General features: G+C 38.6%; 2 protein-coding genes across 22 annotated transcripts; both read right to left on the reverse strand.

Annotated features, from left to right (window-relative positions):
* Positions 1–2,482: 2,482 nt before the first annotated feature.
* LOC132111464 (coiled-coil domain-containing protein 6-like) lies at positions 2,483–12,977 on the reverse strand. The gene is made up of 9 exons (XM_059518769.1): positions 12,540–12,977; positions 11,112–11,261; positions 10,474–10,602; positions 9,659–9,762; positions 9,371–9,531; positions 8,361–8,517; positions 8,089–8,189; positions 6,725–6,846; positions 2,483–3,941 (listed from the first exon to the last, which is right to left on the reverse strand). The coding sequence occupies exons 1-9, from the start codon at positions 12,837–12,839 to the stop codon at positions 3,762–3,764; spliced, it is 1,404 nt and encodes a 467-aa protein (XP_059374752.1). The 5' UTR covers positions 12,840–12,977; the 3' UTR covers positions 2,483–3,761.
* Positions 12,978–18,076: 5,099 nt separating this feature from the next.
* Positions 18,077–121,192, reverse strand: LOC132111465 (ankyrin-3-like). Of its 21 annotated transcripts, XM_059518772.1 has the most exons (49): positions 97,760–98,391; positions 81,126–81,227; positions 79,830–79,928; positions 79,290–79,388; positions 77,806–77,904; positions 76,801–76,986; positions 76,443–76,466; positions 74,407–74,505; positions 73,669–73,767; positions 72,473–72,571; positions 71,298–71,495; positions 70,758–70,856; positions 70,505–70,603; positions 69,961–70,059; positions 69,606–69,803; positions 69,026–69,124; positions 61,689–61,886; positions 61,498–61,596; positions 61,259–61,357; positions 61,073–61,171; positions 60,679–60,774; positions 60,034–60,106; positions 55,553–55,676; positions 52,837–52,848; positions 48,782–48,869; positions 46,366–46,410; positions 45,486–45,595; positions 44,517–44,549; positions 42,514–42,738; positions 42,098–42,252; positions 41,765–41,976; positions 40,926–41,133; positions 40,516–40,612; positions 39,456–39,684; positions 39,055–39,180; positions 38,428–38,538; positions 38,119–38,145; positions 37,457–37,535; positions 27,253–34,446; positions 26,509–26,583; positions 26,041–26,172; positions 25,764–25,907; positions 22,172–22,256; positions 21,256–21,436; positions 20,878–20,958; positions 20,322–20,405; positions 19,885–20,040; positions 18,774–18,838; positions 18,077–18,138 (listed from the first exon to the last, which is right to left on the reverse strand). In XM_059518772.1, exons 1-48 carry the CDS (start codon positions 97,874–97,876, stop codon positions 18,776–18,778), a joined length of 12,555 nt encoding a protein of 4,184 aa, XP_059374755.1. In that variant the 5' UTR covers positions 97,877–98,391; the 3' UTR covers positions 18,077–18,138; positions 18,774–18,775. The 21 variants fall into 21 exon arrangements, with proteins under 21 accessions (XP_059374755.1, XP_059374761.1, XP_059374756.1 ...); XM_059518778.1 differs by lacking the exons at positions 52,837–52,848; positions 97,760–98,391 and adding an exon at positions 120,926–121,192 and having other exon boundaries at positions 48,782–48,884; XM_059518773.1 differs by lacking the exon at positions 52,837–52,848.
* Between the last annotated feature and the right edge of the window lie 4,061 nt (positions 121,193–125,253).

A 125,253-nucleotide genomic window follows, 5' to 3' on the forward strand; every position in this document is an offset into this window, starting at 1 on the left:
CTGGTCCCCGAGCCACTTAGTTATCACTTTTGCCTTATGGCACGGTGCTCCATCGTGCTGGAAAATGCACTGTTCTTCACCAAACTGTTGTTGGATTGTTGGAAGAAGTTGCTGTTGGAGGGTGTTTTGGTGCCATTCTTTATTCATGGCTGTGTTTTTGGGCAGAATTGTGAGTGAGCCCACTCCCTTGGATGAGAAGCAACCCCACACATGAATGGTGTCAGGATGCTTTACTGTTGGCATGACACAGGACTGATGGTAGCACTCACCTTTTCTTCTCCGGACAAGCCTTTTTCCAGATGCCCCAAACAATCGGAAAGGGGCTTCATCGGAGAATATGACTTTGCCCCAGTCCTCAGCAGTCCATTCACTATACTTTCTGCAGAAGAACAATCTGTCCCTGATGTTTTTTTTGGAGAGAAGTGGCTTCTTTGCTGCCCTTCTTGACACCAGGCCATCTTCCAAAAGTCTTCGCCTCACTGTGCGTGCAGATGCGCTCACACCTGCCTGCTGCCATTCCTGAGCAAGCTCTGCACTGGTGGCACTCCGATCCCGCAGCTGAATCCTCTTTAGGAGATGATCCTGACACTTGCTGGACTTTCTTGGACGCCCTGAAGCCTTCTTTACAAGAATTGAACCTCTTTCCTTGAAGTTCTTGATGATCCTATAAATTGTTGATTTAGGTGCAATCTTAGTAGCCACAATATCCTTGCCTGTGAAGCCATTTTTATGCAACGCAATGATGGCTGCACGCGTTTCTTTGCAGGTCACCATGGTTAACAATGGAAGAACAATGATTTCAAGCATCACCCTCCTTTTAACATGTCAAGTCTGCCATTCTAACCCAATCAGCCTGATATAATGATCTCCAGCCTTGTGCTCGTCAACATTCTCACCTGAGTTAACAAGACGATTACTGAAATGATCTCAGCAGGTCCTTTAATGACAGCAATGAAATGCAGTGGAAAGTTTTTTTTGGGATTAAGTTAATTTTCATGGCAAAGAAGGACTATGCAATTCATCTGATCACTCTTCATAACATTCTGGAGTATATGCAAATTGCTATTATAAAAACTTAAGCAGCAACTTTTCCAATTTCCAATATTTATGTAATTCTCAAAACTTTTGGCCACGACTGTATTATTAAGAATAAATAATTATTAGTACTATGGATTATTATTTCTTAATTATACTATAAGACAAATTAAAACAAATACATATAAAAAAATATAATACAAATTATATTATAGTACTAATATATTACTAATACTAATTTGTAATTATATTATTATTATATTGGTTTTACTGTAGAATTAAGTAATTTCTGCTTTCTAGGTCTTTGCCCGAGAGAAAGCAGCACAGGACAGCTTATGCTGAAATACTTGTACAGTGATTACCACACAGCTACGCGACTCGATGGATGTGTGTGTGTGTGTGTGTGTGTGTGTGTGTGTGTGTGAGAGAAAGAGCGCTTGCTAAGACTAAGAGAGATAAGAGAGATGTTTGGTAAACTGTGCTGGGGGATCGATGTGCAGTACTAAACCGGACACCAGTGGGCTGATGTCATGAAGGGTCACATAATGTACCACTGTCTGTACTTGGAACAACGGCTTCAACCAAGATGTGATTAAAACTAGAGAATGTGATTTACAGGTTACCGTTCACATACCTCTGTAGTTCTGTGAACCGATAAAAGAGGTTAAACGTTACATAATCCAACTCACAGATAACTCGCATTGAATCAACATGCATGTGCTACGTGAAACAAATCAAGACATCGTGGTAATGATTGAAGCCTGCAGGACATCATATTTTTAAGACCACCTAAATTGAAATTTAATACCCACAGAAATGTCTTTTATTTTTTATCTCATTTAAAAGCCCAGGGAGCACATGAACAGTCACGTAAGGTACTTTCAAAATTCGATTTGCTACAGAACTAGCCTAACGTATCTCACCTTGATTTACTTCTGGCCCTAAATTTGACACAGCGCCCCAAAAGTACCAAAATGTATGTTTTGTATCATACATGAAATCAAGCAGTGAAATGCATTAATATTACTAAGAACTGTACAGGCCCTATAATATGATACATTCCAGAATAGGAAAAACATTTTCTTTGCATTAAAGTTTCTTGAATCTTGATAATACTATGCTCTCAGTTGTTAGGGTTAAAAGTTTCCCTTTGTAGAAACTGTACTTAACAGCCCGTGTCAGTTTTTAAACTTCATGGTTTTTGAGGATGAGGGCATGCTATATGAACTGCTATTTATTTTGCTATACTAACTGAACTAGTATATGAAACTTTGATTTTATCGTTGACTTTTTACATTGTTTCCTCTCAAATTTTCACCTTTTAATCATTACAAATCAATAAGCAATACATCAATGAATGTCTTTCTTTACAGAAACAGACCTGTTTACAAGACCTGGCTACAATAAGATGAGTAAAAAAAAAAAAAAAAAGAAAAAAAAAAAAAAAGATATTAAATATTCTTAATATAAAAAATTTTGGACTCACAGAAACCCTGTAGTTCATCTCAAAAAGCTGTCAAAATAGCAGGAAACATGAACTATCACTTGTGACTTCTGAATCCTCCCCCCAGGATCTGACTGAAAAATAAAAGAAAGAACCTTCGAACTCACAATATCTTAAAAAAAAAAAAACAGACAGCTTTATGACCTAAAGTTCAATAACTTGCACACATTTTAGGTAAAATGAAACACACAATTTTTTTTTTTTTTGTACAAGCATTTAATCATATTGAGTTAATTGTTCAACAGTACCTTGTTTTGTTGCATCAACATGTCGGTTCATGTTTAGGTGCTATATGACACTGGCATTAAGCAAAATTCCCCATCTGAATAAGTGTTCAGGGCACTGAATTGACAGTGAGGGCTCCGAGAGAGGTTGAGCTGCTGATCAGAAACCAGTATTGACTTTGTTTTTGTAGTGGGTCATGTATGGATTCTAGCAGGGAGAGACTGGTCTCTGACCAGCAGTCGTGGGAAACCTCTACAGCTGTGCAGACACACACAAACACTAGAATCCCACTATAATACACACACAGAGAGGCAACAAGTGCTGTTTCAGTACATTTCAGTCTGTCTGTCTTTACTATCTACACGCTGCCAACAAGCCACACACACACACACACACACACATCTGTTTTACAAACAAAAACAACCTAAAACAAACAGACAGACAATAAAACAAAAGAAAAACGTTTTACTGCCGCACCCACGGCAAATGTGCTGGGAGCTCTCTCAACTTCTGTGAAAATGCACGTATATGAGGACAGATTTATCCAATTGAGCGTTAAGTTGTTTATTAAATGGAAAATTTAGATTACATTTAAAGGTAAATCTGTTAAAACGAATTAGATTAAATGAGGGCTGGGAAAAGACCCCCCCCCCCCCCCAAAAAAAAATGCAGGCATACACATAAGTTAACCCTCTTGAATGATCTTCCCGAACCAGCTTGATCGCTTTACAGAGAAAAAAAAAAAAGATGGTAAGAATAACAAAATTTAACGGCATGGGGCTGGTTATGGACCTGTCAGTTGGGCCAAGCATCTACACTTTCTCCCTTTTCACATTACCATTCCTTTCACTTCCCAGTTCAACTGTACTCTAATTTCATATTCACTCCAATCCCTTCCAACCTTTGCCCTGTGGAGGATCACTGGGTTGTTGTCATTGTGGTAGTAGTGTGGCCTAGCTTGGAGCAGCCTAGTTTAAGGTACCGCACTGTGCATGCATTAAGGCTGAGAGGGGAGGTTCTGTGATGTCACAGAGTGGGAGGAGCCTGACTGAATCATCGGCTGTGCAGGTGGTGGTGGTGGATGATGGTGCTGTGCTCCAGAGTGTGTGTTTGGGGATGGAGGTGGCGTCGGACGCTTGAACTTATCTGGGCTGGTGCTTCTCCTTGGGGATGGCCTCTGTATGAGGGGAGGAAATACAAGACAAGCTCATGATGTGATAAACAATAAATGGTTAAACAAAAAAATACTATTATTAATGTTGAAACCAGTTGTGCTGCTTAAGACAAAGGGTTTTTAAAGCACCAAATCAGCAAATAAGCAAAACAAGTACATATATGCTTAATTCGGAACTACATTCTAGTCTATAATGCTTATTATTACTCTTACATTTACTGTGTAAGAATAGCATGCTAGCATGTGGTTTTGACCTCAGAAATAATTTATGAGGACTGTAGAGGGCACGTCAAAAAGAAAACAAAGTCAAAACCCGGAAATTAGGCAATTTTTAAATACAGACCATGACATGACTGGGGAACAGAGTAAGAATGGTCATCATTCAATTCAACATTTTCTGACAACTCCGGTCATGCTTTTGCTGAACAAAACAACACTAAAATGTACAGATTAAATGGTAATTGGTATCATCTCGCCTAGTTTATTTTACGTGTGTATTTACATGTGCAGATAGAGTGTGAAAGTGCATATGTGACCCCTCTGAGAATGCTGGAAGGGTCTGGCTCTGCTGTCACTCCTGGTTCATCAAAACAAGCTGACTTTTTCAAGGCACCGCAGGACATGAAAGTGAGCCAACCGCTTTTCGCTAGAATAAACAGATCACTGTTGCTATAGCCAACAGTTCCCCAACAGAAAAATATAATCAACAATGTTCAAATGGATATTAGGAAAGCAAAAAGAGTCAAAAATAATGAGTGTCATGAATTAGCGAATTAGTGTCAAGAATTAGCAAAACATACACTGAAATACTCAGATTTTGGATTTCTTTGTCTGAACAAAATACCTCAGCAGTATGCATAGAATATTTCAATTGCTTACAAACTCAAGAGTCTTGTGAAATGTGATGAGCAATCGGCTGCAGCAAAAGTCTTGTTGATGTTTTTGGTTATTTAGATTATATGGTAAACTTGCAATGAACCTTTAAGGGATGGCAAGGGTGAGGTTATGTAACGTGCTTACCTAGTCAGTCCATTTATCAAAGTCTCAGCTGGTAAATAGAGTGGTCATATTGGTTCAACAGACATAAACATGAGGCTGGACTAACTTCTGCTGCAACAAGGCTAGTCTTACATTGTTGGCCTCCACTCAACTGGACAATATCCAGAGGGTATTGCGGAACATACATATACTGAAGTTGAGAACGGCTGAAATGGTTACTTCATTGCTGTACATTTATAACTTATTTATCTGCTAGCTAACATTAATTAACAAACTAAATCCACGTTGCAGTTGACATTTATCTCAAATGTTACTAAATGACTTAAAAAGGTATTATATACAACCATTCAAAACTCTGAGGTCCGTAAGATTTTAAGAAATAAATTAATACTACGATTCAGCAAAAAATGCTTTATGTCAATCAAAATTGAAGTAAAGATGTTTAATGCTACAAGAAAAAAAGTATATATATATATATATATAAACACAATGTTCTTTTGAACTTTCTTCTCAAAGAATACATTTTTTTTAAATAAAAATATTAAGCAGCATAGCGGTTTTCAGCAGTGATCGTGAGAAATGTTTAAATTCAGGAAGTTGACCTTTCATGTGGAAATCAATAGCTACAGTATGACCTCAATTACTCTAGAGCTACCATGAATGACAGAAAGTGTGATGAAAGAATGACCAGGTCTTGTCTGTGCTGGCATGAACCTGTTCCTGACACACAAATAGAAAACATCCTTAAAGTAATTTTTAAACCACTTGGTTTGGCATTCATAACCATTGCTAGCATCTGACTTTCTTACCTAACACCGAGTGTGATTTACACTAAATAATCAATCTTTAATCCACTAAAAACAGTGCCAAGATTAAAGAATAAACCATGTGAACTCATCAGTATACTCTTTTCTTTTTTTTGGAAACATTCCTTAAGAAAAGAATCCTATCAGGGTTTTTTCATTATAATATAACTTAATATCTCGGTTACATAGTACAACAAGGCACCTTTGTATTTGTGATCGATAAGATTGACAAGGTTTGGGAGGAGTATCTCTCAAATTAACAGATCAGAATACACTGCAAGGTACACAGAAAGTCAGAATTCAGTTTTTGTGCGTTATCTTATTTGGATGGCTAAGGATTCATGGTCCAGGGGTCTCATTTATAAAACTCTCAGTAAATTTCATCCTAAAATTTTACGTAGGCACAAAAGCTAGATTTTGCATACGCCCAAAAGTTTCAAATTTATAAAACCATGCGCACACCAGAACCTGCGCAAAAATCTCTTAATAAATCCAAGTAAGGGGAAGATTGTGCGTACATGCATTTCCACGTCATCTCCTCCTCATTAATTTTCTCACTCCATTAAAAAGATTTCGTATGCATGGTTTATAATGTCCGTACAGTGCGTACATATTTACGCCAAGTTTATTTTTTATAAATCCCGATATGTGCGTAAAAAAAGCGTACGCAAATTCTATGCCTATTTTGTGTGTACGCAACGTTTATAAATGAGACCCCAGGCCTATATTAACTTAGTCAGACAATGAGGATGATGAAGAGTTTTCTGAGATCAAGTATCACAGGTGACTCACAGAGGAGTCATCATATGTGTTGTTTTCAATTCAGCTGAATTGCATTAAAATGGATCTTAAATAAAAACAGGCTGTCTATGAGACACTCTGCTTCCCGCATGTAAACACCTTGCTCAACATCAACATGAGCTTGAGCAGAGAGCGAGTTTGTTTATATATGCTGGATGTGTGTATAGTGTGTGTAGGCACCTGTACACCGTGTGACGGCCCTGGGTGGATGTGTAGCCCGGGAGACGTGTAGTGGGGAAGTGGAGCTCGGCTCAGTGTCGCCGGAGGGGTGAAACCAACCGTGTGACTGGCGTACGACAAACCTGGAAGGGTGAAAGAGCATCTGCTAATCAGTTTTAGTGAGGTCCTTCATGCCGTTTATTTTGCAACATGCCAAGATTTCCAAACAAACAATGAAACTTGTCCCACCATAATGACAGTATGCAGAACAATCTGGGATCATTTTCAAAAAATGTATAAATAACCGAACTCAGAAGAGAAACCTAATTAAAGAACTGTAAGAACTAGACTGGCTCAGACAAATTATAAATCAGCCTTCCTTAGCAATGTAATAGAAAAATTGAATTTCACACCATCAAATAAGCAGTGTCATACTTTTCATGATGCACATATTTTTACATGATGCGATCCATTAATGCTGTAATTATAAACGAGTAATAAACTAAATGTTGATGATATAAGAACTTTTTATGATTTAAGTTAAAAGAATTTAATTGCATAACTTGATATACTTAATTTTTATACGATCATTTTTTTTAATTAAAATATTTTATTTCCTAGTTTATCTATTGTGTTTATCAATTCCTACAATACCTGAAGCAAAATTCAAACCCATAAAACATCTACAGCACCAGCAATTTGAAAGATTCTTGTTTGTAGACCTCAAAGGTAAGCCCTCATTTATTGGTTTAATCACAAAATGAGAAAGCAAGACTACGACCTACCGTATTTTTCGGACTATAAGTCGCACCGGACTATAAGTCGCATTTATTTAGAACCAAGGAGAAAACATTACCATCTACAGCCGGTAATGTTTTCTGTTAGTTCATTTCTCTCGGTTCATGTCAAATTAATTTTGATAAATAAGTCGCACCTGACTATAAGTCGCAGGACCAGCCAAACTATGAAAAAAAAGTGCGACTTATAGTCCGGAAAATACGGTAATATAAATTCACATCACTGTACAGTACAACTTGCATGATAATTAACACATGATAATAAAATCACATGTCTAATCACCCTATAAACTGATCCAAAGGCTGCCTGCCGAAAGCATGTGTTGAGTTTTAAAATGGATATGGGATTTAAAGACAAAGCACATAAAATCTTTTAATCATGTACTTATGTTCAAGAGTTATTTTATAGCTATTTTTTTATGTTTTATATGCTCACATTTGATTAAAATACAGTAAAACATACAATAATTCAGTAAAGCATTTGTGTAAAGTGCTAAAAATGTGAAATATTATTACCATTTAAAATTGTTAAAGACAAAAGATTGATAAATCTTCAAATCTAACTACACACACAAATCTAACACATACCAGGGGAGATGGGGCGGCTGGAGGAGGGAGAGGGGGTGTATGGGATTGGGCTGGACACCGTACGAGCTCTCAGTCCCTGAGCAGACATCTCATTAAAATATCTAGAGAAAGAGAGAGAGAGATGTGAGTAACAAACCGCAAAACAAAATGAATCTGGCAATGTATGCTTTTTATTACAAAGTCACGATAAGACCAATGTGTCTGGTTATTTTCTGGTTTATCAGATATGTACACAAGGTTATGAGTCCACTGTTCTTGTGTAATTAATGCACCTCTCATCGTCCATCTCAAGGCTGCTCTCGCTCTCTGACAGCTGTCTACACAGTGCCTCCCTTCTCTCCATTTCTCTCTGGAGTTTCCTCTGAAGACGAATATTCTCTTCCCTCATCTGCCTTTCCTCCTCAATATATTGAGCCCGCTTCTCTGTGTCTGAATGGAAAGAGAGAGGATAGAAAACAAACACAGAAAAATGTTACAAAGTCATAAATTGTTATTTAAACCTATGAATAAATAATGTTTTAGGATTTTGAAAAAATAAACTGAAGCACAAGATGCTCTTTGGATGATTTTAATTCTGGATGAAGTGATCTATTTGAAACTTTAAAAAAAGACACATGCTGATTCATGCTTATTATTAATTAAACTTTCTCAAATTGTAATGCTGATATTTAAAGTGAATAAAAAACGACTTAACTATACAGTTTTAATAAATTAAAATTAAATTATTTTGATATACTTAAGTTATATAAATCTCTTATTAGTTTAAGTTTTAAAAGCTTTTTACATCTATCTTATTGCTGACTCAATGCAGTGCTGTGTTAATCCCTGCTTAAAGCTTTAATGATACCATGAGCTAAAAAAAGATGTGGTCATCTTACTGTAATGTAAATGGAGATGTCTCCCTCTAGTGGCCAGCACAATTTAAAGTTATCAAGCTAAGAATGATATAAATGTGTTTAACCTACTGTACTGTGCTATAAACTATGGCTGCTTCACAATACATATACCTACAAAATAAAATCATTTACTTCACTATTCAGGTAGCCAAGTTAACTTTTGGTTAACTATAGTATTTACAATGTACTACTAATTGGGAAGTACTAATCGTAATCTGGAACAGTATATAGTATGGATTCCATGAGCTACTCTTAAGATTAATATTAAGGCTGTATTCCAATTCGCAGAAGAGTTTATTTGCCTCTGGCTGTAGTATGATGGCAGAGAGGCTGTGTTGGTGCAGGAGTGCAGGAGTGCATGCATGCATGATGAGACAAGGACTCACGCTGGAGCTCTGTAGTGCGAAGGCTGCGTTTGAGCCTCTCCACTTCACTCTTCAGGAAGCGGATATGCCGCATCATGTTCTCCGGAGAGTCAATCTCCATCGAAACTTCACGTGGAGAGGGCGGGGCTGACACTGGCTGGTCAAGCTTCTCCTGCAGAATCCTGCCAATCAGAATGAAGAGAAGAAAAAGCATGTGATCAAGTATTTGCAGCCACAATAATTTAATAATATTAAATACAATAATATGAAAATGCATTAAGAAGAAAGACCACCTCAAAGGGACATTACCTTTTCTCTGCCTCGAGTTTGTCCATGCGCTTCCAAAGCCGGTTGACTAGTGCCTCCTGCTCCTGTTCCAGAGTGTTTTCCAGATCAATCTTCTCACGCCGGAGCTGCATATATTATGTGCAATTAACAACAATGCCATGGTTTTAAAATAGTGCATGTTCTTAAGGAAAAATGTTGGGCCACAATAATAAATGAGGGACTTTTGGAAAGTACAAATTGTATGTTTTAATCTGAGAAATTTGCTGAATCTGTGCGCCAAAGCCAGATACTAGCAGATGCCCGAACTAACAAAACATGAGATGCTTGGAGACAGCTACTGATTTGAACATTTGTGCAATAAATGGTGGCCATTGAAGAATGAGTTGTTTAGAAAGGTGAGGCTGGACTGATTGCTGCTGCAACAAGGCTAGTCTTACATTGTTGGCCTCCACTAAACTGGACAATATCGAGAGGGTGTTGCGGAACACACATAAAATGAAATTGAGACTGGTTAAAATGGTTACTTCATTGCTGTACATTTATAGTTAACTTATTTATCTGCTAGCTAACATTAAACTGATAAAGTGACACATTAGATCCACGCTGAAGTCGACATTTATTTACTAAACAGCTTGAAAAGGCATTACACACAACCATTCAAAAGTCTGGGATCAGTAAGATTATTTAGAAAGAAATTAATACTTTGATTTAGCAAAGAATGCATTAAATCAGTCAAAAATGACAGCAAAGATAGTAAGAGATAGTAGACAGTATATACAAATGATAGTAAAGAAAGTAATGATCCTGTTCTACAGCAGGATGTTTGAAGAACGTACTTGCTCTAGAGTGAGCTGTTTGGTGATGGTGTCGTTCTCCAGTTTTTTGATCTTCTTCATCAGTTTATTGACCTGGAATTCCTGCTCTTGCTCCAAATGCTGCTCCAGCTCTGCCTTTTCATGCTGAAGCTAAAAAAGAAAGCAAGCACTTAAGAGAATAAAAGTTAAACAGATGCAACACAACCAAATCTAAACACGATGGGTACTCCAAATGAGCTGTGATTCAATGTGACATTTTGGTGCCACAATTCTTTTCCTGGTGTCCTTACAAACGATAACATTAATCCCACTCTCTCTTGTTACTCCTCAACACAATACAGCACACCTACTAAACACATGCACCATAAACAATGTCATCTGGTCTCAGCAGAGAAGCCAGATTCAGTTACCATCTACAAAACAAAACAAAACTCTCATATGATTTAATCAGCTACCATAGTTTGCTTATCTTTAGCGGCAACCAAAATCAGCATTATATAAGAAAGCTGCTGAACACTAAATTAGTAACGACATAGATACTGTACGTCAACTTGACAGTTACCGGTACCTTTAGGGATGATACTAAGGGCAACTGATCCCGTTTCCTAACCCTGACCTTAAACGCCAATGATGGGCTCTTTACTTCTAGAGTTTCTCACCTGCATGAGCTTCCTGGACAAGTCATTGGTGAGGAACTCCTCTTCTTTCTCATAGTTGACGGCGAGGGTCTCCTTCTCCTTTTGCAGAGCCTGAATCTTCTTAAATAAAGTGTTGGAGATGAACTCCTCTTCTTGTTCTGCCCGCGCTTGCTGCAGAAAAATAAATACAAAGCATGCTTGAATTTGAACACTCAATTATTCTTACAGATATATTAAAATAATAATAATAATTGGTATAATGTTTCAATATATTTCAGTAAACAAGCAATCACACAAAATTATTGCTTGATCTTAAAACATGATCCCAAATGTATTGTTTTACAGCAAATTCCTATTACAAACGAATTAGAGGCATTAAGGACCTAGTTATTGACACACAAAGCCAATTATGCAATATAAAAGCATTCAAAATCCACCAAAACTCCTCAAAAGACGCATGTCAACATCCTGCATTAGATGCATTTTACGCAGTAAACAACTGCACACCAACAAGCAACACACTGCCACTATAATTCCACCATTAAAGATTGTTGTAATGCAAACGCACTTGATATCAGTGTCAGTTGTTTCTCCAGTGACACTTGAGTGTTGGCTCTTTGTCTAAATGCAGATGGCCCAAGTGAAGGGCTGATTCACATACAGCATGTTGACGCATTAGAGCCAAATATTCAGAGTGCCAACTTCCCACCCTGACACAGACCTCGAATATAAACTACTAATGACAACCTCATTCACTTAATGCAAAGTATTGGACCATGATAATAAAGTAATGTGGTAAATCACACACACTACGGGTGTTAAGATAATAAGGAAAGGACGTGACGTGTGGCCAGGTATGGTGTCCCATACATGGAATTTGTGCCTTACACTTATTTATATTATGTGCAAACACACAGCAGTGAGTAGTGAACAAACATACACACACACACACACACACACACGGAGCAGTAGGCAGCCAATGCTGCGGCACCCGGGGAGCAGTTGGGGGTTCGGTGCCTTGCTCAAGGGTCTCACCTCAGTCGTGGTATTGAAGGCGGAGAGAGCGCCCGTTATTTACTCCCCCCACCTACAATCCGCGACTCTCTATCCATTAGGCCACGACTGCCCCGAACATAAACATGTATAAAGACACATTCATTGTGGGTTTTAATCGTCCATATACAAATTCCAACTATTTTAAAGCAGATGGCCTGTGACAGACATTAGCACTAATGTTATTAAAGAGTTGGCTTTTGTTGTTGGCTCTTTTCACAGTTAGCTAGAATGCTAGCAAAGCTAAACAGCCTCAAACGCTTCGTTTTCCCCCCAAACAAGTTAATTTTGCACCCCAGTGTGGATTGTAATGTTTCTCGGACGTATTCGCATGCACTGGCAGTGTTGTCAGGTGTGCCGCGGGGATTACAGCAATAAAAACACGGGCTGACTCACGATGGTGACGCTAGCTTTGCGCAGGTCGCGGTTCTCCTCCTGCAGCGCTTTGCACTTCAGCTTAAACGTCTCGAGCTCGATCTTCAGCACTTTGTTCTCCTGCTGCAGCGAGGCGAGTCGGTTTGTCAGCTCCTCCAGCCGCGACTGGGAGATCACGACGCCCTGTGCTTTGGTGGCGGCGTTCGTTGTGGTCGTGGTGGTGTTGGAGGCGGCCGCCGAGGTGCAGGAGGACTGCGGGGTGGCGGAGCTGCTGCTGCTGCCCGCGCCGTCCGTGTCGCTCTCGCTCGCGCTGTCCGCCATGGTGTCGCGCGCTTCTTTCCTTGTGCTCGCGACGGTCCTCGAGTGGAGTGGGAGTGGATTTCAGGGTCCAGGGAGAAAAGAGGGTTAGCGCAAGTGTGGCTAGACTGGAGAGGGAACGGTCCAAGAAATGACTGGGCGTGCTGAAAGTGCAGGCGAATGGGGAGGGTGGCGCCGTCATGTGGTGGAGAGGACATTGTGTTTTTTTTTTATTCATCCAAGTGACTCGAATCTTTGGAGCAGTCGGCAAAAGGATTCTTTCGATTACCCTTTTTTGGGGGTTGGGGTTACATACAGTTGCTGGTCATATAATTAGAATATCATCAAAAAGTTGATTTATTTCACTAATTCCATTCAAAAAGTGAAACTTGTATATTATATTAATTCATTACACACAGACTGATATATTTCAAATGTTTATTTCTTTTAATTTTGATGATTATAACTGACAACTAAGGAAAATCCCAAATTCAGTATCTCAGAAAATTAGAGTATAACTTAAGACCAATACAAAGAAAGGATTTTTAGAAATCTTGGCCAAAGTATGAGCATGTACAGCACTCAATACTTAGTTGGGGCTCCCTTTGCCTGAATTACTTCAGCAATGCGGCGTGGTATGGAGTTGATCAGTCTGTGGCACTGCTCAAGTGTTATGAGAGCCCAGGTTGCTATGATAGTGGCCTTCAGCTCTTCTGCATTGTTGGGTCTGGCATATCGCATCTTCCTCTTCACAGTACCCCATTGATTTTCTATGGGGTTAAGGTCAGGCGAGTTTGCTGGCCAATTAAGAACAGGGATACCATTGTCCTTGAACCAGGTACTGAAAGCTTTGGCACTGTGTGCAGGTGCCAAGTTTCCTGTTGGAAAATGAAATCTGCATCTCCATAAAGTTCGTCAGCAGCAGGAAGCATGAAGTGCTCTAAAACGTCCTGGTGTATGGATGCGTTGACCTTGGACCTCAGAAAACACAGTCGACCAACACCAGCAGATGACATGGCAGCGCAAACCATCCCTGACTGTGGAAACTTTACACTGGACCTCAAGCAACGTGGATTGTGTGCCACTCCTCTCTTCCTCTAGACTCTGGGAACCAGACGCTGTCTGTTGTTCAAGAGTGGCTTGACACAAAGAATGCAACAGCTGAAACCCATGTCTTGCATACGTCTGTGCATAGTGGTTCTTGAAGCACTGTCTCTAGCTGCAGTCCACTCTTTGTGAATCTCCCCCACATTTTTGAATGGGTTTTGTTCACAATCCTCTCCAGGGTGCGGTTATCCCTATTGCTTGTACACTTTTTTCTACCACATCTTTTCCTTCTTTTCGCCTCTCTGTTAATGTGCTTGGACACAGAGCTCTGTGAACAGCCAGCGTCTTTTACAATGACCTTTTGTGTCTTGCCCTCCTTGTGCAAGGTGTCAATGGTCGTCTTTTGGACAACTGTCAAGTCAGCAGTCTTCCCCATGATTGTGTAGCCTACAGAACTAGACTGAGAGACCATTTAAAGGCCTTTGCAGGTGTTCTGAGTTAATTAGCTGATTAGAGTGTGCCACCAGGTGTCTTCAGTATTGAACCTTTTCACAATATTCTAATTTTCTGAGATACTGAATTTGGGATTTTCCTTAGTTGTCAGTTATAAACATCAAAATTAAAAGAAATAAACATTTGAAATATCAGTCTGTGTGTAATGAATGAATATACCAGTTTCACTTTTTGAATGGAATTAGTGAAATAAATCAACTTTTTGATGATATTCTAATTATAAGACCAGCACCTGTACATACATATATGGTCTTCCTGTGTTATAAGTAAATCTTTGAATAAATTCACTTAACGGATTCGTGCTCGACCAAAACATTTCTGTGCATGCGTCACACTCACTCAGAGACTCTATATTGATTATTTAATTATCTTCTCCATGAGTAGCCTAACAGCACATTTCTCTCCGTTTTATCGTTTTTTTCAACTCATGTTCATGACTTTCAAAATGAAGAAATCCTACCAAAATAACTGAAGAGTTCAATAACATCCTTAAATAATTTCATGGTCCTCAATAATTTTACACCGACATGTGTGATTTGTAAAAACAAAAAAAAAAAACAAAAAAAAAAAACCTACTTCTTGTTTTATTTGATGTATTTTTATATACATATATAGCCCACATCTTTTATTGATAATCTGTGAAAGTGTCTCAGTTGTATATGGTAAAGTTTGTGTAATACAGTGATCCTGAAAAATATTCTGACATTTAAGATGACACAAATGTATGAATGTCATTGCTCTATATAGCAAAATATTAAAGTAAATTAATGTCAAAATAAAAAATACAACACACTTGTAAAGCAAAAATTTCACATAAATACATTTGTTAGATATTAGATTATAAAATAGCTTTACTGTTCAAAATTAATATTATTCTGACACTTTTCGGCTGTCAAACATAGCTGACATGTCTCAGTTAATGGGATTAATTTCTGTGGTCTAGTTTCATTTGTTTGCAAATTCTACTAATTTTGATATTTTATTAGCTGCAATGAAGTGAACTTCATACATTATTAAGTGTCACCGTGTTTTGGAGTGGCACCTTTTCTACTACCACATTGGAGAGAAGAGACAATAAACTAATAAACTTATATAACTTTGACTTAACAATATGCCAGTCTTCAATAAACTCATACAAGGTCATCTTTATGGACAGAGATGCTAATATTTCAAGAGTAAAAAGGTGTGACCATTATCACTTGTAATGTGTTTTGTACAGAGATGAATCATGTTTAGTTTAACTTGATATACTGTAGCCAAAATGTCATAGTTGATAAATCATGGCTGGTTTGCTCAGCAAGTTTTCATGGCTCTTATTTCAGTAATGTTATAAGCTATGTTTAATTGACAAGTTAGCATCTATCTGAGGCACTACAAGAGAAATGCAAAAACAAATTTCCAAGAACAGTGAGAAACCATACTTCATTCTACAAAGGAAGCATGTATGTAGTCCGTTAAGAGAAATCTTTTTCTCAATGTCAAAACTATAGATATAGGAATCCAGCTATGAATGGAGCTGTTATAGTGTTACATGAAGAGTGTAAAACCCCTCTGCAGCCATATTTAAATTTGATAATAAATAATGTAATCATGCCTCATTACTCTAAATACATATTACATACATTAATTATACATTGAACTATGATGTTATGCACAAACTGGGGAAAAAAGAAACTGTAGATAAAAAAAGAATTGTAATAGGTTTGTAAAATCGATGCGTTTATTTTATTTTTAAATCAGATTTTTCTAAGACATTTGTAACATTATGGTGGCATCATAGCTGCTAGTTTCTAAAAGAGAAGATCTCAAATAACCAAAGTGCTATTATAGTTACATTTAAATGGCTTCACTCATTGTAAGAATTGTACATCAAAAATGTTGCTCAGGTGAAAACATATTATATTAAACAAAACCAACTGATTGGACCGTCAGGTCCCTCCCACAGTTTGATTGACATGTAACAGGGAAGCAGAACCACACCCCATCACAACCTAGTTGCCTAGGTCTTTCAGATCCCATTGCCATAGCACATTTCAGCACACTAAATTATTTTTCACACCATACACACCACAAGCTAAAAAGACTCTATTGGAGGAAAATAAAACAAATGAACAAATAAAAAGTAGTCGCTAAAGAAAAAAAATCTATATTATCAAAATCGATGCAGATCCCTGCAACACATTAACCCGCTGGTCTTAAAATATATCACACAATTTCAATATTGGAAAAGATTTCTTGTAATACTTAAAATTATAATGACCATCCAGTGTGTGTCATTTGTAATACAGAAGCTATTAAATCTACAAGTAATAAAGGTCTAAAGACATCCCTTACAAGTAAGTGTGATTCCAGATGACAAGGTTATTTACTTAATTTGAAACAAAATGCCAAAATTTTTAAACCTCAGCAATAAAAAAAGAAAAAAAAATGAAGACATTCCTCTAATGATTACAAATAGACTTAAGACAAAGAGAGAACTCTACATTTTACAGCCAATACACATGATACAGTGATAGTTGAACAGAAATGCTGATAACTAGCAATACATTCTGAACAAATCTTACTTGCAGCGCTCAGGCTAACATCAGCAGACGCTGTTTTCCATATAAAGAATAACAGACACTACATTGACTCCTAAGGAAGCAGTCTGGTTAGAGCTTTCACACTTAACCGTTTCTACACGAAGTACACTTGTAAGGTGACATTTTGGAATATAAAATTTGAGACATGTTATAGTTGTGTGTGCACACAAGAAAAAGTCTTTTCTTATTTGTCTTTTTAAATACAGTGTTTTGCAAACTTAGAAAAAAAGCTTCTTAAAATAAGGTGAACTGCATGCATCAAAATATTAGTCCTCTGTATGACTTCTTCACAGAATTCGATAAATTCCCATTTTGGGAATCGTTGAAATTCGCAGAGGATTTTAAAGAAATGTCCCCTGAAAACTGAACCAACTGTTTTCATATACAAACACACCTGCTATAATAATTAATTATACAAGAGCATGTGAAGTTTCACTGTCTTTAAAATGTCGAAAGCACTTGTAAAGTGTATGTTTGCGGCGTTCTCGCCAAATCTAACTACTAAATGTTATTTAGTTTTTTTACATATTGTGATTTATGTACAAACTCCACCACAAACTTTATTTTTGTTTTATATATAAAAAAAAGTATAATAAATAAAACACAGGGATCCTCCTCCTGACGTCATGGGTCCACGGTAACATGTAAGGCGAATGTAAGGTGCGATTCAACAGCATTTATTGTTTTTTTCCCCCTAAAACACGAAAAAGAGCTTTTGTGCCATCTTTGGTCAAAGGGAAATTTGTTTGAGTATACGGTTAGGATTTTAAGAGGTCTTTTGAATGTACCCCTCTCGTTTATTCATCTGATATTCATGGCACACAGAACAGTTTCTGATTTCCTGATGGTCCAGGTCAGCGCAGGAATTAACCATCAAAAAGAATGAAGTGTAATCTCTTAGGTCTCCCAGAAAGAGTAAGCAGAATTACATAGGACCCAACACAGAGAGGAAGTAGAATTCACCGGGACCCATCTCAGGATGTAGAATTCATCTAGACCCCCTTGTAACAGGAAGTGTGTCAGCAGTGTGATGCATGCTCATGCGCAAGCGAACAGGTCAAAGTATTGTCTCTTTGAAGACCATGCGTTTCAGAGTGGAAGCTGTAGATGGTTTTTTTAGGCCAAATTTCTCTTTTCAGCACTTGTGACCCCACTTCTCAGAAAACAGATCAAAAATATACCTGCAAAAACAGACAATATAAGAAAGTAACTGTTAAAAAATTATTAAAATGTATTGTGAAATTGTCTAATTTATATTTTAAAAGTTACATTGGGAACAATGATTTGCCATACATTACCATTCAAAAGTTTGGGTGCTTTATGTTCAGCAAGGCTGCATTATTTGATTAAAACTTGAAAAACATTAAAAACAGTAATATTGTGAAATATTGTTACAATGTAAAATACCTGTTTTGTTTTAATACGTTTTATAATGTCCTTTACTCCTATGAAGCATAGCTTACATTTTCTGAATTCATTACTCCAGTCTTCAGTGTCACATTATCCTTCAAAAATTATTCTTATATGCTGATTTAGTGCTAACGCATTTCTAATTACTATAAATACTGAAAACAGCTGCTCAATATTTTTGTGGAAACCATAAAATTTTCTTTGATGAGACAGAATATTTATTTGTAAATTTATTTGCATTTATATATTTTATTTTATAATAACATTATAAAATGTCTTTACTCTCTCAATTTAACACAACCTTGCTGATAAAAAGTATTAACTGACCCAAACTTTTGAATAATAGTAATAATGCCTAAAATAATTAATAATATAAATATTAACAATAATAAACAGAGATAGCCACATTTATGAAGGATGTTTTCTCTCTGAACGCTTTTCTTCCTTCTTCCTCAGCTTGGAAACTTCTCCCTGTTACACATAAAGAGAGATATAAATATTAATAATTTTAAATTACTTCAGTTGAGTTTAAGTTATTTGTTGCTGTAGGGGAGGCATAGTGTATAAAGCTGGAAAAAAAGACTAAAAAGGATTAAAGGGGAGGAAAAAAAAGACAAGTTGAAGGTTAGAGGAAAAGATATCGGTGAAATACATGTTTTAATACACATTTTTATTTCATGAATTATTTAAGAGCTTTAATAAACCCACACACAGATTGACAGAAAAAAACCAACAACAACATCATCACTGGTTAGTCTTGGTCTCCAGTCTGTGTGGATATAATGAGGATTTCTGGGATCCAAAATTGTACTGCTGTCTACAACATTATTGTTTTATGATTACATATACTACCGTTCAAAAGTTTGGGTCATTAATTTTTTTTTTTTTTTAATTAATACTTTTATTCAGCAAGGAAGCATTAAATTGGTCAAAAGTGTGAAATAAACCTCCGGTTACACAGACAAGGGTTAAGACCTGTCTCAGGCTAAAATGCCTGTACGGAATGTTTTAACTGAAAGAAACCTGCACTGACATATTGTAAGATAATGGCATATTGCCATTGTTTTGTCTTAAGATGCACATCAAAAGTGTTTTTTTAAGGCACATTTATAAAAGCTAATTAAGTGTCCTAATTAAACTATGACATAAACCTGGCTTAATCTAAGCCCTGTCTGTGACTTAAAAAAGAATTAAAAAATGTGAATTAAAATAGAAAACAGTTCTTTAAAATTATAATATTTCATAATATTAATGTTTTTACTCAATTTTTGATTAAATAAATCCAGGCTTGGTAAGCATAAAATCATTCTTTCAAAAACATTTTCAAAGAAATCTTATCGAGCCCAAACATTTGAACAGTATTTCAAATACTTAACTTCAATATTTTTAAACCATCATGGGAGAGGGACATTCTCATCCTAATGAGATTTTATTGGCCAAAAATTGGATCCGTTTTCCCATACATAATCAAATAAACATATATGGAAAGAGAAACACTCCACACAGACTGTGCAAACCTCAGCATGTGTAGCGAGATGGGTTTGGATATCAGGGACCAGGGGGACGTGGCTCTTCCCCAGGGTGGTAGGGTCTCCCTGTGACCCCATGCCACTCCCCAAGCCCTGGTTTTCAGGAGTGGGAGTGTTCACTTGGAAAATCACCTTTCGAATGACCTGTAGATGGGTATTGAGGTCAGAGGTCACCATGAATGCACGTCATGGGAAATCAAAACATTGGCAGGAAAGACAGGTGAGAATCAGTTAAGGTTATGGAGGTGTGAGCTGCAAGAAAAATGTGTTGCATTCAATCTTTGTATCACTGTCTCTAAATCAGCTCTGAACAGGCAAAGCGAAAAAAAACTACAAGCAACCTAAAGAAGTAAAATATATCGGAAAATCAAAAATGGATAAAAGAATAGGAGAAAAAGAAAACATTAAGGGAACAATGAAGTTACTTTTCTGTTGATGATGTTTCCATCTTCATCAATAAATTGTTCCTCTGAAACTGACTCTCCAGGAATGTTCCGCACCTCCTCTCCCTAAAGCAATATAGCCCTTCATTCAATATGCAGACACACATATCCAGGACACCAACAAAAGCTGCACACCACATCTACAAGCACATTTCCACACACCCAGAGCAGTCATGTGAACCTGTAAGCAAATCTGGAACTTTAAATATTAGCCAACATGCCTTCATACCCAGCATCACCATCTTTAGAATCACACAACACTTTAGGAGAAACACTCCACTATGTGCTTGCGTATCTATCACACAAGCAAATAAGATGATTAAATGCAGAATAAGATGTAAACCCAAACCAAGCACCTGTAAGTATATGAAAAATGAAACACTGCACAGCAAGAACCAAGTGAAGTAAAAACATGTAAAAAGATCAAACTGTGTTTCTGATTGTATCAATCAGATTCAGTCCAACAGCTACACCAAAATCAGACACATACCAAAATCGGAACTTAACCTGACTGCCCTGCAGTTTAGCAGGCAGATACCTTGAGAATGAGACGTCTACGAAACACTTTGGTGGTGACAGTACGCTCTTCGCCTAGGCCGGTCTCTGTTGATAACCACTGCTAATGGATGCATATAAAATACATCTTAATATATGTGTGTGTGTGTGTATGTGATTTCAGTTCTCTCATTTAATTAGTGTAAATGATCATCAGTGTTTTCTTTCATCTGGAATAAATAAACTGTATTAGGATGTGAATGATTCTGATGATCATCTCACTGTAAAAAGTTAAGAGTGTCAATTCATAAAATGGATTTGAGCTGAGGCAAAGACAGCAGAAGAGAGTTTTAAACTAGAAGTAGCAGAATTATCTAATCAGTTATTACTGTATATGCTGGTATTCGAGCGATTATCTCACCTGGACTTTATGTTCAGCGATCAGAGCTCCTTCTTGCTTGCCCGCCCCTGCCTTCACACCATTGGCTGATTCCTGAGACGCTAAGCTGCGGGGCATGGTGTCGGAGTGCCCACCATTTTGTCGAGGTTTTCCTGAATCCCCTCTGGACGATGATGTCACAGAGTCACTGGAGTTCTCCTGACTGCAAGGGGGTTGAAATTTAACAATTTAGCTAGTAAGAAACAATTGTCTTGATATGATACTGGGTAAGAATGGATTAAAACAAAACCATGCATTCTAGCAAACCATAATGTTGTTCTTTTATATACACTATCATTCAAAAGGTTGGGGTCGTTAGATTTTTTTTATGTTGTTGAAAGAAGTCTCTCATACTCACCAACATTTACTTGGTCAAAAGTACAGTAAAACATATTTTGAATAATAATATATCATATTTTGAATAATATTTAGAGACGTGAAATCTAATTATTGTTAAATTATCTTTTCTTTTCTTTTTCAGCAGTTATTACTCCAGTCTTCAATGTCACAGGATCCTTTGGAAAACAAATATGAAAACTAATATGCAAATTTGGTACTCAAGAAAGATTTCTTATTATTACTGAAAACCGTTGTCCTGTTTTATAATTTCATAGAAACCATGTTTTGTTTACTTTCAGGATTCTTTGATAAATAGAAAGCTAAAAAGTCATTTTAATGCATCCTCACTTAATAAAAGTACACATTTTAACAGAATGGTAATTTATTATTATTATTATTGTGATGCAAAAGAAGCATGAAACATTATACATGGTATTTTTGGAAAGGGGGACAAGCTTTGAAATTTACAGTATGTCTTCTAGTACTTAAAACACATTTTAAATTTGAGTGGTTAAATGTGGGTTAATGTAAGCATAATAATTGTAACTATGTACAGCACCTGTTGTCCTGACGGTCCATATAGTCTGACGTGTGACTCCGCCATGAAGCGGGCGGCTCCGTGTTTGATGTCTCAGTGAGCCAGCCTGTGGAGATTGAGCACAACTCAAACTCAATATGTTCAACACCTCTTACTACCTCTCTCACTTTCTCCTTAGTCATCTTCTCATTCACTTCCCTATCCCTCTTTCTGACATGGCCTCCAGACACCTCCAGTTGCTCCTGTCTTTTCATGGCTTCCTTCTCCTCCTCCTCCTCCTCCTCCTCCTCTCCTCCTAAGCCAGATTCCCTCAGGACTTCAGCCCAGGGTCGCAAACGGGACACATCATGACCTTTGACCTCTTTCAGAATCACTCTTTCCTGTGCCTTCATGTTAATGTTTGGTTCTTCTAATGTTGATGAGGGACTCTTACGCTCTTCTTTTCCCTTGTGTGTTAGGTCAGTCTGTTCCACCGTAGGGGACGACTTCTGTTGGGAGTGAAAAGACTCATTTTCTTCTCTCTGTTCCTTTTGTTGAGACCCCTGGCTCCCCTGTAAAAGGTGGTCCTGTTCGATCCTGGTCGTGGGTGGGTTTATTTTTGGGACAGACTGGAGTGGTACAAAGCAAACTGAGGGGTTTAGAGGAGGTGCATCATGGTCTAGGGGAGAAAGCTCAGGGGTAAGGTGTGAGTCAGGGTCACATGTGATAGCTGAGAGTTGTGTTATGAGTTCAGGGTTGTTGGGAAGTAGCTTAGATTGTGCAGGAGGATCAGGAGAGAGTATGTGTGTGTGTATTTCAGCAGTTGTTTCAGAGAGTGTGTGATGCGGGTTTTCAGATTTGGACAGGGGCAGGTCACATGGTCTGGCTGGGGTAATTCTGTCAGACTCATCCTCATTATACCTCTCTAGTCCCCAGGAGGGGCAATAAGGTGGAGGGTCAAGGGGCAGATCTAAGATGGGTTCGAGGTCATCATATATAGAGGGGCATATAGGGGGTATGGTGGGAGTGGGGTTGGAAGTTGACTGCAGTTGAGCCAGGATGTTGTGGAAACCTGGGTGAGATGATACACACACAGATGGATGGACATGACAGGACACAATTACAATCACACACAAACAAGCACACACATATACATGCTTAAAGAAACAGTTTACCCAAAAAGAAACAACACAAGGGTGAATAAACAATGCCAATTTCATTTTTGGGTGAACTATGTTTTTAAACATAGACAGAGAATCACCTAAGCCCACCCTAAAGAGCAAAAGCACAGTATTTGACAGTATTTCCCAGAGCTTCAGCAGACATACAGACCAACAAACGCACAGTTAATACACAATGACAATGGAACAGATTCGGATCTCTAAAAACAGAGAGATTATGATTGCATGTACACTACAGTTCAAAAGTCAGAGTCAGTAAAATGTTTTGAAGAAATTAATGCTTTTGTTAAGCAAGGATGCATTAAATTGATTAAAAGTGACAGTAAGGATATTTATACTAAAACAAAGGATTTCTATTTTGACCTTTCTATTCATCAAAGAACCATGTTTCTTAATCACCAGCATACTAGAATGATTTCTGAATGATCTTGTGAAACTGATATTACAGCTTTACTGTATTTATGATCAAATAAAGCCTTAGTGAGCATAAGAGACTTCTTTCAAAACTATTAAAAACCCCAAACGGTAGTATATGTCTATGTGCGATCTCCCCATAGTAAGAGCTGTGTGTTTGTCTAATTTTTTAAAAAGTACAGCATTAGAGTTAACGTTTGAGCTTATTATAATAAAGTGGTGTCACAATAGACTAGTGTTCCCTCAATAAACTCCTCCTAATTACTGCTTATTGATAGTACGTAAGGTAGTTGCTGTAGTAGATATGTTTAGGTATGGGGAATTGTTAAGGGATCTAGAATATGGTCATGCAGAATAAGCCATTGATATGTGCTTTATACATACTAATAAACAGCCAAAATGCTAGTAATATGCATGCTAATAAGCAACTAGTTAATAGTGAATAGTGTTCACTAAAGTGTTACCAAAGGTGGATGTTACTTTAGTTGTTTAGACACCATTAAAAATGTTGCATAAGTGGAAATAAGTAATAATAATAATATAATACATTTTACAGTCATCATCAAAATGGGGAGATAGTCTCAGTATGGGGAGACTCAAAATCTGAATAAAAATGAGGATAATGATGTCTGTTTAGATGAAGAGCTCAATAGAAGAAGAGTTGAGATGGGATGGAGTGGTGATGGGCGGTCCTGGGGGCACGCAGGGGCAATGGCAGCATGCACAAGGGGGTAACAGCATGGGTGGCGGGGAAAAGGAAACAAGACTCAGGCAACCTGATGCACAGGGAGAGAAAGAAGAAAGAGAAGAAGGGTAGGGTGAGGGACAGAGACAAATTCTACATGCAGAAATGGGAGATGACAGGCTGAATGCAGGAGAAGGAGAGAGAGAGGAGACAGAGAAGGAAGACTTAAGAGGAGCAGATAGCAATCGTGGACTGGATGATGAGTCTTGGGCCACATCAGGATGGAGTTTTATGAGGTGCAGTGGTGGAGCATTTGGAGTTTGGGGAGGCAGAGTTAAACACAACAACAACAAAAAAAAAAGCAAAAAATAGAACTTGTAAGTTAGAAAGACATGACAATGACAGTGTTAATGAGAAGAATGACTGGGGTCTGGGAGGGGGAAATGAGGAATTGTACTGGAGGAGAGGAGAGGACAAGTCATTTTGTATCTGACAGAGGGAGGCACAGGAGACTGTCAGGAGGAGGAGACTACGGAGAGAAGGATGATTTCCTTCTTTCTCTTCTTCTTCCCCCTCTCTCTCTTTATCCCTTGCTCCAGTGCAGGGGAGGAGAGGAGAGAAGGACAGACGGAGGAGGAAGCAGATCGACAGCTTTAGAGGCAGAGGACAGCAGAGTCTTTTAACTGAGGCCATGCGCTGTGGTCCATTATGTACAAAAACAGCTGGTCTGTAACACTCCTACAGCTGATAATAACATGCATTTTACTTAGTAATAACTCTTTCCTGACCTCTCAATAACAGAATTAATTTTATGGTTGAGAACAGAGTTTGTTTCACGTTCAATTGGCAATATACTGTAGGGCCTTCTTTAAAACCAAAATAAGTGTACATGTGTAACAGGAAAATACTGTTTTTAGCCCTTCCTACACTTTTTGAGGCAAAGCATCATGCTGTGATTGCTTCACGTCACATGACCATATACATGCATGTTCAAACAAGGTCCATGCATATGGTGTTGGGAGGAAGGGAATGCGGTAACAGAAATGAAGAGTCTCTGAATATAGAAAGTCTTCAAAATAAGAGAGTGATTAAACACACTGTGTGTGATTGGGGACTTAAAAGGATACTTGAGACCTAATCTTTTGTAAAAGACAAAGTCTCATTGTGGCTTCAAGTTCAAAATATTGTTCAATGTTACTCAATTGTTCAAATCATGTTCAAACTATTGGTGGCCCATCTGTGATTAACACTTTTGCAAACTGCAGGGAGGTTGAAGAGGAAAAAACAAAGGTGACAAAAAAGGAATGAGTTGGGGAGGAGGGGGTGAGGTCATCTAGATGGGGCTAAACTTTACCATCCGCCTTTTCCTGGCACACAGCGCTATCATCTGCAAAACTTCTGGTGCCTGAAATGTTACCATAGTCAAAAATGGGCCCTTCCAGCAGAGTCACAATATCCATCCGGTTCACTTTAGTCAGGACAGCCGTCAGTGCATCCGCTAAGAAAATGTAAATAACAGTAACTTACATTTATTTTCTTTAGGTAGATATTGTAGCTTCTCTGTATGTGTAAGACAGCAATAGGAGGAAATTAATAAAAAAAAATAGAGATGGTTAGAAAATTATTCTCACTGGTGGCGTTTTTCCCATCCCGACTGACCCACTTCTTAAGGAGCATAAAGCTCTGGGCTGTGAGAGAGTTTGGGTTCTCTGTGCGGATGTGGTTTATCTCATCCACAGAAAAATTCATCTCTCGAGCCAGCTCTATAAAACAGTAAAATGTATTACATTATAACTAGCATCGTCTCTGCACAGACAGCAAGTAAACATAAGACAGATGTAATAAGATAGATGCAAAGACAATTACAATTAAAATTATAATTAATATTAAAAATAAAATCAATCCAGTTCTGCACTGCAATACCAAGCAAAGGCACAAGATGGCAGGATTGTTTCCCACTGATTATTAGCGATCAAATTATAATTTGACTCCCTATTTAAAGAAGTTAGGTTTCAGAAGGTTGGTAGTAAATAATTGGTGCCTGGCAAGTGAAATGTGACCTCTAATATGTCAGGCACATGGAGCAAAGTGAGTCTTACCTGTCCAGCTCAGTCCCAGATGATCAGCAACAATGGCCATGCGAAGGTCTGTTCTCTCACAGGGACTCTGTGGACCTGTCATAACAAACAGAACAAAAACATTACAAACATGTTACTTATTCATTTCAAAAGAAATACCCAGATGAATTCCTTCTTTTCTGGCCAAAACAGGGAAAAATGAACAAGATCTTTGTCCAACAGAAGCTATTAACAGGAGAGGAAAATAAAATGTTTTTTAGAATAGTACTGTGTCTGGCTAGAAAAGGAAGAAGGGACAGACAGTGAACTAGAAAGTTTCAGCTACACAGTTGGTGCTCCGATCGTGTATGTGTAACACATTTACCACAGAATCTATGCAGGCAATAACTATGAGTTTATACAACGGTTTAAAAAATGAAAACAGAACATTAACAAAAAAGAGACTTTGTTGAAATGAGGCATGCAGACAACATTTTTCTTACAATGTACATTTTTTCTAACAAAGTTCACAAACACTGAAACGGGTATAAATTCCTCAATAATGCTCCTTTAACCAACCCAGTGCCCCACCCCTCATTATTATGATAAATTATCTGTGGAAGGTAGGGGAGAGAGAAGGGGAGATCTGACAGGGACAGATACAGTATACAATGATGAGAGAATGACAAGAATGACAGCTATTGTTCACACCACAGGCAATCCAATCAGACACAACGGCTCATGCAACTAAAGATCAAGTAAAGTTTTCAATAAAGTTTTACAAACTAGGCTTGATCTCCGCGACGGGGAGCGACCTGCGAGCCCCTTCGTTCTTACTGCCCTCCTTCCCTCCTCCAGTCCGCTTACTCCTCCTCCTCTCACTGCCCGTCGCCCTTGTGACCTTTGTCCTTGAGGGTGTGACCCCTCGGGAGGAGCCAGCGGAGAGGGAGGGCTGGGACTGAGAGGGGTCCGATAGTGAGTTGCTTCGTGATGTGCTGCTGTCCTCCTCCGATTGTGACTGCTCTCCCTGTGTCTGTTTCTCCTCGTCTGAAAGTCGTTTGGCCACCTTTATTGCTTCTCCGCTAACATTTTTTAAGAACTCAATGGACTGCCTACACACCTCGCTAAAGTTGCCTCTACCTGCCTCGCTAACTGAACTATTGGAAGCACCAGATGACCTCTCTTTGAAAGGCAGCCTAATGGGAACTACTGGTCTGACTGATCTCTCTGACTCTGTGAGATGAGTTGACTTTGGAACTGGCTGAGCTGTGACAGCTGAGGTAACAGCACCATTTCTTTTGATGTCCTTGACAGGTATTCTAGACTTGGGCTCAGGCGTTATGAATGGAGGATCCACTTTCCTTGCCTCTGGCTTTACAACCTGTTGAGGCTTCTGCTTCCCTGAACTGAGTGTGTTAAAACTGAACCCTACTGCCTTGACTGGGAGCCTAGACTTGTGCTGCCTGTTTTCTGACAGTATTTTAGTCTGAGGACTCTCAGTAATGGGTTTCTCCTCTCTCTCTAAAGACTCCCTACAAATCTGAGCTTCTGTTCTACTAGCTTTCTGTAAGGTGGGTTCAGAAGATGACTGCAAATTGAACACTACACTACCACACTGGATGTAGTTGGCCTGCACATTAGAGGACTCTAAATTATTGTTGTTATTGTAGTTTTCTGATTGGTAATCTTGTATGCCAGTCTGAGAAGAATTAATGTGACTGCTATCAAAGTGACTTTCAGCTAATTGTCTTGACTCCAAGCTAATGTATTTCGGCATCTGACTGTCTGAGGACTCAGTTTTAACATCAGTCAGTTCAGCTGAGCCAGGGTCTTTCTTTATAGTAATGGAAGCTGCGATGCCCATCTTAATGGGGGTGCGTAATTTGGGGTCGACCTTGGAGGCTGTGACAGTGCATGAGGTGGTGTCAGCAAATGGAGGAGCGTCCAGGCAGTCAGCACTGCCTTGCACTGTGCTGCCTCTGGATGGCGTTAAATCTGGGGTTGCCTCTACCTTCCCCTCTACAGCTCTTTCCCCTGCCTTTGAGTGAGAGGCGACTACCCCCGCATTCCTGCCCCCTTTCCCCTGGTCCCCTGACTGCCCATCTGATGTATGCTCACCAATCTGGAAAAACTGAAGTCTCTCTTCAACAAAGTCCCTCTTGCTCATGTCAATAGCACCACTGCGGGTCATCTCAAACATCTTGCCCTCATGGAAGGGGAAAGGGTTGGGCTCACTAGTTGGGGTGCTCTCATCTGTTGGGGTTCTTGCTGGAGTGGTATCAGGTGTGGTTGCTTGTGATTTGTCTTCAACTGACAAAGCACAAGGCTTTGGATCTTCATCTTTGTTTTTAGCATCAAAAGCTCCCTCCTCTCCAACTTTACCAGACCATGGATCAAAATCCAAGCCTTTAGTAGCCACAGTTTTAAAGGTAGTGTTTATGCCCTCCTCTAGTTGGGACTTAAAATAATTGTCTGTAAAACCTTGTCTATCTGGATGTCTTCCCTCCAAAGAATAGATTTTATCCTCTTTTCCATTGTCTGATTTTTTCCCAGATGGCCTCTTTGTTTTTACCTTTTCCCCTATTTCTTCATTTGCCGTGCTCTCCTCTTCAATCACTTCAAGTTTGCTCTGGTTGAAAGACCGATCTCCTGCTTTTCCCTCATTTGACAGGCTGGATGTTTTAGGATCACTCAGTCCATCGTCCTCATCTTGTAGGTCATACCCATCAAGAGAATCTATCTCAGTGGCATCAGTATCATGGGAAAATTCAGCAGTTGTTGCTATTGAGCAATCAGTGATAGATTGATCATTTCCATTCTGTTCACATTCTACCTCTTCTCCTTTGACAATGCCATTGATACCCAATTCCTTTTGTTCTGAGCTGTTTCTCTCTGGTTTCCTGGGCTTAACATGTTTCTCACACTCCTCAGCCATTTTGATTGTGTACTTCTTAAGGGGGGCAGGCTGAAAAATTGATTCATCATCACTAGAGTCACTATTGTCAGCTCCAGGTGGAAGAGGGGAAGGAGGCTGGACTCTGATTACTGGCTCTGCAAGGAGATGTCTGTCATGTTCCTCTTGAAGGTTCACCTCCATCATCTCTGTTTCTGCTTCTGAGGAAGGACATAACCCCTTCTTTTCAGGGTCAGCATGCTCAGCTTCTAAAGGTGGTGGTGGTGGGAACTCGAAGTAAGCTATGCGTTTGTCTTTTGATCTTTTTCCATTTGAGTCTTGCTTTCTTTTTGAAGGCTCTGATGATTGAGTGGCAGATTTGGCTTTTTCTGCTGATACTTCCTTGAAAATGAATGTCTTAGGCTGCCACTCTTCCTCTGACTCCTCTGGGATTGGGCTAGGCATGCCTTCCATGGAACCAATGACAGGCTCTGGAGCTCTGGAGTTCAGGTCGTAGCTGACCTCCTCAGAGGTAGGCGTCTCAGGAGTTACTGGACTCTTCCCTGAACTGTCCATAAATGTAACCTGCTCTAACGTGTCATCTTCAGGGCTTCCCTGTGGAGATGATGGCTGTTTCTGTTTGACAGAATAAAATGCTCCACGTGTTTCATGTACTGTCCTGCTCTCATGGCTTACAACGTTTTTGTAAGTGCTTAACTGGCCAGTAGCAGATTCTTTCTCAAACTGTTTACCTACTTGAATGCTGACATACACAGGAACAGGTTTAATGTCCACAGTGACACCTGGGGTCACTTTTTCAATATACTCAACTTGGTTATCATCCACACCATTACAGACTATATTACAAATCTGCCTGCTAGAATCTGAGTTCACTACAGATGACACATCACTAGGTGATTTGCTAGCCCCAGAATTAGTGTGCTGTGTATTTCTGGCTATGTGAGATCCTGTTTTTTCAGATTTAAGGGAGGAATCTAACTTTAAAGTACTATTTTGATGATGGTCTATAAAACTAGATGAAACCCTAACAGGAATTTGTGATTCCGAGTTTTTTTTTAGAGCACCATTGCACTTTTCAGCATTACTAGGGTCTTCTCGAATTACAAGCTCTGTGTAAATGATCTTTTTAGTTGTTTCTTCTTTCGTGTTGTTTCCATCTCTCAATGAGTGCAGCTCATTCTGCGAGTCATCCTCATGCACTAGAGTATGAGTGAGCTTTGTCTTTTGGCCTTTCAGTTGCCCATTGCCATGGTTTTCCCAAGTTTTGTATATTTTCCTATCTTCGTTGGCAATTTGCTCCTTACTGTAAACATTTTGATGATGTTTTGGTGAAGAGGTATCTGACCTATTTCTGTCACTCTGCTGATTTTGGGCAAATGCTTGAGCCTTTCGTACATTGTAACTGTGCCCACCCTCACTATCTTTTTTGGGGCTCCTCTCACTTTCTGAAGACTCTATTGACCTTGGGATATTCCCCCCTGCAAAAACTTGATAAACAGGCAGCTTACTTTCCTGCAGCTTCCTCACTGGGGATCCTGAAGTTTGTCCCCATTGCAGACCTTTCTCTTGTTTCTGGGCCTCTGATTCAAATTTCATTCTTACAGAGCTAACCTTAGATGTTGAGGGTTGGAAATATTTAGACGGATCACTTGCACTGCTTGCGGATGAGCTGTCTCCCTTTTTTGGGTCATCATTGTATCGAAGCAAGACTCGTCTTTCAGGACTGCTTGGTAGACTGGCACATTTTCTGTCATGGGAATCATACTTATCCCTAAACCTCTCTCTACTCCAGTCCTCTCCGGTACCTCCATTCCTGTACACTGACCTCTCTGGGCTACTACACGTTGAGCTGGGCCCAGAACGAGTCTCCCTCGCATCTTGTCTTCGATGCTTCTTTTCAGGGGACTGAAGCTCGTCATTCAGTTTTTCAGTTTTATCGCGAAAAAATTGTGAGACTTCACTAAGCTTTTCCTCTGCCTCTTTGACAGTTCTGTCTACACTGTCCTCATATTTGTGATTCCCTCTGCTTTTACTCTGCCCATCCTCAGAAACTCTCATCCAAACAGACTTTTTAGGACTATCAGGATCAGAGGCATACTGCAGCAAAGTAAGTTTGTCATAATTTTCATCTTCTGATGATCTACCTGACCTCTCAGGCTTTAGCATGAATTCTCTAATTGAGCCACCTTGTGTTCCATCACCATAATATCGAGACCTGTCAATCACAGATTCATCTGAGTCTGAATGGGAAGAGTCAAATTTTTCTGACAGGTGGATCTTCTCTGCAAATTTGTATGATTCTCCCCTCGTTTCAGATGATTCATCATCATGGTAGTCCCCTGACTGCTGACTAAGCAATTTCAAGGTCTTATCATCCTCCACAGAGACAGGTTTGAGTATTCTGGAGTCCAGATAACAAGGAAGAGTTTCTTCAGGTTCAATGTCATGTTGCTCACTGCTTATCCTATTTTGCAGTTCTTTTATGCCACTTTTACACTGATATATGTACATTTCCTTCTCAGGTTGATTTTTTGTTTCTCTGATAATTACTTCAGTTGGTTCAGTTTGGTTGCCTTTCTCGATGTGAACCTCAATGATACGTTCGACTTTGGGAATTGGTTCAAGAGGCCTGACAGATGGATCTGCCCCTTCACTGCTGCTTTTGTGCTCAAACAGGCCTGATAACTCCCTAGATGGATCCTTCCCAGATTGAAAGGCCTTCATTATGTCTCGTACAGACATGGTCTCCTCCATCCTCTCAGATGCAGCCTCTTTAATGGGAGGTTTGTGGTACACCATTCTTGTAGTTGTTGTAATGTGAGTTTCCTCTTTGACCCGCATACCTTTGTTCATCACATCATCCTCTGCGTTCACTCTGGCTTGATAAGCTTTAACTCTTTCTTTGATGGACCCACCAGGTGATCGAGGCTCAGTGTCTGAACATCGCAGTGGAGGCTTTGTCATTCTATTATCTTCCAAAGCTGGCTCCTTAGGATTCTCTGGAGGCTCATAGCTCCTTATGACATGTACAACCTCAGTGCGTGTTTCAGTGATGACAGGAGGAATCTCCTGAAAGAGGCCTTTGGGCCCCATTCCTTCTGCACTTTGGGGGGCAGAAGGAGTTCTTTCACTGCGAGTTTCAAATCCACTGTCTGAAAGTGGACTCTTGTCTTGGTCATGGGAGACATCATCAGAAGAGTCTATCGTAATTTCGGGGCCAAACAATGCATCGGCTAGCTTTGAAAGTTCTTTTTCTGAAGGTGAAGGGCGCATGTTGGTTGGAGGCATTTTGAGCTTGTGTTCCTGTAATGCCATTGCAGGTTTCAGGACCCGTTTTTGTTTCTCCTCTCCTTCTTTCCTTGCCTCATCAGTTCTTTGTTTAGCCTCTGTTATTTTAGAAATAGAACTTGTGCCAATGTCATTGGTTAGGTAATCAACAACTTTAGAAAGTTTAAAATCTCTGTCAGATACTGTTTTTGTTTTGACTTGAGGGGATAATGTTTCATATCGAGGGGGGCATCTCCATTCATTTTGTGGATTATCTATGTCATCCTCTAGGATATCTTCTGTTTTGCTGTTTTTATTATTTGCCTTACTCTCTCTCAAAACATCCTTGCTAAGAATTTCACTGACTTTGACCAGGTCCTGATTGGCATTCTCTACTATCTTGAAAGGCTTCTCATTTTCAACTTTATGTTCCTTAGAGTCAGAATGATAACCTTTGGAGTTTGAATTTGTTTCAGTTTGCAAAATTGCAGACATTCTGATTAGGTCCTCCTTCATTTCAGCCACATCTTTTAGAATCTCCTGGCTATTGGACAGAGGGGATGAAGAGGTAGCAGATTTTATTGTTCCTGGGGACTTGTGCATGGGAGTCTTGACAGGAGATAGAGTTCTGGCAAAAGAGGACTGAGTCTTGGCATTAACTTCTTGGGGCATGGCCCTTCTCGGGGACAGGAGAGCAGCCGTTGACATGGAGACTTCAGGGAGCTTTTTAAATTGGTGTTCTGGTAAGACATTTATAACTGAATATACAGGGACTGTAATAGTGCTGGAAGTTACAGATGTGGTAGAATTTGGAGGGGATCTGAGGGAGGCATAAAGGGAGCTGGATACAGAGGAACGGATAGACTGGTAAGAGGATGAGGGAGTGGAGGACACTGACTTCATTGTGCCATAGCCAGCAGAGCAGGAATTAAAAGTTTTTTCCACTTCATCAAAGGCAGCGTTCACACTTGTTGTTGCTGCATTTGTTGTGGCCTGGATCCTTTCCTGCAGGGTGCTGGTAAGATGGGTTGCTGGGGACGAGGAGCGATATTTGGTTGGGGAAACTGTCCCATTGATCAGCGCAGCTGCTGTAGTGGCCGAGCTGGATTTCAGTGGTGAGGAGAGGGTTGACAGATATCCTCTGGCAGAGGCATCAGAGCTGGTTCTGATAGAGGAAAAGCCTGGGACAGTTTTAATGGGGGAGCAGGTTGCTGGAGGGTTTGAGGTTACGACAGACTTATATGGCAAACTTGAGCTGTACATGTTTAGAGAAGACTTAGGTGAGGCTGGTGGAGTCATAGCAATGGAGGATCTTTCCAGCAAGGTTCCGCCAGATGATACAGGAGATATCCTGGCTGAGAGCCCTGTGAGGCCTTTAAGTGAAATTGGATCAGGGGCACTCTTGCCTGGAGAGGACAGAAGGGTGGGGGAGGCTTGGACTGGATACTGGGCACCTTGAACTACAGTTTTTATTGGTGAGGAGACTGTTCTGTAGGATCTAATCGGTGATGCAACGTCACTGGCAGATTTGATGGAAGATGCTGGTGAACCTCCAATAATGGATTTGATAGGAGAGGCAGAGTTCACAGACCACACCGACCTCAGTGGAGAGGCTGAAGGGGTGTTTGATGAGGAGCTTGAGAGGGAGCCAAATCCAGACTTGGTCTGGCTAGGGACGTTGACAGGAGAGCTTGTCGCCCAGGCCTGGTAGGAGCGCGTCGTAAAGACAGGCTTGTAAGCATAGCCAGAAGGCTGCGTCGTGGCTTTTGGAGCGGTGTTGTGGCCTCTTTCAGCTGTTTCTAGCATAATTAAATTAATATTCAAAGTAAACAGAAATAGTTAAATAAGAGAGAAAAGAGAAACAAGAAAGATTTAGTCAGGGGATAAATCCAAAAATAAGCAGCAGTGGAAATACTGAAACTGTGGAGGCTTTTGACAATGAAAAGTGAAGAAAAAAAATACTCATGCCTGTGGAACATGGGTGGAAATGAAAAATTATGGAAAAATATCTGCCACCTAAATAAACCAAGAAGCTCGAAATGTTCAGAAAATATGATCAGATATGAAATGATAAAAAATTATTTCTGCTTTGGGATGTCATAAGTACTGGTGTTTAGGTATGAAAACCTACAGCACTGGTAGTACTGAGTACGGAGTTCATTTATATTGCATCAATAATAATTCAGTCAAAACAGATCTTTGCATTAGGCCTTGCAATGTAAATGCAGCACAACAGACCTTCCAATATTTATTATATCAATATTAAACAAACAAAAATTGTACAGAAAAACCATTCACCAATTACATCTGGGCAACTTTTACACATTTAATAAACAATCTACAATTAAACTTAAACACAAAGTTAAGCCTTCAAGAAAAAAAAAAGATATTGTTCAGTTAATTTATGAATTACAATCATTATTTACGGAATATATATGTAATGTTTTATTGATAAACGTGCATGCTATATGCCATGTTAATATTTACCTTAATAATTAACTTTTTAATTAATGGAGCATGTTCAATTGCCTATTAGTTTTAGCTGTGGATCTGAAATAACAAAATTTCGATAATACTGGTATTGACTACTGAAATTTTGGTATTGTGACAAACCTACTTTCCTTTACCCTCAAATGGCAGAAAGCAGATAAATCGGATCAATTACAAGGCATAGAGTTTTAAAGGGGTCATGAACTGAGAAATCAAATTTCCTTTGATCTTTTGAAATATAACATGTCAATGTACTATAATAACTCAAAAGTTTATGGTTAGTATAAAAAAACAGCTTTTATTGAAACCAAGCTCAAAAAACAACTACTTTTGGAATGTGCCACTTTATGACTGCTTTTACATCACTGCCTCTTTAGCCCCGCCCTCTGATACGCACTTGTAGTAGGAGGAGAGGAAATACTAGAGAGATGCAAACACAGGATTACTCAATCAACAGAACTATACATATGACATTACAAGATTACAAGACACTGTGTAGTGTAAATTGTGAAAAATTGTCTTTGGATTATCTTCCTTGTGATCCTAACATATCTAGATGGAACGCGAGTGCTGTTGTGTCATGTTGCGATTTCTCAATTTCTCTTTCAAGTTAGAAGTGGAGTGAATGCTTGTATGTCACCAGCAGATCTGAGTAGTAACGGATTACATGTAATCTAGATTACGTAATCAGATTCCAAAATTCAAGTACTTGTAATTAGAGTAAACTACTTTTTAAAATACTCGTAATCAGACTACAGTTACTTTTTTATGGATTGCATGATTACATTTTATTTACACAATGGTAATAAGTTGTTCACAATTCATTGAATCTCCTAAATTTCCTTTTTTTTCTTCCTTTTTAAGTCTTTTTCAAAATTCATGTTTGCAGTTAGCTATTTTTGTTTTTGTTTTTCATTGATACATTAATACGCACTTCTAGTGTTTTATTAGATTAAATATTTAACCTGGCAGTGATATTGCTGTGAATTTCATGTTTTTCAATATTGTTTATTGTAGTGTAGCTGTTTTCTAAATTTACTTAATTATAAGTAATCAATTATAAGTTTTATTCAGTGTTACTAGCAAACACTAACAGCAAGGCACATTAGTGTTAGTATTTTGTAAGTATTAACTGTCCATACATTGCACTTGAAAAAAAATTGTGGCTCTTGTTAGTGAATTAAATGTCAAAATAGTACAAGATTAGGTTAATTCAATATGTGCTATCAAATAAAGGTTAGCACAAATGTAATCCAAAAGTAATCATATTACGTTACCAAAAATGTGTAATCTAAGAGATTATATTACTGACTACAAATTTTGTCATGTAATCTGTAATCAGTAACTGATTACAATTCATAAGTAATCTACCCAGCTCTGGTCACCAGTGTAATGTCGGGATTTTTTTTGCTTCAATCCGTGCCACATCAAGTGTAGATAGAATCACAGATTATAAATGGGATAAAAGTAGCAAAGAGCTCCAGATCTTGTCTGTGAAACACTGTAAGCTTTTCAGAGAGACTGAAAGTCAATAATGATGCAGTGCTGAGTTTGACTAAAGTGGATCCAAAAGTAATGTCACAACACATAAACATGAGTAAACATGTTTTTAAGACTATTGCATTGTCTGTTCCAGACCGTTTGATATATACTGAGTATTTATACGTTTTAACTCAAATGACCCATGTTGTTTTCGGAATATGTCACAGCAGTGTCCATCTGTTATTTTAAGGAGCAAAACTTTAGTCAATTATAGCAGTGGGCTTTACTTGTGAGTCTTGAATGTGTCCCCATTCAACATTATAAGTGAACCTCAGAGGACATTAAAATATTTTTAAAAAATTAAGTTCATGACCCCTTTGTTAACTGAATAAGGAAGCAAGTATTGAGTCCATGGTTTTTCATCATGAGCAATTAGAAAAAGTGTCTGCAAAACAAGCAAATTCTTTCCAATTTAAAACAACAAATAACAACAAATAAGACATAATGATGGGTTTATTCAAAAACACATTAAGCAATACACAACCTGTGTAGACAATGTAGTAGCAAACCATGTGAAATGTAAAACAACAGAACAAAAAACAACATGCATGACAAAAGAAAAAAACTGAGAAGGCAAAAAAGCAAGCAAACAAATGTAATTGTTTATGACTTATGTACACAGACAATATATATTGGCAGTTCTGTTTTTGAAAATGGTGAGATATGAGATTATTGTGACTTCATATATGCCTGTATCAGATGCCTATGTACATGTGGAGCTTCGACTGTGATTATGTCATGCTGATGTTTCAAGAATAAAGAAAATGTAGGACTCACTGGATGCTGGATCGGCCAGATAGCTGTAGCGCTTTCGCAATGCTAATGAGGCAAAGGTATGTCGTTGATCTTTGTCATTCTGCAATAACACAAAAGTAAAAATCCTATGTAAGAACAAAGTGACAAAAATCGTAGTGCAATGATCTTTTTAGTGGCTGACTACTACAATTTAATTTTGATTATATTGAAAGCACTGTATCTACATTGGTATAGATTTTTTCAGCGAACCTTTTGAAGGAATTAATTCACATGGTGAATTTAATTTAGGATATCTGTAAAATATTAAAATTGCTTCAGTTTCTGTAAGGAATGTTGTGCTTTATTTCACTTTGAAATGCGGTCTCCTGAGAGAGGATCAATCAGATAAGCACAGCCCATTTGCTAACAGTGTGAAAGCTTAGTATTTTCCACTCAAACTGCCTAATTGCTTCACTTTGAAATAAAATTAAATAAAACTTAAATCTGCAAAAGAGATATGTAAAAAATGTTTCTACCAAGCCACAAAATAACACAATGCTTTAAATATACTGATAAACTCAAAAAGAAGTCATGCACTTGTGACGGGAGCTGATACAAAAGCTTTTAACTATTTACATAAATAAGCGTATGATCACATAAGCACCACATTAAAGGCAAAGGTGGACAAATTATGAAATAAGTACCTCATCATCAGGATCCGACTCCATTTCCTAAAATTTCCCATGGTGCATTGCAGCAATACATAATGGAGCAGCAGCAGCCGAGGATGGTGGGCAAGTGAAGATCGTATTGGAAAGAGGAGATAAGAGAAAAGGAGTGAAAAGAGGACAGTAAAGGAATAGAAAAGATAATAAATGCAGAGAGATTAAAAGAGAGCAAGACAAAAAGAAAGGCAAATTAAAGTTACAGCACAAGTAGCTCTGTGAAATTGTTTAATAAACTCCAGATAATACTACAGAAAAGTCACACAACATGTTTTTGTCTGTTCTTACCTTCCTGTGTGTTGGCAGTGTAAAGTTAAGGTTGCAGATTGCACTCTGTGCGATTTTAGGCTCTCCGAGAAATGAGATTCTCCCACATGGATCTTGGCCCATATCTCTGACCTACAAAGCACATCCATGTACACAACACAGAATGACAAAAAAGTGTTAAGATATAATTTCATTCATGCCAGTATCCTAATAAAAGCTGCTTTATTTTACATTGAGCTGAGCTGCCTCATGGGGTCTGCTATATTGCGGTCACATGACCAGCCAAATACAAATTATATGCTATACATTTGCTATACCTGTTGTAGGACACTTCACTCTCATGAAATAAATAATTTATGGCTCACTGCGAATAGAGTATTTTTGAACATTCAGTTGTGTGATGCTGCATCCACATTGCTAAGTAACAATATAATGTCCAAGATATTTTGCTACATCTGCTCATGGAACACAGACAAAAAAAAACTTTAACTTACTTTATATCTTTGATCAATAGATTAAATATAACTTTTTGCATTTCATTTCAATATTCAGATTTAACTATATAGCTGATTTACTGGATACTTGTTTACTGAAATTCTGTAAGTGCATACTTTACAGCTGAAAGAATTAGGCCACTGTCCCTCAAACCTTGACATTGAATGGGAGTCGGTTCTCTTTGAAGGCATAGAAGTTGAAGATGAGTTGCTGACCACTCTTTGCCAGAGGAGTGACGTTGCCGTAGCATTCTACATGAATGGGCTTACCCTCGAGAATCTGACAAAGGAACAAGTAAGTCATAAGCATTTCTCCATTTATGTCTCTAAGGTGTCAATAAATGATCATAAGGGTTATTGTGTTTGAATATGGGAGAATATGAAAATGTGGATGGCCTGTGAGTTTTCTTATGTGTGTGTATATACAAGAATATTCACAGACTCATGACTCACTGTTTCCAGACACTGAGAGCATGTTCAACATTAATTATTTATGTGAACGTGTGTATAGTGCATGCATGTGTGTAGGCTAGCGTATGAGTAACAGTGGCACACCTCAATGTCTTTGCTCCTTGCCACCTCCTCAAAGTTCTCCTGCTGCTCCAGAGTTTTGTCAACTTTGTCGTCAGTCATGCAGAAGCAACGCAAGCGGGACTCTATGGGGTCGAGCGTTTTAGCAAACACCACAAACTTGGCCAGGTATGGAACGCATATCAGCTCTCTGTACAACTGAGATGCTAAACCCACTGTCTCACTGATCTGCTGACAGTCTGCCAACCAAAATCTACAAAAAGGAGTGGAAAAAATTTACCTAGAATAAGGAAAATCCTGTACAATTCTCAAAGTTTCACAAATATTTACTTTGTCTGTTACAACTCCATAGGACAGAAAACCTTGTTTACATGATAGAAGTTTTGGAAACAAAATCTGATAAAAAGATAGAAATCTGACAAAAACAATGAATGTTTATATGAATGGTGCTTAGTGGGTTGGTTGAAACCCAAAAATGGGCTGCAAATCATTTCTGATATATTCATAAAAAAAAGTTAAATTCAAAAGCAAAATATGACTACAGATGCATGCATATTTAGAAAAATAAATGCTTATCAAAATGAATCAGATAACACATAAAATAAGATGCAATCTTATTTTAATAAATTTTAATAAGTATAAAATTTTAATAAGTATAAAATAAATACAGGTTTACTTGCAACAAGAATAAACATGGTTTAATTTAGCATATTTCTGATCTTATGCAGTAATATCCATTAATTTCAATGTTTGATTTCAAGAAAAGTTTTGTAAGGAACTGAAACTCACAAACTGGGGAGTTAAATAATTTTGAGCAGAAACATAAGTTGACCCCTCGCAATGTTTATAGAAATGGTGTCTATTCTATAATGATCTTAGGTGGACCTTCCTTTCCTCACTAACTCTTTATTCCAGTCCAGTCTGCAGTCATATTTGAGTTAAATTAGCATTTGATATTGTTCATGTGCAGATGAAAATGATTATAATAATATAATTTAATCTAGGGCAGAGATCCTCCACTCTCCCCCACTCTAAAGCACATGATTTATGCATCGGATACACTCCAACATCAGCTGAGACTCACCTGGCAGACACATTTGTGGTAAAGGAAACACAGTCCGTGACAAAGGAGAGTGGAGTGGTCCCAGTGATGTCTTCCCACTGTGCAGGGGATGTTCCACCTAAAAACAAAACAGTTGTAAACACTGGTGTTGGAAATCACTTTTATCACAATATTTTGTTGGGTGCTTAATAATTTTTTGGTCCTTTTTATTCGATAGCAGTATGAAATTTTGTGTCACTTGCAAATGCATGTTTTAATTAGATTTTTCCTGAACTTTAACCCTGTATACACAAAAGCAAACACGAATGTAAAATTTTAATTCAGATGGGGCATCTCAAATAATGTGCAGTTGTTGTTGCACCATTTGACCATGACAGCCTGACATTTTCCACATTTCATTTAAAATACACACACTCAAACTATTCACATGCCTGTAATGCTACAGAGCAGTCTAAGGCAGGGGGCATGTTCTCCTTTGCGGCCATTAGCAACAGCCTCTTTGGATCTGGGTGGCACTGGGATTGTCATGGTGATGGGCTTGTGAAACTTCCTCCTTCTGGGCTCCACGGTAACAATTGGGCTGAAGGATGCACGGTGACCAGTGATAGTCCACACAATATCCTCTGGCACAGGCTGTGCCTGAGAGAGAAACAGAAAAAAATAGTATGATATACAAGAGTGAAGAAAAAAAACCTGTTTCTGAACTAATGCTGTTTTTTTTTTTTTTTGTCATGTCTGATGTCCATTTTGCTTAACCAATTTAGGCATATAAAACAAATTAATCATACATTATGCATATAACAATTTATTTCTGTAGTCTTCTGACTTGTTTCTTTTTTAACATGCATATTCTCTCAGTTTCTATGCTATGTTCATGAGATGTTTACCAGGAAATGCATCCTGAACTCTGTTTTAACAGACAGATTCACATTCATAAGAACAGATGCTAATCAGCTATTATGTCTGTGTTCTGTGGGAAAATATTCTGCTATAATGTGTGTGTGAGTGAGAATGATCCCAGAGTCCCTTGAAATGACATGACAGGCCTGTTTTATGTAAATTACTTAAATTAATTTAGCTTACAAATCATTCAAGATATTTAAGCAGTTACACTTATTTATTGAAAAAAATCAGAAAAAAGTACCCTCAAACCACAAATCAAAACCATTTGCAATCAAAAATAAATAAATAAATGAATGAATTAAATAATTAAATACAAAAGCTTGACCAAACATAATTTGATGAAAACCATCTTGATAAGTACTTATACCTGTAGTCCAACACGAATCTTCTTCGTAAGTGCTCCCTGGGGAAAGGCAGCCTTCACCATGGGAACCGCCTCACTGCTCAGGACTCCGCCCTCTGGTCCCATGTAATCACTTTCTTGTTTGATGCGTGACACCACCGCAAAGTACTGTGGGAAATCTTTTGTGATGATGCGGCAGATACGTTTTTTCTCCAGCTCTGCTGTACTATCCATCTCTGTAATTGCATATAAAAACACAAATAAACTAAATTACAAAGATTTAATGAAAACTACATGTGAGGTATTTAATAAAAACCATATTAGTCTGAAGTTTTAGTTATGTCATTAGTACATTACCCTCATCCATGCCATTAAGAATCGAGGTGAGCTCTGTCACTTTACAGTCATAATGCTGTTCTTTCCAGGTTTCTCCATTATCGCTGCGTAGGACGATCAGCTCCCTCTCCTTTCCCCGCATGGAGCCAAAATGTGGAACTTCAACTATCACAGGCCTGAAATGAAGTGAAGACAAAAAGGGAAGAATTCAATAAGCAGATGGGGAAATGCACAATGCAAACTGTGTTCAGCCTTAATTTGATGAGAATTTAAAGAAGCAAATCCTGACATTACTCAATCTGAGCTCATTCCCCATTGACATTTTTGTCAAAAAAGTTAAAAACGATTGCATTTAGGTCAAGATTATGTTGTTCATGAATTGTCTGCTTTAACTGTGAAACTACAGATAATTTAAGCCACCATGGAGGAATTCTTACCCTAAAAACTGTGCCCCGGCTGGCCCCATCTCCACCAGTCTGCTCACAAGTCCCTCTCCCTCCACCATAGGGGGTAGGTATGCCAGGCGGTGTCGTTTTGCTAGGCGACAAGTTATTCTTGTTGGTGCTGGACACTTCCTGGGTGGAATTATTATACGCATCCCATCATGACGACTTCCTCTCATTGACCCACCCCGAGCATCCACCATGAAACTCACTAGGAACCTGCAAGAGAATACAGGATTAATGGAAGAGAAAGAGGGAAGGACACGAAGAAAGAAAGAGGGACACCACGCTAACCCACTACACAGATACGAACGAGTGAGAGACGATTCTCATGCTTTGATCACTGTACACCCAACACACGTGGTGAGAGAGAGGGAGGGAGGGAGTGAGAAGGGAAAGGTCTAAGCAGAAACGAAAAGGAGGAGAAACATTAAGCGAGAACAGACCATTAAAGCGAGAAAGATAGAGAAAAGTTTAGTCAAGACAGAGGATAAACATTTAAAAAGAGTGACAGTGCTTCGAGCTGTTAAACCTGGCAGCATTTAGTCCCTCATACAACAGCAGCAGAGACAACTGAACAGGAAACACAAGCGATTCCTTCAATACTGACTTGCCAAAATATCACCATAGTCACTGTACTCATGACTCGGTGTCCAAAGCTGAAAATGATATCCTGTTTACTGCCAAGATCAATTGTTTCGAAGCAGTGATCAACAGTGTGACCAAAAGCACCTCCACAGGTGGATAGAAAACCCAAAACATCCTTATCTGTTAACGTGAGCTGAATGCAATATATATTTGCATTCATATTTTCAATATAATGAAAACAGTAATATTTAATATTATAATTTAAAAACCTGCTTTCAATTTTAATATATTTTCAAATGTCATTCACCCCTATGACAGCAAAGCTGAAATTTCAGCAGCCTTCAGTCTTCAGAGTCACATGATCCTCCAGAAATCATTCTAATATGCTGATTTGGTGCTCAAGAAACTTTTAGAATTTTTTTTATCGATGTAAGCATGATATTTTAAGAGTGATATTTATTCAGGATTCTTTGATGACTAGAAAGTTCAAAATAACATTTTATTTTGAATAGAATGCTTTGTAACAATGCAGAAGTTTTTACTGTCATTCAGTCAATTAATTTTTTCAAATACTGAGCCAAATTTTTTTTTATATATTTGCCCTGATGCATTTGCTTTACTTTTTTTTTTTTCTTGACAGAGTAACCATTTTACCAAAATATCAATTTAAAAAGTTTTATGCAAGAACTAAAACAATAAAAATCTTAAAAATAATAAAGGCATGTTTTTCCTCACTATTTTCAAGGAATAAATAAATTAAAATCTCAAATAATATTTTATAATTTTCTTTTATATGGGTTAGTATAACAATAAATAGTAACAGACTGCATTATTTACATATTTTTTAAAAAACACATATTTTTTTGTACAAGATATGCCACCCACAAGAATAAAGTAACATTATTGAGGGATGGTGCAAACAATAATCTATTTCTTGAATCAGAGTACTCAATCAATTCAAAACATCACTGCAAATTCACAATGCCTATTTTAAATTAATATAAATATACTGTTAATTTTACAAATATTGCCCAGCCCTACTGAGGAAATGATGCTGCTTCAACAAGTAATTTCTAACTGTGAAATGAAGAACATTTAAAAAAACAAACAACCTTTCATCACAAAATGTATAATGTGCTGATGGTGGAATTAGTATGTGTAATGAGTGATCTGCAGTTTATTTTATGACTATGATGAAGTTGCAGATTTCTGAATGAGATGAGGTCCATTTCCAAAAAAAACAGCTAAACACACAGTGTGGAGGAGTGCTCACACAGATGAGGAGATAAAACAGGGAATAAAACAGAGAGCAGGAAACAGACAAAGAGTGAAAGTAAACAGGAGAGGACAGATGAAAATACATGACAGAAAGCTATAGAAAGAGTGACGTCACCGGACTCAGTTTTCACCTGGAGTCATACTGAGGAAGTGGGGAGGAAGGGCTGCAAAAGGAAAAATTAACGAAAAGAAAAAAAGAACAGAAAGCAGGAGGTAAAAAAATAAACATTCATTATTAAAGTTGTTATCATGGTAAAAATGCTGACATACATGTAAGAAAGACATGAAGCTGATGTCAAAAATCTGATCTTATGTGCAATGTAGCAGAAAGTGGGAAAACAAATGTGCTTTATGCAAACAACAAAGCCAAAGAAAAGCTTTTCACATGCTTGCCCAAAACAGCATCATGTTTACAGACTGGTTAGATTGAATCATCTCCCACCAATCATAAATGGTATCATTATAATGTGCACATGAGATGCTCAATCCCCGTATGCAGATACATGTGGTCAAAAGCAGTACGTTTTAGCATTTAGATAAATGGGTACTCTAACAGAATTGCACTTCATTTGGGTCCACTAATACACAGAATTACACATTTCATTTCTTCGATATAAATTTTTTTTAACTAAATACTGATATGCAAAATAAGGAGGACTGAGGAGCATTAAACAGTTTGGGGTCAGTAGGATTTTTCAAAAGCAATCAATACTTTCATTTTAGCAAGGATGCATTAAAAGTGTTATTAAAGACATGAATAATGTTACAAAAGATTTATATTTATATTTCAAATGAATGTTTTGGATGTTATATTCATCAATTATGTGAAATAAATGTATCACTGTTTCTACAAGAATATTAAGCAGCATAACAGTTTCCAAAATGTATAATAATAAGAAATGCTTCCTGAGCAACATATCATCATATTACAAAACATAACAAAATCTAACAAACCCCAAACTTTTGAACTGTAGCATATATACATCATATAAATATATATATATATCATAAATCGGAATCAAAATCTATTGATGTTGTGGTAACTAATGTGTTTACATACTCAAAGTTAAACAACCATAAACACAAAAACATATTCTTACCCAGAATGCACAGGACTGCAGACAGTGTTATGTGAGTGGTCCACTGTATCAGGGGTCCAACTGTACCGCCGCATACACTCACTGTTGTATTCACGAGTCACTGCAAGGTGCTGTAAACACATCCATATATAAAAACACACACTTCGGGGTCAGGAGCAGTTGGGTAACCTTAAAAATGTGTGTGAAGGTTGTTAGAAACAGAAACATGTTGTAATTCAATTTAGAAATGATCATATATATATGTGTGTGTGTGTGTGTGTGTGTACATGTTTTTCTATTGTGGTGGGGACTAAATTGAGGTCCCCACAGGTAAACAAGCTAATAAATTACACAGAATGAAGTTTCTAGAAAATCTAAAAATGCAGAACGTTTCCTGTGAGGGTTAGGTTTAGGTGTAGGGTTGGTGTAGGGCCATAGAATATACAGTTTGTACAGTATAAAAACCATTACGCCTATGGAGAGTCCCCACAAGGATAGCTGACCAGACTGAGTGTGTGTGTGTTTGGGTGTGTGTGTGTTTGTGTGTTTTTAATTCAGTGACTCAGTTATCTAAAGATTCCTGAGATGCCTTGTAAAACCACTGCCAAAAAAAAGCTAAGAAAAACAATGTCTTTGGAAACATCCCACTGGTACATCTGGATGAAACATGGCCTCAAACAGGACACTCAACAAGAAAAATAAAAAGCAGAAAAAACAATGAGTGAAAAGACAACAGAATAAACACTGTAGATGGAGGTGGAGCTTGCATTTCCAAACAATTACACAGATACAGAAGAGCAAAAAAATTTGAAAAAATGAACGTGTTTGGATTTTGGTCTAATGAAAGGATGGAAAAGATGTAGAGAGATGATCTAATATGGTCAAGATCAAGGACCTGTACCTTATTCTGAGGGTCCACCATGTAGGAAATATCTTTAAATACACTCTGAAGCCAAACATAGAGAGACAAAATATGTATAAATGTATAAGTGTTTCTCTGATATTCTTCAAAACTACCTAAATGCACCTGAGCTGAACACTTGAATGACGCCCAAAAAGCTAAGACAGACAGCTCAGTTGCTTTTAGAACACAACATCTGAAACTGAAGCAAAAGTAAAAACACATTAGTATACTGTACTGCACTCTATCTCTTTCTACATTCCCATAAACAAGGAACACAGTCATATACTTAGACACAATACTGACCTCATAACAGTTATTTTTAATTAAGGCTAATGGCTGTTATGCTTGATATGCATGTTAAATCAATACAATTCAAATTTTAATCAAATAAAATAAGTGGCCTAGTAACTACATCTCTGTTTTCTTTAAGAATTGAGTAATTCCAGGACTCTAGCCTGAATATTTGCTCCTGAAAATGGAAAGAGCAACAGAACTCTGAACAGGAAAACACAATGGAAAAGAGTGACCGAGTCCAAGTCTGACTTTCCATCGTTCTCTCTCTCTTTGTCCTTCTTCCCAGTGTCTATTCAACTGTTTAAGGATAGATCGAGGTCAAGCATTTTGATATCTAAATGTGCCTTTAAATAAATTCTTAATAGACTGAAAGTTTTATTTAAAGGCACATTTGGGAATGAGAATGTTAAACTGGAAAGAACAGAATAGTGTGTTTGTGTCTGTGTGGATGGGGACCAGGCTTTCGTAAACCCCATGGGACCCAAAACAAATATTCCAAGACATTTTGCTCTGTTGTGGAAAGTCCTGAGCAGGCTTTGTGCAAATGTACATTTATTTGAAACAGCTTTACAGGAAATGCATATTTCTACATTACAAACAGGGGTGACCATCAAATTAATGTCCATATTGCAGAAATGTACAGTTTTGAATGAAATGTGACCTTGAACCCCAAAACCAGTCTTAAGTCGCTGGGGTATATTTTTAGCAATAGTCAAAAAAACACCCTATGGGTCAAAATTATCGATTTTTTTTTTATGCCAAAAATCATTAGGATATTAAGTAAAGATCATGTTTCATGAAGATATTTTTTTATATTTCCTACCGTAAATATATAAAAACTTTATTTTTGATTAGTAATATGCATTGCTAAGAATTAATTTGGACAACTTCAAAGGTGATTTTTTTCAGTATTTTGATTTTTTTGCACCCTTCAGATTCCAGATATTCAAATAGTTGTATCTCGGCCAAATATTGTCCGATCCTAATAAACCACACATCAATGGAAAGCTTATTTATTAATCTTTCAGTTGATTTACACTTAAGACTGGTTTTGTGATCCAGGGTCACAAATAAGTATCTTTATAATCAATTATAAACCGATGTTGTTAACATAAACAATGACTATTAAAATCATTTTTGTAATTTGAAATCGGAAATAATGTATAAATATAAGAAACATTAAATGAAAATTAGAAATGAAATAAAACAACTAGGTTGAAAACAAAATAGAAATATTTAAAGATATATTTAAATATATATAATTTTTTTTAACTAATAAGCACAAAAAATAACACAATTAAAACTAAAAATTTAATTTAAATTAAAATAAAATCTAATTCAAAAAATATGTAAACGCTATAAACCAAAATAATAATACAAGACTTATTATAAATAATTTCTTTATCCACTTTTTTTTTTACTTCATCCATCTTTGATCATCCATCAATACTTTGATGTATTCATGCATTCTGGGATTGACGTAATTACTAAGGATAAAGAAAAAACCTTCAAATTTAAAAAGCAGCATAATTTCCCTTGGTTCTGAAACCTATGATGCCTTAAAATGCTGCCTATGAAGGTAACTCACTAGCGTTTGTAACAATAATGTAGTGTGTGTAACAGCAGCTTTTCCACCATCAGTGTGAACCATTCTAAAAACAGTATGGAATGGTTATATATTTCCACTTGAGCTTGGTTCAACACAACATGATTACAAACCATTCTTGGTCCGTAATTCTCAGCACGGTTGGCTAACAGTGCTGAACTTTGCTGGTAGGAGGTGTTTGTAGTGACGTTGCAACTCATGATTGGTTGTTGCCTGGCTACCAGTTTTTCTCTGTAGCTGACCAAGTGCTCTATTTGATCATAATGTGGTCGCTATTTACATCTCATACCATCTGTAAACACTTGTGTTACCAAGGCAACGACTGATGCATTTGTATTACAGGCTCTGTTATCAGCCCCACAGTGGAAAATGAAACCATATCTGTATCAGAAACAGAAGGGTTAAGCAACGAGAACAGTTTGGCCTGATGGTGGAAAAGCAGCTACAGAAGTGAATTAGAACAAGACAGTGAAATCCACAGATGAGAGCGATAAAGAGAGTGGACGTTCTTACCGTGTCTTTGGTGGGCACCAGCATCTCTTCAATCATCATGCTGTCTCGAGCAAAGGAGCTTCTGTTCAGAGTGTTGGACCTGTCTGAGCTGAAGGAGCGCAGACTGGAGTGTGTAAGAAGTTCACACATGTGCACACGCACAAGCAGATACACATAAACATAAAGCGAAAGACACACAAACAGGGACAGACGAACAAACAAAACAAAAACACAAAAGTTACAACATGCAACATCCAGGGAGAACAAAATCCAACCCTTCTGAGGAGAGAAGAGAGAAGGGGATATCTGATGGATGGAGAGGAAACAGATGCTGTATGGGCAACATTACTGTAACTGTAACATTTAAATAATTTAATCAGATACGATACTATTCAAAAGTTTGCGGTTTGCAAGAATTTGTTGTGTTTTTGAAAGGAGTCTCTTATACTCACCAAGGCTGCATTAATTTTATGAAAAGTACAGTAAAAGAGTTATATTGTAAAACATTATTACAATTTAAATATTTTGATTTTTTTTTATTGCTATAATCTATTCTAGCATTATTTTCTTAAAAAAAAAAACTTACTGACCCAAAGCTATTGAAAATTTAAACAGTAGTGTATATAGGTTTTACGCTTTGTATGCTAGTGCTTCTTAAATGTAACTCGATTAACAACACTTAGAAGTAATAGAAATTGCAGACCTTTCCTAAACAAATCGCGCAATTTTTGGCATCATTTATGTCAGTATCAAAAAGAAGTGCAGGTCTATCTATATGCCAAGGTTTAAAAAAAAATAGTTCACCCAAAATGAACAATTCTGGGTAACACTTTATTTTAAGGTGTCAGTGTTACACGTCACATATATTTACTATTATAATAACTACTAATTATGCAGAATTACATGCAAGTAATCCTAAGCCAAACCCAAACCCTAAATCTAACTAGTATAATAAGTACTAGGCGTGGAAGGGTTCAACTTTTCACGGTTTCACGGTTTTAGAGTCACCGTTTCGGTACGGTTCGGTATGTGATATGTTTATGGAAAAATAATAATAATAAGATTATTCTATCTAACTACAAGCAACAGCAAAAATAAATACAACAGAGACACAATGTAAAGATACAAATAAAATAAACAGTGATTTTCAGTTTTTTTAGGTAGGTCGCATTAGTTTTTAGGTACAGAAATTAAATAAAGTAATCAAATGTAAAACAGCATTGCATATTGGACTGTATTAATTAAAGATTATTCTTTATTAAAGTTACAAAAACATTTCAAATCAAGAGCAGTGAGTAATTTCTTTGTTGTTGCTGTTCAATTAATATAAAGACTACTTTAAGACTTTAAGAGAATGCACTGATTCAGTGCACTGATACAGTAGGCCTACGTTTAGCTGGCTATGTCTGCTGTAGGATACTTAACAAGATGGGCATTTTGACATAATTTTTGTGTGAATTTGTCCATTTAAACACAATACTTTAGAGAGAGCTTAATATTTGTGCTCTTCGGATGAGCGAATGCACAAATCTTCTCACTTCTTGCATTCTTTGGCTCTTAAATGCTTAAACTGGCAAAGCTTAAATGAGTTTAGTTTAAACACACAGATATCAACGTGTGCTGTTCAGGTCTCACCTGCGTACATGCGCTATCAGCACCTGGGTGATGACGGATTAAATGACTGTTCATTATCCACCATACAGCATTCGGATTGAACAAGAGTGAATGGTTCGTCCATGTTTTTGTTAATTTTTTTTATCACTGTTGTTGCAATGTCTGGGAAGCCAGAATGCGCATCCATCAACAGAAATATATATTAGCTGAACCCTGTTTGTTTTACGTGTTATTTACAGCAAACCATATTAAAGATGCTTTGTCAGATTTAAACTGAACCGCAGTCCCAATGCATGCCAAACTGTGTGTGGAGACCCGAATGGTTAGATTTTTTTCAGCAAACTGTCCCACCCCTAATAAGTATATGTAGTTAATTAATATTACTCAGTACTTATATGTATAATTACACTTTAAAAAGGGCACCTTAAAATAAAGTGTAACCAAATTCTGTCATTAATTACTCACCCTCATTGCGTTCAAAACCTATAAGACCTTCATTTAACTTTGAAACACAAATTAAGATATTTTTTGTTAAATCTGAGAGCTTTCTGATCCTGCATAGACAGCAAGGGAACTACCACATTCAAGGCCCAGAAACACAGTAAGGAAATCTGTTAAATAATCCATGTAACATCAGTGGTTCAACCATAATTATATGAAGTTACCAAAATACTTTTTGTGCACAAAGAATAACAACTTTATTTAATGATTTCTTCTCTTCCTGGTCATTCTACACGGCCATTCACAACAGTACCACAACACATGCATGTGCATTCCACTGTTCCGTCAGCAGGATCACACGCATGTGTCGTTGTACTCTTGTGAATAGCCATGGAGAATGACCAGGAAGAGCAGAAATCATTGATTAAAGTAGTTATTTTTGTTTTAGTTGAACAACTGATGTCACATGGAGTATTTTAAAAGTCTTTACTTTGTTTCTGGGCTATAAAACGTTTCAGTTGCATTGCTGTCTGTGCAGGGTCAGAAAGCTCTCGGGTCTCATCAAAAATATCTTAATTTGTGTTCCGAAGATGACCGAAAGTCTTACAGGTTTGAAACGACAACAATAACGGGTGAGTAATGAAAGACAGAATTTTCATTTTTGGGTGAACTATCCCTTTAACATTTCATGCAAAAAGTTTTGAAATAACCCTAATCCATGAGGGACAGTTATAGCAAGCACCTCCAATAAACTAACACTTTGAACAAGTACTTTTCAGCTCATTTCAAATGTGTAAGTGTGTCCCTTCTGCAGTACTCTTAGAAATGCCAGGATCTCTGCAGGACAGCAGTCTTGGGTTGGTTGCACGGTGTGTGTATGAGAGATTGAAAATTCTGCAGCAATCAGCAGTATTTAAAGGTACAGGACTGTAGCGCACACAGCAGAACTGCACACGAGGGTGTGTTTATGAAAGAAACGGTGACGGTTTGTGAGCTAGTTTTTGTAAGAATGGATTTACAACTCTCTTTCCATTCCTTTTTGTCATCTTCTAGCACTTCAGCTTAATTTGTCTTGATCTGCATTGTTTTTATTGTTCTGTAACATTACAGCAGCAGGCTAACCCTTCTCTGCAGCACACACTCTTTTATTTCTTCTTTCATTTTCTTTCATCTCTTTTGCCTTTCCTTCTTCAGTATTCTCTTTCTTTGCTATGTACTTCTTTCATGTGATCTTACTCTAAACAGAGCAAGCATTGTATAAAAAGGCTATACTATGGTTGTGTGCATTTGCATGCATGTGAAACAGCATACAACAAAAATTAAGAGGAATATTTGTTCTCTCACCCTTACAGGCTAAGTTATCAATGTGGGGAGTAATGGCCAATTAAATGTGCCGTCAGCGATGTGACAGAGTAATTGGCTTAAACTGCCGACTGATCGGCTTGAAGCTTTTGTCCCTGGATGTTACACAAAGCATCACACAACTGAAACAACAGCAAAACACAACATATATGAAAACAATCCATGCCACACTAAACAAAAACTTATAAAGAACCAACATATAATAGTTAGCAAACTATTCATTAATATTTCAGAAATTAATAACATTTAAAACCACAATATTTCACAACACACAACTACTGCCCACTTCTCCTGTTGTCTTAAAACACTCCTTACATCTTTTGCATTTATAAACCACCTTCAAAAAAGTTAGATGGCTTTAGTGTGAACGATAAGAAGCGTGCTCGGCTTCTGAGCTGGATAGAACAAATAAAACATCAACGCAAGAGAAGTTCATAGACTAAAACAGTTAAGATGCATGAATTTGTTCTATCAGGCCAAGGAGCTCAGACCTCAGTGTATGAAAAGGATGAGACTCCACAGAAACGCACTGCACCAGATGATACAGTGGAGCGGGGCATGATGGGAGTTGTAGTACGTATGGAAAGGGGCAGAGACAGAAAGTACAGCTACGGAGAGAGAAGGCGAAATGCACAGAGAGAGAAAGACATCTCTCTTACCTTATCCTGGGGCTAGAGAGAGTGAGAGAAGCCAAGAAAGAGAAAAGACAGTAAAATGTACTGGACGCGGAGAAGCAGTGAGAGTTAAGCATGGCACTGAGGCTCGGCCACAGCATGTGTTGTGCTCCTAGACAGGACTGGGTGCACTTTTGGTAAAAACACCCAACATTAGTAGCACTATGTAAGAGCAAACAATGCCAGGCTGATGTTAACAAAACAAAAGAGGCAGAAAATATGAAGCTCTGTACGGAAGAAAATCATCCATTAGATATACAAACATCATCTAAACTCCTATAATAATTAATATTTCTAAACAAGAAATAAAAACTCATTTTCAGACATGAAACAGTGTGTCTTACCTTGGCTAAGCAGCTGGGGTACTGGGTATTTTGCAAATGACGTAATTATACCAATAATCTATAAAGCTAATTTGACTTACATTTGACTATTTAATGGCTCTTGTGCAAGCAAGTCGCAGTGTCAATATCCAAATGCTGCAAACATAAAGCTGATTATTCCCTCTGAGCTACACTAGAGTTCTGAGCACAAAATTTAAACGATCAATCCATCATCATAACTAATGGCGACTCAAGGTCTGCATCCATCACATCCCACCTTCACATTCACACAAACAGAATTCGTCACTCAGTGTTCCCTTCCCGGTAATGACGTAATTGTTTTCAGTCATTTATTCCCTGTCATCGAACTCTCTAACCACTGGCACACAAAAGCCAACTAATCAGAACTCACTGTCCCATACAACAACAGCAAATCAGGCACCATTGTGCCACATAATGCTTGAATGACAGGAATGGTACCTTTCCATCCTTGTGTCCCACCTCTCCCTCACCTGCTATATTCATCATCCATCAGCCACGATGAACAGATAATGACCTCTTAAATGAGAGAATGGGATGTACTTCAACACAAAACACCACAGATGTGCATCTTCTGCCCTAACTTACAATCATACCATAAGGAACTATAAGACGGTTTCAACGGCCACAACATAAACAAAAGTTACTGCGCATGCGCGCTTTTTTGGACCTAACTTAACTTCCGGTAGACTTCCAAATAGAATCAATAACAACAGCCAAGTCCCTCTAGAGTAGATATTTTTTGATAACAAACAAAATATGTTTGCCGCGTGGATCAGGTGGACTTAATGAAAATGCATATACATTCTTTGCCAGCAGGAGATGTTTTAAAGCATAGACATAAAGGGCGAGAAATAGAGGTTTCCCCAGTAACAGCTGTAAACAAAGCAGAGGTGGTACGCTCACACGCTGCTTTATCAGGCATATAACACGCAAGTCTTCCTTCAGAAATACAGCGATATAAAAACACCTGTGACTCGTTTTGATATTTAAACATATACATGTAAGGAATTATTATTATTAAACGTGCAGTACGTAACGTTACTCATGTTTATTCAGCGAAGCCTTTTTGAAAATCGATCAGTTTTAAAATTGTGGCGAGTCTCCAAAAATAAATAAATGTATGGGAAACACATCCCGCAGCACAACCACCTGACCCCAACTTCAGTGTACTCATCACCTTGACTTTAACTGCGTTTGTAGAAGGCACTGCAGCCAGACCGATATACACAACACAGACCGGAAGTTAACTTAGGTCCAGGCGCGTGCGCCCGATGAAACCGTCTATAAGGTACTGTTTTAAAAGAACATTGTTCCTTTAGGAGTACAACAGCATTTTACATTTTTCTGACAATTTCATACAAACATTTTGTGATCTGATCCAATTTGGCATATGATGATGATTACAAGGACATTGTGTTTGTTATGATGAAGATCCATTTGATCATGTTCCATTAACAATACATTAAGCCTGTAATTAGTCATCCAGGCATCTTTTATGCTTTCTAAAGAACTTACAGACATAATACTCTTTACAAAGTCTATTTACATGTTATATCTTCAATAAATCCTACATTAAATTTCATTAATTTTTCAGGTTGTGCATTGTACTGATATATCTGTTTCAACAACAACATCGTACTCTTTTGTTACTTTAAAAAAAGTATTTTATAAAAATATTTGATAAAAATCAGAGTTTGTAACCACCAATTACTGTTACAAATTCTGCAAAAGTTGTCCAGCCGTGGAAAGTAAGTTTTGGGTGAAGTGGGATTACTGCATAATGTATGCATGTATAATGAATACAATATTAATGTCTGCGCTAACAGTTTAAGAGGTGTTTTTCTGCTATTATTTGCATAACAATTTCTCATAGTTTTATCCTGTCATTTTAAAACACTTGTGTCAAGCACTCTTTAACTTGAATGACACACGGTGAGTTGAATCTGTGTAGTGGGAACAGTTTTTATTTGCAGTAAACAACAAGATATGAAGTTTGACAGCACTGAATGCACAATAAATCTGACCGAGATTTGAATCTCTCATTCCTCATCTGTTTCCAACCATATTTTTTTTCTTGAAGCATTATTACTAATGCAGACTAAAAGCCAATACACAAAGACAGTACTAACACTTTTAGTGAAGACCACCTGAACACAACATTCTAAATATAAATCATTCTAAATCTAATACATTCCATCTAAACACCTCCAAAAATCTATCTACTTGTGCCATATCAACTTCATATAAATTTGCTACTCATAGAGAAATAGCATAAGGAACAAACAGCTTCACAAAAAAGCAAGCATCCATACAGAAATGTAAATGACTGCTAATACCTGGCAGAGCGGGCTCCAATACTGAAACCCATGTACCCCTCCTGTGGCAAGGAGTCATCCCCTAACTCCCTCAGGTCCTGTGGCCGAAGATACTTCTCAGTCTCGCCGGTCATCGCATCTTCACCTGCAGGAATGAGACAGGCCAAAGGTTAGCTCACTTGAAGTTGAACTCGTAAACTTCAGAAATTAGCTCCCCCCACGTTGCTCTAATTAAATAAAATCCAAAGGGGCTTACAGTATACTTATTTCCAAGATAGTCCCGTTAGAGCAATCTGAAGTTAAGGGTCTTGTTCAAATGCATAATTGTAATAAATTGTAGTTCATTTCTTGTGGGATGAACCTACCAGTCCACACCGGCCTTCCTGCGTCACGCAAACATCCAGCTTGCAGCTTCTAGATTATTAATTGATGTCACATAACACCTGTTTTTTTTTTATCTGTCCCATCGTGAATAACAGATACTTAGGTGGCAATATTTCACAGACACGTAGAAGAAACATTCTGCTGCATCAGGACACCAGTGCATCCCCTGCTATGAAGCAAGTTTACATTACACCCCCAAAAGTTTCTTAAACCTGATTAAAAAAAAAAAAACAGCTACAACCAGCACAGGTTGGTTTTACTAGTCTCTCAGCATGGTCTGTTTGCCAGCTAAAACCAGGTTAGACCAGGGACCAGTTGCATAAACTGTTTAGACTAGTCTTAAAAAGTAAGGCACCTACTTTTTTCTCTTCGAGACTGGCCATAACTTTTTAATTAATTTATGTAACGGTAGTGTTCTTATTTGTACTGGAAAAGACTGATTACCCCATGGGAACTGCTAGCTGGTCAAGTTCTTAAGTCACCGTCTCAACATGGTTGATAAGTTTATGCAACTTGCCCCGGTACATTATCTTAGGCTGGCATTCATTAAGCTGTTTATAAAAGCAGGAAATAAATTAAATATTACAATAAAATAATATAAATCAATTTAATTGTAAGAAATTACGTTTTCAAATAAAACTTTCACAAATATGACAGCCTGTATCTGATTTTATTGTTTAATGAGAACACATAAACAGTTTGAATCAATCTAAAACGGTTTGCTGGTCCGTTGACTAGTTTTAAGTGGGGTTTGGGCACTTTTCAGATGGTCAGATAAGCTTGACAAAACATTTTTGATGTTCGTTTCCGTCGTACTCAACAAATATGTTGTTATATTCAAAACCACGACCCCAAAACCGTCACTTCTAAGTTCTACAGCTAGCTAAATCATTATAAAAAGCAATAGCTGTGTCTAGCTGTCCACCTAACGTTAGACATTCAACGCCGTTTAGGTATAGCTCTCAAGGTTTTGGACAGTCGTTATATTTGTAAGACAAAATGAAGTCTAGGTAGGCAACTCTCGAGGATATGAAGCACAGCCATAGACTGTATAAAAATAGAGCACAGCCAACATCTTTAACGCGACTCTTGCTCGTCCTCTCTCTCCGTGCTGCAGCCCCTCCCCTCCCGCTACTGAACTCCTCAGTTTCCTTAACCGGCTCGCTAATACCGTCCTACTCCCGTACCGAATCAACGACTTAATGACAACGAACAGTCATGACACATGACTGTGTAAAAAAAATGGGACTGTATTTGACGTCATTCTGAGTTTTAAAACTGTATGTTTAAATATGATATCCAAGCAGCATCCAGCCGTTGAACATTGAACACGTTATGCAGCAGAGCCACAAACACCGCAGTATTCTGACACACCGACAGTCCGTTGACTCACATAAAAGAGCTGCCATATCCCACTCCGATACAGATATATCCGTTATTAGCGTATTCCTCCGATTGTCGGATCAGTTCTCAATGAAGCCTGTAAGTTATCCTTCGAGTAAAAGACTGATGATGAGGACTCAATTCGGGTTGGTCATGTGAGAGTGGATCGTCCCGAGTCGACCAGAACTCTCGAGGATGTGCGAGATTTACATCCGTTCATTCGCCCGGTAAAAGTTCAATCACAAAGCAACCTGGGTCAGGAGAAGGAGGATCTACCAAAGCTGCGTTGTTCTCATATGTAAGAGGAGCTCTGCTGCTCTCTATGCGCGTGCGCGCGCACACGAATACTCAACACGCGCGCGCAGAAACAGACCAGTGTGTGTGTGTTGCTAAAGATTTTGCAGGTCTAGCATCAAGTGCAAGGTGGTAATAAGACACCAAGTACTGGCAACAGTTCTCTCAAGAGAATTAAGGGAAACAGTGCCAGCACTCTAACGTGTGTGCGTGGGTTTGGCTGTAGCTTACTTCTGAGGGTCTGTCCTCACAAAAGTAAAGAAACCTGTTGAAAACTGACTTTTTGAAGTGGTCTTCACTGTTCACATCACTAATATATCGTCATCATAAGTTTGTGTATATGAAAGGTTTTTTTTATCAGCTAATGTAAAGGTCTCCTGTGTCACTGCGTGTAGAACATTCATGAAACTCATTACAAAGTGCTAAAGAACATTACATAACAGTAAGAAAGTTCACCCTTTCCTCTCAATTAGCCTACTATCCCTATAGTGCAGGCACGCAACATCTCCTTTTAACCATGTGTGTAATTTGCTGAACTAGGCCTTGTGCTCTTGAGCACATGTGGGAAGCATCAGGCTTTGCTATTAAATACATGAAATATCCATATTATGATACTAAACTGACCTACACTGTGATAAAATAATGAAAACAGCTTAATAAAGAGTTTAAATAAAGGGTTCCCACAGACTCAAAAAATGTCAGGGAATTTAAAAAATGTGATTTCCAGGTCTGGAATAGTCATGTAAAAACAAAGTAAAAAAAAAAAAACACACACACACAGACAATTAAACACACACACACACTAACACACACACACACACACACACACATTTAACAATAATAAATAATAGGTTATCTATAGTCAATAAATATGAATGGCAATAACATTATATCGACAATTTAAAAAGCTAAGCTTTTGAATAACAATAATGATTTTATTTAAAAGTTATTTAAAAATTACTAATTAGTTCATAAAACTCAACTAAGACTAAAACTGAAATAAAGATAAATAGTAATATTTTAAAACAACTAAAGCTAATAAACCAACAAAAAAATTATCTAAAATTAAAATAAATAAAAGCTTATTCAAAATATTAATAAAAACTATAATATATAGCCTAAATAATAATAAAATAACACTAGTTAGAAAATGTTGGAACCCTGTACATGTAATCATCTTAATTAAAATCTACAAATTAGGTTTTAGGGTATGGCAAATATAATAATAAGCCTATATTTAAAAAAAAATTGACGTTAGTAGTCAGTCTCACTCTCCACCATAATTTGACAACAATCAGATGTGTATGAGTTAAAAATCAGATTGGGGATTAAAGATGAAGAGTTCATTGCTTCTGACAGACTTAAGACCTACATGCACAGCTTAATGGGATTGCAAAGATAACTTACAGGATAACCTATGGATCTATCATCTGCTGCTACACGCACATAAAGTACATGCACTAATGCACACTTTACTTCTCATCATACTGCTAAGACAGCAGTTTCAACATCCTACTTCTGCATTTTACTGCTTTATTATATTTGAAGATTGTTTCTCTATCCCTCTCTATTCTGCATCTCTCTCTCGCTCTCCGATAGAGGGTTGACACCTGTGGGCCAAGTCAGTGTCACCTGCAGGATTGTGAGCAGATCTGCTGACACACATGGTAACCGTATACTCTCATCTCTCCTCGTTACCATGGAGAGGGGTGCAATGAGGGACATTAAGCTCATGAATCTTTCATCATTGCACCAGGAGACAAGAGAGAGTTTGGCATCATAGACAACACGTGGAGTGTTTTCTTCTCATCCTGACACACTGCACGTCAACTTCACTGTATCTCAGGCAACTGTATGAGTTGGGCATCTGTTATTGTGTTTCTGTGTGTGAGCATTTATAAATATGTGTTTATAACTATGAAAAAAACTGTGTGTCTAGTTAGCATACACAGGAATTCACAGCAATCACACTCTGTTTATGTGCATACAGACAAAACACAGTGCACTGCAAAGCCAGACGAGAGAAACGCATCTAAGCTGAGTGAGTGTGTGCGTGAAACAAGGGATGATTAAAAAAGGGAGAAAAAACAGAACTGCAGAAGTGTGTACCTCCTTCCCCATCAGCCTGAGCTTCATGATATTTCACAGCTGTCAAACATACAGTACACAGCAATTGGTTAAATGTACACTCTCTGTCTCTCTCTCTCTCTCACACACACACACATACAGAATAATGAAGGCACATAGTGTTAGGCCAGCGATCATGGTGCAAGCTAGTGGGGAAGCTATCCAAAACTCAGTGTGCAAAGAGTCACAGCGGAGAGTCCTGTAAAGAGTTCTTCACAGTATAAACCAATATAGTTCACAAGGAAAGAGTGAAACTGTGTGTGTGAGACTGTGTGTGAGTGATTGATTTTAGATCAGCACTTAATCAGCTTTACCTTCATCATCAGACATGTCAAGGAACTCATTCATGGTCTCAGGGACATTGATCTTGTGTTTCTCGGTTGTAGGCTGGTCAAAAACATAAAACATGCAAAATATTAGTTAGAGATACTGTATATATATATATATATATATATATATATTATTTTAAATGTTACAATTGAATTTACACATCACAACATTATAACATAAAGTATGAAATATTCATACACAGATGTACTAAAGATAACAACACTGTTTTTAAAGATTAACTCTAAGTGAGTGTTACAAGATGGCAAAGGTAATCTAAATAGAAAAATATATAAAAGAAATGAGCATAAATTATTAAATATCCAATATTGGTTAAAAACAGTTTTTCCAATAGTCTATTTAAAGTGTAATAAAAAATTTTTAATAAAATAAACAGTACATGGTTTACAGTTTTTAAACTGAAAATATAAAATTATGTAGGAATTAGATTCTTTGCTCAGAAGTGATTAGCATGATGTGGCTGGTTGGTGTGCATTTGATTCAGAATGCAAATTGCCTTAAAAAACAAATAGCCTGGTATTAATTTATCTGGTTATTGTGGACATTGTTGGTAGAGAATGTCGAGGGAAGTAGGTCATGACGCAGATGGTGGGGCAGGTTGAGTATATTACCGTGGCAGTGAGGTTTTCATTTGTAACTCCTCTCAGCATGTCCACTACGGAGATGTACCCCAGTCGGCGAGCGATGGAGAGAGCTGTGTTCCCATTCTGCCACACACAAACACACACAAATAAAATTATTTTACGTCTGTATATGAGGCATTTCATATGTAATATTATAATATACGTACATAACATGCTTAATGTAGGTATTATAAGTATAAAAGAGTGAGATGTGTGTTTATGTCAAAGGTACACAAAGGTATCACTTCTATCACAAAAAAAAACCTCACACTTTTGAATGGTTATGTATGAGTGTATATGTGAGTGTGCTACAGTACATTGTGGACCAAGGTTGAAAGCTTGCTGAGGGAAGCAGTTATTCCCAGCATGCCTCAGTACTTACCACTGTGAGCTCATTGGGTGAAGCTCCATACTGAAGCAGCATATTAATGATGTGGGTGTGGCCTTGCTGTGCTGCTTGATGAAGAGGTGTGTAACCGTTCTATGCACAGAATGACAGAGTCAGTTTACATGCAGAACAAGGTAATATCTATATCTAAAAGTCTTTACAAGTGACAAAAAGAATCACCTTTGTTTTGGCATTAGGCTTGGCCTGATTCTCTAACAGGAAGTTGGCTATCTTCATGGTACCATAGTGACATGCCACATGCAACGGCGTGTAACCACTCTATCAGGAGAATATGAAAGACGAGAATATCAGACTCTGATACAGACATGCAGTACAGTCCACAATGAGCCTCTCAATGTATCAGTCTGATTGTGGTGGTTATGTAATCAATGGAAACACCACAAGACCTAAACCCTGACCTTGGTTTGAGCGTCAATTTCTGCTCCATGGTTCAACAGCACTTCAGCAACACCTGCCCTGTCATCCTGTGCAGCCAGGTGCAGCGGTGTGAGACCGATCTGTTTATAAACACACACAGCGAGTCAAATTAATACGTATTCTCAACCGTGTGCTTTGTGCACGTGTAATAAGCATATGTAAGTATGTTTACCTTATTGCCCATATTAACATTAGCCTGTTTGGTAAGAAGCAAGGACACAATGTCTACACTGCCCTCCTGTGCAGCGAGGTGGAGGGGGCTGATGCCCTGACGGGTCATTGTGTTACAGTCCGCCCCATATTCCAACAACGTTGTCCCAATCTCCAACTGATTCTTCTTAGCTGCAATATGGAGTGGTGTGTAGCCATTCTAAAGAGAATGAGAAAAACAAGATGCAAAGATACAGACATTTTAAAATAGAAAGACTATAGAGGCATGCAATCATCTATTCTTGTTTTTTTTTTCCCTAGTAATTTTCTTGATTACACAAACCAATCAGGATTTCTCAAATTTGGCGAAAAAGAGACTGTAAGAAGTAACCAAGTTATTAATTCGCCCCCAAATTCCAAGCCTGTTACCATGTTGACTACTTTAACATTACTCTAGATACCCCAACTCTGGGAAAATGCAAGCCATGAAATCATACAATTAATCTTTTTTTTTTTTGTATTAACCATAAAATATCTAAAAATGCTAAAAACAAGATAAATTTACCTATACTTTTTTCTTTGAGCAGTAATCAAACATGCAAATGGTGATGGAAAAAAATATAAAATTGAAGGAAAAATTATATTTCAATGCTTTTGCATTTTCTCTACATAATTCGATCTAAATAAAGGCAAAATCGTTGGGGAAAACGCCTCAAGGTTACGTATGTAACCCTAGTTCCTTGAAGGAACGAGACGCTGCGTCTAGCGCTTTGGGGAACGTCCCTGACGAGACCGACTCTGAATATCGTGTGCAATCCGTCCATCGGAAAGGCGTGACGTCACGGGCGGGGTGACGTAGCGACCAGGAAGCTATAAAAGCACGTGCCGGGCAGCTGGCCTCAGCTTCGAGTAGGGAAGCAAGCGCCGGCAGGGGTGCCGGGAGTATGGCTTTGCGACGCAGCGTCTCGTTCCTTCAAGGAACTAGGGTTACATACGTAACCTTGAGGCGTTCCTTTTCAGGAACTCGAGCTGCGTCTAGCGCTTTGGGGAACGATGTGCCAACGCTGCCAGACTTCCAAATCCCTGCCTAGTGTGTATCCGAAGAGCACAGCTAAGACGAGAGAACAGAAGAGCCCGGCGTGGCTCGCATGTCAAGATTGTAAAATCGGACAAATGTGGAGGGCGTGGACCACCCCGCAGCGTTGCAGATGTCCAATAGGGACACACCTGCTGAGAAGGCCTTGGAGGCCGCCATACCCCGAGTAGAGTGAGCCTTGGCCCCCAAAGGAGGGGGAAGACCAGAGGACTCATAGGAGACGTTGATAGCCTCGACTATCCAACGACTAAGGGTCTGCTTGGTGGCAGGAGAACCCTTATTAGTTGGACCGTAGCAAACAAGCAGTTGGTCGGATTTTGTCCACAGGGCAGCTCTGTGGACGTATGCGTCCAGTGCTCGCACTGGACACATACAGTTTAGCTTATCTTGGTCTGGCTCCCGAAAGGGAGGAGGACAGAAGGCCTGCAGTACGATAGGTTGTGGTGTGACAGAGGGAACCTTCGGAACATAACCCGCTCGAGGGTGTAAGAATGCTTTGGCCATACCAGGGGCAAAGTCTAGGTAGGTAGGGGCCACCGAGAGGGCCTGGAGATCTCCAACTCTCTTTAGAGAGGTGATTGCCAGTAACAGGGCAGTTTTAATTGTTAGATGTCTGTCTGAGATGTCTTGAATTGGCTCGAATGGAGCTTTACAAAGAGCCTCTAGCACCACAACCAAATCCCAGGGGGGAACACGGGACCGTACTGGAGGTCTCAGCCTCAGTGCACCTCGGAGGAAACGTGTAACTAGGGGGTGTCTACCCACTGACTGATCATTGAAAGGGACATGGAAAGCAGCTATGGCCGCCACGTAAACCTTTAAGGTGGAGTGGGATAACCCCGCAGAGAGCCTGGCTTGTAAAAACTCCAGAACTGTACCAACTGGGCAGTTTGCTGGGTCAAGCTGGCGGACTCTGCACCATGAAGTGAAGAGTTTCCACTTCAGGGCGTACAGTTTCCTCGTAGCGGGAGCTCTGGATTGGAGTAGGGTCTCAACAACCTCGGTTGAGAGACCGGCTGCTAACAGTTGTGCCCCCTCAGGGGCCACACCCACAGCTTCCACAACTCCGGGCGAGGGTGAATTATCATGCCCTGCGCCTGTGAGAGTAGGTCTGTCCTGATCGGTATCTCCCACGGAGAGCCGTCGAGGAGCGAGACTAGATCTGAGAACCATGGTCGGCCCGGCCAGAACGGGGCTACTAATAACAGACGGACCCCGTCCTGGCGTACTCTCGCCAGAACTCCCGGGAGCAGAGCGATAGGGGGAAAAGCATACAGACGAAGCCTCGGCAAGGTCTGTACCATAGCGTCCAGTCCCAGAAGAGCTGGATGAACTAGAGAGAACCAGAGGGGACATTGCGATGTCTCCTGAGTCGCAAAGAGGTCCACCTGGGCTGTGCCAAATACTCTCCATATCTGCTTCACCACCTCGGGGTGAAGCATCCATTCCCTGGGCCTCGGCCCCTGCCTCGACAGTATGTCTGCTCCCACATTCAACCTCCCAGGAATATACACTGCTCTGATCGAGAGGAGTTTGCCCTGGGACCACAGAAGGATCTGGTGTGCCAGCTTGTACAAGGGGCGTGAACGCAGACCCCCCTGGTGATTGATATAAGAGACCACTGATGTGTTGTCGGTGCGCACCAACACATGGTGACCTCTCAGGTCTGGGAGGAAATATTTCAATGCTCGATAGACTGCTAGCATCTCTAGGCAATTGATGTGCCATGTCAGATGGCGATCGCTCCACAGACCGCGGGCAGGGTGGCCACTCATGACCGCACCCCAACCGGTGAGGGACGCGTCTGTCGCTAGCGTTACACGGCGACAAGGAGCTCCCAGCACCGTGCCCTAATTCAAGAACCAAGGTTTCTTCCACATGTCTAAGGCACGAAGGCACCGCCGCGTGACCTTGATAACTCGAAGTGGATTTCCCCTCGGGGAAAAGCCCTTGGACTTGAGCCACCACTGTAGGGGTCTCATGTACAGCAGGCCAAAAGGTATCACGTTGGACGCAGCTGCCATCAGCCCTAACAATCTCTGGAATTGTTTGACAGTGAGTGACTGGCCTTCTTTGACTCTCTCGACTGATGTGAGGATCGACTCGATCCGAGCAGGAGACAAGCGTGCCTGCATCGTGGTCGAATTCCACACTACGCCTAGATAGGTGGTTCTCTGAACTGGAGAAAGTACACTCTTCTTGGCGTTTAGTCTCAAACCCAGCTCCCCCATGTGTGCGAGAACGACATCTCGATGTCGAACCGCCATCTGCTCTGATTGAGCTAGAATCAACCAATCGTCGATATAATTTAGAATGCGGATGCCCTGCATACGGAGGGATACCAGAGCCGCATCTACACATTTCGTGAACGTGCGGGGTGAGAGTGCGAGGCCAAAGGGAAGTACTCGATATTGATAAGCTTTGCCCCCGAAAGCGAACCTCAGAAACCTCCTGTGTTGTGGAAGGATGGATATGTGGAAGTATGCGTCTTTGAGATCTATTGTGACAAAACAGTCCTCGGATCTGATTTGAGCTACCACCTGATTGACAGTGAGCATTTTGAACTTCAGTGGCATAACTGAGCGGTTCAGGAGACGTAAGTCTAAGATCGGACGCAACCCCCCATCCTTCTTTGGAACTATGAAATACCGGCTGTAGAATCCGGATTCCCTGTCTAGAGGAGGGACCACCTCGATGGCCCCCTTCCTTAATAGGGTATTCACTTCTTGTTCCATAACCAGAGCCTGCTGGGGGCCGACCACAGTCGGTGTAACCCCGTTGAACTTCGGTGGTGGATGACCGAACTGAATGCAATAGCCTCTTTCTATTGTACGCAGGACCCACTGAGATACATTTGGCAGTAGCTTCCACGCTGCTAAATAATCTACTAAGGGAATCAGTCTCTCGAGACTGACCTCTGGTGTAAGAGGCCCCCGAAGGGGCGGCGAGCATCCCAGCTCCGCTGCGCTCACGGGCGAAAATAACTGGGAGTAGCGCTCGCTGGAGGCCGCTGCACCCTGAAACTCTGGCAGGGTTGGCAGGCCGACCTCCTGAGGGCACTGAGGTGAGGCGGGCACCGTATAATGAGGTGGACCGCGCTCTACCCCAGCAGGGGCTGCCCTCTGGATCCTGGCGTCAGGATCTTTCCGTCGAGGACTTCCGGGCTTCAATGACAGATCTTAAATCGGCTTTCGCCCTAGAAGCCCCCGACTCAGAGCGTCGCTGGGGCCCTCGGTCCCGACGTGGGGGAGCACGAGCGGCGACACTCTGTTTCTGTACTTCCCGGTATGAGGAGCCGGTATGTGGCGTGGTCATCTCCCGCCCAGATGCACCACGAGAGCGACGAGGGAGGATACTCTGGAACGCCGCCGCCTGTTTGCGTGCCTCCTGGAACCTGTCGACGACAGTGTTGACTGTGTTGCCAAACAGGCCCGAGGCTTGTAGCGGGGCGTCCAGGAGGCAGACCCTGTCTCTTTCCTTTATCTCTGACAGGGTCAGCCACAAATGCCTCTCCGCGGCCACTAAGGCTGCCATAGACCGCCCAATTGCGCGAGCGGTCTCTTTAGTGGCGCGGAGGGAGAGATCAGCGGTCTTTCTGAGTTCTTCTATATCCCCAGACTTAATCCCCTCCCCCTCATCGACATCTCTCAGCAGGTCAGCCTGATAAGCTTGAAGGACTGCCATAGTGTGAAGGCAAGCCCCAGCCTGACCTGCTGCCACATAACCTTTGCCCACTAGCGATGATGTAACTCGAAGAGGCTTAGTGGGCAATGTCGGAGCCTTAAGAGACGATGCCGAACCGGGCGACAGATAGCCCGCGAGCGTCTGTTCGACCCGTGGCATCGCTCTATAACCCCGCTCTCCAAGCCCCATCACGTTGCCATAATATAGTGAATCGGGGCCGAAGAGGCGGGTTGAATAAGGGTGGTTCCACGATCTCGACAACTCATCGTGGAGATCGGGAAAATATGGAAGGCTCCGACGTGGAGGTGGTTGCCTCGGCCGCAGAAAGCGTTCGTCTAGCTTGCTTCTCTGCGGCTCGGTTTGTTTTTCAGCAGGCCATTCGATTTTTAATTTATCTACTGCTCGCGTAACCACCTCCAACAGCTCCTCATACTGGGGCGACAGGGGTGGCGAATCCCCAGCAACCGACTCCACATCGACCTCCTCGGAGGAAGAGAGGTGAAGAGTTGATCCCTCACCCTGGGGGGAAGAAACCGACGAGCGTGCTTCCGAACCCAGGGTTTGGGCGCCGGATCTGGCAGATAAGGAAGGAGATAAGGACTGGCCCGTCTCCATTCCCTCTGACAGATCCACCTGCGATCCCCACGAGTGCAGCAGCCGCTCTGCCTCGGCAGAAGCGGGGCCAGCACCGCGAGGAACGCTGGTGAAGGCTCCCTCCTCGAAGAGAGCCCTCCGGGATCGAAGCGTCCGCATTGGCAATCGCTCGCAATGCGGACAGTCGGCCCCCTCGAGAGCCGACTCAGCGTGCTTCGATCCCAGGCAAGCCACGCACAGACTGTGTGTATCCCCGCTCGTAATGTAGCGAGGACAGGGAGGAACACACAATCTATAACGTGGCTTGGAATCGCCCTTCATATGTTTGGTCTTTTGCTTTAGTTTTGGCATATTGAGCTGTTTTAGCGATCTTTTAATGGCTAAGGGACAGACAACAATAAATAGGACCAACGGGACAGACTTTTGACATGCACACACAGAGCGCTTGCTGACAGACGCGAAGCTGAGGCCAGCTGCACGGCACGTGCTTTTATAGCTTCCTGGTCGCTACGTCACCCCGCCCGTGACGTCACGCCTTTCCGATGGACGGATTGCACACGATATTCAGAGTCGGTCTCGTCAGGGACGTTCCCCAAAGCGCTAGACGCAGCTCGAGTTCCTGAAAAGGAACATATTTTAAAAAGAATACACAACTTTTGCAAACTAATGCAAAAGCATTGCAAAATAAATATTTTTCTCCAATCAAATGAAAATTTTGTTTCTCAGGTAAAATTGTCTAGTTTTTTTTATATATAATTTTAGCATTACATCACTTGCTCACCTTTAGATCCTCTGCAGTGAATGGGTGCCGTCAGAATCAGAGTCCAAACAGCTGATAAAACATCACAATAATCCTCAAGCAATTCAAATGACTCCAGTTCATTTAATGTCTTGTTAAGTAAAAAAAAGCTGTATGTTTGTTAAGTAACAAATCTATCAAGACATTTTAACTTGAGACCGTCACTTCTAGTCAAATTATAATCCATATTAACTCATGTTAACCATAAGCAATGGTTTGCAGTTAAAATATGCCTTGACATAAAGACATAAAGCAACACAACATGAAGCTTTTCGCATCACAAGACATTAATTGACAGGCTGGAGTTGTGTGTATTACTGTGATGTTTTTTTCAGGTGTTTTGCCTCTCATTCTGATGGCACCCATTTACTGCAGAGGATCCATTGGTGAGCAAGTCAGGTAAAGCAAAATTTCTCCAAATATTTTCCAACGAAACAAACTCATCTACATCTTGGATTGCCTGAGAGTAAGTATATTTTTAGCAAAAAAAAAAAAATCCTTTTTGGGTAATGTACTCATTTAAGCTCTGTCATATTCTCTTATCTGTATTGTTGTACTTATTAAAAAGCTTAATCTATGTCAAGGAAACCAAACCCCTAATGGCAGCACAGCTGACTTGACACACAGGAAAATCAGCAAAACTTGTCAGCTCTGTGAGTCTCTCAATAAAGCTAGTAATAGACAGTCATACTTTGTAGTGCAAGATTAGTGAGAAGGAACCATTTGAAGAAAGGTTGACACAGATTTACATATGAAGACAAATGAAGGCCCTGTACTAAATGAAACCCCTTGGCCTTAGTGGTCTAAGGTGTCATGGTTTGGCTGGTTAGCTTGACCCAGTTAGCCCTTGCAGGTCGATGTTGTAATTAAACCATCTGTCTACAAAAATCAGGTTTCTTCATTGAAGGCTATTTAAAAATAACCATGTTCTCTGACCATTTTTTTGTAAGTAGCTTAACACATTTAATTTCATTATAGTAAATGTTTTACCAATTCCCTATTTGGGATTTCCCATCGTAATAACTAATGGGACATGCCATGAACAAGTACAGGTGAAGTCCAGATCACCATTTGGGACAGGACCAAGATTGTGTTGTGCAAACAAATGTAAACTACCATGCATATATGGGTATATTTGTAGATGTTGTTGTGTGCACAATGTTGTATGATGCATTTGTTCACCAACCTTTCCTGCTGCATCCGGCGCAGCTTTTTTCTGCAGCAGAAGATTGGCCACTTTCAACTGCCCATACTTTGCAGCCACATGCAGGGGAGTGAACCCTTTCTGTGGATGTATATACAGGAACAAAAGGAGAGAACACAAAAAGGATAAAAAAATATTAAAAGTTTTGCTATTTTCATTGTGACAGAGTCAGCTTAAAGTATAAAGAACGATGTACAAAAAACACACATAGTGGGGTCCAGAAAATGTTTTTGACAGAAGTCTCTAATGTTCACTTTGTCTTTTTATTTATTTAATAAAAAAAACAAAAAAACGTCATTACTTCAGTCTTCAGTGTCACATGATCCTTCAGAAATCATTATAATATGCTTATTTGGTGCTCAAAAACATTTAGTGTTATTATCAGTGCTGAAAACTGTAAAAATTTTAACAGTTTTTAATGCATTTTTCCTAAAGTCCTAAAACTTTGATAGCATCCACATTTAAATTTGATTTTAAATTCCAAATGCTCACTGTGGTCTCAGACTTATGAGCCCCTCTGTATGTGGTCACACAGAACAAACACACACTCACACACACACACCTTAGTTGCTGCAGAGAGGGATGTTCCCTGCTCCAGCAGGAGAGCTGCTATCTCCTGATGACCCTCACGGGCGGCGAGGTGGAGAGGGGTGTAGCCAGAAGTGGTGGCAGCATTGGGTAACGCCCCCTTCTGCAGCAACTGCTGCACAATGTCCACTTTTCCCAGACGACTAGCTATATGCAGCGCTGTTTGGTCATCCTAAAAATTGTCATTATGGAAATAGAGAGTGAAAGAAAGAGACAGTGATGAGAGGCCAATCTGAAAAGCTCATTTATCATCTGTCATGTTCTAATTATGTGTGTGGTGGGATGTGGACAGTGATTAATTCAAAAGTGATCTAAAGTGTTTGTCCCACCTTTGCTTTGATGTCCACTTTAGCACCATTCTGTAGCAGGTATCTGACAACATCAATCTGGCCGGCCCTTGCTGCCATGTGCAATGCTGTTTCACCTCTCTACAACACAACATTTGATGAAGTGCGTGTGAGTTGTAAGCTTTAATATATTAATACAAAAATGAATTGTAATAATTGGGTCATGGAGTATTTTTAAAAAAACTAAAATGAACCAAAACGTTAAATTAAATGTAAAAAAAAAATCATTCATCAATCATTCATCATTTGTTGTGTTTTTTCATGCTTGACAAAATGAATCAAACAAAATATGTCCACCCAGTCACATCATTTTTTCATTTTGTGTTTTTTCTATGTTTTCTATAATACATCATTTTATTTATTTACATAATATAATTTGTGTTCATTTAGCTTGAAGTTGCACATATATTGACAAATTAATAAATTCCATGTCTGACAGAATGTTTAAAATGACAGAAATGCATTTTATAAAGTTTCACAGAATGTCTCGCAGTACAAATAATGTCTCTTTGAACAGAAAACGTACCACATTGGTGGTGTTGGGTGAGGCTCCATGATGCGTGAGGTGTTTTACTATGTTCTCATGACCCATAAATGCAGCCACATGGATGGGTGTCAACCCCGACTAAAACAACCAAACAAAACACAAACATACTCTGAAACAAACAGAAAATTGCTTGTGCTATTACATTTCTGAAGCATATAAACTAAATCTGTAAACATTATACTCCATTCAAAACTTTTGTGGTACAATATCATATTTCATATTTCTCTTGTACCTCGGTGACTGCCTGCAGTGATGCCCCATGTTTCAGTAGCAGTTCCATCACCTTCATTCGGTTCTTCTTACAGGCAATATGAAGAGGAGTGAAACCGTTCTGTTGATGTAGACACAAACATGCTCTTCTTGACTGAGATGCGACCACACCCACCTTTACCAGAGGTGAGTAACCACAAAAACCTTCCTCTGGTTGAATAAACCAACGGTTTTCAGTAAAAAAAACATGTGCATGCCACTGTTCAAATGAACTGTTTTAAACTTTACATCAAGTTATTTCTGAGGTTCAGGTTTATTTTTAAACTGTCCTGAGAACGTCTAAGTATTACTATGGCAACATGTTCGCATTTTGTCATCCTCCCTGCCACAACTGTGCTTTTGTCTTTGTAAAGCGAGAGATTAACATTCATACAGCTGCAACTGTTAAAAGAGGAAAATGAACCTATTCACCCCACAAAAGAAATGCAGAGAGAAAGGAAACAGTGTGAGGGTATTTTCTGAGTTTGAATGTGCATTGCCCTCTTTTTCTCTCTGCTCTCACCAGGGCTTTAGCGTTAGGGTTGGCCTTCTTATCTACGATGACTTTGGCCACTTTGAAATGTCCGCAGTGAGCAGCCACATGCAGTGCCGTCAGGTAGTCGTTGGTGACATCATCCACGGGAGCATTGTGCTGAAGGAGCAGCTGGACACAGTTCAGGTGATCCCCTTGGGTCGCCATGTGCAGCGGAGACAGACCGTTCTATACCAAACCAAAAAATAGCATTGGACATTTAATAAGATTAATGGTAACAGATAGTGGTTAATCAATATGGATTTTTAAGATAGAAAACAAAATAAATAGGTAAATAAAAATGTCCCCTGCTGCAACTAAATTTAAATTTAAGAAAATTAAATTTAAATTTTAAACAAATTATTTGAAAAATGAAATAAATTGCTTTAGCACCTTATCTTAGCTTATCTGAAAAATCACTTTCTCAAATAAAGACCAGTAAATGCTATTTTTACAATACACAGTAAATATGACATGAAGATGCTGGCATTGTCAAAATAAAAGCTTCCAACACTCATCGGCCGAAAAAGAAAATAATGATCACACATGAAGATATTTAGAAAATGACCAATATTGATCAATATATGAGCCTTGGCAATACATCAGTTGAATACTTGTGATCGATTAAAATAAAATTGCTGTCACATTAATGAATTTTGGTGAGCAAAAAATGATCCATTGTATATTATCAATAGTGTAGTGATGAATAAAGCACCTCTCGCACAGAAGTCACTTTCAAACCAAACAACTGTTTGTTGCTCATGCTGCAAATTGACTTGACCAACTCCTTGGGGAAATCTTTTATTCTCACATGAAATTCAGTTCAATTGAAATTACTGGATTGGCTTGTGAAAATTCATCAAACAATAGTAAATGTGACCACACATTAAAAATTAAAATAATTTTTAGGGTCTTGTAATCCCTATATAAGAAAATTGCTTTGGCACCTTAAGACACAATCTAAAATCAGTGAAATATCAGTTTCCTGCAGTCAGGAGAAAAGTGCCTGATGAACATGTCGCTTCTGTAGAAATAATGACCACATGGGGGCAGTCTTAGGCATGCGCAGAAATGATGGGAACATTGAAGATCAAACATACAGGTACTCACACACACACATGAAAGGGGCAGAATTATTCTTGGGGTCAGAAAAGCAGTGGTCTTACTTTGGTCTTAGACAAGATGGGCGCTCCCCTGTCCAGCAGCATCTCAACAACCTGCTCATGTCCACTGCGTGCGCCGCAGTGCAGAGGGGTTAAACCATCCTATACACACACACAGACACACACACGGACAAGCAAACACAAAGATAAAATGTTATATAATATTAAAAAGTATTCTCTGAGATCATACGCTTCAGAACAGCTGATACCACAGACAAACCTCAGCACCTCCAGATGCTCCAATGACACTGCATGCTGACCTGTTTGATATTTCTTGCAAAGCTATTCACTTTATGCAGTATTATATATTGCAGTTTATACTTCTTTGGATCTTTACTGAAAGTTACCTTTATCAATGTGCCTATTCTGAAGACTTGACACACACACACACACACACACACACACACACACACACAGTTGGGGGTTCAGTGCCTTGCTCAAGGGTCTCACCTCAGTTGTAGTATTGAAGGTGGAAGACAGATGTACATTCACTCCCCCCACCTATAATTCCTGCTAGTACCTAGACTCAAACCCACAACCTTTGGGTTGCAAGTCAGACTCTCTAGACATTAGGCCATTGTGTGCCCTTATATTAAACTAAGAGTAAACAACTATATATATAGGAACATCCTAAAATGCCACCTGACAATTACCTTAAATTGAAGCACACTGAAGCACAGATTCATTTTAGCAACTCTCTTCTTGTTATTCCTACACAAATAGTTTTTTCCACTGCCATATTTGTATATTCAAAAGTTCAAAAGTTTGGGGTGTGAGAGATATATTTATTAAATAAATCTTGCACAAGATCTTGCATAAAAATGTTTGCACAATAATATTAAGCAGCACTGTTTTAAACTTTGATAATGATAACAAATGTTTCTTGAGCACCAAATCAGCATATTTGAATAATATCTGAAGGATCCTGTGACACCGATGATTTGAGGCTGCTGAAAATTTAGCTTTGCCATTACAGAAATAATATACATATATATTATATATTAAAATAGACAACAGTTATTTTAATTACTTCACAATATTACTGTTTTTACAATATTTCTGATCAAAGAAATACGGACTTCTTTCAAAATAAAAGATTCTTCCCCAAACCTTTTGAATGATAGTGTAATTTAATTTGTAGTACAGCATATGTGTTTATGTCTGTTAGGGTTAGTATGTTTGTTGTATGTTTGTGTTACCTTGGTCTTGGCTTCAATTTTTGCTCCTCGGTCCAGCAGCAACTTAACCATGTTTCCATTCCCTCTCTTAGCCGCCACATGCAGTGGAGTGATGTCATTCTGTAAGCAACCCACCCAAACAGCATAAGACACACAGCAGGTATAAGAGTGACATAATCACAAGTTACAATCACACTTCACAGAGATTAGATCAAAATAACTAATCATGAAAAAACAATAATATATATTTCTGTGACAAAATACAAAATATTCTGAATGGCATATGAAATTCGCATTGCGACCATATGCATGTGTCCCTCAGGCTGAAGCAGATTCATACATGTTGTTTGGACTGTGCCGGCCAAATGGCAGTTTAGAGAGCTCAGCCGGGAGAGCATTTGGCACATGTACACACACACATACATGATGGGAGCATGTTTGCTCACAAAGAGCCTATGGCAGGTCATTTAGCTCATTCTTTAAAACACTTATGGAGCATTTTAGGCTTCAGTCTGGTGACAATACTGTACAACATTAATGCAATACTGCCACCATGTGATGCTCAGAGTAACGTCATGACCACAGACATAATGAAACCAAGTTTAGCAGCATTTTGAATGGAAATCAGTGCACCTGGACTCCAACGCATTTAGCATAGGGTCAAAGGGAAGATTTTAACAGATTATGGGGGACAGTTTGTTTGCCCTATAATCTGTTAAAATTGGTCAATCTAAGCAGTAGATGGTGCTGTGATCTTACCCTTGCCATGAAGTCCACTGCTGCTCCTCTATTTAATAGTAGTGTTGCTACGTTGATGTTTCCATAGTGGGCAGCAATGTGGAGAGGAGTGAAACCGCTCTGATGAAAAGAGAGACAAAGAACAGAATGGTTGAAATAATTATTTATGAGTCCATTTAGTTACCTGTGCATCCTTAGACAGTGAGTGTTCTCTTACTAAAAAATATGATCCTCTCATTTTGAATATGTATGAGACGCAGCTGTTAAAGTAAGATGTTAGTGTCCTGCAGGCTACATTGCAGCAAAGGCCTTCCAGTCATGGAGATTTTCATCTCAATTAGCCAATAATCTGACACAAAGCAAGTGGTGCTCAGTTTAACCCTTCTCCACCTCTGTTTGCTCTTTTATCTTGAAGGGAACGGGGCCCCACCCATTTTTAGGGGAATTATTGCAATTATTAGCCGCAGGCGCAAATGGAAAAACAGCAGGGCTTTAAACATTTCCACTTCCACAGAACTGACTACAGACAACACATGTTGCCTATGGGGAGAAGTGAATAAACATTCTCATAGATTATCACGATACAGTCTTCATGATCAACACATTCACATTTCTATTCACTCAGAAAACCCTTTAAATGTTTCTGCAGATAATTATTTCCTCGGATAAGTTCATCGACTTGGAACATGGTGCTTAGCTGTTAACATGTGGCTGTTATTTTTAGTTTGCAATTTGGCAATGTTCTCTATCATGCAAAACTGTGAACTAAAATTCTATCCAGCCAAACTGTTGTTGGTTGCCATGTGAGCAAACCTGACCATGCATTCTTTTTGCAACATTGTAACGATTCTAAACTGCAAGATTTCTAGCTGTTTAATTGAAAACGGGGTAGATGTTTGTCTAAAGGTTCATGCACATGCCCCAGGGAGAGAGGACTAAACAACTAGACCATCTTATCTCTGTAGCTGGCCAGTCGGGTTCCGCTTTCACAGCCAAGCCAAATGAATACAAAATCTAATGCTCAAAAATCTAATGCTCAAAAATAATGCTCAAAGGAACAACATCCTACTTCCAGTTAGTAATAAAAGCTGTTTAAAAGGTCAAAATTAAAATGTACCATTTTCTCACTTCTACAGTAGCAGGATGTGCCAGTGAAGACCTTTGCTCTAATACTCTAATTGCAATGAATTCTCTTTGAATGTTTAAAATTCCAGATTGACTTTCACAAACTTTTTAAACCTTTTCACACAGTACAAAATACTGTACTGCAGTTATTCTTGTTTGGCATAAGAAAATCTATATATTTTTATAATAGTAAATAGTTTTGTTGCAAAAATGAATATTTTATACTATATTTTATACTGTTATAGGTAATAAAGACTCATGAAGTTTTAATTCCTGCAATATAGACTCTCTAAATTCTAGGTATTTCTTCCACAATCAGTAGATGATTGAATAATGAAGGTGGTGGCAATTATAATCTAAAGGGACAAATATATTTTGGAAGACGAGATCAATAAAAAATTTTTTTTTTAAAAAGGTAGTTCTAGTTGCCTAAAGTTAAAACTCCTATTCGGATATCACGGTGTCTACATAAATGTGAGCTATAGCAGTGATCATGTTTGATCTACTGTCTGGAAAAAGTACCCTAGATCTAGTGTTATATTACTTAATTTGTTTAGGTAACCTTTTGTGAAAACCTCTCTACAAAAAGCAGTATCGCATCAATGGGCTTTAAAAACTGAAACATTTGAATTAACAGTTTATATTTACCAATATCAGCATCATTACCAGCAACCACACAAAACCACTGACACAAAACTCTTATAACCAATCAGAAAGCTGCATGCTGAGATGTGGAACCCCAGCCTGTAGCTGCAGAAATCAAAGCATGCTTCAGCCCTCCACCCAAAGCATGGTCTCATTCCTCCATCCCCAGAGAGGATGAAACAGGAAATTATACAAAAATAGAGATGGGTGGGAGCAACACTGGGGGTGTTCTAGGCAAAGCAGGGTGGAGGTGGGGGTCAACAGCTTAATGTTTATCGTAGGTATACCTCTGTCGTTCTATTCACCATCATCTATGTTGAGACGTGCGGGAAAGGAGAGAATGGGCAGTTAGTGAACACTGACAGGTAAACGAAAGCAAAGAAACAAAAGACACTTATCTAAAACCAGGACTAAGTGTGGGTGAGTGAGTTAGAGGAAAAAATAACTCATAAATCACAGTTAAAAGCAAAACATATACAGTATATGATAATCTGCTCTTGATTACATTATAAAAGGTGTGTGCATAAGAAATGCATTTATTTGACCAGCATGATTCTGTTTCAGTAGGAACCTTGGGATTGAAATGAAATAAGTGATACTTGTGAGTAATGGCTGAACATGTTTGCAAGCGTCTTTCAAACAGACCTTGGACTCGACATCCGCGTTGTGGTCATTCTGAAGGAGCAGAGCTGCAGATTTGGTGTCATCCTTGCGGGCTGCGATGTGGAGTGCAGGCAGACGGACTTTACCTTTCGTGTCGTTCTCTAACAACAAAGAAACCACCTGATCATGACCCTGCTGCAGGGCTACGGCTAACGGCGTAAAGCCATCCTAAAGAGAGGAAGAGAATCAGGCCTCATTTTACATTTATTACAGTATTTTGTTTCACAGTACATACATTTATTTACATTTACATTTATTCACTTAGCTGACGCTTTGATCCAAAGCGACTTACAATTGCCACATATGTCAGAGGTTGCACACCTCTGGAGCAACTAGGGGTTAAGTGTCTTGCTCAGGGACACATTGGTGTCTCACAGTGGATTCGAACCCGGGCCTCTCACACCAAATACAATACAATACAATACCATTTGTCGACACTACTCTAAACTAAAGGTTTGGGGTCAGTAAGACTTTTCTGAAAGTATAGGCCTACTTTTATTCAGCAGCTATGAATTAAATTGATCAAAAATAAAGACATATACTTTTTTTATTATCCTGAAAAAACTATAATGGTTTCCACAAAAAAAGAAGCAGAACAGCTTTTTTCAACATTGATAATATTAAGAAGTGATTACCAAAATAGCATATTAGATTGATTTCTGAAAGATCATGCAACACTGTAATGGCTTACACTTTACTGTCACAGGAATAAATCACATTTCAATAATATTAAATAATATTCTGCAATAATTCACAATATTACTGTTTTTATTGCATCTTTGTTAAAAATACAGCCTAAGTAAAAAAAATCTTACCCCAAAACTTTTACCGTTATGTATATTTTATATATTGTGAGAAAAAGAGAGGTGAGGAGTAGGAAGCACTTATCTGTGAACTGCTCAAGGTCATTCCGACTTACATCAGTAATCATTAAAATACCCACCCACACACATACACACACACACACACACACACACACACACAAACCTCTGTTGCAATGCTCTGGCTGGAGTTGTTCTCCAGGAGGAAGCGCACCACATCCAGATGGTTTTCCTGTGCAGCCATGTACAGTGGGGTAAATCCATTCTGAAACAAAGATTCATGTAATATATACATTTAAAATATATATACATTTGAATGATTTCTTTAATTTTACTATGGAACAGATACAGAAATAAGACAGTGAGACCTACAAGATCTTATCATTATTCTCTAGCATATATTTAATACATAAAAAAAAAAAAACTGTATATCTATAGCTAATGAGGTGATATCCCCCCACATTTTCATCCCCCATTTTAATTCTGAAAAATTTTATGTTATATATAAACTGTAAACATAAATATTTTAGAAGCCATCTAACCAATTTTTAAATTCACAAAATTCAGAGTCACATATGTTCTACTAGACAGAGCTACACTGCTGAGCTACCCACCCCCTCCTCTCAGCAAAGAAAAATAAATCAGAAATTTTATTTGACTTACTTCGTAGGCATGAAACATGAACCATTGCTGCGGTAACCCTACAGCTAGGTTGCCATGGCAAATCTGTCATTCTTAATATTTTTGAAATCATCTGAGATTTCTCCAGAGAGGACAGACTCCCATTACACCCCCTACCATAACCTCAGTGACCCTTCTCCCATGGCAACACAGAGATGCTGACAGTGCAGGTAGGAGAGGACAATACTTTGTCATGATGGAGCATCAAGCAGAGACACAGACTCCCTTCATCATCACGTTTATCTATGCTGTCTTTTTATCTTTGAGTTCAAAATCCGTTTTTTTTTTATTTAATGTGTAAATGTCCAATTCAAATGCTGTTAGTTTTGTGATGGCGAACAGAAACTTCCTTGCTCCTTTGACACAAAAAGCCATGTAGACAAACTCCCATGCAATAAATAAAACTCTTATTTCATTTACTGAAACTAAATCTGTAAAAATGCATCATTCAGACATATTGCCATAATCACATTAACACATGACTGCTCACATGAACAAACATCAATTCTGTAATAATATTGATCAACAATCCAATATGCATAAATCGACTATATATTTTAAAGGTCATAGAGAGGATACAAACATAATAATGAATAATGAATAATTATGACTTATTTGGCACAAAAGAATCTGATCTGCCACAAAAATGACACAATAAAAGGCTGTAAAGGTATAGAATGTGTCTCTTTTTACCAGTGTTTACATCTGTATGCACTGTGTTGAGCTCAGTGCAGGAAATAGTATTATTATTGGCACTCTAGTAATTTAGGTGGCCTTCATAACTCACTGAGCTCAGGTTTAAAGCAGTGTGTTTGTGTGTGTATTTGGGTGTTCATTGGCTGGTCATCTAAAATAGAAACAGATTAAAGAGTGTGCGTGAGCTGCCTTGCAGAAAAGCTGGATGATCCAGCCCAATGATTGTGTGTGTGTGCATATAAAAGTTTGTGGAGTCTGAAGTGTGTACTGTACCTGGCTCTGTGCATTGACGTTGGCCCCATTGGTCACTAGCTCTCTCACCACTTCCGCCTGTCCTGCCAGTGAGGCAATGTGCAGTGCCGTGTTTCCTTTCTGGATTAGAGTTGATGGAGAAACAACAGTGAGAGAGAATGATTGGCATCTCTGGATTAATCACTCCACCACCTGTTTGTATCACCCCCATCTAATGGATGCTTTTGTCCCACTGGCGTCCCCCCAACCACCATTCTTTCCCCTCAGCCAGAGAAGTGTTGTTTCCGCTGGCCTGTAATTTACCTCCACACACACACTCCATTCCTGTTGAGTGAATGCAGCACTAGAGGCTTTTTATACCCAGTGTGAATATGCTCACAGGAGCAGAGAACACCATGTGATATCAAACAGAAATACAAACTGAGCTGGAGGCTCAGAGTGTGTGTGTGTGTGTGTGTGTGTGTGTGTGTGTGTGTGTGTGTGTGTGTGTGTGTGTGTGTGTGTGTGTGTGTGTGTGTGTGTGTGCCTGTGTTTGTGTGTGTCTGTGTGCATCAAACTGACCTTGGTTGCTGCATCTACATTGGCACCTAGTTTGAGCAGCTCGGCCACCACGGCCACATGTCCCTCTTTGGACGCCAGATGCAATGCATTCAACCCATTCTGAAACAAAATGCAAGTTCTGCTAGTGAACAGTATGGATGTGGTTGTCTACCAGACAGGGGCAGTCCAGTATCAACTAGCCTGGACCAGAATGGAAATATATACACGCATATCATATGTAGGCACTTTCGCAAATCACTGCTTAAAATAATTTTATCAAATATTGTTTTTAACACCAAATTAGTTATTCTTGAAAAAAATATTTGAAAAAAGAATATTAAAAGATCCCTTTAAACTATTATTAATTAAATAAAAATGAAACTACTCATTAAAGATGAATCTTTATGGCATTGTTTATTTATTTTTCAATTTATTTTTATTTTTCACTTTTGTGTTACACCTCACAGAACTTCATGAGATATGGCACAACTGTGACATTGTCCTGTAATAAAACGTTGGGAGGGATTCAGAAAGACTGCTTCCACTGATTCCAACATGGTACATCTTTTCTAATTTCAGCTTTCAAATCCTTTATATCAGCAAAACATCATTTTGTTAAACTTCCAAAACAAAACATTCCAAAACTTAAAAAAAAAATTGGATTCTGTAAGTTTTTTGAATGCTTTTGAAATAATTTTCTTAGGCTCGCTGAGGCTGTATTAATTTGATAAGAAATGCAGTACAAATAGTAATATTATGAAATATTATTATGATAACTCCAGTCTTCAGTGTTACATGATGCTTCAAAAATCTTTTAATATGCCTATTTTTTGTTCGATTTCTTTTTTGAGTCATTTGAGTCATTTCTTATTATTATTAATGATGAAAATTATTGTGCTGCTTCACAAATTATCTTCAGGAATATTTGAATAGAAAGTTATTTGAATATAATGTTAAAAATCAGCATTTATTTAAAATATACATATTTTGTAAAATTTCTTTATTGTCACTTTTAATCAGTTTAATGCATCCTTGATGAATAAAAGTATTAATCCAACCCAACCCCCCTTCACACACACACACACACACAAAAAAAATCTTAATGACCCCAAACTTTTTAACAGTATATAGATATCATAAAGATATATGAAAGATCAACTGTGTATTCTGAAAGTAAAAATTTGCAGTTTAACAGTACAGCTACTGATGGAAATGACATGCTGTCACACTACAAATTTGACAATTTACTTCCACCATTCTCAGTAATGATAATGATATTGTTACAGCCTGTTACATGGTAACAGAAATGATCTGTACCTGGTTACAGATGTTGATGTCGACACCAGTCTTCAGGTAGTCGAGGACCTTCTCAAGGTTCCCTGCCCTCGCTGCCCGCAGGTAACTGCCATTGCTGTCCGGCTGCAAGTAATGAGTGAAAATGCAGGAGTTGATTATTCCAATGACAAGGTCAAAGGTCAAATCCAGGACAATTTAGGTCAAAACCAGATCAAATATGAACAAACCAAACAGATTTCAGCTCATAAAATCACTGAAATGCAAAAAAAAATAAAAAATTCATACCAAATCCATCTTTACTCAGTGCCATTTGTCTCCACAAACACACACACATATCCAGGAAAACATCAGCTTTAGTCTACCAGTCAATGTCCTACAGGGAAACCACGATCGCCGTGTGACAGAGGATCAAAGTTGCACAGAGCACCTAAAAACACTGGCAGTCCATCTCTCAGCAGATATCCCAGCGTTCCAGCTGAAGATCCAGCTAAAAACAGCCCATCTCTCATCAACGGATACGGAACAGGACACTAAATAATGGTTATTATTCTGACACAGGTTTCCGCTCACTTTCCGTCCAGATCTTTTTAGTCTCTCTCTCAAAATAAGTTTTCTCTTCTCATGCGTATATAAGAAAGAGAGCAGGATTTGGGAGAATACACAACGTGTGTGTGTGAGTGTGTGCCTATATGTCTTCTTTCGTCAGCCTCAGTTTGATTCTGGGACACTGCTCTTGACATAAGAGGACACAGCGCAACATTTCAATACATTTTACCTCACTAAGACATAAACACACACACTTTAATAAAGAATAGGAGAGGGTTATCTTGGAGACACGCTCACATGGGGAATTCCTCCAAATGAGAAGCTATATTTAGTTCTCACTAAACCCAGGACAAATTCCTCCCCATATCTACCATCAATGTGTGTGTGTGTGTGCTGACAAGAAGACCTGGAAAGAAACGTTTACTTTCCAAAAGTTTGACAAGAAGATTTAAGGAGATAAATGGCATGCAAATTCATCTAGTGACCAAAACACTCAAGAACATATCACGCATACAGTATGTGTGTTTTTGCAATGGTGTGTATATGCTTCGGTATTCTAGCATACGATTTACAGCTCATAATGAACTCAAAGCTCATTAACTAGTAATTTACTCAACCTATTCCACTGGGAAAACTCCCATTTCTTGTGTGTGTTAGAGTGTTCTTGTATCATCGGACTCCTACAGTCTTTGGTATGAAATGAGGGATTAAAAGCACATGCAAAAGATGCCTTTGCTCAGAGGGTAGTGGTTATGGTAAACAAATTCTGCCCCTCACACACAAAATAAAAAGACTGAGAGAGAAAGGACATTGTATGTGTATGGTGGTCTTTTCGTGATTCATCTCCCCCTCTTATCTCTGAGTTAATGAGTTTTTCCTTCGCTGAAGGATTCTAGCTGGAAAAATAACACCCACTCACACCCACTAACATATATATCATCACAAAGAAAATCTGTATTCAATAATGTGAGTGCTTGTGTCCTAATGGATAAGATCTGAATTTCTAACATAAATGTTGTAGGTTTATCCAAAGCATGGGTTGCCAGTGAATAGTAATGACCTCCTGTCCTGTTATCATTGTGCCCTTGAGCAAGACTCTCATTGCTCCAATGGGATTGTCAGTACAATAAGTACAACGAAAGCTCTAAATGAAAAGTCTGCTTGGTCTTTTATGCTCACCAAGTCTGCTTTTATTTGAACAAAACTAATGTAAAACGTACATTTTAACTAAATGGTTTCTATTTTATTTATATTTTGTAAGTTATTCATCCAATGGCAAAGCTGAATTGTCAGCAGCCTCTTGTCTTCAATGTCACATGATCCTTCAGAAATGTTCATGATCCCTCTAATATGCTGATTTAGTGGAGAAGAAACATTCATTATTATACTAGCCAATACTTATTCTTATCAAAACTGCTGTGCTGCTTACCATTTTTGTGGAAATCGTGATATATATTTTTCAGGAGACACTGAGGAAAGTTAAAACAGGTTTTATTTGAAATAAGAATCTTTTGTAACTTTTTAAACATTTTTGATCAATTTAATGTGCCCTTGATTAATAAAAGTATTAATTTCTTTAAAAAAACAACAACAAAAAAACATACTGACCTCAAATTTTTGAACAGTAGTATAACCTAATGCTAAACATGCTAAACAATTGCTATATTAAAGCATTGGCAATGCACAGACATAATAACCATGACATGTAAACCTTCATATACATCCTACAAAACAGTATAACAGGACGCAAACAAAATTGAATAAAACATCTGAATATTTATTTCTAAACTTTACAGTATAACGTCAACACAGTCTTCACCTCGATTTCGAAAGTTTATCTTCATCTGAACAGATCCTACTTTATCTTTTGTATCTCCTTAGTATTACACAAAAACCATACATGCTTTAATCACCACAGAAGTTAAACATATTTTATCACTAAGTAAAATATAAAGGTGGTTTATATTAATTTTTTGACAGTTTCTAGAGGTATTTGTTTTAGATGTGCACAGTGGAGCACTTACTAAACACAAGTTTTGTTACACCGCCAGGACATTGCTAAGGTAGTTAGAACAACTGTTTGTATCTTGCTTTGCACTTGCCAAGATGTTCTGGGTGGTTTTTAGGTGGTTACTTCTTGACTCAAATCAAACAGTACCCACTGCCTCATCTGTCTATAATATTTTGTTTTCCTACAATTTCTTCATCTACAAAAACCCTAGTGGTGACAACCTGTGTGTCAAGTATCAAGCTCTGAATCTTTATAAATGCTCACATGTATAATTCATCTCAAGCATGGAGATCTGAAAGCCCTCTCTGTTTTAAAATCGTAAGCATCAATTTTTCAGTGTGGGAAATTCTGTGAACACTACATGTACAGTACGCACAGTATAGTGGAAACACTCTGTGCTACCTCACACACACACACACACACACACAGTTACAGACACACAAACACACACACACCCAGTGGAGTTACATACGACATTATCTAGGGTACAGCTGTTATTAAAACATCAGAGATACCGGACTGAAAGAAAGACATGAGGAAAGGGAAGAGAAAGGTCATAGTTGATAAAAATGATATGACACTACATCTGAAAACTAAATGTTAATGTCTGTACAGCTGTTGTTCATAAAAGAATAAGAGTGTTTAAACAGCTGACCCAATAATACCCTGGTCTCTGCCCCTTTGTCTCAGTGTCTCTTCAGGTCCTAGATAAGCAGGGAGGTCAAATACTGCATGATCGGCAAAAAAACAAAGCTACCCTGGCTGCAGACAGAGCGTCTGCACACACACACACACACACACACACACACACATTCCTGTACTCAGACTGAACAGACTACATCAGCACCACTACATGCATCTACAGTCTTGAAAATAATGTTAAAAAAAATAATAAATAAAACACGTTGCAATTTACAGCCAGGCTGAAACATTTCTGGTTGGTTTTTGCAGAGGAGTCGGTCAGTTCAGACTGTCTGGGTCAGACATAATGGGCGTCACACGACAGAATGTTTCCGAAAGTGAAGCTGCTTGGTATTATTTAGTTTTAAATTCCTCCTCCATTTTTCAGCATGTCTGTTTTGATTCTCACTTCACCCATATTTATAACATAACATCCCAACATAGACCAGCTCGACCAGATTCATATCCATTGTTCCTAATTTAAAGTAAGCCAAATTATTCATGTCATGTTCTACAGGCTTAAAATGAATGCACCCATGTTGAAATTTTGGCTTATACCAAGTCCATAATTTATTTTTTTGTTATGGCTGATAACTGATCTATACTACTTTGTTTTAAAAAAGAAAAGAAACTAAACACTATAATTGCACGAGCACAGCAATTCTTAAAGAAGAAGTGCTCTTCAAGAGAGAGTGTTACTAAAGGGTTACATTTTTGCCATAATCTATAACTTTCCATTTAATTTTGAAAACTAGACATTATTGCAAATTTTAAACACTCTATAAGTACAGATCCAAGACTGCAACATCTCTCCAGCCTCAGCATCACAATAAAATCGAAGCCCCATAGTCACAATAGCTTAAAGAGGTAGATTCATACAGTCATGAAGGTACAGAACATTGTTAATTAAATTAGATAAAGTAGTCTAGAACAGTATTGAACATGGCAAAGAGCCTTAAAGCACCAGGACACTGTGTGCTTGTGTTACCAGGCATGCACACACACACCAAGGTCGGTAAAAAAGCACTAGAGCAAAGGTAGAGTTGAAGTGCCTGACCAGTATAAATGTCAAAATGGTGGTAATAACACCAGCACACATGAAGCAGGTCTAATTTTGCATGTGATACAACCTTGAAAACTGAGCCGGTCCTCACATAGACAGTAAGCTCTGTAGGATTCAGCAAACATAATCTATAAATCTGAGCCCAGCTAGACCAACAGATCAGTCTTTGTGCCCTTTAGACCGCAGATGAGTTTAAAATTACCAGGAGTGTCAAATATATCAAGTATTCAAGAAATATGTTAATAAAAGTTTTGAAGGACAAAATCTGACTGGGGTTGAAGCAGATAAAGACCAAGAGCATACAATGAACCAAAGCATCCTCAACCAACAACCTTCATTTCCCAACCATTCCTTAAATGCCTATTTAAAACAACACACTCTTCCCAGTCATATTTGTAAAGTACTTACGGGTGACAAATAGTCAGCAGCCTCTTCCACCGCCATTTTTCCTGCAGTCCCACAGAAACCCGATCACTTTCTTCTCTAGCTCTGCGGCCAGCAAGGTGCCATTCAGTCATGTGACGTGTGAAAAAATGCCCAGGCAGCAGGATGCTCAAAGACACGCTTCCACATGACGTGTGCACGAGTATGGATACAAGGATACGATGATCCCCGGTATTACAGTAAACAAAGTCACTTTGAATCCAACCTTCTCTGTTCATCTATTCTCTTTTACAACTTGACCTCTCCTTCTGTGTCAAACTAAATCGACTTTTCAGTTTTCTTTCTCTGTTCACAGTTCTATTTATAAGAGAAGTTTATAACTTCTGTCAAAACGATCTCTCTCTTTCTCTATACAATGTCCCTCTCTCTTTCTATGTATCCAGTGGGAAACAGCTCCGATCTTCATTTAAATATGTGGATCATTTACACCGCTGCCATGTTTTTATGAGCTTTGCTCTCTGATTTTCTCTCTCTTTTTTTGTCATACACAGTGAACACAGAGGGTGGGGGTCTTTTGAATAGTGATATGAGGTGCTAAGGGGATCCAAATATAGCAGCTGAATCCAATGCATTTGTTAATAGGTCTCCCTCTCCCTCCGTTCCACAGTCTCCCCCTCCCTACAAACCCTCATGTGCATGGTTTGTATTGTCAGAGTGCTTATCTGCTCCCTTTTTGGATAAAAAGAGAGAGAGAGAGAGAGAGAGAGAGAGAGAGTGTGTGTGTGTGTGTGTGTGTGTGTGTGTGTTTGGCACTGCTGGGGGTTGCTTTATTAGGCTGAATGCAGAGTTCATGGTGCTGCTCAAAAAAGGATTAGGAGCATTTCCCCCAGTATTAGGGCCACCGCACCATCATGTAAATACACACCCCAGCTGTAGCTCTGACAATGGGATCAAGTGTGTCACCCGTTATACAGTGACACAGGCTGTGTTGTTTACATACTGTGCTTGCTCTGTGTATCTTAGTGTCTGTTTGAATATATTGTTCTTCTGAATATACTGTTGGGTGTTTGTTTTTTTTCCATTGTGTGTTTCGTCAGTATTGTGCCCATTTGTTTGTGGAAAGGGGGAGTGGCCAAGAGCCATGTGTCAGACAGACACATATTGTGTGAACATATGGACAGCTAATTGCCATTGATTTTACAACAAATTATTTATAAAATTATTTGCTTTTTAACTCTTTTTTTTCTTTTGCTTTTTAACATTACTGTGTTTAACATTATACATTTTAAAGAAAACATCAATAGATTTTAAATATAAAAAAACATTAAAAACATTTGTAAATTATTTCAACAGATACTAACAAACTTTTTACTATTGACACAGGTCGCTATCATAAAGAACATTCTCAAAGAAAATGTAAAAAGTTGTACAATGAAAATTATTTATTTAAAATCAGCATAAATATAATGTACTACCATAATGTGTGGATCAATTACAAAATAATTCATAATGATTAATAATTGAATATTAATTTAAATAAAATTTATTTAATTCAAATATATACTACCTTTCAAAAATTAAGGGTTGGTAATTAAAAAAATATATATATTATTTTATTCAGCATGAATGCATTAAATTGATCAAAAGTGACAGTACAGACATTGATAATAATAAAATAAAATAATAAAAGTTTATTATATTTATATATTATAAAATAATAAAAGTTTCTTGATCACCGAATCGGCATATGAAAATTATTTATGAAGGATCGTGTGACACTGTACTGTACAGTAATGTAATGTAAACTGTAATGGATGAAAATTCAGTTGTGCCATCAATTGAATAAATTACATTTTAAAATATATTAAAATAGGAAACTGTTATTTTTAATTATATTATAAATAATATTTCTAATTATTATTGTATTTTACTGTATCAAATAAATGCAATCAAATAAATGCAGCTTTGTTGAGAACAAGAGACTTCTTTCCAAAAAAAATGTTTTTAAATCTTACCGTCCCCAAACTGTATATTTTGTAAATTTTTGCATTTCAGTAACGAAAATTAGATTAATAATCTCAAAACTAAAAATCTATATAGTAATAAATTAAACCAATTTTCTTCTTCAAACCACTAAAATACTGTTGTTTAGACATATTTCTTGATACACAACACATCTGCAACAGTTTTTTTTTTTTCTAGAATAATTTATGTTTGTTGTTGTTCCAGTTTCGTTCTGGCTTCCGTTACTCTATCTAACATAGATGTAGAAATATAGACATGCACTTCATGCAGGCATTCACACATACACACACTGATTATGCAGAGAGGAATCCCATGATGCTTTGGGGTGCATCACAGGTCTCCTCGTTCTGGGATGGTGGCGTTGCTATGGCAACAGAGTAGGAGGGGAGAGAGAATGTGATCTGAAGGAGCTCAAGATGTTCGGTAACCGTGATGATCATTTCCCTCAATGACCTCCACCTCATCAGCCACTTATGGAGATTGTATGAGAACCATCATTCTCTCTCTCTCAAACACAGTCAGACACACAGAGGTATTCACAAGGGCTACACCTGCTTTAAACCCATGGGCACTGAAGGATTTCCAGGCTTTCAGAAATAGAGCAGAATTTTACATTCTAGAAGGACAAATGAGCTTCGCTCCTACATGACGAAATACCAACACAGATTCTGGGTGTAGCAATGAATAGTGTTTAAATTAAAATTTTAACATAGTGTGGTTGACAGGTTGTCAGAACTGTATCTGGATGTATGTTTGTTATTTGTGTTGATGTTGTGTTTGTGTGTGTTCACTGTTTTTGCTGAAAATGTGAAATTTAATGCCCGTCGGCAACAGTCTTTTAACATGTAACGCAGAGTCATGGCAGGAAAAGGTCTATGATGGACACAGGAAATGAGGTGAACAGCAAACACAGAATGACTGCAAAGAAAAACACAGCAACGATGACATCATCAGAATATGGCTGATATCCAGACTCACACTGGACCCTAGTGGAGAGATTCAACACTACTGTTTAGTTCACAGAAACAGATAAACAAACACATCCATACACTCCTTTTTTGTTACATATGAAATGGTAAAATGCTAGAGTACGCATGAAAACAAAACTGACCCTATTTACTTTAATGTTACTGGTTATTTTGTGAATGATTTAGCAGCACAAGTTATCTAAAAGTTATTTTTAATCAAATGTAGGAACAACAGATAAAATCAAGTCTGCCCCAACATTTTTTTTATTATTATTACAATTATGTCATATTACAGTAATAAAATGGGTTCAGGATGACTTCAAGCCTGTCTATGCACAAATTATGTAAACATATAATAATAATAATATAACCACCATCAACCACTTAGTCAGCTTATAAGAATACTACAACTACTACTACTACTACTTAATTAATATTAATATTTAATATATAAAAATAATATCTAGTATATATTTTATAATAATAATAAATATTATTATGAATACTATTTAAATAAAAGTAACAACAATAATAATAATACTTTTATAATAATAATAATAATAATAATAATAATAATTATGAATACTATTTAAATAAAAGTAACAACAATAATAATTATTATTATTATGAATGAAATATAACATTATTATTATTATTAATAATGAAATTATTTACCTGGTCTACAATCAGCCAATCAACAGATCAGTCCAATAAAGAGGATATCAAAGAAGTTGTGAATAGTTCATGTGAGTTCAGGCAGCTGGAAGCACTTTAAACTCTCTCATGTTCTCTCTGAGGGGCAGCAGCTAATGTGTGATGGCATGCATGAACTTGAGAGTGTGTGTGTGTGTGTGTGTCTGTGGGTCTCTGGAGGTAGAACAGTAGTGTGCGACCCAGAATCATGTTTCTAAGCATTTATCATTACAGAGCCCACCTGACACACACAGTGAGAAAAAAAAGTTCAAACTAATTTTCTGAAATGTGTGTGTGGCCTCAGCACCCAGTTGCAGACCGTCTGCAGATGTTGAATGCAATATCATACACATGCATATATTTAAATCTCACATGTTGTCATTTTGTTTAGAAAATGGTTTACAATAGCCTATATTTTCTAATTCTTCTTTCATACTTCATCTGGAATTAATTATACTTGGTTTAATGGTATACAGAGGGTATATACTAAATCTTCTTAACAAGTCATACAGGTTGTCACTTTCAGCATCATCTCCATTCAGTTGTGGGATTGGGATTAGAATACCTGGATTTAAAATCAGGTGTGAAGTTTGAAGAATAATCCCAACCCCTTCTTTAGGTCAGAGAGAAAAGAGAGAGTCTGAGTGAACAGCAAGGACAAAAAGAGGTAAAAGGGCTTTTCAGGCTTACAAGTATCTTAAGGTATCACACTGTGCAGAATTGTAAATCTGGATTAAGGAAGGTAATAAAGGAACTAAATAATGACAAGAGCATGGCTGTAATGTAATGTGGGTGTGTTTAATCATTTGAGAATTAGTGAGACAGTAAGAGATGGAGGAGGCAAGTGAGAATGAGAGTGAGAGAGAGCCATGTAAAATTTCTGCAGTTAGTTTACCATGTTCTAGTTAATCAGTGTCCTATATGATACAAGTCTGCAGAGAGATAATACCAATAAACAGTGTCCAAAGGGTCAGAAAAAGTCCAGAAACACTGTACAGCATTCAATAGACATGATTTAATGCTTACTGTAATATTAATTTTATTGAGAGCTAGTTCCACAGGAAGTACTGCATATACAAAAAAACTTAAGAAATGATTAGGTGGTGGTTCATTTATAACGTATGTATAGTACAGCTATACTGCCGCTGGTCACTTAAAAAAAAACATTTTTTGCATTGTTTACTCATCTTTTAGCTTTTTGCAATTTTCAATCATTAAATTGATAATTGAAATGGAAAAAAATAAATTTCTATTCGTGAAAAAATGGTTTGCACAAAAATATTCAGCACAATCATTTTGAACGTGATAATAATAAGAAAAGTTTCTGGAGCAGTAAATCAGCATTAGCTGCTGAATCTAAAACAGAAAAAAAGTTACTTCTGGTGTGTTAAGATTAAGCCAAATGCTATAATAAAAATCCCTGAAAACCATGAGATATGGTTTATAGATTGTCTCATGCCCTGTACTTAAAGGTAACTAACCATATGATCGGTTTTTAATATATTCTAATGCAGAATGCAGGATCAAATCATGCACATGCTCGATGAATAACTGTCACATGCTCTTCCATTTCAAAGTGTGTGTGAGATATTATCTGGCACTCAGACTGTAGCAGATGAGCGAGGAAGGAAAGGCCATCTGCCTGCATAACCCCCCCCCCCCCCCCCCCCGTGCCCTCAAACACCCTCCAAAAACACACACATTATACACACCTCAAAATATCTCAAATGTACACACATGCTGTTTGCAGACCACAAACCAAGATATTGCATCAGTCATCCGCTTTTATCCTTAAGCTAACAGTTGATATGTAAAATCTAAATTGACACAATTTACGTTTTTCCTTTGGATTAAAGAATTGAAGAACAAATCAAAGTTACTACAAGAGATGATGCAGATTATTTATTTATTTATAAAAACAGTTCAACGGTTTCATTTCAAACCAGAACCTATTATACAATATTGTCATTCCAAGTAATAGCCCTATGAGGACCTTCCAGCACATCATAAAACTTTAAACAGACACTTTTTGAAGCCTTTCAAAGATATACACACAAACACACACATCTCTGTTGAGTTTACAGTAAAGGAGTTTTATAAGGGCAGACAGTCTGGCTGCTACCCTGAGAATGTACCAGAGATACAACAACACTCTGAACAAGATCAATAGAGAGCTGCTGGGTAATAGACCATTATCAGACAGAGTACCTTTGACTGGCATTTACAGGACAGATGCAAATGTGATCTAAAAAGAATTACAGTGCAGAAAGAACAAACATAATAAAAAGGACAGAAAGCGCGAGATAAATATATAGAAACACTTTGTCATTATTTGATCATAAACGGATTCCTGAATTATAACAGAGCTATATTACAAACCCAATAAGACTGATAAAATATAAACTGTTCTAAATATAAAAAGTCTATAAAGAGACCATGAATTTGTGGTAAAAGCTGCTTTGGCCAGGTCAATCATTTACACTGAAACACTAAAATTCAAATGGTCGGGGTCAGTAGGATATTTTATTAGTTAATTTTTTTATTAACGAAGTGCTGTTCTTTTGAATTTTGAAAGTTCACAAAATAAAAAATGTTACTGTATTTTTAATAAAATAAATGCAGCCTTGGTGAGCATAAGAGACTTATATCAAACTAAAAAAGTCTTCCTGAACACAAACTTTTGAATGGTATACTAAATAAAAGTAGGCAGATTATAAACATAATATGTAGTGTAAATAGTGTGTACAAATGTACTTCACCCCTACAGACAAACATGCTGAAGAACATATTTCCAAGGATAGCAATGAACTCATTGACAAACAAGTTGTGTAATGGTCTATTCAAAGAGACACACACACTCAAAGGGAGACTTTCATGGTGTTGCTGACTAAGCAGAAACAAAAATACTGTGAGAAGGGCAACTCTCTCACGCATACTCATCTTCCAAGAAAACACCCACTTGCACTGACACACACCTTTGTTAATTTTAATGAAAATACGGTTGTTCACTGTTAATTCACTGTTAATTCACAGTGCATTAACTAATGTCAACAAGCACTTTTGATTTTAATAATGCCTTAGTAAATGTTGAAATTAACATTAACTTTGATTAATAAATGCGGTAGAAATGTTGTTTATGCTTAGTTCACTGTAACTAAAGTAGTTGACCAATGTTATAACCTAATGAACCTTATTGTAAAGTGTTACCAAACAACTTTTACTGATTTGTCTTATATGTACATCATTTTAATAATTTTTCAATTTTAAGCATCATTACTCCATGTCTTCAGTGTCACTTGATCCTTTGGAAATCCTTCTAAAATTATGGAGCTCAACAAGCACTTATGGACCCTTCTCACAAGACTGTGATGGCACGTTTAACGGTCATCAGCATCGTAAATCTCTTTTAAATGTATGCACATTTATAACACTATATTAAAAGTCATTTGAGGAGATTTTCTTTTGCTATTTGAGCAAATGAGAATGCAAAAAATATATATTTTTGGTACTCTTCCATTTACTGCTCTTCAAGTTAACCCAACTATGACGACACTGGTGAGAAACCTGGAAATGTGAAAAAGGTCCATTATTATCAGTGATTATCATGTGATACATTTTTTATGATTCTCTGATGAATTGAAAGTTCAAATGAACAACATTTATATGAAATAAAAATCTTCTGTAACAATGTAAAAGTATTTCCTTTTCACTTTTGATTAGTGTGTCTCGGTTTAATAAAAGTTTTAAGTATTTCTTTAAATAAATAAATAACTTAGTGTATAAACTGATAATTCAATAGTTCAACATCAACACTGTGCCATTTTGTTCAAACTCTCATTCTTATTTTACACTTGTGGAAATATGGCTGTAAGTGAGGAGGTTTGGGTGTGTGTGTGAGTGTGTGATCTGTCCTCTGACACACAGTGTTCTCAGCAGGGAACTGAAGCTCTATATGGAGCCTCAAGCATGTATCAACCTTTAACAGACAACCGATACAGCTCACAAACCAACACAAACACATTCAAGGAAATGTCAAATAATAAAAAAGATATTTATCTATAGCTTTAAAAATAAATAAAAAGCTATCATTTTCATAGAACCCCACTGAGAAATGGATTTCAGTTTCTTTTTATCCCCCAAATATAACCCTTAAACAAAGAAAATGAATGAAATAACTGAGTGTTTCAACGGAGCTATTACATGTAAAAATGTAGTATTGCTTTATATATTTTTTATATGTATCAATATATAGCCATACGTATTGCAGTCTATTGAAACATATTAGAACTAGTTTCCTAAATACGAAAATGTATTTTTTATTATATTGCATTATATTTTTCATTATATTCACAAAGTAATTATACTTTTTTTTATTATTGGGAGAGTTTTTACTATATGCTTGTGGAGACATTCGGTACCCAGGATGTACAAGCAAACCCTGATCCACACACACACACACACACACACACACACACACACACACACACACACACATACACACACACACACACACATACACACACACAATTATTACTACCGTATAAATGTACCTGTTTACAACTGTTCTGTATCATGGACACCTTAAACATCTGCTACTAATGTATCACTGAATAATAGCCAAACGCTTTGGAATCATCCATTACTCAATTACAATCACCAAAACAGTCAGCTGCTGAAGTGTTTCTGCTTTGAATAAATGAAAAACAATCCCACAACTGCGACAGATGCAGAACTTTCTGAAACGGCTGAATACTAAAAGACAAACATGCCTTTACAGGCAATCAAATATGGTTACAAAGTAAGACAGAGAAGAAAGAGAGAGAGAGAGAGAACGACTGAGATGATCGATCTCATAACTGATGATCACATGATCACACACACACACACATATATATATATATATATATATATATATATATTTATATATATATATAGAACAAAGCATCTGAACAGATGGATAATGGGCTTTTCTCCAACGCTCCAACAAAATTACCCTCTTCATCTCCCCCTCGATGTGTGAGTCTCTCTCTCATTCTCTCCATCACCCCCTTCCCCTCCCCCACATCACTCCTTCATGTTTGTGTGTGTGAGCAATAGAGAGAGACACAGTATTACATGGCTTCTCTCATTAATGGTGTGGTGCGAAGCTCATTCATCACATTGTGCAGCTGTGAATTCTGCTATAGGGGCGCACCAGATCATGAGTACCAGGGACAACCCCCCCTCCCCCCAAAAAGTATAGTTTTTAAATTATTTTTTACTATTCACTACCCAGAAAACCCAGCCTGTTCCAGCCATGAGAAAATCTATGAAAACAGTTAACAGCTGTTAATAAAATATGCACATAGACAATAGTTTTGATAATCGTTCACTAAATGTACATTTTAAAAAAAAGAAAATTAACTTTATTTTACATTATTTTACAATAGTTTCCACACATTTATGATATGTTTACAATATTATAATATTTTGCATATTTAAGGAATAAAATAATTGTGAAAATCTCATGATATGCAGCCACCTTTAGAAAGAAGAAAAACGAAACAGTAAAAATATAAAGTTTGGTCTGTGTGTTAGAATTATTGCATACTTACATATTTCAAATGTTAAGTTAATTAAATGTGACTGTATTCACAATGTTAAAATAGTATTATATGTGAGACTATACTGTGATGCATTATAAAGGAAATAGCAAACCATATCTTTATTAATCTTTCATAAAACATGAATAAATATTAACTGTATTTTTATTACTGTGAGCTGAAATTGTTCTGCTTATATAAAAGGCTAAAACGCACAAAACCAGACAGAAAAAAAACTCAATTTTCCTTATCCACGGCATCTCTTATTCATTGTTCCTTAATATCTAAATGGAATACATTGTCTCTTAAAACTGGATTTTTCTCATCTGCTCTAAGGCAACTGTGAATATCAACAAATGGTCAGCAAGTTGATTCAAATGTCCTGGAGGATCCAGTAGCTCCACTTCTCCATGACTGAGTTCTGTATCAGGATACACTGTCCTGGGGCACAAAAGTGAAACCAGCTAACCTTCATTTGACCTCTGCCAATGGCAATCAGCTGGTCTCTCTGCCTCTACCTCTCCCTGTTCTCTTACTTTCTTCTTTGCTCAATCCATTTGTGTAATATAAGATGTAGATATTATACCAGCCATGAAAGTGGAGGATGAATTTCTCAGATCAAAAAGACACAGTTTCAGACTTCGTGATTTTTTTATTTTCTCTATGTCTAATGTCCTCTATGTCTTTCTTTTTAGTGTAACAGACTAAACACCAAAGAGACTGATCTGAGATCAGAACAGTGACACTCAGATGGCCCGACTCCCAAAACACAACAGATTTCCTGTTCCCACAGCAGCCCTCAGTATAACCTGGGGTGCAGAAATCTACATTGTGTGACACAGCTTTAAAACCATAACCTTATGGAGCAAAATAATCCAAGATAATTCTTAATAACCAAACTCTGAAATAAACAGAGACCCATTGTATGAGGATATGATTTAGTATAGATACTAAATGATACTATATTCATTAACCAGGGCAGCATCCATTGACAATAAATATTCCGAAATATTAAAGTTAAAACTTGATCAGTGGGGATTTTAATGGTCAGTTTTTCAACTATTCAATTTGGTTCCCAATTTTGGGTATTACCACAGTACAGTATATGTCCAAAAAGGCATAGTAGAAGTACTGAAATACTCTGATGGGAAACTCTAGACTAAATGACCAACATAGATCCCTATAAAACAGCTCACTCTCTTTGGTAAACAAGACTTCCTATTTGCTCTCCTTTTAAATGCATGTGATGTACCGATGCATGTGTGTGTGTATCTTAAGCACATGTGTTTCTCTGTCCCACAATGGCAATGCAATTACCTCCTCCATACAAGAATGCAGCACAGATTTACCTCAATCTTTATGATGTCTCTCTGGTTGCCATTCATAGGTAAAAAGAGACCCTGTCCTCTTTTTTTCTCTATTTTCATTTCATCACACTGTCTCCTCTTATATTCTCATTTCAAGAAAATAAGTTATAATTCCTTTTCCCCAAGCCTTTATGTATTGTAATAAATACACATCCATAAAACTAACTTTCTCTCATTCTTTTTGGTTTCAAAGCATTTGATTGGTATGAATATTTTGCCAAAGTATCAATAGAAAAAGAAAAAAGAAAAATAAACAAAAGAACCCTAAATAAATTTAAATTAATACAATAATAAAATAAAAAAATATAATAAAATAAAACTGAAAGAAATTAAATAGAAATAGATAAAACAAAGTCAGTAACTATAATGAAAATTATAAAATAATATAGAGTACAATGAATACTTAATAAAAAAGCCAGTACTTCTTTAAAATAAAATAAATAAACTTGTCTAACAATAATCTAAATTAAATATTGATAATACAATAATTTATTCATATTTATTAATATATGAATGTTTCTAATTTTTTAATATTATGCCAGATTTCTCTTTCAAACCTTGTTTTTTTTAAGTGTCTCTAATTGTTTGACAAATTACAGTACATTAGCAGAGGGTGAAACTCACTCTCTCTGTCATGCTCTCACACACACATCACGAAACAGTAAAGGTCAAGAGACGTGATCATAGCTCTTGTGTTGATCACAGGTAAGACACATGTTATTAGAGGCAGGAGGCAGCCAGCCAGCCATTGCTTCAACAGGGATTCTTCATATCTTAAACCACATCACACAACACATTCCGGTTTAAAATATCACACATTAGCAACATAAGAACAAACAGGAACTGCAGAGGTATCACTGAAGAAGATATATCTGGGTGTGGTGGACATAGGCTGTGTGTATGTGTGTGTTGTGTCTCTATGATAAGAAATGATAGACAGTTCAGCATCTGCATGCTTCATTCCATCACTCTCTACAGAACCAACATCAATAAATCAGTATGTGATGTATAATATACGAGTGTCTGCGCACATACACACACGTTTCAGAGGACAGTAAAATCTCTCAGAACATGCTGCAGTGTGATGCTCTCATTTTTAACCTGAACGCAGAACAAGAGGCACACACGTCATGGCTGGTTGTTTATGGGACATGTGTGTGTGATTATGTGAGAAGGATGCAGAGCGGTAAATGTAAAGTGTAACCTTGGCACTGCAGCACAGGTTTAACACACACGCTGAACACACTAGCAGTAACAGGCGAGATGTTTCCATCCCACAAACCTGATCACTCTCCCTCTAATAACATGTATGTGCGCGTGTGTATTCCCATGTACCTTTTTCTTTTGATCCTTTGAGTGTTTCCTGCTCTTCTTCCTCCTTTCCTTTTCATCCTCCAGTGCGTTAACATCCACATCTTTATTCTTCTTAATCTGAGACGCTGCATGAGCCATTATCAAGCATCAGCCACGTCCCCACAGCAACCATACACACACACACACACACACACACACACACACACACACACACACACACACACTCTCGCAAACAAACACACTAAGACAAATGTCCAGAATATGTAACAAGAATTCCAATTCCTCAAAAGATTCCAAAGAATTCCACCAAAAAAGAGTGGAAGAGAGGGATTCTGTCCTTAAAAAAAAAAAACGACTACTCCGTTTGCTTTCCTCCAGCCTTTGTCATTGGCTGCTCAAGGAACCATATCCAGATAGAAGAAGATACATAGAAAGAAAGAAAAAAAGAGGGTGGGTGAGAGAAAGAGAGAGGGATGGTGACACCATCATCACCAGGCACAAGTGAACGACTAAAGGAGAGAAAGAAAGAAAGAAAGAGAGGGGTGGAGGAGGGCAGCTGGGGCAGTTACTACGGAAACCACGATCTCTCCTCAGCCATCCCCAAATGGTCCGACCTGAGCCGTGTACGTGTCGCCGCGACAACCAGCATCAGTGTGTGTGAGTGTGAATATATGCGCATATGTGTTGCCCCCCCACCAGCACTGTGTGTGTGTGTGTGTGTGTGTGTGTGTGTGTGTGGATGCATGGTGGATGTAGGGGAGGGATGTCGAACAATTTACCTCATGCATGTGCGATCTCTCGCTCGCTCTCTCTCTCACACACACACACACACATAATTTGATGTGAGGGAGGGTACAACTACTAGGCTACTCTAATCCCATTATGTTAAGAGCTGACCCACTCTAAATAAAGGAGGTGGTATATTTATGCATATTTTAGGGCATACAAATTTAGATATGAACACAATATTTTGTGTATTGGTAATGTAACATTACATTTAGATCATATTTTTGGGGATTTGGGGTGAGTTCATGTTTAAGGACAAAAAAAAACAATGTGTTTCCCTTGAAATGAAAGATGAATAAATATGAGTAAAAAATTGTTGTGAATCACACATGCAACAGCTCTTGGCTTCTCTCTCATGTCATTGACATTCTCAGTATGGAGTGACGGCAGCCATGTTGGTTTCTCCTGCATATCAGCCACCTGAGTGCAGCAGGGTCCTCTGCAACTCCAAGACTGCCTCAGTCACTGCCTGTACAAAAAAACCCTGTACCTAATGTTGTGTGTGTGTGTGTGTGACAAAAATGAGAGAATGAAAAATAAAAAAGACAATCCATTAAATTACATTTCAGTGGATGGCACAGTGTTTAACTAGAAAATGCTACACATGTTGCAATGTCTTTAAGGGAACCTTCATTCAAAAAATAGCAATTGTCATAATTTACTCACCTTCATGTCTTTTATAACCTGACTTACTTTCTTTCTTCCATAGAACAACAAAGGGCAATGTTAAGCAGAATGGTCACATTGCTCTTCTGAATGAAATATAAGCAAGCAAAATATACAATATTATATTTAAAAATATATATGGAACAGAGTAGCATAAAAACTCTACCCAACTTCCCCATTTTGTGTTCCACAGACGAACCTCAGGATGGTGAATAAATGATGTATTTTTGTTTTAGGGTATACTAACCCTTTAATCACTTATACCTAATACTGGTCTTCACATGTGGCAGCTCTTGAGTCATATTTAGCTGGTATGAATTGTTCAGAAAATGACAATAAAAAACTCTAAAATTAAAGTGTTATTTACTACATCTTTACTACAACTTATACAAAAAAAATATGGTCTGCATGTATTGGTATGTATTATTTATTAGGGGGGGGGGGGTGTTCTAGAAATGGAAAGTGATTTATATCATTTGTGTGCAGACCTTGAAGTGGTTTTACTAAGATATTTCACAAAAAGATGATGACGGTCTCCTCACAAATAAAAACTTTTTATTAATTAAAAGTGGTATTTAATTTATACTATTTTTATACTAATTTATATTTAATTTTGTGATTTGTACTAATTTGGATCTATGTATATTTTTGGAAAAGGCATCAGGTGAAAAATCTTGGTGTTAAAACTAACTCTTTTCCTATAATACTTCCCTAAAGTTTCTTAAAGTCCTGATTAGACAAAGAGAGTGGTCTGTTTTGGTTCACTCTTACCCTGGCCCAGTTCCCTTTGCTCTGGATCCACTGTTACTGCCTCAAACATAGCCGAAAATTGTCCATTAGACCGGGCAAACACATATACTACCCCATATACCCCTACCCCTACCCACATATACACAAACCTTTTTTACCCCACTCTTAAAACCAAACCATTCGTCAAAACTGTGAGAATTACCAAATGATTGGTTGTGAAGTTGCCAGCACTACTAGACCATAAGAGCTGATCACAGCAGATCAGAGTCCAAACGATTCCTGAAAAGCTGATTCATAATTCATTCTCACACTAGGGGAGGGCTTGTGCTCCTGAAGTCACTGTTTCCTTCCGTCCTCGGGACAGCACGCACATTCCCAGCTCACCCGTATCACCAAAGAGACCATATCCACCACATCACACCTTGAGGAATTACCCAAGATGCATCTGTACTGAGTTGTTGAACCCATTGGCGTCTCCAGACATGCTCACACAGAAACATACTCTCCATCTCCACCAACAGTGACCAGTCCAGCCGTCAATTCAAACTGTCCAGAGAAAATTGTTAAAACAGCCGGACCATTCAGATCAGATAGCTGAATCCATCAAGCCAGATACTGTCAGACCAGACAAACAAAACAACAGCTGTCTAAAAAAAACTATTTCCACACAATATTGAAAACAGTATGTCAAAATATGTGTGGAAGTGCTGATTTATCAGAGTGCAGACATACTGTAAGGACCATGAACTCCCATGAAACCTTCTTCAGTACAAAACTGCCAGATTATGAAGAGGTACGAGGAGCATGCTGGGTGTTGAAATCAAGGAGTCAGGGCCATTCAGACATAGATGTGTATTCTGTTAATATATACAACATATACTACCATTCCATGTTGGGGTCGGTAAGGTTTTTCAATGTTTTTCAATTGAAAAGAACTGTGTTCTATTTGAATATACTTTCAAATTTAATTCATTTCTGTAATACAAATATGAATTTTCAGCAGTCATCACTCATTACTTACAGTGTCACAAGATCCTTCAGAAATCATATACGATGATTTGATGAACAGAAAGTTCCAAAAATATTTTTTAACAATGTAAATGTACTGTCACTTTTGATTAATTTAATGAATCCATGATGAATAAAAGTATGAATTTCTTTTAAAAATAAATTAATAAGAAATACTTTTGAACAGTAGTGTAAATCACAATTTTTCATTCATTAGATGTATTTTTGGTGAACATTAATAGTACTGTTTTTCCCTGTCTGCTGCCTTCGATGTCACAGCTGAGGAGAGTAGCTATAAATATAGACCATGCAATTTAACGGAAAAATAAAAACTCAGCAGGCAATGGCCAGTAACTTGCTAAAGCCAAATTTACTTGCCAGAATGTTAATTTTGAACCCTGGCTTAGGGCCATTGTCGAGGGGGATATCCGGGAACATTATCCAGTCTTGCATATTTAGTGGGCCCTGAGAAAAAAATGACCCTCCTATAAAACTCTGTCCTGGTTGCTGTGAATTTGAGTTGTGATCCTGCTCCAACCCTGATCAAGTGATCCATAAGACCATGATGAGCTTGCTCTGGTGTGTTTGATCAGGGTTGGAGCAAAACTCTGCAGGACAGCGGACCTCCAGGATACGATTTGATTCCTTTCAAATTTTCACATCTGAACACTGAGAACAATAATATGACGCAATACACATAAAGCATATGCATGCAAGTCAATCCGATAACCTGTCGGGCATTCTGCAAAATTCACATATGAGGCTGATCCTTGCACTAACAGTGGTTCTCTACTGTCCTCTTGTGGTTTGACAGAGAAACTGAAGCTAAACAAAAATATATACACACAAAGCCAAGAATGTGTGTTGCTTTAGGCAGTCAAAAGCAATACATAGTTGCACAAGTATGTACACATGTACAACAGCCTCTTTTTTAGATTAAAAAAAAAAGATAGGCCTTTTGAAATATTGCACTTTGGTCCTCTTACTAATGAATAAAACACTAATATACACATTTAAAAACATTTTAAAAATGTTCACCTTTCATACAGATGATAAATCCAGATAATCCATGATAATGCCCAATGCATGAAATCATTAAACAAGAAAGAACTAATGCTTTCAAAGCATGTAATGTAATGTTGTGGACGTGCCTCTGAATCTCCCCAGCCAATCACAGCATTTGTCTTAAGCCCACAGGCAGTAATCTGAAAACCTACTAGGACATGATTTTATACTGTGAAGGTCTCATCCAGTCAGAGGTGAATGGTCAACTGGTGTTAATGTAGTTGCACAGTCATTTAACATCTAAAGGGAACCCTTGTTGAAATCCTGATTTTATATCATTTTCTGATTTAAATCAACCCAATGTAAACTTGATAGCCATCTCAAATATAGATCCACAAATTCATGAAATCTGCGTCTCCTGAGATGTCTTATATTCTTCTCTCTCTCTTTATGTTTCTTTCTCTATAATGAATCCAGGTCACACTGTATTGCTTCCTCTCCTCTCTGGAGAGATGACAGGTGACATTTACTCTCTGGCTCTGTATGCTTACCTAGTTAGCCCAATTTTACTCGCACACACACACACACACACACACACAGACATCAGCTGGGCATGTAAAAGTGATTCTGTCGAAATTTTCCATCCTGATTATTCTGATGAAAAAAGTTTTAAAAAGTAACAAATTTACACTTCAGTGGAGCTGGTTATTTCAGTGCGTAATGATCAACTCAGAGGGGTGTGTGTCTGTGAAAAGATCCAGTAAGCAAGGGCATTCACAAATGCAAAAACCTGAGGTACTCGAATGACATAACATTTTTAACTTGGTTGTGTCGTTGATGATGATCGAAAAATTATGTAACCAAGCTCCACTCCTAGTATGTTCAATCTAAATATATGTAATACATAATAAATATAAGAATGAATTTGTGATTGCAGTTCTGCAGTTGTTCTCTCTCTCTCTGTGTGTGTGTGTGTGTGTGTGTGTGTGTGTGTGTGTGTGTGTGTGTGTGTGTGTGTGTGTGTGTGTGTGTGTGTGTGTGTGTGTGCGTGCGTGCGTGTGTGTGACCATATGTGTGTGCCCGTCAGTGAGTCTGTATGCCATCTGCTTGCCTGTGCTGGCACAGAGTTTCTCTAAGCTGTCAACTTCACAGCCTTGATCTGCACACTTGCACGGGTGCTATTTCACAGACTAAGCTTAAGATTTACAAGCAAATTTCAGAAACTTTAAGAAATCTAACTGAGTAGTTTGACATTAAGTATGATCTCTTCTCCAGTTCATTGTACATGCGTGTTTGTGTGTGTGTTCAGCAGGTTTTGAGGGAGTTCGCTTCAAACTTATGTTCTATATAGGGGGTCAAAACTAGTATTACATTACACACACACACACACACACTCACACTTGTGTGCTTGTCTGAAAGCTAAGCACTGTCAATCATCTTCACTTCAAAGACAAATCTGTGTGAAAGTGATATACCTTTGGCAGTTATTGTCTACAGTCAATTTTCTGAATTTAGACACGTCATACACAGATCTGATCAGGGAGAGTGGTGGATTACAAATATGCAAAAACTTAAAGGGATAGTTCACCCAAAAATGAAAATTATGTCATTAATAACTCACCCTCATGTCGTTCCAAGCCAGTAAGACCTCCATTTATCTTCGGAACACAGTTTAAGGTATTTTAGATTTAGTCCGAGAGCTCTCAGTCCCTCCATTGAAACTGTGTGTACGGTCTACTGTCCATGTCCAGAAAGGTAAGAAAAACATCATCAAAGTAGTCAATGTGACATCAGAGGGTCAGTTAGAATTTTTTGAAGCATTGAAAATACATTTTGGTCCAAAAATAGCCAAAACTACGACTTTATTCAGCATTGTCTTCTCTTCTGTGTCTGTTGTAAGACAGTTCAAAACAAAGCAGTTTGTCATATCCGGTTCGTGAACGAATCATTCGAAGTAACCGGATCTTTTTGAACCAGTTCACCAAATCGAACTGAATCGTTTTAAACGGTTCACGTCTCCAATACGCATTAATCCATAAATGACTTTAGCTGTTAACTTTTTTAATGTGGCTGACACTCCCTCTGAGTTAAAACAAACCAATATCCCGGAGTAATTAATGTACTCAAACAGTACACTGACTGAACTGCTGTGAAGAGAGAACTGAAGATGAACACCGAGCCGAGCCAGATAATGACTCGTTCACGAGTCAAGAACCGGTTGCATCGATTCAATAAACCGGTTGAAGAAAACGGTTCACTGGTTCTTTTGCGCTCGACGTAATGGCGTCATTGGCGATGATTGCAAGCCTTCGGTTTACCTGGTCTCATAACATTATCACAGAATCAGTTCAGAATCAATCACCAAAAGAATCAGTTCGGTTCAGACGCTCTGTGTGTCGGTTTGCTTCACGCTGAATCACACATGCGCAGTATCATCAGCTCCTCGGTTCTCGAATCGGACACGTCTGACAGAAACGGTTCTTGACTCGTGAACGAGTCATTATCTGGCTCGGCTGGGTGATCGTCTTCAGTTCTCTTTTCACAGCAGTTCAGTCAGTGTTACTGTTTGAGTACATGAATTACTCCGGGATATTGGTTTGTTTTAACTCAGAGGGAGTGTCAGCCACATTAAAAAAGTTAACAGCTTAAGTCATTTATGGATTTGTGGATTAATGCGTATTGGAGACGCGAACCATTTAAAACGATTCAGTTCGATTTGGTGAACTGGTTCAAAAAGATCCGGTTACATCAAATGATTCGTTTGCGAACCGGATATGACATTGTTTTGTTTTGAACTCTCTCACAACAGACACGGAAGAGAAGACAATGCTGAATAAAGTCATAGTTTTTGCTATTTTTGGACCAAAATGTATTTTCGATGCTTCAAAAAATTCTAACTGACCCTCTGATGTCACATGGACTACTTTGATGATGTTTTTCTTACCTTTCTGGACATGGACAGTATACCGTACACACAGCTTCAATGGAGGGACTGAGAGCTCTCGGACTAAATCTAAAATATCTTAAACTGTGTTCCAAAAATAAACGGAGGTCTTGCGGGTTTGGAACAACATGAGGGTAAGTTATTAATGACATAATTTTGCAAATTGGGCGAACTAACCCTTTAAAGGATTAAAAAAGGGCAAAAACTTCCAGAATAAATAAAAAATGCAGTTTCAATGCAATAAGGGTCAATCTTTCATTTTAAAAAAAAAATACAAATAAAATGTGAGCCTGTCCTCCAACAAAAACGACCATATAGGTCGTTTGTGCAAGCACCTTATTACGACCTATTTACGTTTTAAAGTTAAGCGCCCTCTATAGGGCGTAAAAATAATGACAGTATCGCGTTGCGTCTGTCGCCATGAAATGACGTATAACTTCCTTACCAATCAAAACCCACGTTTATTTAAATGCAAAGTGTGGGCTTTTTACACCGATCTATATACTATATATTTATTAATTTATATAACTTTTACAACTCTATATGCATGAAGCCTTAAAAGTTCATATTTCTTAAAAGTTACTCAAGTTAATAATTAAATATGTCATGTTTATTCTGAATTGCAAAATATGAACACCAACTACAGGTTATGCAATTCAAAACTGTTATGTGATACAGATGCATAATCTTAACTGACCAAAATATTTTTATGAGCGGAAATTTACACACACACAAATGTCTGCTTACATACCTTACTGTATCACCATTTCTTGGCTTTTAATTCTTTGTTATTTCCTGAATGTATTTCAGGTTCAAATGAGTATTTTTTCATTTGCTTGTCCAGCTAGGTATTTTCTCTTGAACATCACTTTGATGTTTCCTAATTTTCCCAACTTTAAAGTTAAATTTTATTATGATGGCCACTCATCCTCAAAAACATTTCAACACACACAAATGTATCTTCTGGCTGTAAGTGTGAGAATAACTAAACAAGTTCACGAGTCAGACTCTTGTCATCTTGTGTTCTGCTGTGTCACAGATCAATCTAGTTTGCTTAAATAAGCACACTGGCAATGACTCACTGACAGCTGAAGTCTGAGCTAGCATACGCGCTAACAGCAATCAGAGCGAGATCAGACACAGTTAGCATGCTAATCGCTAATCAGATTAAGAGATCAGAGGATTAATTTCACTTGCTGTAATCAGGGCAGAGACAGAAAAGCACACGAAGATCTACCTGTAGAAAGAATATCAATATAGGAAAACTATGAATTCAGTGATACTGTCAAATGTTTAAGATACTTTTATGATAAAGCCACTACATTTTTTTATATTTGTGGTCAAAAAATGTAAAATAAAAAAATAAGGTAATACTCTAAATTTCCGGATGTATGTGAACATTGTAATGTCATGATTAAATAAAAGTAGTGAAAGATATTTTCTTCCATATTATGATGTAAATCATTTGTGTTACCTGTTCAGATTGTGCTACCTCCCATTACAAATATAGGCAGCACAAATCGATAGCGAAAACTACTACATATCAGATTGTGCTACTAGCATCTTATTTGTGGTTTGAGTCTCTTTTTAAATGTCCATACCTACCCCTACCCTAAACTTACCCCTTTATAAATAGGGGTATATATATATATATATATATATATATATATATATATATATATATACATATATATATATATATATATATATATATATACATATATATATATATATATACATATATTGTATCAGACGTTCATGTGGGTGATACGAGCGCACATAAACATGCATGTGTACAAACCAATTCATCAGTATTTTCATTACTAAAATCTGTATTTTATTTGCATGTGAGTATGTTCAAATATGAGAGAGAGAGACGGGGGTAGAGAAAGAGCAAAGGAGAGAAACGAAAGGCTGATATTCAGTCTGAAACCCCGCCCAGGGGTCGTCAAGGCAACGGACACAGGAGAGTAACCAATAGCGACACAAATAGAGCACCATGAAAGACACCCTCACTCTGAGAAAAGAGCACAACACATACACACCCTCCTTCCAAAAGCTAAGTACATTTCACAAACTCATTAACAGCTTAAAAGCAGAGATCATAATGCACTTGCCGACCCTTTTTCTCACTCCTTCTATAACAACATTACACAACCCAGACATCTCAAGATCGTGTAGCTGCAAATACACACACAGACTACCGACTGGAAAACAGGTCATGACTGTCCCCGCTTCACACACTTGCCCTTTTATTCTCATCTTATACACATTCTTAATCCTTTAATATGGCTGCCAGCATGCAGACGTCTATTCATGTATGACAGACTGCTTGTTTCAGCTTCTGTGTCTGTGCATCTTTGTGTATGTGTGCGCCCAGACTTCAAAGCATCCCATTCCTTCCACCTGCCAAGAAGATGAATCTGAAGCCTAGAGTGAGCTATGCGAGTTTGCACATCTGTGTGTGCATGAGTGTGTATTCGTGGGACGGCTGTACTCGGGGTCAGATAGCACTGTGAAAAGAAGGAATCGAGACCCTTGCAGTGGCTTGATCTATGAATATTAATGGATCTTTCACAGTGACAGTGATTGTCAGTGACAAAGCTACCAAAAGTCATTCATTTTTAACAAGGCTGTGGTTTGAGGTGACAATATGAGTGACAGATTGTCAAGATAAAGGAGCATGATGCAATATGGTGATTATTGATAAGATCTATCTATCTATCTATCTATCTATCTATCTATCTGCCTATCTAATGGATATATGGAAGTAAAATGGTTTTCATTAATATCCCAGTTCATAAAATAATAATAATACTCTCTCTCTCTCTCTCTATATATATATATATATATATATATATACTGTATATATATATACACACACATATATACAATAATTAATTAAAAAAATATATTCTTTTCTATGCACAATTTTATAATCCAAAAAAAAAAAAAAAAAAAACAGAAAAAGAAACATGAAATTATGAATAATAATGCTCAAAGCATTCTTTACTTGGCTGCTTGAAGACCCTTAGAGACTTTTCACAATACAATCAATTCTAGATAAAATCAAGGTTTTATATATATATATATATATATATATATATATATATATATATATATATATATATATATATATTGTGACGGGAGGAGCAAAAGACAGACACAATGGGTCTTTTATTAACAGAAATCAAATAAAACAGGGGATAAAAGTGGCCAAAGGGGAAGAGTGTCCAAAATAAACAGGGAATCTGGTGTCCTCGTCGTGCTGCGGGGTTTGTGTGGGTCGGGCAGTGTTCATGGAGGAAGGGTCCAGGTAAGGGGCGGAGTCCGGCGGCCGCACGCACTCCCCTCTTCGGTCCGGGGCGTGAGGGGCGGCGGCTTCCTCTAGTGCCCGCATCTCTCGTTGGCCGCGGCGCTGGCAGGGGATGGACGGCCCGGCATCCTGGCCCGACGGCCGTGTAAACGGGTGCGGTTCCCATCCGGATCGCGGGTCCGGCAGCTCACGTCTCTGGTGGCGCGGGAGTCCCTCAACGCACCCTTCCTGGACCCACGAGGACACCAGTGTGCATGCACGGGGAAGAAACCGGTCTCCCGAGGAGAGGCGCGTTGGGCTTTTAAACAGCGGCCGTGATGAGGCTCCATTTCCTTCAGGTGTGCCCCATCACACGACGCCAGCCCTGACTCGTCCAGCGCCCCTCCTCTCACACACCCCCAGTCGGGAGCCTGGTGAAGGGTGGCGATTTAGGACGGGGTGCCGGTGACAATCAGGGAGGAGGCAGCTGACTCGTCACAATATATATATATATATATATATATATATATATATATATATATATATATATCCTATTTCACTCTAAATTACATCACATTATGGAAGACAATTGATTTATGAAAACTGTTTTTGTTGACATCCCCAGAGAGAACAATCATCCAGGTCTGCAACACAGCATTAGCCAAAGGCCGGTTATTAACCACATTAAGTGCTGGTACACGTTGTCACGGTTGGTAAACCGTGATCTCTGGGTTTTGCACTTTTTGGGTGAAGTCTGTGTGTTAAGCGTCAGCACTGATTAGTTTGTGGGCTTCTCAGTTAATTGTCATCAGCAACAGCTGTCACTCATTACTCATCCCTATATATTAGCTTGTCTAGCGCCTTGTGTTCGTGAGAGCGTTGTTACATGTTTGTAACCTATGCCATACTTTCTTGTGTGTTTCTGCATTGGATGTCCGTGTCTCCCCGGAACCCCGTCCACTCTACGCAACCCACCACCAAGCAACACCACTTACCTTCGGCTCGCTTCCCCGCAGTTCCTGTGTCACCCTCTCCTGCTGCCAACTCACCTCCGCCTTCCGGATTCGTCATTCCTCACCACCATCTTGGACTGTGCATTCCTCCCAGCATTATTTGTGTCTCAGTTTTGTATTGTCTCATTGTCTTCATTAAATCTCATTAATCTCGCACTTGCTTTCTGCCACTCCTTCACCCAGTCGTTACAGAACGCTCTCACCAAACATGGAAGCAGCGAGCACCACTTCACTGTCTGAATTCATTCACCACAGAATCAACCGCATGGATCAGCAGCAGGAGAGCATCGTGAACACCGGACTTGCGATCCAAGCGCTGGTGACACAGGTGTCCGAGATCACCCAGTGGATTCATCAACTCACCTCTCCCACTGCGCCCACCGCACCGTCTGCGCCGCCCACCCCCCGGGAGACCTCCCAGGACCACTTCCGGCCAGAGCCACGACTTCTGGCGCCAGAGAGTTACTACGGTGAGCCAAACTTTTGCAAGACATTCCTTAACAAATGTTCCATGCATTTTGCATTGCAGCCCCGCACCTTCGCCACAGAGGAGTCCAAGGTTGCGTTTGCTCTTACCCTACTCTCTGGCAGGGCCGCCTTATGGGGGACGGCGGTGTGGGAGAATCAACATCCGTGTTGCGCCTTGTTCCACACCCTCTCCGAAGAGATGAAACAGGTGTTCGATCGAGCCGCGGCCGGCAGGGAGGCCGCTCACCAGCTCTCGGACCTCAAACAAGGAGAATCATCGGTGGCGGACTATTCCATTCAGTTCCGCACCCTGGCGGCCGCGTGCCAGTGGAACGAGGCAGCGCAGTGGGATGGCCGACCGTGTTCAGAAGGAGATCAACCTCCTCGAGCTGCCCCCAACGTTCAACGGCCTAATCGACCTGGCACTCCGGGTGGACGCTGGGATTAACCGCCTGGGTAGACAAGTCAGTCCTACACGCCATTACGTCTCTCCGGAAAGGGGCCGCTCGAGTCGAGAGAACATGGTCGGTCCCGTCGACGATCACGAACCCATGCAGGTGGGTAGACCTCAGCTTTCCCGGAGGGAGAGAGAGCGGCAGAGGTCCCAAGGACTATGCTTATATTGCGGTGGCTCGGAGCATCCCATCCATTCCTGCCTGGTAAAAAGAGCCAGCCCGGTAGTAAGTTTGAGGCTAATATCGGGTGGGATCTCCGCCGGGAAGTCCTCAACCACATCATCGACTCTCCTTCTGGTGAAACTGCGGTGGGAGAACCACACTTACGACTGTCACGCCCTTCTGGACTCTGGGGCCGAAGGTAATTTCATTGACTCTCTCCTTGCACGTCACTTGAACCTTCCAGTCCTTCCTGTGTCTCATCCCATTCATGTCACCACACTCAATGGCCAGGAACTGCCACACGTCACCCACTACACTGAACCCATAACTCCGCTCACCTCAGGCAACCACAGTGAAACCATATCCTTTTACCTCATGGACTCCCTTGTAGCTCCCATTGTTTTAGGTCACCCCTGGTTAATCAAACATAATCCACGAGTGGATTGGGGTTCCAACACAGTCACCTTGTGGAGTGAAAGTTGTCATGAGTTTTGTCTGGTTTCTGCTTGTCCTGTTGTGCCGGTTTCTGTCTTTCAGAAAGAATCCATGGTGTTATCAAACGTGCCCGCAGAGTACTTGGACCTGAAGGAGGTGTTCAGTAAGTCCCGTGCTGCTTCTCTTCCTCCGCATCGTCCCTATGACTGTGCTATAGATTTAGTGTCAGGTATGTCTCCGCCTAAAGGCAAGCTTTACTCTCTTTCTATTCCGAAGAGGGAGGCCATGAAGAAATACATTTCTGATTCCTTGGCATCGAGGTTCATCCACCCTTCCTCTTCTTCAGCGTGGGCGGGATTCTTTTTTTGTGGGTAAGAAGGATGGTTCTCTGTGACCTTGTATTGACTACCGAGAGCTGAACAACATAACGATAAAGAACACCTATCCATTGCCGTTGATGTCTTCAGCTTTCGAGAGGTTACAGGGAGCATCCGTATTCACAAAATTGGATTTACGTAACGCTTATCATTTGGTCCGCATCAGGAAGGGGGATGAATGGAAACTGCCTTTAACACCCCAAGAGGGTACTTTGAATATTTGGTGATGCTGTTCGGGCTCTCCAACTCGCCAGGGGTTTTCCAAGCACTCGTTACTGACGTGTTGAGAGACATGGTAGATCAGTTCATATATGTTTACCTGGATGACATACTGATTTTTTCCTCATCTCTCCAGGAACATGTTTAACACGTCAGACGAGTGCTCCAGAGGTTACTCGAGAATGGGCTTTTTGTCAAGGCGGAGAAATGCGTATTCCATGCACAGTCTGTCCCCTTCCTAGGGTATATCGTCTCGTCCGAGGGAATACGTATGGATCCTGACAAGGTTAAGGCTGTGATAGATTGGCCATCTCCAGATTACCGTAAGACCCTACAGCGGTTTCTGGGGTTCTGCAATTTTTATCGACGTTTCATTCGTAATTTCAGCCAACTAGTCTCACCTCTGATGGCCTTGACCTCCCCCAGTACTCCGTTCAGGTGGTCGGATGCAGCCGAAACTGCATTTACCAACCTCAAGAGCCACTTCATTTCGGCTCCCATCCTTGTAGCTCCTGATCCCACACGGCAGTTCGTGGCGGAGGTCGACACATCAGAGGCGGGGGTAGGAGCAGTTCTTTCCCAACGTGCTGCCTCGGACGATAAGATGCATCCCTGCGCATTTTTCTCACATCGTTTATCTCCTGCTGAACGCAATTATGACATTGGTAACAGAGAATTGTTGGCCGTCAAATTAGCTTTAGAGGAGTGGCATCACTGGTTGGAAGGGTCAGGGGTACCTTTCATTGTTTGGACCGATCACAAGAATTTAGAGTACATTAGAACTGCCAAAAGACTCAATTCCAGGCAGGCTCGGTGGGCACTTTTTTTCGGTCGTTTTGATTTTACTCTGTCATACTGCCCGGGTTCCAAAAATGTCAAACCCGATTCTTTGTCACGTCTTTTTGATCCCTCCGCCCGCCCGGTGACTCCCGAGTGTATTTTACCTGAGAAAATAGTCGTCTCAGCACTCGGTCGAATCTAAGGTCAAGACGGCCTTAGAAGGGGTAACGCCTCCGCCCGGTTGCCCACCGAATCATTTATTTGTGCCGGAAGAGTTACGGTCCAAAGTTATTCAGTGGGGTCACTGCTCTAACGTGTCTTGTCATCCAGGGATAAGCCGAACCAAGGGGTTAGTTAAACAACGATTCTGGTGGCCACTTATGGCTCGTGACGTCCACGATTTTGTTTTGGCTTGCTCAGTTTGCGCCAGTGGTAAGTCGTTTAAACGGCCTCCTGATGGGCCTCTTCAACCGCTGTCTGTCCCTTCGAGACCCTGGTCACATATTGCAGTAGATTTTGTTACCACCCTCCCACCCTCTAATGGCATGATGGTCGTTTTGAACGTAGTGGATCAGTTCTCGAAGGCGACATTTCATTCCCTTGCCCAAATTACATACAGCCAAGGAGACAGTGGTCACTGTCCTAGATCATGTCTTTTTGGTTACTACCCCGGTTCCCCCGCCGCCGCATCTCGTAGATGGGGAACCGGCCTATTCGGTTAATCATACTCTGGACTCGAGACGGAGGGGACGAGGATTCCAGTACTTGGTGGACTGGGAAGGTTATGTTCCGGAGTAGAGGAGTTGGGTACCTGCTAGGGACATACTGGATCACTCCCTTATTGATGATTACAATCAGCAGCTAGGCCCTTCTGGGAACTCCAGGAGGCGTTCTTAGAGGGGGGGGGGGGGTACTGTAAACCGTGATCTCTGGGTTTTGCACTTTGTGGGTGAAGTCTGTGTGTTACGCGTCAGCACTGATTAGTTTGTTGGCGTCTCCGTTAATTGTCATCAGCAACAGCTGTCACTCATTACTCATCCCTAGATATTGGCTTGTCTAGTGTCTTGTGTTCGTGAGAGCGTTGTTTCATGTTTGTAACCTATGCCTTGCTTTCTTGTGTGTTTCTGCGTTGGATGTCCGTGTCTCCCCGGAACCCCGTCCACTCTACGCAACCCACCACCAAGCAACACCACTTACCTTCGGCTCGCTTCCCCGCAGTTCCTGGGTCACCCTCTCCTGCTGCCAACTCACCTCCGCCTTCCGGATTCGTCATTCCTCACCACCATCTTGGACTGTGCATTCCTCCCAGCGTTATTTGTGTCTCCGTTTTGTATTGTCTCATTGTCTTCATTAAATCTCATTAATCTCGCACTTGCTTCCTGCCACTCCTTCACCCAGTCGTTACAGACATGCTCACCCATCAGAGCAAATCTACTGCTAGTGTACTTCCCATCACTGCAATTCTTCATCAGTTCTCATTTCTGCTCCAAGCTCTCTGCTCTGTCAAAACACTCTGTACACACAACCATATACTCTCACACAGGCCTGATAATCTCTTAGCTATGCTTCAATTTGGTGATTTGATGATTAATTGCATATTAATAACCAATCCTTCTCTCTGTGCATTAATTTAGCCTATAATCGCTGATCTCAAGTAAGTCTCTATCAAAGCTCAAGGCCAAAGCTGATCCGACTTCCGTTCAGCTCATGAAGTGAATGTGGGAGGAAATAATGTGTTGTTTTCACCATATTCCATTTGTGTGTGAGAAAGATCATACAGTAAGGGTGTAACTGATGGATTAGACAAATTGTCATATAGACTTAGAAGTAAAGGTTGTCAAAAAGAAAATGAATAGTGAGAGCCTAAGGTTCAGTGACAGTAACTGTAAGGTTGTTGGTTTAATCCGCATTAGCCATCACCATTATGACCTTGAGTAAGGCACTTAACCCTAAATTGCTACAAGCAGACTGCCCTTGTAATAAGCGTATGGCACCACTGCACAACAAAATCCCATGAAAGATGCAGAATTCACTACAGATCCCATTCTAACTGATACTGTAAAAATCGGAGTCAGTATAAGAATCAGAAAGAGCTTTTGTGTTATAATATAAGAATATATATTATAAGAAATTTGTTTTGGTGACAGAAGCTTAACAATAATAATAATAATAATAATAATCCTAATAAAAATAGGATAAGTAAATAGGAAATAACAATATGCAAAAAAAAAAACTTAATTATATACATACAGTAGGCTATTTTGTATATATAAGAAAGTGCTCATTTTTTAAGTAACAAACACCAACATTTCTAACATATTAAACATGGCTATTGAAATGCAAATGCAAACTGTCAAGTTCATAAAAACACCATCAAACTTCGATATAAGTTGACAGATCTCCGGTGCACTTCACACCTAAAACTTCTATTACAAGACATTGTGAGTTGACATTACTGCACTTTTATTCCAGTTCTGTCTGCACAGCCAAACAGTAATACCATGTGTATTTGTGTGTGAATACACACAATCCCATCCACAAGCGATGTTTATATAACTCTTTTCAGTCATGTGGGAGTTCCTCATTTAATCCAACATAATACACCATTAGCACTGCCATATCTTTCTCTTGAACTTCCGCTCTCTTTGTGAGGGTGATCGCTGGTCTCAGATGCATTTCTGAACTGTGATTCTGAGCGCTGGAATATAGCCATGGATGAAGGGAGAGAAACAGAGAGAGGGCGGAACAGGCAAATGTAGGCAGATCTCTCTGGTGATGTTTCTGAAACAGAGCTCTCTAAATACACAATCAGCAGAAACTCTTCAATCCCTCCTACATCTTCAAACAACACTGTCTTTTTTCTGCTCCCGTTCTTTTATTAATCTCATTAGATCTTTGACTGTCACAGGATGTTTAGCATCCATCTCATTTTTAATTCATTATGTTCTCCTTCAACATTTTCTTTATTTCATCTCTTATGATCAAGACTGTTAGAGACAAACTACTATTAATAAACAATTTTTAATAGACTATATTAAGATGATATATTTATAAGATGTCATCATTCCCACTACAATAACTGCAACTGTGTGCAAAAGTCACAAAAAAATTTTGTAAAAAAAAAACACTTTTGCACTCTTTTCAAGCCCAAGATTTACCAACTGTCTTGGCTGACAGCCTCTGCCACACTCAGTTTCACATAATCTGTACACTTAGGTATGCACAATGTAGCTGTTATGAGTAGGCCATATCTGAAGTGGTTTCATTTATAAGTTCATAGAAGATATAAATGAAGAATAACACACTAAACATCCACAACCACACTCACGAACACACATTTTGCCTGATTCATTCATTCAGAATAACTGCATAAGACATTGAATAGAAACATTTAGGCTTTACACGTTTCTAAATTTTTGCATATGTGGCTTCAAGCACAAAATATTCATGTATCATGACTCCTGAAAAAAAAAATGTTTACAGAGGTTTTATGAGCAAATACATACATTTGCCCAATAGTTGATTTGAAGTGAGGCATGAGTTAGTCATCATACTGGTGGAGCAAATGCCCATCAAAACAACTCGTTATATGGCACAAACAACTATCCCAGTAATTATTAGTGTTAGTTTCAGTAAACAGGGCGTGTAATGGAAAACCAGGTAAAATTATTCTTCCTCTCTCTAGTGCTAACTACTGTTATTGTAAACGAATTGAACGAAAAGTATTGAAACCTCAGACAACAGCACACATCTGAATATTTAGCAAGAACAGTGTTGTACATACAACTTTTCCACTGATTTCTAGTTGTGTCCTCTTTTGGAAAGCCAAACAAAGTAGCTTTGCTTTTACAATGAAACACACAGCGTTTTCATGACATGGCAGCGGCGGCAGCAACAATACTTCAGCAAGAATAAAATTTACGCCTTCTTTCGTTGCATGAACATTTGGGCGGCGTTATGCAAATCTTCCCACACTAAGCGTTTTAGGAGGCCGTGGACAAGTCTTAACTTTTATAAATAATTTCTCTTTGGGTTTGAGACTTTAGTCTTTGAATCTTTAGGGATCTAATCTATTCACAAAGACATTGTAACACTCCAAAGAGAAAGGCAAACTAGAAATCACATCATATGACCACACATGTTTTAATATGTTCTCAGAAGTGAAGGGGACAGACAGTGCAATCGGAGGTCCAGAATGTGTGATATGGGCCAACTTTAATCGCCACAGCGCCAAATGCTCATCAGCACTTCTATTACAGTTCACTAATGCTGCAGATTCTTTCCTGATGGATTTATATCAGTTACCTACACACTCCTAACACATGGATTTACACTTGCACACATACTCGGCACATCACTACGACAATGCACCAGATGTCTACATCTAGCTCTAATGTCAATAATCCTGTAAACACTTTTAACACCACAGGACTGATGACAAAGGTTATCCATATGGATTTACTAATCAGTCATGGTGATAAATATTAATGGATTTCAGGTCAAAATGTATCCTGAAAGCCTGTAGATAAATTACCCCAGTAGGAATAAGACCTGTCTTGCATATACTACTCTAGTCAGCATGGGGTCGAACTGCTCTCCTTCTGTCTCTCTCCCTGACAGGTGTACAGTTTCGCTCCTCTCCAATCTGTCTTGGGTTGCCCTTCCATGTGCTGAATATTTCTCCAGACTGGCGTTTGGAACCGGGTCTGCGTTGGATTCTCCTGTAGAAACCAGAGAGGCTGGGAAAATTTGTCTGTTTGCTCAGGAGTGGGATTAAGGTTACAGAGAGAGCAACAGAAAGATTTGCTCGAGTATAAATCACACTTCCCTTTCTAACCTACATTTTCTGCTGGCCTGGCTGAGGAACATCAGCACGCATTTAGAAATGTATTATTGATACTTTTAGCTTTAAATATGCATTCTTTCATTGCAAATCTTAAAATATGATAAGGTTCAGAAGCTTAAAGGGACAGTCCACTCAAATATTCTGCAATCATTTACTCACCCTCATGTAATTCCAAACCTATACACATAAAACAAGATATATATATATATTATATATAAAGTTTTTGCCTATACAGTGAAAATCAGTGGTTGTTTTTATTTTATTTTGTGTTCCACAGAAAGTCATACAGGTTTGGAATGACAACTGATTTTCAATTTTAGAAGACTATCCCTTTAAGGATCATAAAGGAAAAAATCCTTCCTTCCTGAATTGTAATCATGAAATACAGTATGTATTCGATATATTTTATATAATATGCTATTATTTAGATTGGAAAATGAACCAGCCAATGGAAAGCATTTCTGAAATCATGTAAATTATTTTCAGGTTATAGAAAAAAAAAAATATATATATATATATATATTACAAGCAGTGGCATTTGGGTCAGTTGTGTTTTATTAGGAAGCTCTAATGAATATTTATTTGTGCATGTGTATTTGAGTGCACAAATCTAAGTGTTCATGTTTACATGTGAACATATGTGTCTGCGCATGTGTAGTTGAGCAGACTGATGGATTGCCCCTCTGCCAAAAGCTCCATGGCAACAGTTTCTCTAGCTCTGTTATGATTTAGTGCCCTCAGCCCCTTTAAATACACCGTCTCTCCGACTAAGCCTCCCTTGCTCGATATCCTGATCTCACACGTTTATGTTCCCATGTCTTCTGTCAGCACTTTAAGTCGAGATCTATTGGATTCTTTCTACCCTTATCAAAAGAAAAGCAGCTTGTTCTCTTGATCCCACTCTTTCAGAAACCACTGCTTGCCATTTCTCTCTCATTCTGCTCTCACACTGGGCTCATCTTTCCTTCTTTATTATCCTTCCTTCTAAAATGTTTTTTTTCTTCCACCTTTCCTACTTTCATTTATTCCTGCTCGCACGCCAACAATCTTTTGCTCATTTCTTTTCTAAATGTTTTCCTTCCTTCCTTCCTTCCTTCCTTCATTTCTACCAGTTTTTCTTTTCCTTTCTTCCATCAAGCATACCAACGATCCATTTTTCCTTCCTTCCTTCCTTCCTTACAATCTTTCCTCTCTTTCCAAATGCTTTTCTTCCTTCCTTCTCTCTCCCTTCCTTCCAATACCAACCATCCTTTCCTTCCTTCTTCCTTTATCTTTCTTCCTTCCAGCATAGCAACAATCCATTCTTCTTTCCTTAATTTCTTCCTTCCATATTAAAATTCTTCCTTCTCTTCCCTACTTCCTTCCATTATACCATAAATCTTTCCTCTTTCCTTTCTTCTATCCTTCCTTCCATCATTCTATAACAACAATCTTTCCTTTGTTTCCAAATGTAAGTCCAGTATCCAATCTTTCTTTTTCTTTCCTTGTTCCTTTTTCTTTTTTTTATCCAATATATCATCAATCCTTTTCTTTCCTTTCTTCCATAGTGGCAATATTTCTCTTTCATTACTTCCAGAATACTAACAATGTTTTTTTTCTTCCTTCCTCCTTTCCTTTCTTCTTCATTCCAGCATACCAACAATCAATTTTTCCTCCCATCCTTCAAACAAACTTTCTTTCCCTCCACTGAAAGATCTGATCTCTCTGGCTGAAGTGGTCGGATCTCTCTTACTTGCTGATATTTCTGTTGCGATGCTCTTGAGCGCGAGCTCTTGAGGACATGATGATGGCAGTGGGGCTATATTGGAGCACCACGCCCCATGTCAGAATCACACACACAGACACATATATGGCTGCATAAACGTCAAAGCACACATACAAACTCATACAAACGCATCATTGGAGAAAATTGTAGTTGTGTGTGGCCAAAGGAGATGCATGGAGTCAGAGCAAATGAGGAAATCAGTAACCATCCATTTCACACAAAGACAGTTAAGTTAGTTTTGTATATATGCTGTTTTTTAATACAGTTTCAAGTATATGACATTTATTTTGATGTGACAGCAGATAACATATCTCTCACTCCCTTTTAGACACTCTATCTTGGATAGCACAATAGCGACAAGTGACGTGAGAGCTGTCACGCATGTGATACTGTCTGTGGATTGGGCCGATGAAGAAGAAAATCCATCAGAGATCAATCTCGAATGTTCCAATACAAAGTATTTCATATGACGTCAGGGTATGTTATTTAAAGATACGGTTCTGATGACAGCTTTTATACTTCTTTGTGTCAGTCTGTCTAGATCTCTCCTCCTTTCTCTTGTTTCCATGACTACAATCATTAACACATGGTTATCTCACAGCATAGTAACAAAGCAGGCCAAGACACATGCACACACGCAGGCGCAAACCATTTAAATGCTGACAAAATGCCTTCCTTGCCAAAACCTTTCACTAATGGCTGAGGTAATTGATGCCTGTCTAAGGGGTAATTAAATATCCTTGGAACCCGTACTACACTACAAAAAAATCATTTTGTCAATTGTTAAAATCTATTACCAATAAAAATAATAAAATAAGAATAATATAGAATAGAAATGTATATATATATATATATGTGTGTGTGTGTGTGTGTGTGTGTGTGTGTGTGTGTGTGTGTTTTAGCTGCTCTGTATATTTTTAAAAGATGTTAGTTCAACAGAAGAATCTCCACATACCACATGACATGACTCATAGAGAACAAGTACACACTCATACACACACACACACAGGACCACAACCTTAAATGGAGGGGCCAGTGGCAATAAGTGAAAATCCTTTAATTGTTTAGGTGTGTGTTGGAGGGGGTAGTTTGTCCCTTGAGGGCAAACTGCTTTAAAGTATTTATGTTAGATGTCAAACTTGTTTGACATTAACAAGCAGGCACTGCTGAAAATAAGATCTGTATATTATATTAAAATGTTCACTCCATTCCATTGTGTGTGTTTGTGGTGTACATAACTTCTGACAAAGGCGATTAACTGCATGACATGTCTTGTCAATCACTCAGCATTCCACAACATTCAACTTCAGATATAGAGAAACACAACTGCATAGATGCACAAACAAACTTGCACAAACTTGTGCTTCTACACACAGGCGCAAAAATCCTAAACATACGCTTCTGAAAAGAACAACAGTTGTACACACAACAAAAGTGTTCTAAGAGTCTGATAACATCACATATAAAAGAGCCTGATAACATCAGGTATATACAAACACACGACATCCAGTTTAGAACATACACAGCTTCATAAGATGGACATGTAATGAATGCATGATGCATGACGTTTGCCTGTCCTCTTTTCATCTCACTAACACAGACACCTCCAAAAAGTAATTTAAATTAAGTCCAAAAAAATTGGTTAAAATTATTTAACTGCCAGAAAAGGCCCATCGACCTATTGACCTAAACCACACCCTCCAATAACCATCTTCTGACATACCAAGAAATCATATAGCAAAATACGCCTCATGGTTGAACATGCACACGTATGCACACACACACACATGCACACAAAATACTGAAATATTATGTTTTGGTATTACAAAGCAAAATAGTCTCAACAATGTACGTTTAGATATATATAACAATATAATTTATATATAGATATATAAAATCAAACATATATTTTATTAAAGGATTTTAATAAGAAACATACTGTGATTGAAAGCCTACACAAATGACATCAGCATCAATGCTTTGGAATAGCATCCATCAGATCAATATAAAACAAGTAAAAAAAAAAAAAACAATCAATAATTAAAAAAAAAAAAAAACATAGTTTCCAATCAAAAGCCTGACATACACCTCCCTTATCAGCTTTTCTAGCTCTCAGTGGGTTTCAAGCATCTTCATCGATCCTGAGCAAATTAGCCATTGAACAAACAACAGCCAAAACCACAATAACACAACATATGTACCTTCTGCCTTACCTTCTTGCCTTTCTTTTTACGGTGCGCTGGTTTGGAGCTACTTTTTTCTTTGGCTTCTTCACTCATTTTGGGAAAGCTGATTCAATCAGACTCCCTGAGTGATCCTCCTTATTCCAACATCCACTAGGATCAACATGGACCAGGTAGAGAAGTCCATTAAAGCTCCACTGATGGCGTTTGTTTATGGGAGAGATGCTGAGAGCCGCGCACACGCTCTCTTGTGTGAACTCTCTCCCTCTGTGTTCCAGAACACTCGCCTTCTTCTGTCTGGTGTTCCCCAGCAAGGGTGTGGAGAGATAGTGTAGCGAGAGAGAGAGAGAGAGAGAGAGAGAGGGAGAGGGAGAGAAGGAGGGGACACAGACAAGGGTAGAGAAACAAGATGTTGATGGACAGATTCGTTTATAACAGAAAAAGGAGAAAAGCAGAGGAGCGTCATCCTGTTGAAAAGCCTACCTGCTTTGATCTGTTAAGCATACCCACACAGACGCTCCAAATATTCATTGCGAAAGAAAGAGAGAGAGATGTGGGAGAGAAGACATTAAACAAGAGTGAAACTAAACAAGGAGGTGTAGATGAGCAATTAAATGATATGAAAGGACGAATAATAAGTGTAAAATGTCAAAGAAACTCTTATTGATAGTGAAACATAAACAGCTTTATTTTTACTTTTCATTAGACTTTTCATAGAATTATCTTTTTAAATTCATTGTAGATATGTACTAGATATGTACTACTAGTTCAGGGTTTAAAATATTGTTTAAAGTCATCAAAGCTGCATTTTATTTGATTACAAATGCAGATAAAACTGTAATGTTTTGAAATATTATTACATTTGAAAATAACTTATTTTTTATATATTTTCGAATCATTTTAATATGTAAATTTGGTGCTGTTTTTATCAGTAAAAATAAAAATAAAAAACAGCACACTTTTGAATGGTAGTGTATGTGCATACATTTATTTATATTGGGGTCCAAAAACATGAGATCACTTTTAAATGTTTTCGTTTCTATTTTTATTATTTAACAGAATATTATAATTTTTCATTTCACTTTAAAGTGTGCATTTATGTATTGGCAACACTATGTAAAAACAGCCTTTTGCATAGTAAAGGACTATTATTTGTATCATTATAGTGGGTTTTTTTGCACAGACATGGCGGCCCCACAGCCAGCTCTCTTTCTGTTCCTCTCAATTTGAATAACAGAATCACCAACACAGAGCGATGAATACAGGGAAAGAGAAGAGAGAGGGAGCTGGAGGAGGGAAATTGAAAGAGAGAGTAAGCGAGTGTGAAACAAAGAGGGAGGAATGGAGGGGATGAGGAGAGAGACAGTAATCTGGTCACAGACTGCTGGGCTTGGCCAAGCTAAAGCTTCTAGCATATACAGTACATCACTGACAACACACACTCACACACACAGACACTCCACCCACACTTTCACACACACATCATTGACCGCCACCATCCAAAAAAACCAAGCTCTGTTTTTCTGTAAGATGGTAAGCTTTAGTGATTTTGTGTGACACTGCGACTGACTTACACTTCTCTCATGAATAATTCATAAAGTGTGTATGTGTGTGTCTCCGAGTTTGTTGTGTGTGTGTGTGTGTGTGTGTGTGTGTGTGTGTGTGTGTGTGTGTGTGTGTGTGTGTGTGTGTGATGTACACAGCCTATTGCTGGGACGTGAGGGACTACCTCTAGTCGGCAGAGATCGATTCTGCTCTCAGGCACACATACAAACTCAGCACCCACAAATTCGGTGCCTCTTTGTTCTGCCCTCTGGTGGTTAGCACCATAAATAATAAGTGTTCTTATAGAACGACTTGTCCTAGAGTGTGACCAGCTTCCTGTGAGCTGTAGAGTAGCTTGTAATGGCCTCAGAGACTTTAATTCCATGTACTGATCTGCAGTCTACAATTAACGCTTTAGTGTGAAGCATCCCAGCTGTTTTATGGACTCCAAATCCAGACATCCCATCTGTGGATTGTAACTGTAAAATATAAACAAAGATATAATACAACTTCATCTCGGTATGTTTTTTAAATCAGCCATGCCTGACAATGAGAAACTGAACATGAAAAACATCAGATTTTAGGGATGTTGAAAGGGTCAGGTTTAGTTTAAGTTCTGGGGTTTAGGTTTAGGGCAAAAAATCGTTATGGGTTTGTTTGACAGGAATGTTGTTTTAGGACCTGAAGACTTACCGCGCAAAATCTTGGTGACCACTGACCAGCATCAGAGTGTGATGCATTCCCTGACAAACAAACTGTTTCTGACATAACATCAGGGCAGGGGAAACGTGACAATACAATACCAAATGTAATGCTGCATGCAGATGTAAATATTTGCTCTTCAGGTGTCTCTGTGGTTTTGAATGAGCATGCCACAAATTACAGGGTGTAGCTCCCAAACAGCTACTTCACTGTATAATTAATGATCACGTGAGTTGATTTTTTTCTTTTGTTGAAATGCGTGATGTGGCAACATTCTGGCAGTCCATTAAAGTATTTACATTCAGGAACCTTCTAGACCAGCCAGATGACAATCTAACTAATGGTTACTGTGATTAATGATTTAATATAATGATTTTACAAAATACACTATAAAATAAATCTGCAATTAAGAAATATCACACAAGCAATTTGACCATAGATAATCACAGTTGTGCTGATATTCAGATCAACAACATGACTGCTTGCGTGCTATTACTTTTACACAATAAACAATAGGTCAGTGTAGGACTGGGCGATATATCACATGACACATGTGATTGTTACGCGCATTTCGTCAGTAAAGCTGGTTCCCTGATTACCGGTAAATCGCCATCACCTGCTTTCAAATGGAGCGGCATTTAATAGACAGAGCCGTAGATTATTGACAAGCTACGCGATATCGCGTTCATTATCGAAGGCGATTCATCTGCGATAATGAACACAATATTGCATAGCTTGTCATCATGGAACCAGATTTACTGACTAGATGTGCATGATCATATCGTTCGATATATCGCCCAGCCCTAGGTCAGTAGTTAATAAGAGGTCCAGCTTACATTTTAGACAAAATTTGTATTTTTTTTTTAATTCATGGATGAATCCATGTTTCTGAATGAATCAATTGAGCAAATGATCCAGTGAATTGATTATGAAAGTCTTTTTTTTTGGTAAATATTCAACAAATCAGCTGAATGACAGATATTAAAGACAATACTTGTTTTGTTTCTGAATTAATGAGTGTTTTTGAACGAATCAGTTGACGGAATGATTGAAGATTAGTTTCATTCTCGAACGAATCAGTGTTAATGATCGAATTGGTTGAATGAGTGAATCTATGACTGCACCGGCATAACGATGTAGACTACAGAAAGACTTGCTGAAAAATCCCCACCACTAATGCAGTCTGTCTATAAAGCTTGAACACAAATAAGCAAAGTGATACTAACAGCTAAAATTCCTAGAGTTGCTGGACCAAATAAGACAGAGAAGAGAGAATAAAATGATACAGAGGGACAGAGTAAATAAATAGAAGGAACAGGAGCTGTAAGAGGTCAGTGGAAGTAAATATAGGTACGTGACCAGCATGTTAAGATACAGGACAAAACTCATATCTCTCTGAGCGGTTCTCACCGTGTGAAAGTCACACAAAAGACTCTCAAGCTAGAACTTGGGATGTTTAAAATGTATACTGTCTGTCATTCGTAAGTGTTGACACAGCAAAGCCAGTTATGCACACTTAGTGTGTGTTTTCTCATAGCTTGTGCTGTGTTTGCCTGAACTCTGTTAAATAAAACCTTCATTTAGACACTCTAATCCTGTTCACATCTTTTCATACCAACATTAGGAAGCTTTGCCGTATGTAAATGCTTCATGAATTTCGGCCCACTCAGTGCGGCCACCTGGGCATCCCAATCGACAGTTGCCGTGACAACGTGACTAATCAGAGAACTAAATGGCACTCTGTTCTGTTGTTCATTGGCCTTAAGAGCCAGTACAAATATGACTAATATGTTCAAAACTAGGACTGAAGTTGACTTCAGATTCTGTAATTGCATTGTCGTACATATTCAATTCTACAAAGCCATAAAAAGCTCATTCGTCTTGAAAAGGTCCAATTACATTTTCATTATAGTTGGAAATAACTTTATTTTAAATGAACTTTGTGACATTATCCTGCTCAAACAGGAAAAATTAATTGGTGACATAGCAAGTCGGGGTTAGAGTGAGTCTCTGTCCTGTCTTGAACAATGGAGGTCAAAGCAAAACATCAGATATTAATCAGCTTAGCTGCTTTTAGCAGCATAATGCCACAACACAAAGAAGCCCAGTCT

The sequence above is a fragment of the Carassius carassius genome, chromosome 31 (assembly GCF_963082965.1).
Source record: "Carassius carassius chromosome 31, fCarCar2.1, whole genome shotgun sequence".
Taxonomy (NCBI): domain Eukaryota; kingdom Metazoa; phylum Chordata; class Actinopteri; order Cypriniformes; family Cyprinidae; genus Carassius; species Carassius carassius.

What these genes read in the sequence shown, in the direction of transcription:
- LOC132111465 (XM_059518771.1), bottom strand. Translation starts at nt 97,876, where the DNA reads ATGGCTCATGCAGCGTCTCAGATTAAGAAGAATAAAGATGTGGATGTT. An exon ending in ACGTCAATGCACAGAGCCAG is followed by an intron (nt 77,905 to 79,289) that starts GTACAGTACACA and finishes TCTTTGTTTCAG; the next exon opens with AATGGATTTACCCCACTGTA. An exon ending in GTAGACGTCTCATTCTCAAG is followed by an intron (nt 20,406 to 20,877) that starts GTATCTGCCTGC and finishes ATATTGCTTTAG; the next exon opens with GGAGAGGAGGTGCGGAACAT.
- LOC132111464 (XM_059518769.1), bottom strand. Translation starts at nt 12,839, where the DNA reads ATGGCGGACAGCGCGAGCGAGAGCGACACGGACGGCGCGGGCAGCAGC. An exon ending in GCAAAGCTAGCGTCACCATC is followed by an intron (nt 11,262 to 12,539) that starts GTGAGTCAGCCC and finishes ATTTTTCTGCAG; the next exon opens with CAAGCGCGGGCAGAACAAGA. An exon ending in AACAGCTCACTCTAGAGCAA is followed by an intron (nt 9,763 to 10,473) that starts GTACGTTCTTCA and finishes TAATATATGCAG; the next exon opens with CTCCGGCGTGAGAAGATTGA.